This window comes from Sebastes umbrosus, chromosome 15, assembly GCF_015220745.1.
Source record: "Sebastes umbrosus isolate fSebUmb1 chromosome 15, fSebUmb1.pri, whole genome shotgun sequence".
Taxonomy (NCBI): Eukaryota; Metazoa; Chordata; class Actinopteri; order Perciformes; family Sebastidae; genus Sebastes; species Sebastes umbrosus.
The window spans coordinates 13,965,003-14,072,118 of record NC_051283.1 but is presented as its reverse complement, the minus strand read 5'-3'; the positions used below and the strand labels follow the sequence as shown (position 1 = coordinate 14,072,118).

The 107,116-nt window shown below is 40.5% G+C and overlaps 4 protein-coding genes across 5 annotated transcripts; all 4 read left to right on the top strand.

Annotated features, from left to right (window-relative positions):
- Positions 1 to 9,100: 9,100 nt before the first annotated feature.
- On the top strand, positions 9,101 to 35,695 carry LOC119503472 (oxysterol-binding protein-related protein 3-like). The gene is made up of 22 exons (XM_037795282.1): positions 9,101 to 9,227; positions 18,456 to 18,647; positions 19,761 to 19,877; positions 20,799 to 20,852; positions 20,927 to 21,040; positions 21,235 to 21,387; positions 21,478 to 21,568; positions 21,714 to 21,817; positions 23,238 to 23,327; positions 23,450 to 23,609; positions 23,744 to 23,868; positions 23,970 to 24,101; positions 24,652 to 24,745; positions 26,320 to 26,555; positions 27,621 to 27,758; positions 29,053 to 29,116; positions 29,606 to 29,684; positions 29,851 to 29,995; positions 31,137 to 31,281; positions 31,401 to 31,527; positions 33,233 to 33,355; positions 34,888 to 35,695. Exons 2-22 carry the CDS (start codon positions 18,585 to 18,587, stop codon positions 34,982 to 34,984), a joined length of 2,451 nt encoding a protein of 816 aa, XP_037651210.1. The 5' UTR covers positions 9,101 to 9,227; positions 18,456 to 18,584; the 3' UTR covers positions 34,985 to 35,695.
- Positions 35,696 to 39,930: 4,235 nt separating this feature from the next.
- LOC119502666 (gasdermin-E-like) lies at positions 39,931 to 48,299 on the top strand. Of its 2 annotated transcripts, none has more exons than XM_037793735.1 (10): positions 39,931 to 40,233; positions 43,212 to 43,440; positions 43,750 to 43,942; positions 44,620 to 44,797; positions 44,904 to 45,024; positions 45,647 to 45,748; positions 46,629 to 46,750; positions 46,998 to 47,181; positions 47,309 to 47,379; positions 47,895 to 48,299. In XM_037793735.1, exons 2-10 carry the CDS (start codon positions 43,230 to 43,232, stop codon positions 48,123 to 48,125), a joined length of 1,413 nt encoding a protein of 470 aa, XP_037649663.1. In that variant the 5' UTR covers positions 39,931 to 40,233; positions 43,212 to 43,229; the 3' UTR covers positions 48,126 to 48,299. The 2 variants fall into 2 exon arrangements, with proteins under 2 accessions (XP_037649663.1, XP_037649662.1); XM_037793734.1 differs by having other exon boundaries at positions 39,932 to 40,233; positions 43,187 to 43,440.
- A 3,497-nt stretch (positions 48,300 to 51,796) lies between these two features.
- On the top strand, positions 51,797 to 55,886 carry nup42 (nucleoporin 42). The gene is made up of 7 exons (XM_037795921.1): positions 51,797 to 52,059; positions 52,990 to 53,464; positions 53,561 to 53,649; positions 53,739 to 53,815; positions 54,084 to 54,170; positions 54,285 to 54,387; positions 55,005 to 55,886. The coding sequence occupies exons 1-7, from the start codon at positions 51,897 to 51,899 to the stop codon at positions 55,532 to 55,534; spliced, it is 1,524 nt and encodes a 507-aa protein (XP_037651849.1). The 5' UTR covers positions 51,797 to 51,896; the 3' UTR covers positions 55,535 to 55,886.
- Positions 55,887 to 63,104: 7,218 nt separating this feature from the next.
- Positions 63,105 to 102,912, top strand: rims3 (regulating synaptic membrane exocytosis 3). Its single transcript, XM_037795023.1, has 7 exons — positions 63,105 to 63,327; positions 77,472 to 77,796; positions 97,792 to 97,933; positions 98,026 to 98,138; positions 98,833 to 98,934; positions 99,052 to 99,191; positions 100,109 to 102,912. The coding sequence occupies exons 2-7, from the start codon at positions 77,532 to 77,534 to the stop codon at positions 100,319 to 100,321; spliced, it is 975 nt and encodes a 324-aa protein (XP_037650951.1). The 5' UTR covers positions 63,105 to 63,327; positions 77,472 to 77,531; the 3' UTR covers positions 100,322 to 102,912.
- Positions 102,913 to 107,116: the final 4,204 nt, after the last annotated feature.

Below are 107,116 nucleotides of genomic sequence, written 5' to 3'. Positions count from 1 at the left end.
CCATATGAACGCCCCCCTTTTGTGGTATTCACGACCTCATAAGTGGAAAGTTTCTGAAAGTTCTGAGTTCACGAGTTGTGACTTGTTTGTTGACATTGTCAAAAATGGCGGAGGCCATTGATGTTGACTTTTCGGCTCATAATAAGTTAATATATTTTAGTTATATACTGTTTTTTTCGTAATTTTATAATATGTCTGTGGAAAATGTTGATATTCCTAATGGCCTCATCTTTTTCCTCTGTCATTATGCCTTTGCATTTCCTGCATTATGTTACCCACTTGCTAGCTTGTTAAATTGTTAGCCTCTGTGGCTTATATACCGACAGTAACGTTAATATTGCCGTTGCTTAGCAGCGGTGTTCGCACAACTTAACCACTTGAACACCAAACATATCGTGTGCACGACTTCCCATGTCTTGAACACAAGCTCACAAGTTTCATTTGAAGGCACCTATATTAAGTAAACTACTGAGTGTCCATTATGTAGGGAGTAATGAATGAGCAAACAAGGGAGTGATTTCAGACACAGTCCAGGACTCTGAAAGTGACTCAGCTATTAGGATTCAGTCTTCATTATTTTATTATTTCCACATGTGAAACTATATCCTGTGTGAAAGAGGCCTAATTCGTAAAAGGATTCAGTCATAATGCTGAATGCTTTGCTGAATAAATCTTCCAATTTAAAACATCTCCAGTCTTTTACTTGTTTGTTTTGGAGATTGAGACTGTATCACACAGCCTTCATTAGCAGATAAGGTTTGACAATTGTCATGGAACCGTTTGGTGTTCAACCTTGAGTGGAAACTGTTTTGTCAAGAATAAAGGTCAAGAATAAACTGTCAAGCTCAACTTTTCAGTCAGTGTGGAAGAGAAACCTAAAAGTGCTCAGAATAGTGGGAAGTTTTAACACTTAAAGTTCAATGTAGACCATTTTTTACAGGAGACATTTGACTTGTCACAGTATGAAAAGCACAGGTGTATTTAATAACATTAATTATGGCTGTATGCCACTCAGGGGAGGCCCTGGTATTGTGCATGCTGGCTCTCTGGAATAGCTTACTGGGACACTTAATGGAACCGAGCCATCGTTGTGTTATCAATGCTATCAATTTCACCTGTGCTTTTCCTACTAACATGTCAAAATGTCTGTTATGAAAAAGGTCTACTGGAGTTGAAACTTGCACGGAGCAGTTCAAACATATACAAGCATGAAATGCTGCTTGGATTATAGTGCATTGATAATTCAATACTCTCAAGGGTACCCGTCTCTATCTGTCTTTAAAGACTTTTTCTTTTTAGTACTGAGGTACTTTTCTTTGAAAGCAAGACTTAAGCTTTGAATTTACCAATTTTCTACAAAGGTATTTCCTCTGAAAGTAATTGTTCGATGAGAAATTCACTTTCTTGACAAGAGCTAGATGAAAATATTGATACCACTTCCATATCTTTATGATAAATATAAAGTTACCGTCAGCAGCCAGACAGTAAAACTTTGCACAAAGACATGAATCACTCAAACAGCTGGCCTGGCTCTGTCCAGTGGTCACAACATCTGCCTTCCAGCACCTCTATAGCTCACTAATGAACCCATCATCTCCAGGCCAGGCTAGCTGTTTCCCCCTGTTTCTAGTCTTTATGCTAAGCTAAGCTAACCATCTCCTGGCTGTATAGTTTCACATTCACCGTACCGACATGAGAGTGGTATCGATCTAATTCTCTGCAATAAATGCTAATAAGAGTATTTCCCAAAAATGTCAAACTATTCCTTTAATGGATGTGAATACTTTTCCACAATTGATCCTCAGTCAAATCCACATCTTTAATGAAATAATTACAATTAAAAGACCCACATATTGCAGCAAGGCTAAAACAAGAAAAAGAGGTCAATGCTGCGTCTTACCATTCTGTGACAGAGAATGCACACAAGTAGAGATTTAGTCCTAACACATACTTGCACACATATACACACAGGATTACAAAATCACATGAAACACAGTGGGTGATACTCTTGAAGTGATCATTTATCACGTATATCCACACAGACGTACTAAAATGTGCACTTATGTACACACGCAGCAGGACTGACAGTGTGAGGGGCTAATGAGCCTCACACAGAGTCACAACCTGGCAGGAAGTTGTGCTGGTGGGAACATGTGCATCCTATTGTATGTCAGAACGCAGGGATCCCAGCGGCTCAATTTTCCCCGAGGGGACCTAACATACAATCCGTATGGGACACGTCCTGGTAACATAACGCTGCATGAAACTAGCAAAATATCTGGGGCTTATCATAGCAATCAGGGAAAAAAGGATGGGCCACAATGAAGATGAACAGCATGCTTTGTTCCCTAGATTAGCCCTCCAACAGGGCTTTATGGCAAACAAATAACAGATTGTCCCTGTGTGTGGCAGAGTTGGAAAGCATGTTTGGGTCCATGTGTGTGCTGTTTTGCTTGTTTAGGAGCATGTATGTGTTTCTTTGTTGCTTTAAAGAATCAATATGCGAGGATAAAGAAAGGGAGAGCGAAGCAAAGGGAAGGAAAAGAGGAGATGAGGAGAGTTTACATGAGCAGCAGCTGCTGGGATCATTAAGTGCTTTTGCGAGAGCCGGGAATCATAGATCTAGTCCATGCTCACACGCATTAATGGTGTGTATGTCTATTATTAATGGTGTGTGTGTCTGTATATTTGTGAATGGATGAGTGAGTGTGTTTATGCACTTAGAGGGTGATGGTGAAAGAGAATCTGTGCAACATGTGTCCGCGGCTCCACTCACATGTCGCTGGGAACTGTGAGAGATTTAAGACACTGTATGGCATACAGATACACATTTTAGCTGCAGCTAAATGTATATAAATAGTAGAAGAGAGGAGGCAACACCTGTATCCTTTCACATTCCCACTGCTCCTCTGTACAACTCCCCCCCCAGTTGGTTCCCATCGCAGGAAGTAGAAAACGAGGGCAAGATGGAGGAGACAGAGAGTCCAGTTGCAGCAACTGAAAGAAACTTGCAGAGAAAACAAAAACAATCTCATCCAAAATCAGAGCAAAAGAGCATGCCACAAACAGCTGGCGCCCGAAAATGCACCGTGGTCCAAACGGCTGATTGCAACAGCACATCATGCAATGTGGGAAATGCATTTGCTTCGGCATTCCTTTCTGCTTTTGCGGGAGAGCTGCAGCCTCTCCTGCCTGACCTCCTGGGGTCATGTTTTGTCGTTGAGACCAACATGTTGAACGAGCCGGGGGAAGAAAGAGGCGAGGAGGAGGAGGAGGAGGAGAGAAAGAGAGTGAGAGAGAGAGAGAGGGCAGAACTTTCCAGGTTTCAGTCGACCCAGGGAGAGTTAAAAATGGAGGGAATAGAGCAGGGAAGGGGAGGAAGGGAGGTACTTGACATCTGGAAAAAATTAGAGAGCATGCTATTGCCCCGTTGAAAGGGTGGAGGGGGAGATAGAGGAATAAGGAGGGCAGTGTAAAGGATAGACTGTGTGTGTGTGTGTGTGTGTGTGTGTGTACGACCCTTTGATCTACCGAGTTTGATAGAAACTGTCTGCATGCACATAATCAGCCTCAATCACATAATGACACCGAGACAACGTAATGCCTTAAGATCTTAAGATCACTGAGCTGCACAGAAGATAACACTCAGGAACTCAAGCACCCTGGAAACTGTTATAGGCTGCACAAGGCTGCATGAGAACACCAAAAACACTCATATGCACATGAAGTCTGGATTAGCATCACTCAAGCAAGCATAATGCAAAACAAGTCACAAACAAGAGTAGAAAAAAAATGTGGGCTTTATGAGTCATTAAAACAAAGTCGTCAGTCAGTAAATTCGAGAGAGCCGAGACATCTGATCTGCAGCTGTCGAGTCCCCACGCTGCATTGCTTCTGTGCAACATCGCCCTCTGCAGACATAGAACATTATAGCACAAAGAGGCAACAGTACAGTAAAATAATAAAAGAGCACTGATCCCTTCCGAGAAACTATTTGTGCTTGCCTCCTCCTTCACAGAGAGGTCAGAGTGTATTACCAATCGGGCAGAGTGGGTAACTCAGGGGCCATCAAGACTCCAGGCTGATTGAGTGACAATCAGTTAGAAAATTCTGCCATGTGCCAAGTGTGTAGGAGAACCACGGTGGCTAACGTGAAAAACGTGGAACCGTGAATGGCCCTTTCTAGAGCCAGTGTTTGGTTTGTCCATTCTGGGCTGCTGTAGAAACATGGCAGCCGGCTCTGTGAAGAGGACCCGCTCCACATGTAGATACAAACAGGTCATTCTAAGGTAACAACGATTCTTATTTTCAGGTGATTATACACTAAAGTAAACTTACTTAATTATATTTAATTTCTGCCAATAGATCCCCCAAATTGTTACACACTAGTGCTGACATCTACATTATTACCTAATCTTAAGGCCCCAAGTTAAAGTCTAGTTGGAAATAATGTTGCTTTCTTGCTGCGAGTTAGATGAGATGATGATAGATAAGAGAATAGCTAAGCTAAGCTAGCTGTTTTGTTGTAAAGACCAATATGTCAAATGAGTCAGGGAGAAAGATGTGGGAAACCAGTCCGTTCTCATTCCCAGGGCGTCAAATACCGAGGCTTTGTCACAGCCGTCAGCGTTCAGTACTGCTGCACATGGCACCCTTTAGCGCCGCCGCCGGTATTAAATACATCGGGCGTTCCATTAACTATAATGTAAACCCATCCGCGGCAACAGTAAATGTTCAGAGAAAGTGCGCCATGGAGTGTGGTGACGTAGTTTAAAGAGTGAAAGAGACATGCCGGGCGGGTGGGAGAGAACGTGGACGGGTCCAACAAACACAGGGCTTTCATCCAGGAGGCCGCTGTTCGTCTCCCGTGTGGCAAGTTATAATCAGCTATAATCAGTTCATGTCCCGTGTTCACAACATCCAGTATCATTTTCACTGTACAAACGTAGTAGTTTTAGGCCCAACCATGTAGTTCTTTCCTAAACCTAACTATAATGGTGTTGTTGCCTAATCCTTAAGTGACGCCAAGGGTAACTCAGTGGTGACGCCAAGGGGGTGTGACAAAGTAGCAGTATGTGACAAGTTGGGATGAGAACATGTTAGGTGGCCTGGCTCTGTCCAAAGGTAACAAAATCCACCTACCAGCACTTCTAAAAGCTCCCTAATTAATGAGTTATATTTAGGTTGTTTAATCAATACAAAAACTGAAAACTGGCCATGAATAAGCTAAACATAAACCCCCCTAAAACCATAACGTGTCATTTTTACGCTTTGTTCTTCGTCGGGATTAGACAAACAAGATATAATGAGTTAATAAGTGAGCTTTAGAGTTGCTGAGTTTGCATTTTACATTTAAAACATCTGGATTAAAGGAACAGTATGTAGCATTTCGGGAATCTAGCAGCAGAAATGGAATATAATATCCATAACTATGTTTTCATTAGTGTATAATCACCTGAAACTAAGAATCGTTGTGTTTTCGTTAGCTTAGAATGAGCCCTTCATATCTACATAGGGCGTGGGTTCTCTTCACAGAGTCCGCCATGTTTCTACAGTAGCCCATAACGTATAAACAAAACACTGGCTCTAGAGAGAGCCTTTCACGTTTTTATGTTACTTGAAGACCACCGTAGTTCTCCAACACGCTTGTGAAACTGCAGTAATGTGAGCCGCAGAGTGCAAAACAGTGGTACCACCAGCCGCCATCTGACTTCTGTTGCTCCTAAAGTAGTGTAATTACGGTAAGGATGGCCTCTGAGCGAGGCGGACGGCATTACCACGGTTTTACACTCAGTTTTGGAAAGGGAGGAGTGAGCAGAGGGGTATTCATTGGTTGCAATTTGCAACCACACTACTAGATGCCGCCAAGTCCTACACACTATAGCTTTAAACAGCTGTATCCTGTCTTTGTGCTAAACTAAACTACCCCACTGCTGGCTGCAGCTTCATATTTACAGTGCAGATGTGTAAATTATATCAATAATGTGCTTTCATGGTGAATTTGGTTGTGCTTAATCAAGTTAAATGAGTTACTGATTACTAATACATACAGAGAGAAACAGGGGGTTAGCAGGGCCCACACCTTGTGCCCCCTAGTGGGTTAACAGGATCAGAGGTCATGTTCAGATATAGAGCGGGAATCCCCTCCGTGTCTTGCTCAAGGGCACTTTAACTTCTAAGACAGAGGCTCTTGAAGGCTCTTGGCTCTCTTCATTTCCCCCCCTTTAAACTTGAGGTCAAATTCCACAGTGAATAGAGCTAAGTAAAGAACAGACCATTTCATGCAGTTAAAACAGCATTAGGGACCTCCCTGCAATATCATGTGCTTTGTCTCTTTGTTAAACGCCACATGAGCTCACTGAAAACCAGCAGCATTTCAATTTCCTGCATGAATACAAGCTGCTCACTGTGCAGTAACCATATCTAACCTATAGATGGCACTGTTATACGTAATCTGCTCGTACATGTGCCAGTGTGTGTACTTTAAGTGACAGTAAGGTGATATGGAGGATAGAAATAGCTATACTGGCATACACAGACTTACAAGTGTCATGTACCCATTACTTATTTATGAGGGTCTCACTGTCTCTTCTTCGTCATTCCCTTTGTTAGGTAATATTTAAATTGTGCTAATAGTGGAAAATGTTTGAACGTCATCATCAATGTATGTCTGGTGCATTGTCAGGTTTGCTACCTCACTGTATGTATGTTTGTCTGTGTAGGTAGGCGTGGCTCAGTCTGTCTCTTGTCAGGTATGCTAGGGTGTGTCCCTTGTGGCTACAACTGCGCACTGACAAGGAAATCCACCTGGGAAAGATCTGTGATACAAACACTGAAATCTTTTGTTTCTGTGTGTTCAACTTCCAACATCACACTGCTGCACGTCAGCAATCAACATTCATTTTCTCTCAGTACTAACATTCCTTCAAATAACAGCTATTAGTTTTGTCGGTTCACACCCAGCTCTAACTCTCCCTTTCAAAGACGCCTTTTCCCCTGTTTTATGTTTTCCCTCCCCTGTGTTGCCATAGAAATAAGCCCAGGCAGGAAGTGACAGCCTCATGCCCATGCAAAAAAGGAAATTTGCTTTGTTGGGTAAACAAATCCAGTACATGAAGGTGGTTCGGAAAGCTACAAGGACAATAGAGGTCAGCTGACCGAGGAGAAGAAGACATGAGGAGCATAATTTAAGACGGACATTAAATAGAAACACATAAACACATGCTCACTCATTCACCCACATGCTCATACCGTCTGGGCGCAGTCACACAACTTCTCTCACTTACTCATCGTCTCAGCCAACAGTCAGCAGCACTTGTGGGTAAAGCCATCTTTTGCAACCAGAATGTCTGAGGAACAGCACCAAACAGTCTGTCATTGTTACATCAGATTATTGAGACATACTGCATTTCCACACCTACTGGCTTTTATTCATGAGCAAACTGTGTCCTAGAATCCACAACAGGTAATAATATTAAAGGAATTCATTAGAAAACTATCCATGAATCGCTTGAGTCATTTTTCAAGTAAAATGACCAAACATTCCCTACGTCCAGCTAACAATTAGTTGCTTTTCTTTTTCTTTAGTAATAATAAACTGAATATATTTAGGTTTGGGAGTGTTGTTCAGACGAAACAAGCAATTTAAAAACATCACTTGTGCTTTTAATGGGCATTTTTTTCTTTATTTTTTGACGATTAATCGATAAAATACTAAATTACTAAATAATGAAGATAATCATTAATTACATCCCTAATTTGTTGTGACGTGATGGAGTATGACTTTATCTGACCTCTGCCCTACCTTATTTGTTCTATAATCGTTGTTATAGGCTTGTAGTATTAAGACAATTCATTACTGTCTCTTTCATAATATTTTTGTCTAATGTTTTGTATCCCTGGCTGTTTTTTGTTTTTTTTGACTGTTTTAATTGTATACTGTCCCCTGTATTCTGATTTTTGTATTTTGTATCAATTACAAAAATAATAATAATAACAATAATAATAATAATAATAATAATAATAAAATAATAATAATAATAATAATAAAACAAATAAGCAGGGAAATGCTAATGTAAAATGGGAAAAGAAGTTGCCCTTTTAAATGCCCGATTTATTGCCCGTAGCTTTGGTCTCCAGGGCCGGAGTCTCTGCTGTACTCTGCTCCGCTGCCTGCTTGCCTTCACTGACACACCGCGCGTTCTTGCTCCATCCTCACGTGCATGCGCGCACACTACACACTGCAGAAGAGCTAGTTTAGCTCTGAGAATATCTAGGTTGTACAGTGGATGTTCGTACAGAAATAAATGCGCAGCTCCTCCGTGTATTGTGAAGTGACGGGGCTCTGCAGCGAGAAACGTTATTGTCTCTGACCGGGTGCCGGTGTCTCCCCTGTTCTCTCCGCCCACTGTCGGGAGGCTGAAGCAGGAAAAGCCAACACTAGGATCAGCAGTGATTCACGGAGAGACCTTCGTCTGGTCAGATAACATTACTGCCAAGCAGGTGAAATATAGAGTGATATTGTGGTTTTAGCTGACGTGTGTCGCCTCACTGTTTTGAGCGATGCTCGTTCATGTCTATGTAGAGCGAGCACAAGCGCGAGCCCGACGCTGACTTTCGTTGACTTAACGGCCGGAGGTGTCGCTGTTAACAAGCAATTCTGATTCTTACAAACAGTCCCTTTAATTTCCCATTAAAATGTCAAATAGTGAATTACTTTGTAATTTAGTCCATTTATTAATATATGAATTAATCACTTTTTCAAACAAATGTATTAATGCCTATTTTTTATTGTAGGGTTAGTTATTAATCAATTAAAGGCAGAATGAAGGTGAGAATGTAAAACAAGCCTGTAATTGATGTTTGAAACCAAACATGAGAGTGGGGTAACAGAAACAATGACACATTAACACACACAGTAGCGCATTAAATCATGTATTAACATGACTTCACGTCAAACAGCTGGAGCTCACTTCGTCACACGTTAAACTTTCACCTTGGTTGTATTTTTCTTGTCTTTGGAAATTTTTTGTCTGACGTCACCAGATGTTCAAAAAGGTTTCCGCCCCTACCCTTTGATCCCGCCCCCTCGGGGGTTGTCCTCGATTGTGATTGGCTCAGAGGAGCGCCAGTCACTCCTGCCCACTAAAGCAGACACCGCCTCCTCCACATAGCTCTCCGTCTAGTGTAACCTAACGAGCAGCAGCCGCCTGGAGCCCTAAACCCAGGTACAGTATACATGTCTCTACTATCATAGGATAGGATGCTGTAGCTTTTTTTTACCACAGAACCGTGAGTATTTCCTGTCATTTACACTCATAACTATGTGAAAATAGGCCTGTGTTTTCAACGTTATTGCCATGGTAACGTTTGAACTGAAGCGGCAGTTGACAGCGTGTCGTGTCTCCAGTTAACCGTTGAAGTCAAACATCGCTCTCGATAGAATAATTAATGGACTTCCTGGTGACGTTTGGTGCTGGATTGGTGTGTGAAAGCCTCCGTGTGCCGTGTATCGAGGCTGTTCGAGCGCAGGGTTCACCACCACCACCGCATGATGGGATATATTGGACATTTTTGTGTGTCTGCGCTGACAGAAGTTTGAATTGCTGTGTTGGCTTGTTGGCAACAGGAACTGAGTGAAGCAGAGCTGCGAGTCTAAACGGGACACCTGTGGTGTTTCTCCCTAAAACGACTATTTAATCAACCAATCCGCTCTGGTGGTTGTGCTGACATAATCACCCAGCATAAAATAACTAGTATTCCTGCATTAAATCAGTGTGTTCATATTAAATATTGAGATTATAGTGAGGATGTAGCTTGCTAGGCTGGTGGGAGACATTAATTCAAAGTAACTTTCTGTTAAATTGCAGTATAGCAGTGTTTTGTGCCTGTGTTTTACATGTGTAATAACCTGATTTACATCACTTATTTTTGCATTTCTCTGTCATCTTAAATATGTAGGTTACTGGAAATTATTTATAAGTACAGAGGACAGTAAGTTTTCCATAAGGCCACACACATTAGAGCTGAAATCATTAGTTGATTAATCAATCAACAGAAACTTAAATTAAACTTAACTGATAATCAATTTTATAGCAAAAATGCCACCAAAAAACAGTGGTTTTGCTAGTTTTCTTAGGCTTCAATGATATTAAATTAAATATCTCTAGGTAATGGACTATTGGTTGAACAAAACGAAACACTTTTTTCTGAATGAAAATGAATCGTTGGTAACATCCCTACACACCAGTAAATCATCAAATGGCCTTAAGCCATTGAGATTATAGTGAGGATGTAGTTTAGCTAGGCTGGTGGGAGACATTCATTCAAAGCAACTTTCTGTTAAATTGGCAGTGTTCTTGTATTTTAGATAGGATAGCCTGTGTTTTACATGTGTTATAACCTGATTTACATCAGTTATTTTGCATTTCTCTGTCATCTTAAATATGTAGGTTACTGACAATTATTTATAAGTAAGATAAGATAAGATAAGATAAGATGAACCTTTATTAATCCCTGGAGGGAAATTCAGGTGTCAAAGCAGCAACATCAGCAAACATCAGCAAACAGAGTGAAACACAGGAGAGGTACACGTATACAAAAATGATAAAAACAATAAATAGAGATATAAAAGATACAGAGTGAATGGGTGAACTACAGTGTGTACAGTCCGTCAATAAATAAATGTAGTATGTACAATAAATAAATGTAATATGTACATATGTGAAGTCTATAAAGTGGTATATAGGATGTATGGTGTAAAGTAAGTGTAAAGTGCACCAGTGGTTAGAGTCCAGCTTCCGTTTGAACTAAGTACAGAGGACAGTATGTTTTCCATAAGGCCACACACATTAGAGCTGACATGCTAAGTTGATTATTCGATCAACAGAAACTTTACTTAACTTAACTGATAATCAATTTTATAGTTTATGTAATACAATACAATAGCAAAAATGGCCCCAAAAACAGTGGTTTTGCTAGTTTTCTTAGGCTTCAATGATATTAAATTAAATATCTCTAGGTAATGGACTCTTGGTTGAACAAAACGAGACATGATTTGAAGATGTCACTATTTTCTGAATGAGAATTAATCGTAGGTAACATCCCTACACACCAGTAGATCATACAATGGCCATCAGCCACTCATCTCTTTCCATTCAGGCTTTTGTGGCGCTTGAGTGGCTTATTATACTGTAAATCAATCCTTGGCCTTAACACCTCTTAGTCCAGACAGGATAATGTTATGCATGAGTGGTGATGGCATCACTATCACTTTGCCATTCACAGACTGTTGGCACACATTGCCAGCACTGCATGTAAAATAAACCTAGTCCTGAAGTTTATTGTGAACATATCTAAACTGAAAGTGAGGCTGGGGGTTCACAAAGCTGTAAAGACATTTTTACTTTACAGAAAATAAGTGAGGAGAAGGATACAAAATGGGTTTAATAACAATATATTCACCAAAAAAACTTTATTTGAACTACTGACAGTTGTTCTCTTTATAATCAGCCAGCTGTAACGATTATCTTATTAATCGATAAGTCCAAAAATGAATCAATTCTGGGCCTTTTCCGATGTGTAAAATAACAATTTGTCCGATAGGCGATGCCGATAGCGATGTTTTTGTTTATTTTGTTTTTATTGTTGTTGTTATTTATTCCCCCTTTTGTGCTAGGGAAACAAAAACATCTTAATTTTAAGAAAAATAACTGAGCTGTTTTGAAGTCATTCAGCATTTCATTACACTGTCTTTGAATTAATACAAATTCAATCATACACATTTATGAAACAACCTTTAGTATATCCTTCTTTCACATGAACATTTTCATTTTTAATAATTAGCACAACATTTAGCCGGCGCAAAATTGACGTGACACAACAGATAAAAACATCAGCCACTTCCATTGACGAATGTCATCTTATGTGCTGATAGGCCGATGGCAGTCAACCGATAAATCGGTGCATCCCTTATCATTTAATCGTGGAAGTCATTTTTTAAGCAACAACGCCAAAAAACAAAGTTCCAGCTTGTTTGTGAGGATCCTTAATGTGAGGATACAGTATGTTGCTTCTCACTGTTGTATATCATTTTATTCTTTCGGTTTTGGATTGTTGGTTGGACAAAATAAGACAGGTTCTGGGAGTTTCTGATGTGTCTGACATTTCATAGATCAAGTGATGAATCCATTAATCAAGAAAATAATTGCCAGATTAATTGGCCTGGGTTCAAACCCATGTGTTGGCATGTGTCTGCACCATAGGAATCGATGTTCAGTCAGCTGATTACAGTTTCAGCCCAAATGTTTATTCTTGCTGCAACATTTCTGGGCGTAAACATCCAGCATGGCCGACGTGACTCACTTGAGTTATCTCTATATCATTCTCTCCTTTACACAACACCCACTTAAAAGCTGGTAAATGCGGATCATTCCTGCCTTCACTAATAACACCAAGTGGCCACTCGGAGAATAGCCCGCTTGTGATCACTTATGGTTTTATAAGGTTATAGGATGTTGTGCCCTACTTCCAGCCAAGCTGAAGTCTGGTCGACACTCATGTGAAATCATGTTTCTGCTGGTAACGGCAGAGGGTCTATTAATAGCCCCATGTTTTATGCCTTCACATTTTCCATAAAGAACAAACAAACTGAATATATTCTTGCCTTTGCCTTGTTTTTTTTGTATCCATAGCAACCCGTGATTGAGCAGTTAACACAAAGTGTCCCTTGTCTCAGCAGGAAAGAGACAGAGAGACATCTTTTGTGATGCGGCTTTTCAAAAATACATCGGTCAAAAATCTAAGGGCATGCTGGCTGTCAAGATTGTTCTCTTTCTGTCTCTCTTTGAGTGCACATGAAAATAACTGAGTGCTGAATAGCACATTGGGGCTGCTTTTACCTCTTTGATCATTCGCTGATGCCTACATCAGTTTTTCTCTGCCTGTATACAGAAGGCGCAGGCACTTTTTAGATGAGACGTACTGTTAAAAACAGTCATAAATTAAACAAATCAGTAGCTCGCACACTGCAGGGCTCCAATGTCCAATTATTTATTGCACCATAGGTGATGTTTCGAGCCCAACAGCTCTTCATTAGACTCAGTCAGGCATCACAAGTCAGTGGGGTTGGGAAAATATTGATTCAACTTTCTATTACGTTTTTTTTTTGTTATTCCCGCTCCTCTGAGCCGCTCAGCTTATGAGTTAATTATTAACATTTCTTTTAATCGTTTTAACCGATAGCGTTAATCGGTTAAAATGCTTAATGTCGGTTAAACGGTTAATTATGGACATCCCTAACGTGGATATGACCTGCACATTCACATTTTAAATGCTGAAAATCCAGCATTTTTACTATATTGATTTATAAATTTTCCAGAGTAAAAGTCCCTACAAGTGTATGATTTAACTTTTTCCCATGGTCTAGTGTTAAAAAATAAAAATTGCAACAAATTGAAATATAAAATCGCAATACTTCTAGAATCGTAATACTTAAAAATCGCAATACATAATGAATCGGCACCCAAGTATCGTGATAGTATCAAATCGGGAGATAGATGTCTCGTCCCAGCCCTACATGTAAGACAAGCTAAGTGCTTCTGCCACCAACCAATGCAAAACCATATGCTGCCACACATCCATTTCTCTACTTTGGTGTAAAATTTGGGTGTTCGTGTATGAAGTAGCCAGCCAGATGTGAGTCTATTTAAGCTGGCTCACAGTTTGATAATCAGCGGATCATGCACAGCTTTATCTCAGTAATTCTGTGAAGAGGCTTTACTGGAAGATTATGATGCTTTATTGGAGGTAAAGTCACAGATGGGCCATCTGTGAGGACCTTTTCGCAGTCCCGGTCAGCCAGTAATGGGTAGGATGTAGAACTACGTGGACTATCGGGTTGATGATGGTCCTGCTGTTGCAAGAATGTGTATTGGCAGAAAGCAGATGTATTGGCCGCTAGTGAGTCAATGTCTGTGTGTTTTTCATGCCAGGAATGGAAACTCCAGCCTGACAATTCCTTAGGATTCAGTTGTCTAGAGATCCTGTCATGGAAACGGGTGAACAACAGATGAGGCTTTGCTTCTGAAAGCCCCGGGGCTTCCTGTAAATACACAATATGTGTTGCTTGTAGCTACGGTGTACTGAATGACTTGTTGAATAACTGTTCGAGTTAAAGTTGACCGATGCCTTTTTTAAAAGCAGCATTCCTGAAATGCATTTAATTGAGGGAGCACCAGTGGTTAGTGTGATGGCCGTTTTAGGAGGCTGACCACTTTGTTGGTTGCTGGGAATCGGACAATTAGAAGAAAAAGTTCCACTCTTGTGTGTATTTGCATCTTTGCTTTTGTCTCCTGGCGTTAAGCAGGTCTGCGGTCACACTGGAAACTGGTTTAACTCCTATCCTACACAAAGAGTGAAGTTTAGGGGAGATATCTTTTGTCATGGCAAGGTAATTATAGGTACTTTTTACTCCAGTGCAGTGAAAGAGAAAATATGAGCATACCGAAGCACAGTATAGAAGCAAAGAAGCGAAAGTGGAAATAGAAAGTATTATTGACTTTCACTTCTTAGCAATATACGTTCTTTGACTGAAGATTCATTTACAGACCACACAGCACATAAAAAATGTTACCTTATGGTGTCACACTGTTTTCATGCATCCAAACAAAACCAATTAATTTCCCATTTGCATCTTCTCTATCGCTTCGTCCCTCCCATCAGCTGATCTCATGAATGCTGACATACGTTCAAAAAAGAAAGAAACACACACAAACTAATCGCTTCCTTCACCTTTAAACCTTTTTATTCCGTCATCTGGGCCTTGTGACTCTGTGGCATTGGCCCTTGCCGTGAGAATGAACCCTTTCCAGCTTAACAGATCATTTACAAGGTGTTGTGCTATTAATGATTGACTCTCATTACGTAAGACTAAAAGCAAAAAAAAACACCCCAGCTCTTCTAGTCTTACAGTGCAGGCGGCTCGGTGGTGTTACAATACTACAGTGATCACTCAGTCAAGGTAAGTAGGGCACTCAGTGGGATGTCCGGGGACTGACATGTCCCAGCTTCATTTACAGATTTCACAGTTCATCTGTGGCAGATGGTATTCTAGACTAATACATTGCTGAGGAAGTATCGTGAGGTAGTGAGTGACACTTCAGACTAAATCTGTGCACAGATGTAGTGGCAGCTTTTGAGGTTTTGCTCAAAGGAAGTGTTTAGTTGCAAACATTGTTGCTGAGTTGTGTGAAAGGGAAAAGGCTGCATGGAAGGCAGGGCTGAGTGTGCCCTTATTCACCGCCTATTGTGTTTATAATCGTGATTGTATTCTTCAAAGAACTCAGCCAGAGCTGGAAACTTTCCATCTAGGCCCTGAACTCCTACATTACTTGCCATTACAATGGCTGTCAAAGTTAACGCGATAATAACACGTTAACGCAAATTTGTTTTAACGCCATTCATTTCTTTAACGCATTAACGCAATCAATCTTCAGGAGGTTGTAGCGGGCTCAGGTTTAAAGCTAGAGGGAAGATACTGGTATCATATGAAACTAGAAAACCTAAGGATCCATTGTCATTCTAGCTCAAAAGAGGTTAAATAAATCTCCAAACTTATGCTAAATTTTGGTGAGGAAAGGGGTCCCTTGACCTCTGACCTCAAGATATGTGAATGAAAATGGGTTCTATGGGTACCCACAAGTCTCCCCTTTACAGACATGCCCACTTTATGATAATCACATGCAGTTTGGGGCAAGTCATAGTCAAGTCAGCAGTCAGTCAGTCGGCTTGAGTTTGCCACGTTATGATTTGAGCATATTTTTTTATGCTAAATGCAGTACCTGTGAGGGTTTCTGGACAAGATTTGTCATCGTTTTGTGTTGTTAATTGATTTCCAATAATAAATACATACATACATTTGCATTAAACAAGTATATTTGCCCACTCCCATGTTGATAAGAGTATTAAATACTTGACAAATCTCTCTTTAAGGTACATTTTGAACAGATAAAAAAATGTGGGATTAATTTGCGATTAATCATGGACAATCATGGGATTAATCGCGATTAAATATTTAAATCGATTGACAGCCCCAGCCATTACATAATGTTTTACTGTATGGTTGGATGCACCTTTTGTTGTTGTGTCTAGACTACATTACAGATGTATTTACACAGCTATGCAGCAGTTATGTGTGAACTTGACCAAATACCCATAATGCTTCACATGCAGCTGAAGACGCCAGGCATGTCACAGCATGAAAAGTGCAAACTTGATGAGCTAATTCGAGCTCCCCAGGCTTATCATTTGAAGCCTACTCAAATATGTCGTCTGTCCTTTTTAGCCTGTGCTCCAGAGCCATGAATTAAGTGGGCCATCCGTGTGTTTCAGGCCGCTTTTAGCCCAGTGTTGACTGTAGCTTAGCTGTGTGTTATGGTGTGTCGGGGGTATCGAAGCACGGAGCACATTCTTTCCTGTTGATGACTCACGTCCTGGGCATGGTACGGACTGTAAGCGAGGCCTTGGGGAACTACAGAATACATACACAAACCACCAAACCGTTTGTAGAGGATGGAGTTTTCAGCGTACTTAAAAATCCAAGAGTTTAAGAGTTTTAAATTTGCATGTGAGCACACACACAAAGCACACAGACATTCACTTGCTGTGTTTAACCACCAGACAGGGATGTACCCTGCCCATATGTACAGTACACAAACACACGTCCACGTAAGCACGCCTGAGGTTAGTCTTTGACAGTGCCAGCGAACAAAGGGAGTGGTACGCATAGAGGTACGACATACACAGCCAGGCTGGGGCATGTCATTTATGGCAAGGAGAGGAATGAATGTTACATCACAGTGAGAATGTGGCGTTCCCAGCTCATCCCATGCACCCATGAACATGTATAGAGCATATCTTTAAATCTGTAGACACATAACGCAAAGCTATTCAAGCGAAACAAACTCATATTTGTAGTTTTTATTGCAGTTGGGTTTGAATCATAACTTTGGACGGCAGAGTTTTGCAGAATGATAACAACTCCTGGCAGAGCTTCAGATATATGAAGGGTGGAGGTAACACAAATGAATTGATAAAAATGGATGTGAAATGAAAAATGGTGTGATAAATTATCATGTGATTTGATTAATTGAAATGCTGATTTGACTAAAACAGTCGTGATATGATGAAAACAGAACAACGAAAGTAACAAAAATTGCATGCTGTTAACGATAAATGTCAGTTGACAACTTATCACTCTATTTTTCAATTCACATACATTTTCATCACATTATTAATTCATACGTATTTTCAATTATTATTTGTTACTTACACCCTTGAGGCCACTTTCCTTAAATGATAAATGTCAATTTTGTGTTATGAATGATGAATGTAAGATGAGGAAAATGATGAAACATGGCTCTGTTTTCATCATATTACGACTGTTTCAGTCAAATCGGCTTTAAATGAATCAAATCACTTGATAATTTATCACTCCATTTTTCATTTCCCATCCATTTTTATGGCTCCATTTTTTAATTCACATGCATCTTCATCACCTCCATTTTTCATCAATTCATTTTTGTTACTTCCACCCCTCATACAGATACATACCATTTGATCAACACATAAAAGAAACATTCAAGATTCACATTTGCGTCTAAAATGATGATACAGGAGGAGGAGGAGGATGGGGAAGCGGAGGAGGTTACATTTGCAGAAACCAGCCTGTGGTGAAGCAGCAAAGATCCAGTTCTTGCAGTATGCAGATGGAGTAAGCTGTGTTTGTTTTTGTATATGAGCTGCTTAGTGTTAGAAATAGGCTTTGAACATGTTTTCACTAGTTTCACATCGACAGTGTGGTAGTGGCGTGACGTCTGGCACATGGAAATGGAAGTCGCCTAACTTTTATTTCTTATTTTTCAATTGCAGCCTTTTTTTGTATGATGCTCTGCTCATTCCAGTGGGAATTTTTGCTGTTTTCCTGATGTTCACGTGCTTGTTTACAAGCGGGCCTTTGATCATAAAACTTGTATGGTACCACCACCACTGCAGTTATACTGTAGATACTGTACTGATTAACATTTATTTGAGTTTATGTGTGTTCTTAACTCAAAGGTATCTCAGTCCACACAAAGCCACACATCAGTCGGAATTAATCTAAATTCACGTGGTGCAAGTTGAACCCTGAACTGAGTGTGCGTGAGAGCTCATGATAAAGACTTATTAGCCTCTCATGTGTTTTTTTTTTTGTTTTTTTTGGTATATGTGTGTCTATAGCTTCCTTAAAACTAAGATACTTTGGATTTCTTTATTAGGCTGTTCACAGTAAGTCAGACACACAGTGACTAAGTGGTTCCTCTGTTTTTATCTGTCTGGTCCAGCACGCTGCTACCGTTCGCTTTAAAAATAACCTTTGTGCTGCTCTGACATCAGTTGGTTTCAACCTTTCTCTGCAGTGCTGACTGTTGTGCCGTGGCCTTCAAAGGTCAGAGTGATGCTCCTGGCGGCTCTGCTGTGATCTCTGTTGCTGCGGTTTCCACAGAAACGAGACAACGGTGGGCAGAAAGCAGCCAAGTCGCAAAAAGATGACGACGCCGTCGCCCACTCACAGTGACAGCAGCGGCTCCTCTAAACATGACAGTAACCAGGTAGGTGTGTGTGGTACTTGCTGTATGAACAAAAAGTGCTCGTAGCCACTGTTAGCATTTCAGCATTTGTTTTTCTTCTCAGTTCATATCGAAGCAGGGCAAATATTACTGTTATATGTTTGTCTGTGTGTGTTTGTTCTCAATCCAACAGTTGAAATTGATTCAATTAGTAAGGGTCCTCTGTGACTGAAGTTATCCTAGAAAATGCAAACAAAAACAAAGGCGTTAAGCGCAATAACACTGTTTTTACCAGTAGAGTCTGATTGCAGCTGTGTGGGGGGCTGACTTATTTTTTTGCCCAGTAACTTTATTGTCCTCTTCGTGTCAGTCAAATCACTGGCTATGCATTCGTTTTAAGTATGATTTAACTCTTTGTTAAATTCTTAAATCATTTTTACTATTATATGAATTTGATGAAACAAGTGGGGCAAATTATAGCTGAATAACTGATTAGTATTACATTAATATATGTAATTTGTACCAGTTTGATCTTAACAAAGCTAGCTTCTAGCAAGCAATTCAACATCCAGTGATCCTAATAATGTAATGATGCTGGTAACGAAACTTTAATTCTCTATTTTTAGCTACATAGAACGATTTTAAAGGAAGGAGCTGCCTCAGATACCTGAAACAAATCTCGGGTATGGCTGCAGTTTTTGCCAAAGGAGAGGTGGCTATATAGAAATTCACAATATCCAAATATGTGTGCTTGAACTGCCACTATGAACATCCACATGTCCTCACATAGCCTATGCAAGATAACTATTGGCTGTGTCATAACATATGAATAAAGCTCATCTTGGTTTACTATTGTCTGCTGGCATTTTTTGTGTATGGTAATATGGTAACAATGGACAGAACAGAAAAAGTGTTCGTTCCCGTCCTCCAAGAGCCAATCAAAGCAGCGGTTCTGCCTGTCATGCAGGAACGCCCCTCCGCGACTACAATCAGACCCGTCTCGTTTTTACAGTTACCGATATTGCAGTCACAATATCATTGCACTTAAATGGTATCTTTGATGATATGTGTACTGTTTAGATTGTGTTATACCTCTGTTATTTCAGCTAAATGCCCGTCTAACTCATACAGTATTGCCCCTGTGTCTCCCTCCAGGACAGCTGGGAGATTGTGGAGGGACTCAGGGGGGTTCCTGCCAACATCCAGGAGCCTGACAGACAGGAGGGCTTCCTGCTCAAGAGGAGGAAGTGGCCCATGAAGGGGTGGCATAAGGTGAGCACCTTACCAGCCCCTTTTTTAAAGCCCAAGACAGAAACATCATTGCAACACGTCTTATTATAGAACACCGCTGCAGCTTTTTTCTCGAACCAAAGACCTATTTTCACTCTGAACTTGATTGCTTTTGATACAAAGGGTGTCAGATGTTGAGGCAGTGCACAATTTTAAACTCTGGAGCAAAGCAAACTTTTGTTTTTTAAATATTCTGTACTATATTTAGCACATGTAACTGCAGATAGATGGTGTTCTAAAATGCCTCATATCCATTATGGGAAAGAAATACAGCAGTTTAAGAGCACTACTGTACATGGGTGGTAGTTGATTTCTTTCCTGATGCTTTCAGTCCTCCCTAAATGTCTAACTAGAGTTCTGACCTGCTATCTTTTAATACCTCAAGCTATTTCCACATTTCCTCCTCTTCACCATTATAGTCCTCTGTATTTCCTTCTTTCCATTCTTTTTTATTCCCAGCCGATATTACTGTAACCCTGACTCATCTTCCGTTCCTCCCCCTCTTCTGTGTGCTCATGCATACCTGGAAATTTCTGCCGTGCAACATGACTGAAAAGCCACTTGAATAGACAATATTTGAACCAACAGGGAGGTCTCAAGTACTGTCAAAGTGCTTTATCAGTGTATTCTTTTTTTTTTACTGTAAAACTGAAGTGAGCAAAGTGTGCTTGTAAGCAGTTGGTATGGTCATAATCCTTACTGCTGATCACTTATTTCACTGCTACTGTTGTGAAATATGTATCGTAGGGTCATGGGAAAATAGTTACAATACTTATTTTTTGGTGTTTTTAACTATTGTAAAACCAAAGAGTTCAATAAACCTATTATTCAAGGGTGGCAAGAACTGAAAAGTCAGGGATTCTTGTGAATGAATATTGATTGAGTTTAATTTCTTCCCACTAGAGATACTTTGTGTTGGAGAAAGGCATCTTGAAGTATTCAAAGCGTGGACCCGATGTAGGTATTACCTCAAGAGCACTGTCTTTCATTCTTGCATTTCGACACGCGCTAACAAAGTGTCGCTTTCACAGATGAAGAAGGGGAAGCTTCATGGCTGCATTGATGTCGGCCTCTCCGTCATGTCCATCAAGAAGAAAGCCATGTGCATCGACCTGGACACGGAGGATAACATCTATCACTTAAAGGTAACTCCTGACACTCACATTAACAGTCTTAAGTTTTGTTTTTGAATTCAACCTGAGAGTCAGTGTCATCTCTCGCAAATGCATCAACACCTACATGCTGTCTCTGTCATTTACTCTGGCTGTTTCATACAAAGACGCTCACAGCAGCAGCTGTCTCCAGGTTACCGCTCCTAATTTGACTTTATGGTACCCAGGTGAAGTCTCCGGAGCTGTTTGAGGAGTGGGTGTCAAAGCTGCGTCATCACCGCGTGTTTCGGCAGAACGAGATTGCCATGTATCCCCATGAGAGGCACCTCTTCCACCCCCACGCCGCATCCTCCCCCTCCCTCACTGACTCCCTTAGAAGAGTAAGTTCCCTTAGATTTGACACAGTAGGGATGTAGTTAAGGGAGGCTGCATATGCCTCATCCTCTCTCATCTCTCTCCCTCTAAAACAGAGAGCTACTCTCCCCAAGCAGGCGTCAGTCCACCAGGCAAAGGTCAGTTCTTGGCTCCATTCTTCAGAGGACATGCACAGGTGCTGCAAAGGTTGGTTGTTGTTTTGTCTATTTCTCTCTGCTCACTAATTGTCTACCTTGTCAACTGTTTCTTTTAAAATGTGCCTCACTGCAGTGAATCTTTCATTTTTATCTCTCAGTTCAAACTTTTTATCTAATAATAATCTTTTGCTCAGACTTGGAGGAATGTGAATCGTACCTGCTCGAGCTCAACCTGCTGCTGAAGAGCATGGAGGTCCTCCACCGCACATACTCAGCCCCGGCCATTAGTGCACTACAAGTAAGCACAGGAACACTGATTAAGTTTGCCATGATGCAAAATGCAGAGGTTGTTCTTTGTCTTAATTTAAAGGGATAGCAGAGAACGCATATTGCTAAGATGTGAAAGTCAATCGTTCGTTCCATTGCAATGTCAGCGCCCAGCAGCAAAGCTGCACCTCTGCCATTTTGGACTGAAAACAACTACCAGACGCTAGTAAAAGGTTCGCCTACAAAGTGCCATACAAAAGTAAAACAAAATTATTTCTATTCTAGTGTCATACTTTTAATGTCTCTACCGAAGTGGCCTGTGTTGAACAATAAAAATATTAGGACTTTGCATACTATTATAACTATTTACTTACTTACTTATTTATTTATTAAACTTTTTTGCCAGGCCGCTTCCCAGAGGAGCATAAAGTGAGCGATCGACATAAATGGAAGTTAGAAAAATCCAGCACACAGATTTTAAGAGCAATCTCAAACCTTTTCATGTCAAGGACCTCCAAAATAAATGTACAATAGTCCACATGTTAAGTGCTTGGTTACCATTCTGGGAAGTTGATTTACCTAAAAAACAAAGATCCTCTGATTTACAGACGTCTCTTTATACATTCATGGCTATGGACCCATTAGCGTTTACAGTCCAAAATGGCGGCAGCGCTAACGCAGGTGGCGGCTTTTGTCAAAAAAGCACCAGAGTTTCGCCTTTTTGCTTCTATACTCTTTGGGGATAGTTTGGGTGTTTTGAAGTGGGGTTGTATGAGGTACTTATCTGTAGTCATTGTATTAACTACTGTAGATGACAGTCGGAAAGCCCCCAGTTAGGAGAAACAGACAGGATTTACAGCACGGGAGCAAAGCAAGGTGCTGCTGTGGACGGGGCCGGCAGCCAAATGTATTTTAACCACCTAAAAGAAATACATTACAAATGGGGTCTGGTGGCCTTTGAAGAGAGCATCGATACATTTCACTTTCAACTCAGTTGGAATGGGCTGTCTGACAGCAAGATGAAGTGGTGAAAATATTCCAAAAATAGCGTACACTTAAATAGATATGGACTTTTGTTAGGTGAGCCTTTCTTTTAGGTGGCTAAAATACATTTGGCTGCTGCTCCCATCCTCAGCAGTACATTGCTTTGCTTCCGTGCGGTAACTCCTGTCTGTATCTCCAAACTGGGGTCGTGTTGACCGCCATCTACTGTAGGTAATACACTGACTATGGATAAGTACCTCATACAAGCCCACTTCAAAACACCCAAACTATCCCTTTAAGCTATTTGCAGTAATATCAGATGAAAATAAAATGCGTTAGCCAACTTTGTGGGTGTTATGACTGATGAGGACATATCTTTTTTGGATAGCAGGTCAAAACTGGAAAATAATTTTGTTTACTACTCCTTCAATATCTTGTACTCCCTTATGTTTCTTGTGGTACCACAGGCGTCTAATTATGACATGCCCAAAAAAGAGAAGAGGCCAAGGAGATGGCGATCCAAAAACAATGGCAAAGAAACCAAAACCACCCTGCAGGTACATGTGTAGCTTTTCTTTTGATAATTATTTAGAATTTAATTTACAATCATTCAATAGTGGGAATGAGGGGAAAATAATATGCTTCCAGCTCTTCATCTTTCTTGGTTTTTGTCCACCAGGTCCCAAGCTGCATCTCCTCTCAATCCCCTCGTCTCCACGCCTCCAACCCCAATCTCTCCACCACTGACTCAAACACCCAAGAGGTTTGTCCTGAATCCCCAGACTCGCCTATAGATGCGTCCCGTCTGCAGGAGGACTTCTGCACGCTGGCCAACAACAGTGAGTCCCTGCTGTGGTTGCCTGCCAGTTTGCTTGGGAGATGCATTTAAAGATGATTTTTTTGTAAGTATTTGTGTCTGTATGGTAAGGTAGTTTCCATGACAACTCTCTGTCTGGCATTTGCTTCTCTCCAGTCCACACCACACTGAAATCAGCCTTTAGTTCCCTGGTAGCAGAGAGAGACAGACTGAGGCACACCATCGACATGCAGGCCCCACAGCCATCACAGGTCATGGGCTTGAAGACCAACTATTCCTCAGTGAGTGTCTCTATGACTCAAAAATCACAACTCTGCATGATCGCACCACAATTATCGCCACAGGTCCAGTTTCACTCGACTGACTTCTTTATTATCATCAGGAATGTCCAGGTGGCTCCCACTCCTTGGTCCACCAGGTGTCCAACGAGAGCAGAGCCTCTATTCCTGAGTCCATATCAGAGTTTTTTGATGCTCAGGAGTACCTCCTCTCCTCTTCCTCTTCTGAGAATGAGGTGAGACACTAGTATCTACTATACTTATTATCTCTGTTTATAGCCAAATGCATTGGTCTATTAATCAACTAACTGTTTTGTTTACAGAATGTCAGAAATGTCAAGGTTGCTTCTGCAAATGACTTGTTTTACAGCCCCAAACTTAAAGATATTTCAATTTAAGATGATGTAAGGCAGCAAATCTTAACATTTAAGAAGCTAGTACCAGTAAATGTTTTGCATTTTTGCTTCGTAAATGACATTTAAAATCAATTATCAACATTGTTAACTACAATGGATTCATGTACTATTTGTTTCAGCACTACAGTGGTCAAATAAATCAAGTGCAGGGGAAGTAATCTGTGTCTTAATACTCCTAGAACTGCCCCGACACAGCCGGTTTTAACACAACTAATGCCTGCAAGTCACAACAAATATACTGTACGACTGGGTGCATTTTTTATTTTTTTCTATTCTGATGACTGAAGACTTTTGGGTTTGTGTATTTTTGCCCTTTGATTGTACGTTCTGGTCGCTCGCTGACCTTTCAGCATTGACTTTCTGTCTCCAGGTCTCCGACGATGACTCGTACATCAGTGATGTCAGTGACAGCGTCTCCATGGATACCTACAGCAACGAGGGAGGCAGTGAGAGACACAACTCTGGTACATGACATATTAAAAACATTGACAGCTGTCACTTTGCTGTTAGAGTCCTCTGTGTCCCTGATCTTTAACTGTCAGTTTTCACAAAATTATGTTGAACGATAGTAGACATATTGGGTATGAAGTGCAGAGTATGCAATTTCAGACGCAGCCCTATTGTTAGTCATCCACTGCTAGCTTGCAACTACCACTGATTCCAACTGATTTCAACTGCCACCTTGGGTTTCCAACTGTCACTGCTTGACTTCAGCTCAGCTATCTGAGTTATTCTTTGTAACACTTGAACGTACAACTATAAGGTTTTCAACAGTCCAGGGGAGTTGTTTCTTCTATTAGTTATATGGAGGTCTACTCACTCCCTTTGGAGTCTGTTGATTTTCCTCCCATTTCTTCTCCTAGCAACAAGCTCCTGCTAGCTCTTGTCACACTTTTCTTGTGGAATTTTCTTGTTTTCTCTTGTTGGTCCTCTTGTCCAGTTTGAATTTCCTTTTGTCCTGGATCTTGTCTTTAAGTTGTTCAAATTTTTTATTTTGTTCTTCTGAATTTAAAATGACAAAATACATGCAAATCTATGAGTTCATGTAGTTGTCTTCCCTCTTTGGAATCTACTCACTCAGTAACAAGTTGTGCGTCTGTATGTGTGAGACAGAGACTGTGCAAAGAGACCTTATTCTGTCAAAGAGAGGCAGAGCTTGTCTGTCCTAGCGCACTTGAGTGTGACCGTGACTAAGCCCCCGTGCGCTTTTGTGTATTTTTCAGAAAGCGTCGGGATCAAATAAATTATAAATGTCTGGCATCGTCGACATTACTCACTTGCTTCGAGAATGTGTTGGACATGACCACTGCCGACTTCCGGACGTGTTTACAAACTCAGTACGATGTTTCCCTCATACAGTATGCGACAAAGCATCTGTGTACAGGCATCATTAATTCACTGCAGCAGATGGTGTTGTTTTATATTTTCACTTGCCTCCAGGTAGCACAAAACAGAAACACTGGGATTTAATTACATCGTCCAGTTGCAAATAGAAATGTTGGTTTTCACCTTGTTTAGAAACGGTGAGATAGAGAGAGTATGATTAGAGCTTGTGCAGATCTAGATGTTTCAGACTGTGTTAAATGGGTTTCTGAAGGCTATACCAGTATGATGAATATTTTTGTATTGATGCTGATAAAAAGCCAACATTTGTGTCATTTGTGAATTTGACCAATCATTCTCAAAAATATCCAAAGAACACACCCATTCAGTCAAACTGTTTCATAGTATCTCCTAGAATTTCCTTATTTGCCTCTCAAACAGCATTTAGACCATGATGGGGCACAATGATGCTCCACTTAAACAGGTCTATTACAGCTTGTTCACATTGGGAGAAACACGTTTCAATGCTGGCTTTAAGTGCCACCTCTGAAGCTACAACATAGCCTCATCCCCATCAAATCAGCTTTGAAAATCAAAGGTTTTTATGACATCTGATATCATACAATGTGCACCACCTCTCTCCCATATGCTCTGTCTCACTTGTCTCTATTCTTAAATATCTCACCCGTCTTCTCTCCATATTTCTCCCTTCTAGTTAGCAGCGTGGTGACCCTGGCCCGTCGGCGCTCCGCGCTGCCCTCTCCCAGTCCCACCAGCACCGTGAGCCTGTGGAACATCCTGAGGAACAACATCGGTAAGGACCTGTCCAAGGTGGCCATGCCAGTACAGCTCAATGAGCCACTCAACACCCTGCAGAGGCTGTGCGAGGAGCTGGAGTACAGTGAGCTGCTGGACATTGCCAACCAGACCCAAGACCCCTACCAGCGCATGGTGAGAGGAAAGAAAACATACACATACACTAACCTGCTAGAGCTAGATAGAGCCATGTAAGCATGTTGAGAGAGGGTCTAACGTACACAAAGTTAATTATACACATGCACAAAATAGTCTTAACATGCACATACTGAATAATAAGAAGAAGACGTGTTATGTAAAGCACACAAACAGAAATGAACAGATGGAAAAATGAACATCAAAGTAGCTGTAGAACACTATAGATAGGAAACATGTTTCGAGCTCAGTGCTCTTCCCCAGGCAGCTTTTTAAAAGCTACTCTGATGTTTGTCTTTTGCTCTGTGTGCCCTTCTGTTAGAGGCTTTTATAAATATTTCATTTGTTTAAGCAAGAAGCTTTCAATTGTCTTTTTCTTTCTGGGGCCAGTTGCATTAAAATAGACCTAGTCTTTGTCTTACATATATTTTTAAGTCAGACTTGCTTTATAGACACTTAAATTTACCTGTTGCATAAAGCTTCCCTATGAGTGACTAATGTAAGACTGACTACCTAGCCTGTTGCGCAATGCATTATGGGTGAAATAAGACAGTTAAAACAGTTAAAAATGTTCAGAAATAATTAAAGAATATGGTACAAGAATCAAAAAAAAGTATTGGATAAACAGTTGAAATAGTTAGCTAAAAGTAATAGATAAACAGTCTAACCTGACAATCTAAGACCAGTCTAAGGCCAAGACTAGTCTTAAACTAAGTTTATGCAACTGGCCCCTGGGTTTGTTTTATCCATAGTATTTGACGCACACTTATAGTCAAATAGACTCAGAGTAGTTACAAAGACACAAAAGTGTCATGTCATAGGTCTCACACCTCCACATACTGTCGCATATACAACAAACAGTACTAATATGTAGTATTGTACACAAACACACATTTACCTCTACCTAAAGCGGTGTCATGTATGAAGACACACAGTTTATACGTCCATGTAAACAAACTTGGTGGTGTCACACCCATTCATGTACACACAGTCATGTTCACAACCCCATACTTTGAATACACACATGTAACAAATGTAAATCATCCCCTCTGATTTTCTTTGCAGGTGTACGTCGCTACATTTGCAATATCTGCATATGCATCCACCTACCATCGTGCAGGAAGCAAACCCTTTAACCCTGTCCTGGGAGAGACGTACGAGTGTGACAGACCCGATAGGAGCTTCAGGTTCATAGCTGAACAGGTAGAGGTTGCATGGTTTACAACACACACTATATCGGGATACAACACACACTATCACAGGATAGACTACGTTTCAGTTTACTTCTCAACTTTAAACACAGAAAATATACAATATTTTGAATGAAATATGTAAAGTAACTGAAATTATGTCTGAGACAGATCTTCTTGCAAATTAAAATGTGTTGCACATTGTATATCTATATAATTAAAGGATTTCTTCAGCCACAAATAGACCATTTGTATATTAATGACTCCCCTCATGTTACCTTGAATTCTAGATGAACTTTGTTTTCTCACATGCCCCCAGAGGCGTGGACTCGAGTCACAAATTTGATGACTTTAGACTTGACAAATTCAAAAGCACTTGCAACTCGACTTGGACTTTAACACCAATGACTCGCGACTTTACTTGGACTTGAACCTTTTGACCTGTAAATCCCTTCTCCCCCCGAAGCGCAAAGCACAATAAGTTAAAATGTTATTTAAAGTTTACCATGAATCACCTCTACTTTTTAATTGTTAAGTTCAGTCGCACTTGTTTTAACAAACTTGTTTAACAAATAAATATTTTTTTTATAAAGCATTCGTGATTTTTGTAAATGTAATATTACTCTGTTGTTAAAATGGCATTACATTTGGTGAAGAGCGCATTATGACTTGTTCAGAACTCGAAACTCAAAGTTTAGGACTTGGGACTTGTCAGTCTTCATTTGGGATTTGAGTGCAAAGACTTGAGACTTGTGACTTGCAAAACAATAACTTGGTCCCCCCTCTGCATGCGTGAGAGTGCGGGACATGAGAGAAAAACAATGTTTTCTTCTAGAATTCAAGGTAACGCTAGGCGAATAATTGATGTTCACATGGTCATTTTATGGGTGAAGTGAATGAAATGAAATGAATTGTCACACCGTGGTTAGGTTGTCTCATGTCAGAGGTACAGTATCAGTGAAGGTCTTGTGCACTGGAAGAACAGCACCCTCTTCCTGTTCTGTGCTTTAAAGCAATTCACAAGACTTCACAAAGTCCTATAGTAGTAAGTCTCAAAACAATGTAAAGTAGAGAAGTCGTGCACTGACCTGCCATTCATCTCTTTGCTGGTCATGTTTGTTTACAGTAATTACACTGATCTCTCAAAATACATGTAGTAATGGTTTGTAGATGGCAAAAGTTATAGGTTCACCTTTTCCCACCTTTTTGTTTTTGACTGATTCATGATACGACTTGCTGAGCTACAGTGTCTACTGTGTAATAAAATGCCTTTATCTCATCTTGTATCTTTCCTCTTCATTTCCCAGGTGAGTCATCACCCACCTGTATCAGCATGCCACTCTGATTCAAGGAACTTCTCCTTTTGGCAAGGTGAGCAGGAGAGAGCATGCTTAGAATACACGTCTGGTTTCCGTCAGGGCTTATATGTAAATTACATCACTGCCACCACACATTTTGTTCCTGAGTGTTTGGACACATGCTGTAGGTTATATTTAAGGTGAAAATTGGTGTTGTGGGAGATTAATTAACCTCATTTAGCCTCCTGTTACATGGGCGATCACTCTGTAACTTTCCATTGCATGATAATGAAGTGCTTGATATCTTCATACTGTAACAAATTACTGTGCAGATTATACTAATGCGACCTCATTTTTAAACTCTTTGTTCAAAAACAAAGACGCTGCTGCCTTGTTTGCATTTCCCTCTGTGCACATGAATGAAGAAGCTGATTTTAAAAAAAAAAAAAAAAAAAAAGGTGCTGCTTTTTACTGAAGAGACCAGATGAACATTTAAATTAAGATAATATGGCAATTTTCATTGTCACAAGCACTTATTTTGCAATCTCTTTCTTTTTTTTAGATGTTCGATGGAAAAACAAATTCTGGGGCAAATCCATGGAAATTGTTCCCATGGGAACCACTCATGTCACACTACCTGCGTAAGTCCGTGACTCCTTTGATTATTTTGTGTGGGTGTGTGTTTACACTCTTGTATGTTTAATATGAGTGTCCGCGTCATTGGGCACAACATAGGCTGTAAGTGTAAGCACTAGGAGTGAAACAACACGCACATTTAAGTTCAGTCTGTGTGTGTGATTTCTCCAGATTCGGGGACCACTACGAATGGAACAAAGTGACATCCTGTATCCATAATATCCTGAGCGGCCAGCGCTGGATCGAACACTACGGAGAGATGTCCATCAAAAATATCAACAGTGACGCCTGCCAGTGTAAAGTCACATTTGTCAAGGTTAGAAAACAGACATTTAAATCTTTGTTTTGAACGTGTGAGCTCCAGCTGTGAATGACAGAAGCTGATCTTTATTCCACACTTGATTTTGAGAGGAAAGAAGTCGGGTAAAACGTGTTCTCAATGGCTTAACAATGCAGAAATAGTTCTGTAGTCCCTGTGGGATGGGACTTCCTCCTCCAACAAATTTATTGTGTTGTTCTATTGTAGAGACAAACTGCACCTAGATGTTCTTAACAAACTGTTACTGTTGGATCTCTCTTGTTAGTACGTACTCGTTTGTCATCCTCACATGAATCTCTGTCAGACTCTTGTAATCATTACAGTTGCCTGGCATTTAGCACCTGATTTAAGCTTCATCATCCTCTGAACAGACACTTAAGATTTGTTCCTTCATAAAACAATGACCGTAGTTTCCTTTTAATACAGTGCTGCCTGCTCAAACAGAAATGCTTCCTTTCTGTATGCTGAAAGATCAACACTATCAAGGCAAACAGCACTATCTTCTGGACAAAGATAGGAACTGAAAATTCAAACCAGGAGCCTGGGAAATTAGGCAGTGTGAATCCAGTCCCTTTAAACACTGACATAAATCATATCATATTTATCACGAGTATTACAGCTTCAGTAGGCAGAATGTTTTTTGGCGTCATCAGGCAAAAATCCCATAATAACCTTTCAGCATATTGTATTCAAGTGTTCTGAGAGAGAGAAAGCTAGACTCATGGCTCTATTTTCAGGCTTTAAAAAATCTAGCCCGTGACGGGAGACTTTGGCCAATCACAGGTCATTTCAGTAAGAGAGAGCGTTCCTATTGGCTGTGCTCCGGCTGGTGTGCGGTGCTTGGTATTTCCTCAATAGACCTCAACATGGCTTCCGGGTCACAAACTTTCTCATTTTACAGCTAAACAGTACACTACAAGATGTTTCTGAAAACATTTCATGTGAGAAATAGACATTACAGTAACAGAATATTGATTCATATTTGATCAGCGCTTTCTAGTTTGACCGTTTGATCGGTTTGCTCCATTTCTACCCACTGCAGCTATAAATGTGATGATAAATGTTCTCATTTTATGTAATACATTTCTTCCATCTAACACATACAAACAATGTCCCTCTTTCTTTCTTTTTTTTGTAGGCAAGATCATGGAGCTCTACAGTGAACGAGATAGAGGGCGTGGTTACGGATTCAAATGGAAAAGTTGTACACTCCATCTTTGGAAAATGGCAGGAGTCCGTTTTTCAAGGAGATCCGCCCTCTGCCACGTGTATCTGGAGAGCAAGTGAGTGATTGGTGCCTGGGAATGTCAGTTACAACGTTTTCACACCAGGGCACTTCAAGCAAACAACAAAACTGAGCTTGACATGGCATGACAGCTGTTGATTTAATTTGTGTGTTTAGACCCCATGCCAGTGGACCAAGACCAGTACTACGGCTTCACGCAGTTGGCAGTGGAGTTAAATGAGCTGGACTCCACCCTGAGACCTCTGCTGCCTCCCTCAGACACACGCTTCAGGCCGGACCAGAGGTTGGCACTCTTTATCTGTCTGTAATGTTCTATTAGTCTTGTTTAACCATATATTCTAGTGTAATGGCTTGTACAGATGCCCCTGTAATCTTAATGGTTTTAAAGCTGCCAAAGAAGACCATTTGGCCCAAAACATTTTGTTTTTTACAAACATGATTTTGTGGGCTAAGTCTGGTCGAGCCCATGTGGTGTGAAGGAGTAAATATCTGAAATATGAACGTAACCATGGCAACAGACTATGGGAGTTTAGATCCAAGGGAATGAAGTCACAAGAATAATTGTCCACTCATGTAGAGATTTTAGTTTAGCTAAGGGTGCTTTCACACCTGTAGTTGGGTTCATTTGGTCCGGACCAAGACGGGAGAAAATGATACATTGTTGCATCTTAGCTCTGGTCCGCTTCCTGTTCACACTGACTTTTTATAAACCAACCAGAGGAGTAAACAGGAAGTTCTACAGACTGACAGGTAACTTGTTGATTGGACAGTTTTGGCGATTGTCATCCTGCATCATCAGGACCCACGTGGGGGAAATCAAATTCCGGTGACTGACAGAAGTTTATGCGGCACTTTAATGCTTCTGATTTATGTTCTTTGATTATTAACTGATTATAATTATTATTAGTATTATTAGCCTGCAAATCGGCCAGATTTTATGATAAATGAGAGTAGAGACAGGACGTCGTGGAGCGCATGGACACGCGCATGAGGCGTATTACTGTGGGATCGCTGTCACACACTTTTTAATGGAGTTAATGAACTGACAAAGTACACGGAGTCGGATACACCTATAAATCAGGGAATATACTGGCGCTGGCTATCAGAAGCTGGATTTATTAGTAGTTCAGTTTTTGACATACTAAAATCACACATCTGTTTGGTTCATTTGCTTTCACACCACAAATGACCCGCACCAGAGTCCGTTCGGAAGCGGACTGAAGGTACGTGTCCACAGGCTCCGTCCTTTCCACGTTTCCCATTCATTGTCTATGTAAGCAGCCGTGCAATGCATTCTGGTAGCGTGGCGGCGCGATTCCAGAGACGGACCGTCATGTCGTGATATTAGAGAAGAAAGTTTCCAAACGAGCCGCTATATCGTTTCCGGTTTGAAAGCTGGAAACAGCAGCCCACGAGGAAAAGCGTTCGTCCAATCAGGTGCCGAGTGCCTTGTGTCAAGTGGCAGCCCATTAAGCATCCAGTTTTAGGAAGGGAGGCGATCCCTTGCGATAAAAAACGCCCCCACCATGAGACCCACCTTTTCATGCGTACCAGAGTTTGAATGAGCTTTGAGAACATTATTCCTTTTGAATCGAACTCTGGTGTAGACCAAAACAACCAGTCCCCCGCCAAATTTCTGACCAATAAGAAAGACTCCGGCCCTGCTCCTTCATACACGCCCCTCAGCAACTTAATTTTTCCTTAGTTCCTGAGATTAGTTCCTTACTTGTCAGTAACTTCTGTACACACTACGACAGGCCAAAATGTCTGCTGTGAAAAAGTAAGAATATTTAGTAGCTATATTGGCACAGCGTCATAAAGTCAGCTGCAACTACCACAACTAACTTCTGCCCAGAGTGAGGGGAAGCCACAATGTTCCTGTGTTTGTGGGGAAACAGTGGGATGAATGGTGGTGGCGCTCTAGTAGAAAACCACATTTCTACTGTTTCCTATCCTGACTCTCTCTCTCTCTTGTTATCTCTATCCAGGCTGTTAGAGGAGGGGAACACAGAAGGAGCCGAGGAGCAGAAACAGAGGATAGAGCAGCTCCAGAGGGAGAGGAGGAAAGTGCTGATGGACAACAACATGACACACCAGCCACGCTTTTTCAAGTATGCTGCTTATTGCTTGTCTGTGTGTGTGTGCGTATGTGTCTTTGTGTGCAATCAGACACAGTGTTTGCATGTGCTTTTCCATGAAATCGGTCTCATATGGTCAGAGATCACCTCCATAGCAGCCACTGTGTCTCACGTGGTATAAGCAGATACTCTAGAGAAAGCCTTTCACGTTTCTACGTTACCTGAAGGCCACTGTAGTTCTACATTTGTGAAATTGCAATAATGTGAGCTGCAGAGTGCAAAACCGTGGTACCGCCAGCTGGTAGTGTGATTATGGTAAGGATGGCCTCTGAGCGAGATGAACGGCTTTACAACGGTTTTGCATTCAGCGGCTCACGTTATTGCAGTCTTGGAAAGGGAGGAGTGAGCGGAGGGGTACTTGGTTGGTTGCAATCTCCAACCACACCACTAGATGTCGCCAAACCCTACACACTTTACCTTTAAATTAATTTTGTTATTACAATCAGATAAGCCAAAAGTTATTTGTAAACTAGGTGCCTTTCTGAAGAATGTTGTTCTTTTGTTTAAGTAACATTCGTTGTACTTTAACCATGCTGTAGGCCGTCGTTTTGTTATTATCGTATGTTCTGTTTGTGCTCCATACCATGTGATCATAGTCCTGAGCCACAAAATATGTGACTGTCACAGTCTGTAGACTTGTGATGAACGAACTGGATTGCTAAGATAACCGCTGCGAGCTCATCATGACAAAAAAGTGATGTCATTGTCCATTACATCAGATCCTTATCAGAAGTAATATGTGACTCAACACATCGGATGCTCTATTCATCATTTACTTGTAGTTAAACCCAGAAAATTCAAAAAACAATCCTCCCTTACATTCCTAAATGATTTGAAACAGATATTTTTAGCTTAATGACAGATGTTATACACAGAAACTTCTCCGACATATACAGTCTCGGCTAGGCTAGCCCACAGAATATTATGAACATTATAAAGACACAAAGACTTTTCACGATGCAGTTTTTGGTTGATTCAAGTTAATACTGATATCTATCTGATATCTCTCTACTGATAACTGATACTGATATCTTACATTATTCTGGAAACTGATGTGGTAATTTAATAAACTGAACAACAGGGGTATGGCTGCACAATTAATCCAAATTTTGTCATTATTGCAATATGGTTTACTGCAAAATGTGCATCAAAATTCAAAATTTAAATTAAATATTGTCATGCTGCAGAGATGTCCCGGCCTACAAATCATATTCTACAGACTTAAGAAAACAACTTTGCTCGGTACAGATCCCTCAAAAATCACATGCAACTAAATGTAACTAACATTAAATCATTTTAATATGTTTCTCAATGAAAATGAGATTATCAAATTATCATTCCCTCTAATATCGCAAATCATATCGCAATTGCAATATCAGTCAAAATAATCTCAATTTTTTTAATAAATTCAAAATCGTTCAGTCCTAGACGGGGAGCACTTAATTTAGATATGATAATCATTTCAAGATGTAGCAATCATTAAGTCATTTGTGTTATGTTGGCAGGAAGTCTAACAATGACACGTGGGTGAGCAACAACACGTACTGGGAGCTGCGCAGAGACCCTGGCTTCAGTAAAATGGACTTCCCTGTGATGTGGTGACCTCTGGATTTAACCAAACTTCTTCACTACAACATATCAATTAGAGGGAAGTATAAAACTGAACTGAGACCAGCCTCCAAGTGTCCTGACCTGGTTAACATGTCATGGTAACCCAAACCTGTATGGACTTCCTGCTTCCTCTTTCAGGACTGAGCAGAGCCTGTAGAACTCCTGTTGGTTTTGTTTCTGTTGTTAAATACGTTTCTCCTTAAGGGTACATTTTCTCCTCTCATTATCATAACGATAATTGACGCAGTGTCAGTGTAGACTAAAGATTCATATCATCATGTTGTGTCGCATCTCGGCATTTACCAAAGTGCCTTTTTATTGCAGTGCCTCGCTCAATCAACTGCTGTAGCAGTTATGCAAAAACACTTTTATTCAGAGACTTTAAAAACTTGTGTGGATGATATTAGTATGATATGTGGACTTCACTGGAGAGACAACGGACCATTGCTGGAAGTGAACTTGTTCAAAAGGTCAACACCCGCTCAAGTATTCCTCCCCTCCAGTCAGCGTCATGACTTAAACCAGAAGCTGTTCAGAGGTTGTAATTATAAAAGAGGGGCTTTAGCCTTTTTTCAGTATGCTGCCTTGTTACAATGAGTCATGACTGTCATAGGACTGTGGATAATGTTTATCAATGGGTAAAATGGCAATAATACTCCATGTTTCAAAGAAGATAATAAATTGTACAATGGATGGACAAGTTATAGTATGTCACACTTTGTTTTTGTATGTGTAACGCAAATAAGTCTCTCCCAAAGTAATGATCATAAAAAAAAAGTGTTCCTTTTTTGAGATAGTTTTAAGTGAAAGAACAACATGTCACATAAGTGGCATTAGGAATGTGATTTAATTCAAAGCAACACCGAAAACCAGCAAAGCAAACCCTCCCAAAACTGTTTCCTGTTTAAATAAAATTTGTAATGGGCAATATGTTGGACATCAATCAAGACAATTAAAAGCAAAGAAAGAATAATTAAATAATAACAAATACATAAACAGAACATTTTGTTCTTTATTATTATTATTATTATTATTACAATTATTAGTGTTAATATTATTAATATTAGTATTCATATTTTGGCTTATTTTTTGACTGTGGGAGGAAACCAGAGCACCTGGAGATAACCCACGCTGGCACGGGGAGAACATGCAAACTCCACACAAAAAGAATAATTAAATAATACCAAATACATAAACAGAACATTTTGTGACTTGGTTATTATTCATATTGTTATTGTTATTATAACTATTACTATTAGTGGTAGTATTTTATTAGTATTAGTGTTCATATTTTTGGCATATTTTTTGACTGGGAGAAACCGGAGCACCCGGAGGAAACCCACGCTGGCACGGGGAGAACATGCAAACTCCACACAGAAAGCCCAGGTTCTCACCGATACCTTCTTCCTGTAAGGTGACAGAGCTCACCTCTGCACCACCATGCCAGCTCTTCATGTTGTCCTACTGCGCCATCTTGTCCAAGACCTTCTTCAAGGGAAACCTGTCTTCGTATCCAATATGTCCATGAACTCCGGCTGGTCGGCGTGTCCCTGGAGCATCTCCCGTCCGTGGCGTCTGTGCAGAAATACAATTTCCCGTTTAGCGATTTAGTTTATAAGCACAATGTCCAGAAGGATATACAATTCTGACAAAGATTGAACAAACAAACAGTATTTTTCACAGGAATTACAAATCTTGTAACCCACCTGACTTCTGGGGCAGCATCCAATGCCAGCTTAGTGACAGCAGCAAGGAAACGCTTTGCGATGGTATCCCTTGCTATCAAGATCTCATCCTCTCCAACGATGTCCATCAGCTGGCGGAAGTGCTGTGTTGTGCTGCCTTATCACTGCAGCATTACGGTGGCTGAGGAAGGACAAAGACAAGAGAATTTCAGACAAATCCTGCAACTATGTGTTCATTTAATTTACTTTAAGTGCTGCTGCTACACTTCCTACTAAATTCTGATCAAATTCTCTCACCTCAGCCCATTGAGTAGAGCGGTCAGTATTCTTTCCTCCACCAGCGTGATGATGTGTTGATATTAGGGCTGTATATTGGCAAGAATCTGGCGATACAATACGTATCATGATACTGGGGTTACGATTCAATATATTGCGATACTGTAAGTAAGGCGATATATTGCTATATATATAATTTTAGGAAAACTGTCATAGTATAAAGAACACACCAACATATGCATAAAATCTGAGTAAAAAAAGTTTACTTCTTTATGCAATCAGAACAGCAGGATCTGCATTTGCATTTATCACAGTCTCTGTAACATCCAACATCATAGCACTACTTTGAGAGGGAGCATCTCTCTGTAAATGAAATAAAGTATTGACTGAGTTGATTTTTGCATGTTAACTATTAATTAAAAATCGGTAGTGTTTTTGAGAAATTATACAATATCATTAAACATAATATCCCGATATTCGATTTTTTCGATATTTTCTTACACCCATAGTGCAAATCTTTGATATTCAACTTGTTATGAGTTCATAGATACCAAATACCTAATTGTGCTCCTTGTAGTTTCTGAGATACAGCCATTTTCTTATCATACTATATCTAATCTTTTTCAGCCACAGTTTGACCAATTTTTTAAAATGTCTTCACATTTGTGCTTCGGCAAGCCCAGAGAACACTTCAAAAAGAAATACAAAATTTCAGTTGCAGAAACAAATGGGTTAAGTGTTTAAAATTAGTTCCACCTCAACCAGTTACAACATTAAAAAAAAAAGTAATTAAAATAATACAGTAATACACATAATAAAACTTTAAAAAAGGGGCAATTGTACATAATGAGTTGATGCTAATGTTCACTGTGTTGATATAGCTTTACTTTTACATTAGTAAAACTTCTGAATACTTCTTCCACCACTGCTGCTGGTGGCCACCGGACCCTAAGCAGCCTGTTTGTAGTCCTGAACCATAGTGTTTGTGCATCCATACGTCAGGGTAACAGAGGCCCATTATCTCTACATCTGAGTGAGTGACAACTCCCTGTCGGCCTTTACAAAGTTACTACTTATCACCACTGGTCACAAACCAAAACACACCCACCACCCACCCACCCACACATACACACATTCTTCTAACCCAAATCCTCTTACATCATTTCACTTTCTGGGCGCCAACGACACCACACGCACAAAATATGATTTCCTTTAAAGTGAAGGGGATTGCCACCCATCTGACTCATTTTTAAAATGACGTTTTTGACAGAAAGGTAAAAAAAAATTGCACTTTCCTGACAGTAGTGCATGAGACAGGTAATGTGAAAAAAAGAATGTGACTCTGTGTCCTTCGGTGTCCTCCAGTGCTCCTAATGGCATCTGCAAGATTTCACAGACCGGAGGAAAACAAACAACCAATCAGAGCCGAGCTGGAGCCTGACATCTCTGAGAAGCCTTCAATCACTCACGAACTCCGACCAAACGGTCAAACTAGGCAGCGCTGATCAAATATGAATTAATATTCTGTTACTGTAATGCCTATTTCTCCCATAAAATGTTTTCAGAAACATCTTGTAGTGTATTGTTTAGCTGTAAAATGAGAAAGTTTGCACTGGCCGGTGAGCGGTGCTTGGTATTACCTCATCTGATCTCAACATGGCTGCTGGGTCATAAACCTGATCGGAAATGACGATTGATTGACAGCTGCCTCCTGTTGAATGAACAGCCATTAGGAACGCTCTCTCTCTGAAATGACCTGTGATTGGCCAAAGTCTCCTGTAGATGTTTTACAGCCTGAAAACAGAGCCATGAGGAGGTGCAGAAGTCTAGTTTTCTCTCAGAGCACTTGAATTACAATATGCTGAAAGGTTATTATGGAATTTTTGCCAAATGATGCCAAAAACATTCTGCCTACTGCAGGTTTAATGCTGTGAATTAAACAAAAACACGTGGTTAAGTTCAGGCAACAAAACTACTTAGTTAGGTTAAGGAAAAAAACAACATGGTTTGGCTTAAAACTACTGTTTGTACAGTGAAAATGACACTGATCATTGTGTACACAAATGAACAACTCATGTAACGGGACACGGACAGCAGTCTCCTGGATGAAAGCCTTGTGTTTGTCGGATCTATCCATCTCTCCTTCCATCCACCTGGTGTGTCTCTTTCGCGCTTTAAACTACGTCACCACAACACTTCCCCTGAGCGTTTAATATTGTTTATTTATTATTCTGGTTAATGGAAAGCCCGGTGCATTTCATACCGCAGCTAAAGGGTACCTTGTGCGCTGATATCCGACAGCTGTGACAAAGCATCGTTTTTTTACGTCCTGGCAATAAGAACGGACTTCTTAGTCATTTGTAGAAAAGTTTGAACTTTTCACCAGATCCTTCACTAGAGGAGTTTCCCATTACAGGATGTGGGTCTATCTGGTGGCATAACCACGACTACTGTCCTACTTACAAACCATCAGTTTTAGCAGCAAGATGGTATGAGTGTACCAATATGACACGATTTGCAAGTATTTCCACTCTTAATTTATTTTGAAAACCCAAAGAGGCAAGTCTGCTCATGTCCTGAAACACCCCCACACACACCCTCACACACAGCCGTGTACTTCTATCTTTGTGAGGACACTTATTGACATAATGCATTCCTTAGCCCCTTACCCCAATCTTAACCATCACAGCTAAATGCATGACCCCAACCCTTACACTAACCCTAACCTAAACATAATTCTAACCTGGACCTTAAAACCAAGTTTGAACCCTCAAACAGGCCTTTGAAGGTCTGTCCCCAAAGAGAGGACCGGCCAAAATGTCCTCATTCTGAAGGTTCTAAAACTCAAATTGGTCCTCACAAAGATAGGTATACAAGAACACACACACACACACACACACACACACACACATACCAGAGTTCATATGATCATAATTAACTCTCCAGTGGGCGTGTGGGAGGAGGAAGCGGTGTGTGTGTGTACTCTCCTCTGTGAAGTGGATAACTGTATACAGTCAACCTCTCTGCCACCATTCAGCCACAGCTCTGACCGAACACTGCTGCTATCAGTGATTCCTTTTACAGCCTGTTATAGTTGTGTAATAACACTGCAAAGGGTGTCATAAGTACACCCAGAAGACTACTTTGCTGCGCGCTTGGACACTTTGGGTCTACTTTTACGCATGGCAGCATCGGTGACATTCCAGGAGTGACAACTGGACGGACCGGAGCTCTGAACATACACCAACTCGTATAGAGTTGTTTATGAACTAATTTAAGGTAAGATACATTTATAAATGAGTAATTTATCTGTGTTTTTGGGAGACAGAAAAACAACAACAGGACTCTATTCTCAGTCCAGTCTACTTGAGATAACCAGTGGTCTTTTTTTTCTTATGATTTATGTTTAATTTCCCAGTCAGAAGCTGATTTTCCGTGATCTCTGCTACATTTATTTTTGATTTCACGCTCATAATCCAAGTCATGCGTCCTTAAGGCTCGTGCGCATGCTGATCTCACCGTGCAAGCACGCGCAGCTCTCTAGACTAGAATAAGTGGACTGCCGGGAAATACACACGCGCGCGCTGGCACACGTGCAAGTGCCTGACATTAAGTGTCCTGACATTAACAACTGATTTATTATTATTATTTCTTTTACTTTATATGTACACTGTTAAGAATTTCCCAGTAAAATAACAGTAAAGAACTGGCAGCAGGGTTGCCTTTATGTTGCTGTAAAATTAAAATTATACTGTTGCTAAAATGTACAGCTTTGTACTGTTAAGGAAAAGTACAGTTTTTTTTTATTAATTTCACAGTATTTTACAGTTAATTTATTGTTTAAAGATACATTATATAGCTGTTTTTCACCTTCCTTTTACATTATCTTACTGATTTGTTTTAATGCACTATTTAGGTTGTATTTTTTACATACATTTTAATAAACATAATTTTTTTGCCTAGATGAATAGACTTAGCAGGTTACAGACATAGGAATAGTCATACTAAATACAATTAAAGGCTATAATAGACTTGTTGACACTTTTCCCCAAATGTCTGTCTATAGCTGGCTACAAGCACAGAATGCAAACCATAACAACATGTGAGTGAAGAACAGAGCTAATTCACTGATTTTCCAATCATGTACAATGTACAAGCCTTACATGTGCAGATCAGGTCCCAGAATTCAAGAAATACTGCATGAAACTGTTACTTATGATACTTTAGACAGTTGACCAGCAGTAAAGTGCTGTTCTTTAAGAATGCATTATAGTTCAGTTAAAAAACCAAAGCCTATGAGTGTAATTTAACAGGTTTTCTTTTGTATTAACAGTAAAGCACTGTTTTTAGCAATACCAGGTTAATACTGTTGAAATCCTGCTGTGAATTAACAGCAATTGTTTACAGTGCACTGATTATTTTTTCTTTACCAACGGTTTGTATTGGCAAAAACTGTTTATGGGAAATTTCTTTATATTATATTATATCTTTTTATATGTACTTTTTATATACATAAGCATTGATGATACTTTAAAAAAAAAAAAGGTATACATTTTGTGGGTTGTTTGCTTTGTGGTGATTTGCCACTGAAGGGATTTAAACCTGCAGTAAGCAGAATATTTTTGGCATCATTGGGCAAAAATTCCATAATAACCTTTCAGCATATTGTAATACAAGTGTTCTGAGAGAAAACTAGATTTCTGCGACTCCTCATGGTTCTGTTTTCAGGCTTTAAAAAATCTAGCTTGTGACGGGAGACTTTGACCAATCACAGGTCATTTCAGTAAGAGAGAAACTTTCTCATTTTACAGCTAAACAGTGCACTACGAGATGTTTCTGAAAACATTTGAGGAGAGAAATAGGCATTACAGTAACAGAATATTGATTCATATTTGATCAGCGCTGCCTAGTTTGACCGTCTGATCGGAGTTGGCGAGTGATTGACAGCTGCTCAGAGACGGCAGACTCCAGCTCCGCTCTGATTGGTTGTTTTCCTCCGGTCTGAGAAATCTTGCAGATGCCATCAGGACCACCGGAGGACACAGAGGCACATGATTTTTTTTATTTCAGATAACCTGTCTCCTGCACCACTGTCAGGATATAGTGACCGTACAAACATAACTAAAAACATAACTTTTTTTTAATCATATTTGCTCCATTTCTACCCACTGCAGCTTTAATCACTGAATTTTTCTTTACCAAATGTTTATATTGGCAAATATTTTTTATGAAAAATTTTACTTTTTTCTACTCTATATATAGTCTACCTTTTATAGATAAGCATTGATAACACTTTAAAAAAAAAAAAGTATTATTAAGCATTATATATTTACCTTACATGACTGCTATACATTTGCTCACACATAGCCCGACCCTGGTGAATCGTTACTCTATGTCACCATAACCACCTGAAGAAGTATATGTTTAGTCAGAATGTAGAATTTAGTCACATGTTAAAGGTTATTCCTATTATTATGTATTTTTGTCTCTCTTGTTTTCTTGGTGCAGATCACACTAGAAAGAAACATCAATTATTTAGAAACAGCATATTTGAGCTTTTGGGATTGGAGTTTGTGGGTTAGGTAAAGGTTCCCACTGACGTAACAACAACTCTTTAATCATTTAGAGCAAATGACTCAACACACTGAAAGCATTTCAAGTCACGAGGAGTTTGTTTGGGGGAAGATGATGGCGTTCTTGATTTAAGTCAGGGGAAAAACCTCCACGTAGGAGGTCTGAGCTCTCCCCTGTTTTATATTCATCTCCCTAACTGGCCTCTTTCTCTGTCCTCCAGCCAGTGCTGCGTTCTTTTGGTTTGAACATTTCTCAAACCAACAGGCTCAAACTTTCTTCTATTCCTTCTCTCTCTCGCTTCCCTCGCAGCACAACTCTTCCTCACGCCTGATTACTTTAAATATTTAAGCTATGAAAGCTGAGCCGGTAGGATTAGCGAGCCAGGGTGTGTGTTTATGTGCACGCCTGTGTTTGTGGTCACTGACAATATCCAGGAGACTTCCTTTATGCCTTATATGTCACTGCCAATTGCAGAGTCGTGTGGGGGTACATGGACCCATAAACACCCACACAGACTCTTCTTGGCTTCCGGGACTTCTCGAAACTATCTAGAGGGGAAAACCGGGGAGAATAGCAAATGGAAATCACCCTTAGTGGTTTAGTAGTTGGGTAAAAGCACTGCCCCAGAGATCTTGTCTTTGCTCTCTGTGCTTTCTAGTTTCTATTCTCTCCTCTTCGTCCAGCCGTCTGCAGCAGAAGCCATGTTTTCCAAAGCCACTGCCAACTTCCTCCGCCAGATTGACCCTGAAGGAAGCCTCATCCACGTGTCCAGAGTGAACGACTCACAAAAACTGGTCTCCATGGCACTGGTCGTCAAACGCAACCGCAACTGGTTCTGGCAGAGCCCCAAGTACCAGCCAACGGATTTCACCCTCAGCGACCTGCTGCAAGGCGACAAGGTGCTCAGTCCAGGTATGTTTATGTTTATTTATTTTGCACAAATTTAGACAACATTCAACGTAAAAAAAAAAAAAAAAAAAAAAAAAATATATACACAGTGCAGGAAGAGGCAAAAAACAATATGAAAGATAGGGATAAATTAAAGTATAATAAAGAGTAAGGAGACAGTTTGTGGGGACAAGAGGACTATAACCCTTCTATGTACTGTAGGTGTGCACATGATGCCAAATGAATAGAAATTGCTCAAGCCATATGAATGTCATATTTTATTTTCCCCCACGTACATCTATATTTATGTTCACACCACACGTGTTTTGTCAGGAGTGTCCGAGAAACCCTTCCTGACCTACAAGGGGACGTTCAGTGACAAACTCTCTGGGAAGCTGGAAACCGAGGCTGGCTCCGTCAGCGTCTCACTAGAGGGACGGGGCTCTTCCAAGCTCCAGTCGTGCTTCGGCGAGCTGAAGAAAGAGGAACTGGATGTGAAGAAGCTGTTACGAGACTCCAGCCTCAGGTGTTAAATAATTCCCTTTTGCACGTTGTTACTAGTCAGCAGAAGGTGACAGGGTGATGACTTAATTTTTAATGAGCTGGATACTCTATAAATGTAGTTAGACATCAGACATTTGACACCTCAGACCAGTGACATGCAGAGCACAGAGATCATTAGTGTCATCTTACTTAAATACACTGGATCTGTCCTGGCTCTTGTGATTTGGATATCTGCTTCTAATGTGAATGCACTAGGGCTGTCAATCGATTAAAATATTTAATCGTGATTAATCATATGATTGTGTATAGTTAATCGTGATTAATTGCATATCAATCACACATTTTTTATGTGTTCAAAATGTACCGTAAAGGGAGATTTGTCAAGCATTTAATACTCTTATCAATATGGGAATGGACAAATATGTTTGTTTTATGCAAATGTGTGGATATATTTATTATTGGAAATCAAATAACAACACAAAACAATGACAAATATTGTCCAGAAACCCTCACAGGTACTGCATTTAGCATAATAAATATGCTCAAATCATCAATCAGCTAAAAATCGCAAGTTGTGTTAATGTGCTAAAGAAATTAGTGGCGTTTAAATGAATTTGCGTTAATCGCATTAACTTTGACAGCCCTAGAATACACTCATAGCTGGCTGATAATGATAAAAACAGTTTCCCTGTGCGTCAGGCTGGTGGACATGCAGAACCCGTTGGTGAAGCAGCTGGAGAAGCGAGCTGATGTGCTGGCAGTGGTGAAGGAGAGGATCCTCACCACCAACTCTTGCTCCGTCACCCAGACGAAGAAGGAGCAGTGCACCTTTCAGGGGATCCTCGGGCTGCTGGGCATGCTGGCGAACTCTGTGAAGGTGGGTGTGGGTGGAGTTGAGTCGTGTGTTTTCGGGAATTTAATAAAACATACAAAAAAAAAATTCTTACAGTGTGCGTGTGTATATAAATGACGTGTATTCACAGGTTTGTGTGAAGGACAGCAACGACATTGAGTCAGACAGTGATGTTTCCTTGGAGATCCCCTCTGGTACAGTCATCGCGTACAGCATCCTGGAACTGGAGATTAAAAAGAATGGACATTATGGTGAGTTTTATCGGTGACGTGTATCGGATTGATATGTGGTAAAAAAAAAAAATTTCTAGGGGGGAAAGTGTGAGTCACGAGTCACGAAGAGAAACGTTATCGTCTCCCGACCGCAGCTGGAGTGAACAGAGAGACACCGGCACCCGGTCAGAGACGAGCCCTGCGGAGCCCTGTCACTTCAAAGACACAGAGAACCTCTGTTGGTCTGGAGGAGGTGCAGGATTTATTTCTGCTCAAACGTCCAATGTACATTCATTAGATATTCTCAGAGCTAAATTAACTCTTCTGCAGTGTGTGCGCATGAACGTGAGGTGGAGCGAGAACGCGCGCGTTGTGTGAGTGAAGAAAAGCAGGCAGAGGAGCGGTCTGAACAGTGTAGCCACACGCGAGCGCGCATATGCAAGCGCGCATGGGACACCTACCTGGTAGATTTATACCTGTAAAAAGTTACAAACAGTCCCTTTAATAGTAATAGCAATTAGTTGATCATTTTAGCACCCCACAGGCTGATGTTGAAAGATGTGTCTTGATTGTGTCTTTAGTATATGTTTGTGCACCGGTGGGCGCATTCATCCATTTTACCGTACCCGTGTTATCTATGTTGTTGTGTGTGTATTTTCAGATATATGTCTACAACCGGGTACAATAGGAGGCATTGAGGCAGACACGCCTACGTCCTGGCCATCCCATGATTCCTTGAATGTGGTGGACGGCAAGTGCAACGGTGAGAAGGTTCCGGAGAAAGTACCTTTGAGTGCACTGCAAAATGGTTTGTGTCCATTAATTCACACATTTGGCCAGTTAACCATTAATGGTAAATAACTATGATGGTTATTTACACTCTCCATTTTTCTTTTTGTTTGTGAGCAAACTATCTTTAATACATATCAACATGAAATTATTGCAACTTTGAAGACAATATTAAGATATGTTGCTCAGTGGGATTTATTAATCTGTCATTAACAGTAACGTACACCATAATTTTGCCAAATAGTCAGCTTTCCATTCTCAGATTTCCAAATGACAGTGTAGTACAACCCTGTCCAACTCATCCATTCAGCTGTAAACTAACATATCAGTTGTTCCCAACTGAAAGTAAAAACTAAAACAAAGTCAAACAGGGCGCAGCCAGTTAGACTGTTATCAGCCTATGAAATTGGTGTTATATGTGGTTATAAGCCCCATCGATATGGGTCAGTAGGGCCCTGCTGCAACCAATAGTAGGTTTTATCATCTATTCACATGGTAGATCAACGAAAGAAGCTATAAAAGAACACGATAGCGACTTCTAGTGACCGTAGTAATTATGACAGGAGCAGAAGCGGATGTCGGGCGCTGTAGTGTAGACAGCTTGACACTCCATGGGTATATGTACTGTATATGTGTATTCATATTCATATGCCAAGTTTGGTGGTTGAATTATATGGATGGACGTGTTGATACATTGGATTTCAAATTTCAAATCAAGTTTAATTTGGAGTTATGAGCAAAAACCTCCTCTTAAACACATCAAACTATAGTGCATCCATCATATCAAAGGTGGATCACTGAGGCTCGCACCAGCCAAATTCAAATCTGATGCAGTATCTCCCGGTCTCTTACAGGATCACAGGAGATGGACCTTTCTCCTCTGGCCGAGCTCCCCCAGTCAACTCGATGTGCCTTGTTCAAGACCCTCCAAGAGACTCTGAAGGACAGAACTGCTCTGTCATATATGGAGGATTTGGTGAGTGATACACTGACACGACCCCAACACCAATACACTAGGTTTGTGGTGACCACGAGTCGGTTTGGGCTCATCTCTACAGGGCACATGTGGCTAATAGGACACAGTCTCCTGAAACCAGTTTATTTCATTTAAAGACAGTATCTAGAGGCAAAGGTCTGTGACACCTCTATGCTAGTTTGAACTACCATTCCTCTTTTCTTTTTTTTTTTTTTACATTTTCTCCATTTTCCCTCCTCTCTGTTAGCTGGAGCAGTTGTGCAGTAGTGAAACAGTCGATATGGCCGAGCATGAGGAGCTGTCGGAGAGTCAGAGGAAATCCTTGTCAGCCATACTGGACCGACCCGGCACAGACAGTGATGCTGAGGACAGCCAGTCTGGTGTCCCTGCCCACCTGAATGCAGCTCACCTGTTGGTCAGTGCCATGGAAGGTTAGTGCCAACCCCAGACTAAAGAGGCCTGTAAACATTTCCCTTTAAGTGCTTTGAGCAAAACAAGGCCAAGAATTTGTTTTTGACAGTTTAACCTTGTTGTGTTTTGTGTGTATTGCTTTTGTAGAGTTGCCTGATGAAACTCTGAGCCTCTTGAGCGAGAGCCGTCCTGATTTTCTGGAGGCCTTCGACACACTGGTTAGTTAACTTGTTATTATTTATCATTATTTATTATTATTATTATTATTATTATTATTATTATTATTAATAATAATAATAAAAATAATAATAATAATATTTGATTTTATCAGTGCAAAAAGTGTCAATTATTTGAATTTTTGTAATCATTAAAATTAAATTAAATAATTAATTATTAAGTATAAAATTAAAAAAAAAAATTATCTTGAAATTTACATTTGCTTGGCAGATTTAAAAAAAATGTTTTAAAGGAATAGTCGGACATTTTGGGAAATACGCTTATTTGATTTCTTGTCGAGAGTTAGATGAGAAGATTAATACTGTACACAGTACGGAAAGAACTATTAATCTTCTCATCTCACTCTCGGGAAGACAGCGAATAAGCGTATTGCCCAAAATGTCCAACTATTCCTTTAAGAAAAGTAAGATTCAAGCCTTATGACTTTGCAATAAAGAGCCATTTATCTTTTTTTTTATCAATCTATCCATCCATTTATCTATATCTATCTCCCCAGATGTGCAGGTTAAAGAAGAACTGCGAGCCTCTCTCCGTCCAGTGTCTCCCCGTCCCCCTGCAGGACAACCAGGCCTTCCAGCTGGCAGAGCAGCTGCTCAGCTCCATCAGTGTGACGCTGAAGCGAGACGGCGACAGGCTGTGGACGGAGACAGGAAATAAAGCAGGAGTCCTCCCGCTGGTCCTCAGTCTCAGCATACAGGGATTGTCCCTGCTGTCCAAAGAGCAATAGTAGTAGTAGTAATGTCTACATGTGCACTTTTCTTTTCTTTTTCGTGGATTGTATTCTCTCCATTTCTTTCTTTATTGTGAAGTTTATTTGAACCAAGATAAGCATAACATCTTTATATTATTATTATTGATTTTTTAATTATAAATTAATATTGTTGACACTATAAACGATATTAATTTATATTTTAAAAATGTTTACAGTGTCATACAGATATTACTATTATTATATTATTTTTCCTATATATATTTTTATTACTTAGCGTTCATATTTTTGTATGAAAAAGAAATATATATATTTTATATGATGATTTCTTATACCTGCAGCTCTTAGATTGTTCATCAACGTGTCTCACTCTTTTATAGCTAGTAAAGAGATTTGTACTTGATCAGGCACCTTACATAAATTTGTCGTACAAATTATTATTGCTTTGTATGAATCCAGTATTATTATTTTTATTTATACCTTTTCTAGCTCACTATAAAAACATCTTGTTCATCAATGGGTCGAGATAATTCAGTGACCCCCAGATTCACTGGATCTACTAAAAATACCTTTGGGATTAAACTAAAAAAACGCTCACAGTTTTTCAATTAACAAGAAAATTGAAAACATTTATTAATTTATACAGTATGCTGAAAACAGTGTTGCATGCCTATTTTTTATTGATGAGACTTCATTGTATTGCTGCTTCTGCTCCTCCGGATTTTCTATGAAGCTATTTTATTTATCAAGAAAACTTTATATTTAACATTCCCTGAAATACTGTCTTTAGATACCAAAAAACTACATTATATTAAAATGCCGTATTGATGTTTTCATATTTCATATTTCAAAGTTTTATGAAGCCATTTGTCCATTAACACTCTAATTTATTGTTCATTGGAAAAAAAAACATGTTTACTTTATTCTAATACATTTTGAAAAATCTTTACATTTAGGTCTCTGTCTGTGTCATTGTTCTATTGAAGTGTATCATTTTGTCTTACAGAAATGGCAAATAAAGTGTTTTATATTGCATGAACAGTATTTCCCAAAGATGAAGAAATGTGATGCAAAATTAAGAATTGTATTAATTTTTCTTGGAAGTATTTACAGAGAATGTTTACTTTTGAGATCCATCCCTGTAATCTGTGTGGAAAAGCTACAAACTATTAAACTTTAATTTTATTTTTCTTGGAAAATCTTTCTTATTTTTTAAGATTTATATTGTTATGACTAAGATCCCCAACAGCTTTTGTCTGATATTTTCAACATATCCATTGTCATGCATAATGTGAAATTAGATTCAATTAGTAATGAGCAACAAGTCTGAGAGAGTTTATTTTTATGATAGGCTATATACCAGACATACCATACTCACCTCTGTACAAGGGTGTGTATGCACTATGCTTATACATTGTACACCCATAACGGTGTTTTCCCTTACGGCTGATTAGTCCTTTTCTCAGTTCAGTGTGTGTATGTGTTCACAGACCATGAGAGATTCGCTGTTGCTGCACCTGTTAGGGTGGGACAACTCACACTATTTTATTCTTAGTTTATGCACTCAGGTACCAGTTAATTTTTCCGGTATTCGTTCATTTGGTACACTTTAGCCAGCAAGGCTGGATTACCAACCAGGCGAAGAGGGCAACTCTCCCACTGCCTCAGACCCCCATAGGGGCCCTTGGTTTGGAAAAATGTGATTAATTAAAAAATGTGTTGGAAATCTCACAGTTGAGTGTGAGTCTAGTCAGCCAGAATAATTGCAAACACGTGTGGGCATGCAGGATCTTTATGCTCAAACACGTCAGTACTGCCTAGTACTAAGCCTATTTTAAGATATCTTTCCCCTTCTTGATAAAATAGAGAAGTCTTGGACTGGATGCAAATACAAAAAGTACCTGATGTATACGCTGCCACATTTTGTATCGTCTGCGGTGTGAAGTATGACCTTTGATACATTTATGATCTGATGTAACTAAATCCCTGTTCCTGAAAACATTATGGTCAAAGGAGCTTTATTGTTAAATTAAAAAATATATATTGTTTTAAATTGTGCCTTGTGTGAAAAACACGTACTGAAACTATTATCCATCTGTTCTGGAAATGTACACCTCCACATAAACTGTGGCAAGATATTTGTAGGTTTATCTTGAAAAATATTATCTGTGACTTTGAACTTTTACTTGATTTTTTAGTTGTTGTTTTTTTATATATTTTTTATAATATATGAGAGAGAGTATTTTCTTATCAATCCCGTTATCATTGTCGCATATTTTTACATTCATAAATATAAATGTGTGAGAGTTAAACCTGTACTTTTCAAGAAAGAAATGGAACTACATATTAAGACTTCAGCAAAAAACAAAAAGGCTAGTGAAACGGTGAGTTGTGCTCCCATTTTCATGTCTTTACTTGAGTTATGTATTTATATTATATTAAGATTTGCAGGACTGGCTATCAACCAAAATCCAACTACTTACCCCTCTCACAAGAGAAAATATTGTGTTTGGTATTAACATGAAGGAAATTAAGAGTGACTTGATATTGAACAATCTGATACTGCTGGCAATTTTTTTCATCCATGCATCCAAATGGAGGAAAAAAGAAACCCCTATTTACCTTTTTCAAAAGGGACCTTGTGGACAATCATCTCAGTGCTTTAAGACTAATGAAAGGACAACATGCAAAGTCTCTCCTCAGAGCTTATGAAGAACTGAACATATATGATGATGACCCCTAGAGCTACTATGGAAGAGTGCAGTCTTATTATTATTTATTTATTTATACATTTATTTTTTTGTTCCTTTAATTATTTTCTACTCTCTTTTATTTTTGTCATTATATTATTTTTTATAATTTAAGTTATCTTTTCTATCCTTTATATGATGATGACTCCTAGAGCTACTATGGAAGAGTGCAGTCTTATTATTATTTATTTATGTATTTATGCATTTCTTTTTTTGTTCCTTTAATTATTTTCTACCCTCTTTTATATTTGTTATTATATTATTTTTTATAATTTAAGTTATCTTTCCTATCCTTTATATGATGATGACTCCTAGAGCTACTATGGAAGAGTGCAGTCTTATTATTATTTATTTATTTATTTATGCATTTCTTTTTTTGTTCCTTTAGTTATTTTCTACCCTCTTTTATTTTTGTTATTATATTATTTTTTATAATTTAAGTTATCTTTCCTATCCTTTATATGATGATGACTCCTAGAGCTACAATTGAAGAGTGCAGTCTTATTATTATCTATTTATTTATTTATGCATTTCTTTTTTTGTTCCTTTAATTATTTTCTACCCTCTTTTATTTTTGTTATTATATTATTTTTTTATAATTTAAGTTATCTTTCCTATCCTTTATATGATGATGACTCCTAGAGCTACAATGGAAGAGTGCAGTCTTATTATTATTTATTTATTTATGCATTTATTTTTTTGTTCCTTTAATTATTTTCTACCCTCTTTTATTTTTGTTATTATATATATGTTTTTATCATTCCTATCCAATTGTGCCTTGTATGTTAGAAGTATTGAGTTTAGATTACAATGCCTTAATGTTTGTAAATGAATTTTCTTCAATGAAAAGAAAAACTAAAACAAAACAACAAACGACCACGTGGTGTCGCTGTTCGTCACTATGGGAAAAAAAACAGTGAGCAATGACGTAAATCTCCTGCGACACCAGATAGTGAGTCGCACGAAAACATTGCGAAGCGCGACGGAGCGATACTCAGAGAAGAAACGCTTCATCTGACACAACCAGCACCGTGTAGACATGACAGTGTGCAACTTCTTCCTCCAGGGCCGCTGTCGGTACGGAGACAAATGTTGGAATGAACACCCGACGGGAGGAAGTAGAGGAGGAGGTGGAGGATACAACAACAACTACAGCCGTTCCTCTGCTCAGCAGCAGCCCAGAGGAGGAGGAGGAGGAGGAGGTAACTAATATATTAGCTAGCTAACCTTAAAACGTGTCAATATGTTCATGAAGCTGAGGCCTGTTCCACAAAACCTAGATATGAGGATTAAAGCTGCCAGTTATCCTGCTCAGTTTAGCCTTGACTCGTTGCCATGAAAACAGAGGCACATCAGTTTCCATGGAGATTCATCCTGTGCAGCTAGCCTGCTCCAGCCCGGGCTAACAACCAGGTTTCATTAATCCTGTGCCTTATTTGTTCAGTCAGCAGTCACTCCGATCGGAAACCACACTTTTTACAGTCAGTCCATGATCTTATGTTTGTATTTGTATTACCCTGCATTAAAATACCATATCAAGTGTGTGAAGGAGCGCTTTAGCAGGTCCTTTCTTCCTGCAGCTGTCAGACTCCACAACCAGCACTGCTCCCAGTAGACCACTTACACACCAAATACTGACAATAACCTGATATTTTCAGGTGCAATTTCATCAATTCTCACTGTGCAATATAATTTTCCACTTGTGCAATTTTGTTAATAGTCTATTTATTATCAATACTGTATATACTGCTCCTTTTTTTATACTTCCTTCTATTTAAATGGTTCATATTTTGTTTCTTTTTTTTTACTGTGTTAGCTGATGCATCTTGTTTTTTGCTTCCCCTTTGCTGCTGTACACTGCAAATTCCCCCACTGCCGGACTAATAAAGGAATATCTTATCTTATCTTATCTTATTTTAATACTTTCATCTTTTCTCCTTTCCTTCTTGTATTTATTTGTCTTATCTTTTTCTCATGGGTGTCATTGCCTTGGGCTGCCCCCAGACCTTCCACTGCGGGTCATCCCTTCTCATAATGGGCTGCCGCCCCCGGACCCTGATGATTGTAATGGTTTAACATCAGCCCTTTCTTCTCTCATCATTAACCGGTATTGGTGTGCATGTTTGTTTCAGGGTTTGGAAACAGAGTTTGGGTGAATCCTTCCCAGCAAAAAGGAGGCTATATCCAGCCTTCATCTTTCTCCTCTCATGGAACTGAGGAGTGGGGTCGAGGAGGAGGAGGAAGCGGAGGAGCTGACTGGGGTAGAGCAGCAGGAGGAGGAGGAGGAGGCAGCGGAGGAGCTGACTGGGGTAGAGGAGGAGGAGGAGGAGGAGGCAGCGGAGGAGCTGACTGGGGTAGAGCAGGAGCAGGAGGAGGAGGAGGAGGTGGAAATGACTGGGGCCGAGGAGGAGGGAATGACTGGGGCCGAGGAGGTGGAGGAGGAGGAGGAGGAGGTGGAGGGAGAAGAGAGAACGTGAAGAGCTCCGAATACAGCTTCTCCGGTCAAAACAGATTTTCAACGCCTGCTACTCCCAGTACCTTTGACAGGGGAGGAAGAGGAGGACAGCAGGTGCCAGCTGGTGAGGAAGACACGGATGACAAAAAAGTGTGAGTCTGCTTGTTCTTTTAAAAAGTTGTGCAGCATTAAAACAAATGTCGTCATAAGGAATTAATTCATGTGATGTCTGTCTCATGGTCACTCAGGGAGATCATTCAGGTGGACATGGAGAGTTGGGAGAGTTCAGGGCAGTGGGGCTTCTCATGCTATTCTAACCACAAGTCACCTCTATCTGGTCTGTATCAAATACACATTTAAATACATGATTTCTGTTGTTATCTGTAGACACTAGACATGATCATGTTGGATATTTCTTGTCGACAGGTTTCTCCGATCTCTCTCCAGAAGAGCTCAGGCTGGAGTATTACTCCACGAGAGCTTCAGGAGATCTGCAGAGCTATGTAAGTGTAGTGTCACGCATTAATGTCATTCCTGATATTTGTCTTCAAGAGGGTACCTTCTTCTATGTATTTCTGAAGAGGCTCTTCTGCATGGATACAAATATTCCTCTCAGTAAAGATGAGAGGTGATGTCTTAATGTTAGATCTTGAATTAGTCATGTGTGTTGTCTAAAATGTGTAAGAGGGTTTTATAGATGCGGGAATTGTGAATTGTGAAACGTATAACCTCCTTTCTTCATTAAGAAACTCCTGTGTTTCATGTGTTTAGGTTAATGGTATCAATCAGTTGCTCAACCAGTGGAGAAGCAGAGTCCAGGAACTGAAGGTTATGAATCCAGCCACCCGCGCAGCTTTGGTGAGACACACATACACACACAGTTACTGTAACAGTACTCCCATCTATTTTTGTGAAGGATTTAAAAAAAAAAAAATACAGTAAACATGTTTTGATATTTACTTTCCGTTGCAGCTTGCAGAGATAAACAGCCCAGCACCTCAGGCATCTTCAGGTGGCTTTGGTTCAGCTACAGCGACTGGATTTGGATCCTCTACATCCAGCTTGGAAAGCAAAGGTGAAGACGTTTTATTTATTGTAACAGTAGAGGATTGAAGCATATATATTATATTATATATTAGATATGTGTTAAATAGTGAGCTTTAGAGACGCTTGTAGGTGGATTTTGTTACCTTTTGACCAATTGTATTCATGTGTGATAATGTTAGTCCCCATAGTAGCCGTTTCATTGTAGTGAGACCATCTTTTGAAACTTGACCTCACTGTATAAAATGACCTATGGTGACCTCTAGGATAATCACAGCATTATGAAACTTTACAACTACAAACTAGGGACCTAGGACATTCAGAGGATGGATGTCTTTCCTTGATATATTGACAATAACATGGTTTCTGAGCAGTTCAAATTAATCTTCAGGTTCCCAGTTTTCAGACGATATACACCACTTCTATTTGACATCTACTGTTGACCTGCTATCTCCCTCTAAAGACCCCCTGTACCCACCTAAAAAAGACAAAAACTGGTCTACGTGGGTCTCAGGGGGTTAAAGTATCTCTCATTTCTTATGAATACAGTGCTTGAGCAGATGCTTTTACTACAATGTCCTGTCTGAATAATCAAATCCATACTAGCCATGGCTCGTGTCTTAAATCTAAATCTTTCTGACCATGTAGGCTTTGGAGCCCCAGCACCAGCCCAGGCCGGCACTTTCAGCTTTGCTGCTCCTAGTGGTGGATTTGGTTCCCCACCGGCACCGTCCTCCACCTCCTCAGGTTTTGGCAGTGCCTTAGCGGCTCCGACACAACCTCCTTCTGGGTTCGGTTCCTCCCCTTCTTCTGTTTCTTCTTTCTCCTTTGCTGATCCGGCCACCAACAAGCCAGCAGCCGCTTCAGGATTTGGCTCTGCATCGGGGTTCAGTTTCTCCTCGACACCAGACACCGGCGGAGGATTCGGGAGCGGTTTCGGCACCGGAGCACCGGCTGCAGCAGGAAGCGGCGGTATGTTTGGACAGGCAAGTGGAGGGTTTGCGACGACCGCCGCTCCACCTGCAGCAGGAGCCGGGTCTGCCGGCGGGGCATCGGACAGTCTGTTTTCGCAGCAGAGCGATATGACTCCAGAGGAACTGAATCAGTTCAAGGCTAAGAGGTTCACTCTAGGCCAGATTCCTTTAAAGCCTCCCCCAGCTGACATGCTGGTGGTATGATACTGGAGGAAAAGTTCACACCATTTTCGAAATAAAGAGATAATTTATACACGGTAAAGATTTACTCCTTCCAGTGCTTCTGTTTAAACCAAAGTCACTATACTCATTTTTAAGATAATGTTTAAATACTTCATATCGATGAAAAACTCACTTTGGTTCCATTTAAGATTTTGTGTAAATGCAAAGCATGCTTGATGTTCAGTTATACAATACACAGTGCGTATTTTTAGATGATGTCTCTTGTCATATATAGCGCTATTTTCTCAAATGATTGAATGTCTTTCAGTATTGTTCTGAATTTGCCAATTTTACCTTTTGTTGAGATGCTGACAGTAAAGTGATCAGTTGATGAGCAGTGTCTCTGAAGGTTTATTTATATGATTATGCAATCGAATGTAATCTATATTACAACAACAACAACAAAAAATGAAAACATGACTTGCAGCACAGCAAGAGGTTCGTAGGTTCAAACCCGGCTTGGGGTCCTTCTGTGTGGAGATGGCATGTTCTCCCCGTGTTAGCGTGGGTTTTCTCCGGGGTTCTCCGGTTTCCTCCCACAGTCCAAAGACATGCAGGTTAGGCTTATTGTTGACTCTAAATTGCCCGTAGGTGTGAATGAGCGTGAATGGTTGTCTGTCTCTATGTGTCAGCACTGCGATAGTCTGGGTAGGATAAGCAGTTACAGATAATGGATGGATGGATGAATTGAACTTGGTTGGAAACTTTTAACTGCACAAAAACTCCTCCAACAATTATGTCCTCTTACCTAGAAATGTATTTCACCGAATGCTTCATGGTAGAATAATAGAATATCTTCTGATTGATCAACACTCATCCCAAATAGTCACATACTGACGCTTCGTCAGACCCCTCGGCGTCACTTTTTTCCGTCACACTAATCACATACTTAACAACCCCTCTGCGTCACTTTTTGTGCGCAGTAAACACGTGCTTAATGTTGTGAATAAAATAAAAACACTTGCTTAGGATTAGGCAACAAAACCATTTAGTTAGGTTTAGGAAAAAAACAACATGGTTGTGCTTAAAATGAGTACGTTTTTACAGTGAAAATGTGACTCGACGTGAACACGGGACAGAAACGATCAGCTGATTGTAAAGTGAAAGTGAAACATAATGCACCGGATATGAACAGTGGTCTTCTGGATGAAAGCCCTGTGCTTGTTGGACCCATCCACTACCCCTCCCGACCGCCCTGTGTCTATTTTCGCACTCTAAAACACAGCACCTTCCCTGTGCGTTTACTGTTGCCTCGGATGGGTTTACATTGTGGTTCATCCTCTGTGGAAGGGTGCCGACGGCCGTGACAAAACATCTGTATTTGACGCCCCGGGAATGAATTGAAATGGAACGGGCTGGATTGATATTCTGTAATCTTACTGCATTTATAAAAGTTGTAATTGCACAACTCGACCAGGAGAGGGCGTCTGAAAACAAGCTTAAAAATCAATTTACTTTTTAATGTTTTAGTGAGACACAAACTGACAATAAGCAAGTGTAAATAACTGTGTAACTTTGGAATTAACTTGAAAAGAAGAGATAGTTTGTTGTCTCAGACTGGGTATTACTCTCTCTCTGTTTATGCTTTTACTCACATGGTAATGTGACACTATTGTAACAACTACCCCATCAGTCTAAAACCATCCATCTACACCAGCTTGCAGACCTGCATCCACTAAAAGAGAGGGAAGTGTGGTAGTGCACGGCTGACAGTGAGTGAGCAAGCTATTCAATACGTATTCATTAGGTGTTGAACACCCGGTGGGACCACAAGTAGAGGAATATACAGCGACAAAGAGACAGCAATAAGCTATTCTGCTGCTATAGGGGCTACTGTACGGCTCTGCTGCTGACTGGAGCATATTTTCAGCTGACAGGGAGTTTGTGATATCGGCAAGAGGTGAAGCTGTGCCGGAGCTGCCTCCTGTGTGTGTGAAATCATCCCAAGTCAATATCTCATGGCTAGTTTAAAGGCATTGTGCATATAAGTAATACAATTTTATGTATATAAAAGGCAACACAGCATTATCCGCCAGCAACAGAGTCATTTTCCCTCCTACTTCTCAGTCTGTCAGCAGTAACCTCTCACCCACCCCCCTACTCGCAGATAATGCATTAATAATTCACCACATTAATGAACGAAAAAGAGATTTTCTTATGAAAAAGCACGCTTGTTTCAGTGAAGCTTGTTTAAATCGCCACCCCGGTGACTCTTAAATACATCTAACTGAGAAATATAGGCATTTGTGAATCCTTGTTTCCCCAACAGCTAATTAAAGTAGATTTAATCACTGAACTGCTGCGGCATCACTTTGCCAGCTTGACTGTGTTTATGTAATGTATGCATGAGCTGCATAGAGCTGGATCAGAGCAATATTAAAGATGAGGGATGAATGTGTGGATGCCTGCGCACACATTAGTACATTAAGACGGTGCAACTAAAGAAATGATTACATTTCACTCATTTGACATGTGTTTAATATGATGTATGAATGCAGTCATTTCCTTTTGAGTTGAGATAAATACACACATATACCTGTCATGTACTGTACACACTGTTCTCCTCCTCCTTTAATCCCCAACCTGCCCCACCCTCCTGTGAAGTCGTAGCTTACACAAACCCGGTCACATGACCACGATGTGTGCTGTAATTCAATTGACCGTGACCTGACTCCAGCAACATGGACCAGACTGTATACGGTGCTCTCTCCAGTGCATTTAACACACTTTTCCACAGGGGCCATAGGGGCTGTCTGTCTTGTTAATTCCCTGTTTAGACCGTATACTGCAGCCGTGTATGTATGTCGGCACTCTGAACAGATCAATCCTTTGAATTATGACTTCTGCCTGCAGCTATTAAAACTCCTCCTCCCTTGCTGGCTTCTCCAGATCAGCATTTTTTTACGACATACCTAAATGCACATTGTGCTCATTGCTATTACCCAGCCATCGCGGTCACTACATCAGCTGATGACAGCAACAGATGCTCCTACCACCACCACCACCACCACCACCGCTTGAATCCCCTCTATATACAGAATGCCAATGAGTTGATTGGGATTCAGTGCTGGTATTAATGTTTGATGGGGGCTGATTCCAGTCGACCCTCCTTACTGTTGCAGCGGAGAACAAGAATTGATTGTGTTGTGCCACGGCGGTTCGCCTATGGGAAACAGGCCATTGATCCAAGGCCTGTGATTTATGCCTATTTGAGTGGCTTGCCGCATGGACGACTGAGTGGCACATATTTCATGTGGACCCGGGTTTCTGTGCTGCAGATGTTTATGGGTTCATATTAGGATCCACGCTCTTCTAACACACTGACAGTAATAGCACACTGTAGTGAGTAAATACAGTCAGTAAAGAGTACTGTATTTGAGACCAGAGTGGGCGAGGCCTGAATCATCTGAACTGAAAATGATGCTACATTACATTAAAGGTCCCGTATCGTGCTCATTTTCAGGTTCATACTTGGATTTTGTGTTTCTACAAGAACATGTTTACATGCTGTAATGTTAAAAAAAACTTTATTTTCCTCATACTGTCAGCCTGAATATGCCTGTATTTACCCTCTGTCTTAAACGCTCCATTTTAGCGCATTTTGACAGAATTGCAACGAACTTGCAATAGGATTGCGTTGCTAGGCAACAGCTTGGGTCCATGCGTATCTTCCTTTCGTCAGTTGATGACATTCACATACACTGCAACCAGGAATAAAGTGGGACACATTTAAAATGTTTATGTTTAAAACTGCGTAAAGGGTCTAAATATTGCATATTTGTGACATCACAAATGGACAGAAATCCTGACAGCAATGCAGAGTTTCTGAATACGGGCTGTGTGTAGTTCCCTGTGGATTGAGCGTTTCGATACTTTCACTGTATTTATATAGGACTTAAGCCTGCTTTATAATAAAAAAACATGAAAATCTCACTTTTTTATAATATGTCCCCTTTAATGTCATCTGTGTATGCAGGCGGTGCTGCAAAAGCTCCCTGTATGCATCTGTGTTCTGCATCAAACTGCAAAAGACAGCGTCTTGCATGTTGTATTTACAGTTTTTCTCAGGTCCATTTCTCAGATCAGAATTGAAATTCTCAAAACTGCTTGTTCAACCTCCACATCTTCTAGTCGCTTGTGCACATCATAAAAGCTTTTTCGCATTATCTTGAACAAACTGCAAATGCTTTGGTACATTCATGCAAACTTTCTGCTGTTTCATTTGTACAAATTGTTTCGAGAAATGCACTTAATGTTTTGCAAATGTTGAGGATGATTCAAGAACTATACGAAATGTAAGAAAAACTGTAATACAAAATATGAATAGGCTATTTTTCAGGGAACATCATGTCTGCTTTTATTTGTTCTTCAAAGTTACATATTTGATGTGGTGATGCAGTGCAGACCAAGCAACAATATTGTAACTTTTGACATCAATATTGTGATGTGATGAATGACTTTTCTCATTAAAAAATGGCATATCCTACAGAGCTGACCGAATGCTTCGAAGCTTCGACCGTTGCCATGGTAATCAACCTCCAAATCAGTATTCAAATGCTTTGTTTTGTTTTGTTTTGTTTTTATATATAAGAATGTTATAATAATGTATAAATCCCCAAATATCTTATGAAATAAGGAATAATCCCACAACATTATTCATATTCAATAACTATTATTAGTTATTCTCAGAGGGATATCGCTGTTTGTTATATGTAGAAGTGCGTGTGTGTACAGTAGTGCAGCAGCGGCGCTGTACTGGAGCTTTGAATACCTTCGAACATTTCTCACCAAAGTCTCGAAGCCCAAAAAATGGTATTCATCCTACACATAAAGTGATGAACCTAAATAGGCTACTGTATCAACCCAAGCCCAAGTTTGCTGAGCAGCTATCTCGGTTGGAACTGACAAAATTTTCACTCCTGCAGCGGGCTAAAAAAAAAACCCTAACCCAATCTGTGAAATGATCCAGTGTGTTAGAGTCTGTCTTCAGAACTGGTAAATGCTATGCCCGCAGGCATTGGCTCTATAAGACACAGACCATGATAAGATTGTTGGATAAAATAGCTTTAGGCCTGCTTATAAACAGAGCCAATTGTACAACTTTAGAAGTCCATTAGTGTATGCTAATTATCAGTTGGCTGGCACTAAGTGTAGGCCGGCACTAAAGGCTGGATTGACACAACTGTTGTAGGACCCTTTGTGTGTCAGTTGGTTTGGGGTGATTTGACTAACAGCAAGACACAGAATAAACATACGAGATACAATTAATATTAATAATGGACCTTGAAATATGTGTCTGTTTTTTGGCCACTTGGCCATTTATTTATTTTCCTGCCAATACTGCTCCACACTCCGTCCAGTAGGTGGCGGTAATGGACCTGTAAGCTGGTTTGCCAACAGCCAATAAGCGCTAGCAAGTTGTATCAAAGAACGCATATATTGCAGAGAAGTGAAAGTCAATTGTTTGTTCCATTGCAATATCAACGCCCGGCACAGAAAAGCTATGCTTCTGCCATTTTGGAGTGAAAGCGACTACCGGACGCCAGTAAAACGTCCAACTAAAAAGTGACATACAATTTCAAACAAAATTATTTTTATTCCATTGGCATATTCTACCGAAATGGCCTGTGCTGAACAATAAAATGTTATAAACATAATAAATCTTCCTCAATCTGTGCAAGGCACAGCCTGTTACAATGTAAAATCGTGAACAGAGTCGATTATACAAATGCGGGGCTATCTAAGATGTATCCAAATTTAAGAGACTCATGTAACACGACCGACAATCTCCAGCCGACCACACTCACATGTTCTGGTCCTGCCCGAAGCTCAATACATTCTGGTCTGAGATCTTCAAAACACTTAATGTGGCATATAATACTGCTATTATCCCTGGCCCTCTCTTGGCTTTGTTCGGAGTGCCCCTTCAGCCCAATATGTTTTTTGAAAAGACTTGGAAACCTCTTCTAAACCATATTGAATCTCTGACCTCCTTGCCTGGCTGTGACGACTGAGCCTCCTTATTTGTTTTGTTGGATTGACGTTGTTATGTTTTGTTTTGTTTTTTAATATCTATTATTTATTATTATTATTATTATTATTTTTATTATTATTATCTTTTTTTTGGGATATGTAAATATTGTATGTGTTTTATTATTTCATGTGTCTAGTGTATTTCTAATTTTGGTGTCATTACTGCCTTAAGTCTTATCACATTTAATGTTATATTGGTTACTTCCTTTATTTGTCGGGGGTGGGAAGGAAAAATGGATGAAAATTAGAAGACCAATTATTTGCTCTGTAATTTTCTATGCCTTGCAATGTTCTTCCAATTAAAATATATATATATATATATATATACATACATATATTCACAGCGATTCATCTGTTTGCTTCTATACTTTTTGATTGTTAACTTGTTAGCAAACTAATGTAGTCAACAGTTAGGCTACACATCCAGCAGTTAATATGGAGAAAAAACATTCATTTGATGTGGTGTTTCTGGCTAACGTTGCATGGCGAATGTAAGTCCAATAATATTCACTCTCTTTTAGCTCTGTTTTTTGCCTCTTTATCCACTCCCTGAGGGACATCAATCTCATCTTTGCTAACTCTCAGCAAAAATAGGTGAATAAAGTGTACAATTTTTACAAAATTACATCTTTAACACCCCATTAAAGATTGAATATGCTGCCTTTCACATATTTAAGCTACACCATTTTTCCAATTAAAAGTGTTAACCTAACTAAGCTATCACAAAAGGGTTAATCAGGCCATGATGAACTAGTGATGTGTCGTTACGAACGAGCCTGTTCAAAAAGCCGGCTCTTTTAAGTGAACGATAAGAGCCGCCTCCCGTCCGAGAGCCGTTTTATTTTTTTAATTAATTCAAGGCAGTATGACAGGATGATCTTCTCCGCGCCACGGGCACTCCATGCACTGACTGTGACTGAAGGTTGTGTTATTGACGTCCGTGCGACCAATCAGGTGATGACAGACAAGGATCATACCATCAAGCAGGGAGGGGTTGGGGTGCGCTGACGGTCTACAGGTACAGAGCAGGAGGGAGAGGAGGAGAGAAAGAGTGCGTTGCGTTGCGTTGCGTTGCGTTGCGTTGCGTTGCGGTGCGATGCGATGCGATGCCGTGCGGTGCGCTGAGGTGCGTTGCGGTGCACGAATAGCAGACAAGATGAGTGACAGTCGGAAACGAAGCAGCATGTAAAATTACTTTATTCTGGAAATTATAAGGTTTAGTATAATTAAATTGAATAATTTAAGTGATATATGTGCACACATACTAATGAAAGGGCAAAACAGCGCTACATTTGGCTGGTGGTAAAATGAAGAGCCGTTTGGGAGCCGAAAGAGCCGGCTCGTCTTGGTGAGCTGAGCCAAATGATGTGGCTCACTTAAAAGAGCCTGAATTCCCATCACTAATACATCTACAGTGTTTATTCACGCGTCCCTCACAAGGCCACACGTGGTCGCTGTTTGCCATGCTGCTGAAATCAACCATGCCTCATCTCATCATCTCTCCTCCCTCCTCCTCTCCTCCTCAACTCTCCTCTCCTCTCTCTCCACAGCAGCGCGTCTCTCACCACCGCGCCTTGGATGCCGTGTGACCAGCAGCACTGAGAGCAGGAGAAAAACATCCAGCACAGCAAAAAACATAAAACCCAAACGATGAGCTTCTTACAGATACGACAGAAGCAAACCATCATTTGACTCCCGACCCCCCAACACCTTTGCCTTCGCTGCTCCTTTGCTGTAAAGCGGTAAGTGCTCTGATTCCTTTCTAATTGCTCAATTTCTGCACAGGGGCAATGATAGCACCAATGGACTGATATTCTAATTAATGCAATTAATAAGCAGGTGATCAGTAATAAAGAGGAGCATAGCATCAAACACGGGCTTTGTTGTTGTTATATACTGTATATATAGGGCCTGTTGCAGAGGCAATGGGCAACAGATTAGATGATTAGTGGGCTATAAGCTGGGAAGACTTGCTTTCCTCTTATATACTCTCACCCTTTAGAAGCCTAGCAATGCCAGGATAAGCTTACAGGTTACAGTTTTGTGCCTTCAGTCAATCTCATTAACTGCTTAAAGGGATTTATATGGTCATGTGAGATGGTATAGATCAGATAATGCACATTGTAGGAGAGTGATTGTAATGTGACCTAAATACTCTTTATTTTTTTTACATTTATATGAGTAGCCTATACATGCTTGGATATTTGATATGCCCCTCTGGGATTATTCACAATGTTACTGGAAACATGGCAAACTAATTTGTTGATTTAACCATGTAGGGACAAAGTTCAGCACATCAGTGGTCTGGCAGCACTTCTGCTGGTGATCTTAAAGATTAATAAGCCTTGTACAAAGTATTTCCTTTTGTAATCATAATATAACTTATTATCTTTAATGGAGCTTCCCAGCAAAAAGCATTTCAGACGGTTGTACTTGTATAACCGGCGTGACAATAAACATCTTGAATCTTGAATCTATATTAAGGTTGCATGGGGTCAAAGGTATAAAGGTGCCTCTGGAAAAGTCAGCTATGCATGGCTAGAGATTTGAACTGTTACCTCTTTTTGATTAGGTTTTTTACGTGTGAGCGCATGTGAGTGAGTGTGACAAGGGGGAAGGGAGTGTGAGGGAGAGAATAAGCATATTTTGAGATGCCTGTCCTTTTGCCAGTACTCCAGGTCAGGCCAAGCACACGCTGAGGTGTGAGATTATATCAGATGGCCACAATCACACACACACACACACACACACACACACACACACAGACGTAAACACAACAATGTCCGGATCTCAGCTCAAACTGTGTTCCCCACCTGTGGATGGGGACAGTCCAAAAAACACGTGATGGGGCTCCAGAGCTTCCTGCGTCTTTCTGAAAAGCTGTTTAGTGAGAAGCATAAAATGAGTGCATTAACTGTGCACTAAAGGAGTGCGCCCTCCTTGGCCCGTTTTAAGGAGGAAGAGAATAATCATCCATGTGCTTAACTCTTGAAATCCTTGCATGACTCACATTTGATCCTCTGAATAATCCATTGAGACAGTAAAAGCTGGAAAGAGACTCAACCCTGTCCAGGGGGAAATCCATGATTCTGTATCTCCATTTACACATAACTCAAAACATTTAAAATGCAATTTTCCGCAAATTCTGAATCTGTCATCCTATTTTATGTCCTAAATTGTGATGGGTGTGGTTACCAAGCAGATTTCAGATGTGTGGCACACAAGTTCAGAGGGCAGGCTAAACCCTGTCCTTTTGAAATATTCACCACTGGGTGAAATAGATTTGTGTGTGTCTACGAGTATATGTTTGAGTCAGATTGTACCAGATAAGCTGGCTACTCAAAAGGCCAGCCTGACCGTATCATCTTCCATCAAAGAGTCTCTGCACGCACGCACACATACACACACTTCTCAAAATTGATAGCTGGAAAGGGCAAAGGCAAAGTCTAGTGCAGCTCATACACACACCCACACACACTCACATATGCACTGACACATCTGACCACACTTCAGATCTGTAGCTGGCAGCTGCTGGTCCTGGTTTTCTTTGAAATGAAAATAAAATGAAAACAACCAAGGGGCAGAGCAGACACTTATCATCGTAATGAGCAAGGCTTCAGTGTGTGTGTGTGTGCGTGTAGGTGCATCTTTATATGCGAGTGTGTTGTTGTTGTTGCACCGCATGTGGCTGTGTACACTTAGACAACCATCTGCGAGGCACAATTCACTGGCCAACTGGTTTGTATCATCAAAGAGAGAAGCTGTGTATGGTTGACAATGGATGCTCGGTTGGTATTGTGCCTCTTTTCCCACTTCAAACTGGACTTGCTAATGAGACACTCAGATGCGCACTCAACTGTTCAACCACTATTGATGTGGTTATGAGTTTGACCTATATTTTGTTTTTTAAAGTTTGTATTTTTCATTACACAAAGTCAGGAGATTATACAGTTGAATGCCACTGTACTTTTACCAAGCCATATTGGACTCTGCAACAACAGTCCTCAGAAAATCAATTCCTCTCAACACCTGATATGTTTAAAGGCTGCTGCAGCAGCAAAGGTGACCTCCATCATATGCACGCGAGTCCCTCGCTTGTTAACCTAAAATCTGTCTCTGAGACAAAAGTCTAACATGCTTCTTGCTGAAAGAAATTCCACAAAAGAAAAGAGATATGATAATAATCAGAAGACCTTACACCATTACTATATGTCACAATATCTGTAGCTATGTTAAGGTAATTGTCAATTTGTGTAGTTTATTGTCCTGACAATGGACTGCATGTTAAACCAAAAGACATACCGGAAGAAATCAGACTTACTAATTACTTTAACAACATTATTGCTTTTTAAGATTAGGACTGGGCAATATATTGATATTATATTTATTGTGATATGAGACTAGATATTGTCTTAGATTTTGGATATCGTAATATGGCATAAGTGTTGTCTTCTCCTGGTTTTAAAAGCTGCATTACAGTAAAGTGATGTCATTTTCTGAACTCACCAGCCTATTCTAGCTGTTCTATTAATTGCTTTTAACCACTTAGTCATTATGTCTACATTACTGATGATGATTTATTAAAAAATCTCATTGTGTAAACATTTTGTAAAAGCACCAAGAGTAAATCTTACAATAATCGTCACAATATCGATATCCAGGTATTTGGTCAAAAATATCATGATATTTGATCTTCACCATATCGCCCAGCTTTAATTACGATTCGCAATATAAAAAAATAAAACAAAATGAATGCAATGGTAGACAACAATTAAAGCCTTGAAATCCATTATATTAATGGCAAATAATATGGACTAGCTAATATCGTATCGTACCAAAAACCACTGTCAGTCTGACAAATCAGCCAATCACTCAAACATGCAAGCAACCCCAAAAATGAGGTCACATATAAAAGAAAGATAGGAGAGAAATGCATTAAAAGCCTCTGATGGAAGTTATAAAAACATAAACGGGGAGAGTGATAAGTATACAGCTCTTATCTTGTCCTCCCTCAGGATCTGACTACGTTCCAATGCACACATCCCTTCTGGCGGTTTAGCAGTAAATAAGACAGGGAGGCGTTCTTTGGTTGACCCCACAGGCCTGTTTTAGCCCCCCACCTCAGCACCACTCAACCCATGCTGCCTAAGCTGGGACTTGGTGATCCAGACATGGTAAGTGGGGTGAGATTCTGTGTGCTACTCCGCCGCAGGCCGGCTACCAATATCCCAGGTGGGGTGTAGAGATGGAGCGGGGTGGCTGAGGGGTAGTGAGAGAGATGTCACTGACCACATTAGTCACCAGAGAAAGCAGGCCATGAGTCAGGAAAGCTCCCAGTCCCATCCATCACGCCCCTCTTAACCCACTTTTCTTCCAGTCCAGCCGCTCCAGCTTTTTATTTTTCTATTTTCTGCTAGCTCTCCATCCCCCCTGCTGCTGACAGAGTAACTCTCCCATCCTTCTTTTGATGGCGATGAAAAGTAGAAGAGGGCGCAAAGAGAATGGTTCAGTGCTGGATGGCAAGAGATGAGAGCGAGAGGAGATTTAGGGCCAGCCTTTGGAGTGCAGCGAGGGAAACTGTTAGGAAATGGATTATATTTTCCCAAACATTTGAAGAAAATAACTATAAGTTTGTTTAGTCTTTGTCACCGTAGGGGGAGACAAAGAAGATAATACAGTGACATAGTGTGTCTCATTTTCACACCAGATTCCCCGCGGTGGTGTGTAGAGAGAAAAGCTGTGAGTTGGTGAGACTGCTGTGGGATGATAAGTGATGATATGAAAGAGGTCTCACTTCTCCAAAAGGCTGCTGGCTCAAATCCTGGGCAAGGTATTTGATTCACTGCTGAGATGAAAACATTGTTTTGCTAGCTCAGCTGTGGAGGGATTAACGTGGAATGCTGGGGAAGATGTGGATGAGTGATTGAACATTTGAAATGATACTCCACAGGGTAGTGATTTGATGGTTATCGATGTGGCTTAATGCCAAAAATATATTCTTATAATTGTTATTGTTATAAACAATAACCCCCTACACCTCCCAAGTGTGATAGTGAGCTCAGTTTACCTGTCGTTTATTATGTGCAGTATGGTGCAGAGAGAATCCCGTAGTGGGGCAACTTCCACCAGGAAGGGTCATACAATCACACCATGCCTCTGTCTGATTCAGTATATTAAAGAATAATTCCAGGTTATTATAACTCACCCTTTCCATCAGTCCTACATTGTAGCATCAAGTTAATAGCTAAGATCTTGGGATGCAGCAATATTACTAAAAAGAGGTCCAATAGGGGTTCAGATAGTTTAAGGGGAGACACTACAGAGGAATAGGACGGGAGGAGGTCAGGGTGGGTGGGTAAAAAAAAACAAAAAACTTTTGTCAAGGAGACCGGTGTTTGTACCCCGTGTGAAACCAAAAGTCATCGTTCATTTATTTGTCACATGACTTCTGTACTTAAGTTACGCCACTTCCAGAGTTATCCACAATCTTTTCCTGCACCTAACTAAGTCGTTTTTGTCATGTTACTTGCATACTTAAGTTATGCCACTTCCGGTGTTATTTTAACTCAAACCGTGATCTTTTCCTAAACCTAACTAAGTAGTTTTGTTGCCTAAACCTAACCAAGTTGATCTTTTCCCAAACCTAACTAAGTAGTTTTGTTGCCTAAACCTAACCAAGTTGATCTTTTCCCAAACCTAACTAAGTAGTTTTGTTGCTTAAACCTAACTAAGTAGTTTTGTTGCTTAGACCTAACTAAGTAGTTTTGTGCCCAAACCTAACTAAGTAGTTTTGTGCCTAAACCTAACTAAGTAGTTTTGTGCCCAAACCTACCTAAGTAGTTTCATTGCCCAAACCTAACCAAGTCGATCTTTTCCTAAACCTAAGTAGTTTTATGGAAACCACATTCCCACGATGAGATAAATTCCATAAAGATAGCCCAAAAGCAACGAAGATATTATATTTATCGCGCTGGTATCGGATCGGTACTCAGTATCGGCCGATACCGCAATTTCATGTATCGGAAACGATATTGGGTAGGAACATCTCTAGAACTAGCATGCTAATGTATTAGCATGTATTAGTATTATTATTGGTATCGATGCTCCTTCATCTTTGCTGAGTGAATGCAGGTAAACTCAACCAGCAGTAGTTCTAGTGTCACATGTAATTAAAGTATGCATTAAAAAAGTGCTGTCATCAATTCTGTTTTAATGACTAATTGATGAACTTGAACTGTTATTTACCTTCTGATAAGAAAACGACATGGCTTATCCATCTGTTTGTTTACTTCTATCACTGGTCGCAGATTGAGCATTTCAATACTATTACATTTTAATCAACCTCAGACAGGCTAATTTGACCCTTTAATTGTAGATATGATAGAAAAACTGTAAACCTTTGCTTCCCTGCCGTGGCTGATTCAACATGACCCAGGCAATTTGTGCGAAAACGTGGTGTGACGGATCGAATTTGTGTCTAAGCGAAAGCTCCTTATGAACCCTGTTATCTGTTCATTTCACGGCTGTTAGTATTCGATTCAGGTTTGTGTGCGTGTGTGTGCACCCGGCATAATATTGCTCTGCAAAGTGTGAAATGGGAAATTTGTGAATATCATAATGGTGATGTGACTGTGTCTGGTCAGTTTTTTTTTTTTCCTGATACACTTCGGTCTCTCGGTCAATATGATACTGAAGAAATCAAATCTGTGTCGGAGCAGAATGTTTTACAGAAGACTTGGATGTTAATTCATGTCCGTCAGCCAAGACCTTCGGTGTCAACGGCCATTGTCATTCAATATTCCGTCTCTTTCTTCTGCCACGCTCTGGCACGCATATGCAGTACAGCATATGTGTGTTTGCACTGTGCACTGGGTATCTCTGTGTGTGATTTTGTGTGTGATCCATTTGGCTCCCAGTCGTCCCACAGCCTGGCACTCTTTACTCTGTCTGTGTGTGCGCAGCCTTCTGTTTTCTCGCCTTAAGAGACCTTCTATGATCAGAGAGATGCATCAGCCACACACACACACACAAACAAGACACCGGGCCCAACACAATGGCAGCAGGCACCAGGCCGACACATACAGTATCATAACCTGGGAAGTATCCATGGTCGCCTCAGCAGGAAGTGCATTACAGCTCCTGCCTGTCTGTGTGTACTGCCGGTGGGATTGTTCATCATGACTTTCTTTTTAATTCTAGCTATTTTTCACTCTTGCACTCATTGCAAGATGCATGTACACAACATGTCTAGGATATAAAATGTAAAAATACATCTATAATCAGAATATGCAGTTAAATAAACATTGTACCTTTTCATCCTTGTTCATGTTCTCACAGCTTTTCCTTTGTGCTGAGAAAAAAGAAATTTATAATCAACTCAGCAGAGTTTTTCAACATTTTCAACACCCTTCTTAATATGTACAGTATATTAAATGTACGGTTCAGATTTTGATGCCAATTACCTGGGAGAAAAGGAGGAAGCACACTTGTTAGACACACACTAACGGGTGTTAGGCACACTTGACCTGTTAGAAAAATATTAGCTCCTTAATTTAATTAAAAATACTGTCATTTTTTAGTCAGGATGAAATTAAGAGTGAACACTGGTGGTTGACATTAGGGCTGCAACTAACGATTATTTCCATTTTCTCGATTAATCGATTAGTTGTTTGGTCTGTAAAATGTCAGAAAATGGTGAAAAATGTCGATCACTGTTTCCCAAAAGATGACGTCCTCAAATGTCTTGTTTTGTCCACAACTCAAAGATATTCAGTTTATTGTCATAGAGGAGTAAAGAAACCAGAAAATGTTCACATTTAAGAAGCTGGAATCAGAGATTTTTGCCTTTTTTTTTCCTTAAAAAATTACTCAAGCCAATTAATCGATTATCAAAATAGTTGGCGATGGGCGCCTGGTTAGCTCAGTTGGTAGTGTGGGCGCCCATGTAACAGGCCTCAGTCCTGACCGCGGTGGCCCGGGTTTGAATCCGGCCTGTGGCCCTTTCCGCATCCACTCTTTCTCTCTCCCCCCTTTCCAAGACTCTATCCACTGTCAATAAAAATGGTAAAAAAATGTCCCCAAAAAATAACTTTAAAAAAAAAAAAAATAGTTGGCGATTAATTTAATAGTTGACAACTAATCTATTAATAATTGCAGCTCTAGTTGACATTCAGACAACCACACATGGCAACTTAATAGTCTATAAGACCGATCAGTAGGATAAGATGCTGATTATATTTCAATTTAAATGTCTGATGACATTTGACCAATGACAAATGACTAGTGCATTGCTGATAGATCTTTATTTTTTCTGTTCATTTAGCTATGATTCAGCTCAGTTCACTCTCTACTGCCCCACATAGGAAATTTAGCAAAGACACATTAAAACAAACTCATCCAACAGCAAACACAAAAATTAGAAATTAGAAAAAGTAACATGCAATAGTAAAAGCAAAAAGTGGAGACTATAAGTAAAATCAAATTAAAAAGAGGTAAAAACCAATGAATAAGAACAAGTTTTATGTTGTTTGTCTGTTTATTGATTCAAATGTATGTGGATATTTATTAGCATTACTCAACTTGGTTTCATATTAATTGCTTTCTGACAACACACTCAGACCTACAGTATATCTTTACCATCTACTTTGCAGCTAAATAGTAGGTTGATTACATGTAACTGACCGGTATTGTGGCCGGCACACGAGAGCAACTTTAAAGAGACCATTAATGGATTGCTCAGCCATATCTAATTACAAGGTTGTGGCCTTTGTGTTTATGGGAGAAACTGAAAGGAGAGGTCACATTCTTACTCTTTGCTTCTCGGCATCAGCGTACACTGACTGGAAACAGTCATGCTTGGCTGAATCACACTGAAGTTCATGTTTTGTGGTCTTCTACGCTATAGCTTGCCAACAGAGTGTCCTGCTAGACTGTTTGTGTAATATTAAACCAGGGAAGACTCACAATATTCAGGGCATTTTGTCAAAATACAAAATGTACTGGTGCTTTCTGGACTCCATTCCCCCCTTCCCAAATCTACCAGAAATGATCTGTGAATTGTTAAAGAAATAGTTGAACATTTTGGGAAATTCGCTCATTCACTTTCTTATCGAGAGTTACATGAGAGGATCGTCTCTCATATCTGTCTGTTACATATCAAGCTGCAGCACAAAGACTGGAAACAGGGGGAAACAACTAGCTTGGCTCTGGACAAAGGTTTTAAAAAATCTGCCAACCTCTACCTCTAAAGCTCAGTAAAGTTTATCACGTTTGTTGAATCTGTACAGCTTAAATGCCCGCAAAACCCAAGTAAAGTATGTGTGTCTTTGAATGAGTGGAGGACATAGCTGCTGCTTTACCAAAACACTGCTCACGCTACGCCTCCTGTTTGGACACGGTGTAACACTCGCACAAATTAAGAGGCCAGATCTTCCACAGCAGGGGGTCGGTGATGGGTGGAGAATGGTGGCGTCGAAGGTGGAGGAGGGGCCGATGGCCGCCACCAGGCTGGGTGGAGGGTGACGGTTTGCTGACGGGAGGAGAAATAAATGAGCTCTGAGATGAGAAGTTAGAGAGCACAGAGACATATGGCAGGGGAGCTGTCGGGGACAGAGATGAAGATAGATGGGCTCTGGGTCGTACCATTAGGTCCAGCAAAACACAGTGTGGGGACAGGTACATAGTGGCATATTCAAAGATTGACTCCTAAATGCAGGTGTAGGTTTCCGTATTTATTTATTTTTATTCAGTGAGCCATTATTTATATCCAGCATAACAACAGAGTTAATACCTACTGACTGATTTTTCTTTACTTACACTTAATATTGACAAGGGTACTCCATGCCCCATGCTTTGAATCAAATATTTTATTTTCTTCTGTGGCTTGATTTATAAGCCATGGAGTTCACGCAGCACAAGATAAGAAACTCTTAAAAAACTGAGAAATATTCTGTCTCTATTTGCTTTGTTTTTGCTGCCCAAGAATACATTCTTTATAATTGGATAAATAAATTCAACACTAGCCTCTTCTAACAGGTCCTTAAACCTAAACAGCAGAATAGGTGGTGGACAGAACAATCTCAACTCAAGGGCTACTCACTCATTGTTTCAGAGCTTTCGACTATACCACACTGTCTTATTATAAGGTCAAGTAACCTTGAGTTGAGAATTTGTCAACTGCAACAAAATGGGTAATTTGTCAGTGCAGGCCCAGACACGCCAAACCGTCATCGAAGAACTGGCTGTGACGAAGGCAGACTGTTGCGTCTCCTCACGTTGCCTTTGTCTTGGCCAAAAAGTTGCATTCGAACACACCGCAAAGACTACAGCCGACGGCCGTCTACCACGTACGTTCTGCGACTGGTCGTATCAACGTGGACCCTTCGCTGTTTTAAACTTCCTCGTTGCAGCCAGCTGCGGTTTGTTTTGGTTGACGGATACGGAACGGATACGACATCACTACAACAATAAAAGCAGTAACTTCCTTGGACTTCCGCATAGACTCAAATGAAGCAAATATAACGATTCTGGCATTAAAAAATTATTTCAAAATTAAAAAAAAAAAAAAATCTTGTGCACTAATGCGCTTAAGGTGAACAGCCAATCAGAGAGATTTCTCTCAATGGCGGGCTCCAATTCCGATTCAACATGCTGAATCGGCCAAAAAGCCTCCGACACGGGCAGACGGTGCGGGACACACCGCAAAAACTAGGGCGACAGATGCTCACCCTACAGCCCGAAATTGGTCCGACAGCCGACCGTTGGCCTGTTGTGTCAGAGCATTAAGCGAAAAAGAATTTCACAAAATGTTGAACTGTTCCTTTAAATAGATGAATCTCTGCATTTCAGACTGACAACTAAGCAGTGCAACTTCACTTGTCAGTGTCCTCTGGGCAAAACATGCAGTATATAAAGTACACTTTAGTTCACCCTGTGTCACTTTGGAGTACAACCAGAGACACACACACACACACACACACACACACACACAGGCTGAGGATCTCATCATTAAGAGGAGAGGAGGAATGGATGCATGTCTCAGTTGTTGTCACTATCAGTGTCATACTCTCTCTCTTTATTATTTCTCACAGATCAGGCCTCGGCTTCCTGCTGTGTTTTTCTCTGTGTCCATTCATTATGGAGCATCCTCTCCTCCCACGTCTCTCTCCCTGTCCTTCGACTTCCCTTGCTTATTCTCATCCGTCCTCCTGGCTCTCTGAAAGCAGGATTATTCTGTTTGTCTCCCGTTATCTCGCAGGCTGCCTTCCCTATCCCTCCCCATCCTCATTTTCTCCTGCTCGGCTCGCTGTGTGTTCAAAGTGCAGCGGGCCCCCCCAGAGAGCCGGGGAGAAGTGGGCATGGGCTGGAATAGAAAAGAGAGGGTGAGCAGGGAAGAGGGGGGGAAGGCAAAAAAAGAGAGGAGAAGATAATAAGGGCATATACAGTAGGCTCACCTGAATTTCATATTTCCCCTCTCTCCTTCTTTCTTTCCCTTCAGTACCCTTTTCCACTCATAACAAATGTCATTGCAGTGGCTCGGTACAAAGCATGCAGTCTTCCACTTGGCTATTATTATGAGCTTCATTACAAAATGCCAAAATTTGCCCTTTGCTACATCAGTTCAATAGCCCCCACTTCGGTTATTGTGGTAATGCTAAATGAATCCCTATAAAAAGTGCCGGTCAGCAGCATTTTTTGGGCTGTAAGCATCGTGGCTGCGGTGGTGTGACAAAGCAGGGCAAAGACGATGATTTACAGAGACATCTGAAGCACAGGGCATTTACTGTACATCTTCAATTTGGAAGTTGCATTAAAAGCAAATTCACTGGTGCTGTATATGTATTATTTATGACTTCCAGTCATGGGAGTGAATGTTTTAGTAGAAGCATTCGTGCACCATTTCCTGCGATTTCGTGGCGGATTATGTAAAACTGAAGTCTTTTAGTCACGTTAGAAGCACGTCTCTAGAGATGGTGTTGTCAGTCGGTCGTTGTGGATGATATACCCCGCGTATATTGTTTTTCTAGTGGTTTACAGTATACCTATCAGCCCCAAAGCCATTGGAATATATAGAAGAGTATACCCACTTCCTCCTCTGTAACCTACCCATCTCTACCTAGTAGTACACCCACATTATCAACAACCAGCACACCACTGCTCTTATGGTACATGTCCACATGGGCGTTTTTTTTATTGCAAGGGATCGTCTCTCTTCCCAGCATTGGATGCTTGATGGGCTGCCACTAGACACAAGGCACCTGATTGGACAAACGCTTTCCCTCACTGGCTGCTGCTTCGAGCTTTCAAACCGGAGCCAACATGGCGCCTTGTTTTTAGAAACTTTTTTCTCTCATATCACGAAAATAGTTCTCCGAAATGTGTTTCTGAAAACATTTTATGCGAGAAATAAGCCACGCAGTTGCTAAATCTGTCTTTATTTTAGATCGACATCGGTTAGATTAAAAGTTTCTAGGGAGTTACCAGAGGCGGCGAGTCGCGCTGGACACCCCGATTTGCATAAAGTAGCTTAGACCTCAGGCCAACGTGACGCCCCGTCTCTCAAATCGCAGAATGCATGCACGGCTGCTTACATAGACAATGAATGGGAAGCGTGGAAAGGACGGAGGCTTTGGACACGTACCATCAGTTAAATGATCATACGTATAACGTGTGTTGGTTTGTTGAAGCATGCGAAGCACCTGAGCTGGACTTGTAGCATCAACTAAATTTTGCAAGGCACTTAATAAGTAGGCTCTGAGGCAGAAAAGGACTGCATTGCTGTACTTTCTGTGTAAAAAAAAAACAGGAAAAAAATTATAGCAGGGGCCGTAATGATAAAGCAGTTGGAAAGCAAAGTTTTATGGAAGAAAAGTAGTAAAGAAGTAGAGAAATATATATATATATATATAAAAAAAGAGTGTGAAAGCACGATGTTAGCCACAGTGCATCTACATATTTAATGTGCCCTTGGGCTGTCGGTTTAGCCTCGGTATAATCACTCTGATGTTAGGAGAGAGAAAAGGAAAGGAGAGAAGGAAAAGAGTGAAGGAGAGGAGAGAGATGTGACATAGATAGAGATGCTGAAGGATAATAGAAGACATTTTGACATGTCACATTAGGAGAAGCACAGGTGCAAATAATAAAGTTAATGATGGCTGCATGCTGGCTCACTGTCACGCTGTCACGGCTTACTGGGACACTTGAATAGGACGGAGCCATCATTAGGTTATTATTAACACCTGTGCTTTTCCTGATATAACAAGTCAAAATGTCTGCTATGAAAAAGGACTATTGTGTGCATCAGTTAGATATTACAAGGTTTATCAAAGCATAGTGAAGGTGCACACACACAGACACACTGGTATCCTCCCAGGATTCAGCCAACCGTTGACTTGAGCTGAATAGTTTATCATGTGTCACTGTTTAAGGTCACACAATGAATAAGATTTAAAAAAAAAAAGAAACACACAAGATAAATACGAGCTGACAGGGTCACCCCTCAACAGCAGGCCAGCCCTGACGTTTGTGTGTGTGTGTATGTGTGTGACTGGAGATATCTCTTAATTCACTTGAACAGTCTGCTGCCATCTGCACTGTCCTCGTCTGCTGACCTTTGTAATCTTTGTGTTCTCAGTTTGCAAAACTATTGGAGATCAAAAAGACTTTTCAGAACTTTTCACTCTTTATTTGTCTTTTATGGGGGAGGAAGTCATTTCTGCTGCCTCTGCAATAAGCGGGGAATTTAATTAAAAAACAAATGTGGTTGAAATTTAAACTCGATGTCCTTCAGCCTCGGGGAGCTACTGCATCTGTAAGGCTACATTCACATTACAGGGCTTAATGCTCAATTACGTTTTTTTTTTTGTTGCCCAGATCAGATCTTTCTGCCTAGACTGTTCAAATTGACCCATATCTGACTATTAGTGTGAACAGATCTCTGCCCTGAATGCAACCAGTAACGTACAGTGGTGTATTGTTCTGAAAATACACACTGGAGTTGTTTTGACTGCCAAACTCTGTTAACATCATGCTCAATTTAACAGATCTGGGTTCTCCTAAATCATAACGTATGACTTTGTATGACTCCCTAATGAAAGATTTTTCATTTTGGCTGATATTTAACTTTAACAGCTCTTCTGTGAACTAAGTTAAATAAACTAAAGTACAAGGTGTGACGTTACTGTTTGACATCCCCAAACACCGCCAGTCAGCACGTCCACGCAATTTTTATAACGTGATTTCATTAAATCAGAGTTTCGCTATGGGAAGCATGACAAATTTATGAACTGAGTGAATTGTGGAAAGTCTGTTTAAGTTAGTTTATATTTTAAATGACTGACAAGGAAAATAAAGTCTTCAACTTTTACCTACCGTCGTTCGAAAACCTCTGTTGACATACTGTTAAATTTAACAGAGCCGAGCTTACCGATAAACATCTACTCCTTCTAAAAATGTAATTTATGATTTCTTACGACTCATAAACACTAACTCATTCGAGCAACATGATTTAACATAATTGGTATTCATTTTAGGTCCATGTAAAGTGTATAAACGTGATGTTTCCTAGATAATGCTTGTCTGCCTTAATGACGCAGTTTACACATTTTTGTAACTGCTGATTTATTAAATAGGAGTTCTACTGAATGATACATGGATTTCTGTGTCCACACTACTCTGAAAAAATCTGATCTGAGTCACATCACAGCAAAAAAATCATAGTTGTTTTTGGCCACATTTGCTTGCAATGTGAACGTGTAAGACAAGCTATTATTCTGCATTTCATCGGACATCAAGATGCCCTTTTATCTGAGCTATCCTTCCCACCTTCAACCTCTCCTCCCTACTGCCACCCTCACCTTTATGTCTGTGTTTCATCTCCCTTCCTCAGCACCGCTTCATCTTTACGGCCCTCCCCCCCAGCCTATTGGCCCTCCAGTCCAGCGGGACCATGATGCTCAGCAGCTCTGTGGAGGTGCCCAGCCCGGGCGGTTTGAGCGGCCTTAGCGGGCTGAGCGTGGCGGCCCGTAACGTGGTGCGCTCCTCCAGCATCTCAGGGGCCATGTACAGCCTGGATAAGAGTCCCAGCAGCGGGGGCCCGGACTCCACGTCATTGGCTGGCAACAAGAAGCGGCGCTCCAGCCTGGGCGCCAAGATGGTGGCCATTGTGGGGTTGTCGCAGTGGAGCAAGAGTACACAGCAGCTCAACCAGCAAGGTCAGTTTACACTTTGAAATTATTCTCTTGGATGTAAACTAGGGCTGTCATTTGATTAAAATATTTAATTGTGATTAATTGCATGATTGTTCCCGATTAATCGTGATTAATCGCAAATTTATCGCACATTATTTATCTGTTCAAAATGTCCCTTAAAGGGAGATTTCTCAAGTATTTAATACTCTTATCAACATGGGAGTGGCCAAATATGCTGCTTTATGCAAATGTTTGTATATATTTATTATTGGAAATCAATTAATAACAAAAAACACTGTCAAATATTGTCCAGAAACCCTCACAGGTACTGCATTTAGCATAAAAAATATGCTCAAATCATAACATGGAAAACTGAAGCCCAGCAGGCAACAACAGCTGTCAGTGTGTCAGTGTGCTGACTTGACTATAACTTGCTAAAGTGGGCATGTCTAAAGGGGAGACTCATGGGTACCCATAGAACCCATTTTCATTCTCATATCTTGAGGTCAGAGGTCAAGGGACCTCTTTGAAAATGGCCATGCCAGTTTTTCCTCGCCAAAGCGTAAGTTTGGAGCATTAAGCTAGTTTGACATGGTGATACCAATGGATTCTTAAGGTCTTGTATTTTCATATGGTAACAGTATCTTCACTTTCGCTTTAAAACGTAGCCCGCTACAACCTCTGAAAGATCGATTGGATATCAATCTTTTCTTTCAATTTTTTGGTTTAGATTTAAAACTTCAAATCATATTCTTTTCCAAATGAAGATTGCATTTTTAATAGGTAAGACATTTAATCACCCTCCTGGCTTTGCTTTAACATTTTTAAAATATTCCTCATGCTTTTAAAATGATTAAATACTTTCCTGCTGCAGTTAAATTGTTAACCACATGCCAACACTGGTCTAACAGAACAGTGATTGTTTCAGTGTATGCTCAATAACATTAGCATAATCCACTCCAAAGAGTGTTTGATGGGGCACTGCCTCAGTTATAATACCTGTAATATCTAATTCGACAAGCTCTCGCTGGCTTTACCTTTCCTGGTATTATCAATGTAATTAGTCTTTTTTAGAAGCCTGCAACACTACTCTGTGTTGAATTCTGAAGTGGGTTTGCAGCAGTAGCAGCTAGTATGTATGGTGGCTGTATGGCAATGATAGAGGCGCTATGTTCTAGTATGTGTCCTGTGGGGTATAATTACAGATGCTGTGCAGCTGCAACAAAAGGTGTCTCGCTTTGCGCCTCAGCAGCGAACACAAACCCCGTCGCTCCTGGTGGGAAATAGGAAAAACATGTCATACACACAAGGCTTGGTAAAGACTGAGAGGCAGGGCCAGGAGGGGCACGGGATGCAACTCATTTCCGTTAAGTTCTTTCTCCATTCTTCTGTCGATAACAAGCACCTGGTTCATCTCCCCACATCCTATTAGCACATTCAGTTTCTGCTCCCAGTACATTGAACTGTAACCTTTTCAGAATACTGTCTACATGTCTTTCTGCTTATCTGCTTGCTTTGTGGTTGTACAGCATGTACGGGTAAGTCTGTGAGAACATCCAGTCTCATTACAACATCTGAGGGTTGTTACTGCTTTCTGTAGCAGCCTGGGTACCGTTTTAAAATTTTGATTACCAGTTTCAAGTTTCTGAACCAATACCAAAATATATATTTTTTTCTAGGGCACGCGATAATAACACGATATTTGTTATAACGTAATTAATTTCTTTAACACATTAACACAACTTGCGATTTTTAGGTTGTAGCTGGCTGGATTTAAAGTGGAAGTAATCCACCTCCCATTAAGGAATCCATTGGTACCAACCATGTCATACTAGTTTGTCGCGAAGAAGGTTAAATAAAGCTACAAAATTAGCAAAATTCTGGCGAGGAAAAACTGGCATAGCCATTTTCAAAGGGGTCCCTTGACCTCTGACCTTAAGATAAGTGAATGAAAATGGGTTCTATGGGTACCCACGAGTCTCCCCTTTACAGACATGCCCACTTTATGATAATCACATGCAGTTTTTTGAATGCAGTATAAATGTATTATTTTTGCCTATTCTAAAATTTGAATATTTCTGTCAGTGTTCTGACTTGACTATGACTTGCCCCAAAACGGCATGTGGTTATCATAAAGTGGACATGTCTGTAAAGGGGAGACTCGTGGGTACCCATAGAACCCATTTTCATTCACTTGTCCTCAGGTCAGAGGTCAAGGGATGCGTTTTAAATTGGCCATGAAAGTTTTTCCTCGACAAAATTTTGCATAACTTTGGAGCGTTATTTAGCCTGAACCTGCTACAGCCTCTGAAATACAAAGCAAAGTTCAGTGTCAACTTTCAATTCTTGACAGTTTTTTGCTACTTCATCATAATTTCCTAGCGAGGGAGTGTGTGGCGTAAAGAATGGTATCCGTTTTGTCAGCCGAAGCAGCTCCGTCCTCTTCTTAATGATCAGAACTTCTTACATAACTTCAGTCTTTTGGTACACTTCCTCCACTTCCTACACTGGAAATATAACAAGACCAGGCAGGTTTGCTTTCTCCATTACTCTCGGCAGTGACAGCTGTGAATTGATATGTGAACAATGAAAGATAAAGCAAGAGGAAAAGAGAGCACAGCGGAGGAATGTGGATGAAAGTATGACTTTTAAAAAAAAAAAAGTGAGTTTACTTCATACATGTTCTTCTCATGCCAACTCTGACATGGTCACCATATGGCTAATGGGTAGTGAGCACAGGGACACACACACACTCACCTAAATCCTGTATCATTATCTTGTATCATTACCTGTTTTTGGCTCCCATCAGTGTGAGATGGCTGTTGCTCCAGCACTCAACACACACACATTCAGAGCTCAGTGCACTGAGGCACAGCTGACATTCGTCTGACGCAGGGAGAGCTGTCGATATTTTCACCACAGGGGCTTTCATGTCTCTGTGTTCGTGGTGATGAGGAGAGCACAATGGAGGGGAAAGTGTGGATTAGGAGGCGAGGAGGGGCCGAGGATGGAGAGAAGAGGAAGGGGAGACGAGTCGCGTGTCTAAATTTAGATGTTCTCAGCTGCCAGAGGAGCACATCACGCCTGGAACAAAATCACAGTATCATGCACCGCTCCTTCCACATCCATCTATACCACATCTTATTATAGCTGTATCATCTTAAGATCCTGCATGGTAGTTTTCTTGGGGAAAAGAGAGAGTACTGGTATTGGCAAGTTATTATTATTCTTGGCAAAGCCTGAGTTTAGGTATTGGTATTGGGGGGGAGAAAAAGTGGGATTGGTTCATCCCCATTTGAAATAGTCTCAGGTAGGCAAAAAACCCCTCCAAAGCTTTTCAATTGATTTTGGTGTAAATTGAATCACAATCCGGTATTTTACCTAAATTCATCCACCCAACATCCACCCAACAACAAGATTATGTCACTATTCTACCAGGAATAGTCCGTTTTCTCACAACTTTACAAGGCTGTGCCTGGAAATCTGCACCTGGAGATAAAAACAAGGCTGTTAATCCAATGACCCAGAGAGGCCCAAATGGGCTACTCTAATCTGTTGTTTTCCCTACCGCATAATTCACACCAGCTAGAGAGGAAAAAAATGCTGTATATAATTAGTTGAGTGACCCAAACAGACAGACACACAGACAGACAGACAGACAGACAGACAGACAGACAGACAGACAGAAGAACAGAGCAACAGGCAAACATCCCTCACCGCCTGGTCGGGTTCGATTAGCTCCCTCTCCGTGTTCCTTCCTGGCGGTCGTTAACGGGCCAATCTGGTCAGCTGTCACTGCTCCATGTTCCGAGTGACACACGTGCATTGATTGGCTGATGGGGCGGGTCGGCCCAGGTGCAGGCCCCCCTTGCTTCGCTCAGTTGTTCACTTAATAGCCAGTAAGCCACTGGTTGAATTGGTCCCCAGAGAAGATGTGTGTGATGGAGGGAAGTAATTAGGACTTTTGGTGCAGAAATAAAAATAAATGGAATGTTCTCTGCTAAAGATAAAGAGATAAACTGGGGCGGGTCGTCCACTAATCGGAAGAACGGTGGTTCGATCCCCGGCTCTTCTAGTCCCACGTGTCGAAGTGCCCTTGGGCAAGATACTGAACCCCAAATTGCTTCCAAAGGCTATGCCATCGGTGTGTGAATGAGTGTTTAGATTAGATCCCGATGGGCAGGTTGGCACCTTGCAGGGCAGCCTCTGCAATCAGTGGATGATTTGCAATAATAATAACTATACATATGCAGTATACAGTATATATTTTTTTTATCAGGCTGGTATCGGATCGGTACTCGAATCGGCAGATAGCGCAAGTTCAGGTACTGGAATCGGTATCGGGAAGGAAAAAATGGTATCGGTACATCTCTGAGTGCAAGTCCATTTACCATTTAACTGACCATATGTCTTGTGGCTAATAATTGATTGATTGATATTATTGAATAACTTGCTTTAGTACATCGGTGGTTACAGAGTGAACCTTGAGGGAAAGAAAGAGACTCAAAGCACTACACAAATCTATTTATTGCCTTTTATTCTGTTTCTGGTTTCTAAATGCATTGCACCCGTTTTATGACTTTTAACATCAGATCATAGACAGTCTTTTCTCTAGTGACTGAAAATATTTGTTCTACTGTGAATAAGAAGATTTATAGTGGATGACTAAATAAATAAAGCTAAATGAATGGGGAGGTACAGAGAAAGTGGCAGCTGATAGAGACACAAAGATGTAAAAAAAAGACAAAGTGAAACAGGGACAGTGGGGTAATATGTCAGTGTCTCACCATTAAGACGCTATTAGGAGGTAATTTGGTTATGGTGTTGTTATTGTGTCAGAGTTCCTGCAGGGTATGTTGTGGCCCTGATCCATTTCGTGAATTGGATCCAGTCAGTTTACAACTATAAGCAGAATCTGTCCCGGTGAGCTCTTATGCAAGCAAGGAAGTGTTTTTATGTGGACATGTCCGAGCAACAGTTGCATGTTATTTTTGAAATAACATAACGCATGTGTTGCGTCTTTTGGAAAATTGTAATATTGAATATTTCCAAATGCAGCCGTTGTCTATCCTCCGATATTAAAGCCTTTCTCATCGGAGGGTCTTACTAGGGGTTAGACTTTTGCCAACTTTATCCCAACAATCTGTCTTTTTACAGTAGTCCTCATTAAGGGTGTCACAATACCTTCATAATATTTGTAACAAAGATGAAATGAAAATGAGCTATTACTCACTTACTTAATCACGGCATAAATCTACAATGAGCTCCTTCCATCGTTCCATATCCCACTGTACAGAAATTGTTTTTTAATGCAAAAAGAGTTGTCAACTATCAAATTAATTGCCAACTATTTTGATAATCGATTAATCAGTTTGAGTAATTTTTTAAAAAGTCAAAATTCTCTGATTCCAGCTTCTTAAAAATGTGAATATTTTCTGGTTTCTTTACTCGTCTATGACAGTAAACTGAATAGAAGACATTTGAGGACGTCATCTTGGGCTTCGGGAAACACTGATCGACATTTTTCACCATTTTATGACATTTTATAGTCCAAACAACTGATCAAATAATCAAGAACATGATCAACAGGATAATCAACAATGAAAATAATCATTAGTTGCAGTCCTGGATACGCAGCATTCTACATAATGTCAATGGGCCACAAACTCTAATGTAAACATCTTCACACAAACTGACTTTAGATGTCTAAAGTAGGACAAGGACATTTCTTTAACTGCAGCTTTGTCAACATTTTCAGACAGCAGCTGAGACCTCTGACAGCTCTTAGTGTTGATGGATGCCGTATAAGTGTACCCTCTGGTGTTTCCAAACAAAAAATAACTCAGATTATTTAATATATTAACCATCCATTTGACATCTCAAAGCTTGTCTCTGTACTTATCTGCTAAAGATGTGACTAAAGGTGTCAAAGTTAGGTTGATAACAGCATCATAACAATAGAGATGTAGGCCAACGAGCAAACCCTGAACATGACCACTAATAAAATACAGGGTTACATAAAGTCCTTCATGTTGTAACGATGTACAGTACACTTCCACAAAACTGGTGCAGTTGTATAAAGTGTGCTCCCGTATTTAGATCCTTTTGAAACAGGCTATTTTGATGCATTCCTACAAAGATGGGTGTATGTTTTTCTTCCATAATGTATTTCCTTATGTAATTCCGTTCATAGCCCCGACTCCCACTGTGCCTTCGCCTCATTATTCTGGGTTTTGTAACAGGCGAGTGTTGAGGATGGCATTTTGGTCTGTGTTCTATTTATTACCTGCTATTATTGGTACCGGTGAGGAGAAAGCACACACACACACACACCGAAATGGTTTCCCAGGTATAATGGGTGAGTCACTCCTCCGCTGAACACAGGTCTTATCTCCTGAGCAGGTTTATCCTCGACTGTGAAAACAGAGCCAGCAGAGCGTCTCTCAGCACACTGTCAGTCTGCTCGGAGGGGACGATGCTTGGAGAGAAACAAGCGCCTCTGATGAGATGCAGTGCACCAGGAGAGTTAGATTAAAGGAAACCAGGCGTGGATGTGCGTCTGTCTGTGTGTGTTTGGTGAAGGTCCCAGTGAAAGGCTTCAACTCCGAGCACCCCCCCCCCCCCCCTGCTCCATTTAGCTCTCGCAACCCACTCAACACCCATCCTCTTTATTTTCTCAACAGCGCTTCTCAATTCCTTTTCAATAGTCTTTATTTAAATCGTTCTGTCCTTCTGCGTGTTTATTTCTGTGGTGCTGTAGATAGCGTTGGAAATAAACCAGAGACAGAAAAGAAACAGACACAGAGAAGGGAAAAATGTGACACAGGAAGAGAATACTTATTGAATTGATTCCAACTTTGTTCCGAGACCAACAGCAGCCACATTTCTATTGTCAGACAAATCATTTCTGAGTTGGCTGACTGTAACTGTAGCTCCAACCTGGGAGTGAAGATATGTGAAGGGACTTTCATTGCCAGTAATGTTCAGAAACCCATTTTTCCATGCTTCTGACTCTGACTGGTTTATTTTGTCTGTCAGTTAAAATAACACAGGTGTTTCTGTTTTTATTTTCCTGGCTGTAAAAATGGCATGATTCAGTGTCACAAACCACAGAGCGGTGCCATGAATTTTGTTCCGTTGTTTGTTGCCAAATACTAGTATTAATCCTTTGTAAGCTTTGTTTCTCTGTGTAGAGCACATTTACTGAAGCTATTCAACCTTCACTACTACAGAAGCTTAACAGCTTTAACTATTTGCTTACAACATAAAATAATAAAAGTCATAGCGGTGGTGTTTCAGAGTTTTCTGTCTTTAGCTCACGTTATCCTGCAGTTCTGGTTATTACCGATAAGCAAAGAGCAGTGCTGATACTGTGTCACTCTGTTGACAGGACAATGTTTAGCTAAAGTTCTGCTTTGATCAGTTTGCCTGAACTACAGAGTACATGAAAAGTCTTTGTAGTTTCCTAAATACTGTGAACATTGCGCTCCCCCACATTGAGGTAGTGTCTGTAGTCCAGGACAGGATGATGTGATGCAGATGGGAGATAGCTATGGGTAACATTTTAAAGGACCAGTGTGTAACATTTCGGGCCATCTATTAGCAGAAATGGAATATAATATTCATGTGTTTTCATTAGTGTATAATCACCTGAAACTAAGAATCGTGTTTTCGTTAGCTTAGAATGAGTCTGCCGTGTTTCTACAGTAGCCCAGAACGGACAAAATAAACACTGGCTCTGAAGAGAGCCTTTAATGTTTTCATGTTACCTGAAGGCCTCCGTAGTTGTCCGACACTCTTGTGAAACTGCTGTAACGTGAGCCAAAGACTGCAAAACCGTTTTCCGCCGTCTGACTTCCGTTCTTTTTAAAGTAGTGTTATTATAGTAAAGATGACCTCTGAGCGAGGCGAACGGCGTTACCACGATTTTGCACTCGGCGGCTCACATTACCGCAGTCTCGTAAAGGAAGGAGTGAGCGGAGGGGTACTCAGTTGGTTACAATCTGCAACCACACCACTAGATGCCACCAAATCCTACACACTGTATCTTTAACGTAACATTACAAGAGTCTCTGTTTCTATCCCCAAATAAGTAAAAAGTGCTGGGCAATCACTTTCAGATACAGTTCTATGCCATGTGTGCGCAGATCTTCCCTTTATTCATTGTCATTCATGTCACACACAGACTTGCACACTTGCACATGGCTTCGGCCATGGACTGCTTTTTGATTCATCCGTTTTTTTGTATATCCATATGTACAGTATACTGTGTATACTGCACTATTTTAAGTATTTACTAGTATGAGTACTATATTAGTATCATTATTTTTAACTTTTAAGATGTTCAAATTTCCTGTTTTGTGTTGTTAATTGTACTACTCTACGAGCCTCTACAATTGCCCCTCGGGGACAAATAAAGTGATTTGAATTGAATGAACATTAGAAATATATACTGTAACTAAAGTCGCAATCTCCTATGATAGTTCAAGTTTATTTTCATAGACATTTAAAAGTACAAATGTGCATTCAATGCAATGAAATACATCTCTCCTGGCTCTCTCTCTCATCCTTTAAAAACAATATATAATAAGAATAAATAGAGGCAACAACACTAATAGTCAGTTTTCCAATTCTAGCTTCTTTTCTCACTCATAATTGAAGATGTTGTCATATATTAATATTCCTATTCATGATGATTGTACGTGAAAGTGATGAGGGGGGGTTTTGGCAGGAGAAAGAAACCCAGCAATAACACAATAAAATGTCACAGACTAGTACGTCCACTGGTTAAAAACAGTTAGCTTCTACTGTATGTGTCTCCTAGACCAGAGAATAGACCTGGCACTTTAGTACTCCACGGTGACTCACTCATGCCCTACTTCTAGCTGTCTTTCTGAGTCACAGCTGAATAACACACTTTAGGAATTTTGGCAGGGACATTTTGGAGAGCTTATGGTGATCAGATCCTTCGAGGGAAAATTCACCCCTAAAGAGAAATTCGTGCATATCAATGCAGCTCAGAAAAGGAACAAAATGAGCAGCAGTCTGTACAAAGCAATGAATTGTTAGAAAAGCAACAATAGAAGTTGTTAAATCCCTGTAGCATCTGACGTGTGGTAACTAAGCTTTCATAATAATAGATATTTCACAACTACTCACGATAGCTATTCATACTCGCTATGACTAATGGAAAAAATCCTCCTTGACTCTTTTGAGCTGCTATTTCAGGTGTGACTGCTGCTCTGTTGTCTCCCTCACCCCACCTCCTGCTCCATCACCTCATTTTTCTTTTGAAGCATATTGAGTCACTGGCTTTCCTGACACATACAAAGTGAAACCTTACTCATGTCTCTAAAAGCTTTCCCTTCCCCACCGGTGCTTTTAGAGGCTACCAAACACCAGCTAAGCTGACCGGCGATCGCTCTCTCTTCCCTTTCTGGTTCTCATCTCTCAACTCGCCATACTCCCTTGTCGCCCTCTTTGTGTTTCCTCCAGCTCACTGACATCTTAATTTTCCCTCTCCTCTATCTCTCCTCCCTTCATCTCCATCTCTTTTGCTCTCACTTTCACTTAGAGCGTCTATCATGTTTTCCCAATCTCGCCCACCGACTCCTCCGTGCTCTATTCTTAGCCAGACAGATTGGTGAACCATTCGACTGTGAATCTGTCTTTTCTTTGTGCCTGTGTACCTGCTATTGTGTGCATACGAAATGTGTTTGTGTGCATGTAAAACACTGCCTCTCAACAAAGTGTGAAGTTGTAAAGCGCTGCACCTACAATCCGACGCAAGCTTCATATTACATTCACATTACATTACATTTCTTGAAAATATGTTTATTAGCTTTCCTGCTTAGAGTCACACAAGAGGATTGATACCAATCTAATGTCTGTATGTCAATGTGAAGTTACCACTAGCAGCAGTTAGCTTAGCTTAGCATAGGATAAAGACTGGAAATAGGGAAATGGCTAGCAGAGCACAGCTGCAGCTTGCTAGCGTGAGCCGCCTAGCTGCTACGTTAGCACCACATAGCTGTTTGATTAGAAAGACACAACAACTAATATATAATAATAAGATATTATATTGATATTATAATAACGTTATATCTCTATAACTACATTTATAGTTATAGAGATTTTAGTTTGGCTCATGTCCCATCCGTTAACATGGAGGGGGGCGGGCTTTATGACCTATACTGCAGCCAGCCACCAGAGGGCGATCAATATGTTTTGGCTTCACTTTTGTGGAGCTGTCATGTCGGACGTCTTGAACAGTCTATGCTCTGAAGCTTAACAAGTGACTTCCTGGAGTTGTGTTGTCACTGTGAGGTTGTCAAGCAACCAGTGGAGACTCCAGGAAGTTAAGGCCCGGACACGCCACCATTTAAGGTGGCGAAAGTTGTAGTAGAAGAAGTTGCAGTTTCTACTCCCAGTTATGAGAAAGGGAGTTGATGGACAGGACAGTTAGCAAGCTTGTTTTTTCCCTCTTCATTAAAACTCTAAATGAATTAAATGATGTACTAGTCCTAGCATGTCCTGGCTGGCTAGCGTGTTAGCGGTCAGCTTGCCAGCCACGATTCCCCACCAGCGAGTAATCTCTGCATCACAGAGGGTCTACAACCACATATTTGACATACTTTACTGCACCCAGCCAAGAAATATAACCCCCCACACAACTCCCTGTAAAACCACTACTATTGTTTTTACACTACAGATTAAACAAACCATATTGAACATGTTAAGTAGTGAGCTTTATAGATGCTGGTTAGCACATTTTTATGTAACTTTTGCACAGAGCCAGGCTAGTTGTTTCCCCAAAGCCCCCAGGAAAAGCGCCGGTCGTCGATGCCAATTTTCGTAGTGGCCAAACGGCGGTACTGCAACTTCCGTGTCCGTCATGTGATACCATTGGCCCAAAAATACTTTTTCCCATAGACTTAAATTGGGAAAGAGACGTCTGTAACTCAGTGGATAATTTCTTTATAGGTGAATCAACTTCCCAGTATGAACACTTGAATATCTCTTATTTAAATCATTAGTTCCTAAAATGTGTGTATGTGACTGAGCGGACGCTACTGCGTCTGCTCCATGGGCCCAATGGAAACGGAAGATCCGGGTACTTTTCCAGTCGGAAGTCGAACCATTTTGGCATCATGCGCCACTGAGCAACTTTCATAGGAATGAACGGGGCCCCGCCTCCAACGCTGTATCCAGTTCTCTTAATACATCCATGGTTTCCCCCTGCTTCTGTCTTTATGCTAAGCTAAGCTAAACTGTATCTGGCTGTGGCTTCAAATTACTCTCCGCAAGAAAGCAAGTAAGCATATATCCCAAATGTCAAACTAGTCCTTTAACAACAATGCATCTCGCAACTCAAAGCGTGAGCTTAGTTGGAGCTCATGGAATTATGGAACTATTTCATCTTTTATGTATTATACATCATGTCAGAGTTTTCCCACAGCAGAGCCAGCCGAGGTGTTATATCTCATATATGTTGGGTACTTTCAGCTGATGTGGCAAACCGCACTAATAGAGTAAGAGCTCTCAGATTTAGCAACCCGGGTCGAAAATGAGCAAGAGCACTTACTGGCACCCCAGCAAGGCTTTAACAGGCAATAAGTCACAGTGTGTGTCACAGAGCTCGAAAGTGTGTGAAGTGAGTCACCATGTTGTGTATGTGTGTGTATATGAATGTCTGTGTGTAAAAGACCTATAATCAGGGTGTCATTACCACTCCTCTCGACATACAGTTCTGTAAACATACACTTATACTGAACGTACATAAGCCTGCTGCCGTCTGCCGTACGGTGCTGTTAAAGAAAAGCTGGACTGGAGAGCTGCTTTTGGTGCATAGGAGCAACACACACACACACTTGTAGTTCCTTCTCAGCCAATGCGAACATACAGGTTGATTTCTAAATCTGTGTCATGGCTGCTGCTGCACTGCAGGATACATCAACTCAGGGATTTTGTTTAGTTTTGAGACTTAAAAATGGTATTTGCCCTTAAATCAGAGAGCACAAATCTGCCAAAATGTGAGATAATTCCCCTCCTGCTCAATGGAAGTCGATTTGTCTGGGGCATTTTCTTGACCTAAGTGTAATTTTCTTTATACTAAGTGGAATTGGCTTCATTATTCTTCTTCAAGTGAAGACACTGTTACCTGGAAAATAGTTAAATTAGATCAGAAGGAAATGGAACTATCTCATCCCACTGGCAGATTTTCTTTTCTTTTTTTCAGACTTAATAAGACAGTTTGTTGACATGGACTTTTTTTTTTGCAGTGTACCAGATATTATCCTGTTCTTTCTTTGTCTCGCTGGGTATATTAGTGGAAAATTATGTTCAGTGCTTGACATCCAACGGAAGGTTTTGTTAAATATGATTTTTCTTGTTAGTTTCTAGCCATTTGATGTCATCTGTTTCTTCCCTATAAACCGTTCAGCCATCTTGCATCATTTGCCCATCAGCCCGCGAGTTGAGTAATCAAGAGGAAATTACATCTGAATTAGATTACTCTTTTCCTCATTGTAATTAATTGTCATTAGACAGGAGCCCGTGTGGCATATTAACTCACTGACAGACATCCTGCCATACATGGAGGTTTTAGATTTCAAGAAATCATTTCCTATGCAACATGGTGCTGCTGAGAAAAGGCTAATCGCCTCGCATTGACCACTCCCTGGTTTATACGTCCCTGCCTGAGCTGTTAATGTGACTCTCACACACAAAGACAACACAGGGGATTAGTTTTGTTTAACTCCCATGCATTATCATTAAAGACAGAGTAACACTTAAGACACTAAGCTCCACTTAACTCTCTGCCACTTTTATTTGTTTTTGCATGCTCTGTTAGAGTTAAATAACTGTCTTTAAAAGTGGACTGCTGGCAGTGTCTCATAAATGGTTGAATTATAGAGACAAATGTTTAAGGAAGAACACAAACACACACACAAAGCAGCAAGTAAACACAGACATAAAGACATAAAGAGGTTTTATACTATTTGGCCCATTTTAGCCTAACCATGTCAGCTAAATTGGGCCACAATTTTCAGCTAAAATGGGCCACATACCCAGACACTTTTACACAGAAGTTAAACAGATATTGAGGGGTGCAAAACGGGAGCTTTCATAAACTTTCCACTTACGAGGTCGTGAATACCATAAGTAGGGGGCGTTCACATGGACTCTTCTCATGAACACGGCAAATACGACCCCATTTGAAGGCACCATAACCCTCTTCACACTTGAACAGGTGCATAGGTCTAGATATGTATGCAAGCAAAATCTTAATAATCTTTTTTTTAATTATGCGTTGCAGACCGTGTTTGAAGAGAAAGCAAACACAAGACCTGACTAGATGAGATGTTAAGACTTAGCTACAGGAAATGTTAATGCATTTTGGTGTTTTTTTTTTTTTTTTGTCGAAGATGTTCTAATTTTCTCCGGGCGCTTCACAGCAGCCCACTGCTCCTAAATGCTCAGGATGTATAATGTTAATGTGAACCCATGCGGCGCAAATTTGCTGGCATTGCGTCGTTATAAATCACCATTATGAATCTCCCAGATATTGAGAGGGCAGAGGAGAGTATTGGCAGCTTGTGAGAAGCTCCGGTATGCATGAAAAAGTCACGGTACGCCAAGGAGTAAAATATAGAAGTGCCGGTACTACGTGCCAGTACTGCGTACCGCTGCGTAACGGCCCACTTCGAGCACTGACTTCTGGTACAAAAAACTAGGGCTGTCCTTGACCAAAGAAATTCTTAGTCATACTTGTACAATTTTGTTGATTTAATCGACTTTCTCCACAACGAATGACACAAAAGCACCACTTTAAATCTTGTTTTTATCAGAGATGCGCTCATAAGTTTCTTGGAAATAAATTCAGCATGAAAAAAGCATAAAATACGATTAATTGACTAAAGAAATCGTAGTTGACTAAGACCAAAATTACCGATTAGCCGACTAATCGACTAAGAGAGGGCAGCCCTACAAAAAAAACGGCGGCCAAAATGCTGAACTCGAGGCTTCAAAACGGCAGTCCACAAACCAATGGGTGACGTCACAGTGACTACGTCCACTTCGTATATGCAGTGTATGCGATAAATATGTTTTAAGTTCCATGATAATCATAGTTTAGTAGCTTCATACCATCTATATACCGTGAAACCACTGAATCCCTGGCTATAATCTTATGTAACTAACTGTACGGTGAATCACCCATTCACATATATAATCTCTTGTCCTACTTCTTTCTTCTTCCACCTTGAATCTTCCTTTTGTCCAAATTTAGCAGGGGTCCGGCGGTGAAGACACCACAACAGATCTTTCATCTCCAACACTTATGCTTGGTTACTGTTGCTATGCATGGCGGATCGTTGCCGTCACCGGTGCATCCAATAGGCATGTCGGTGCGGCCAGGGAGTCTAAAAACAGCATTCTATATTACAGCATATAATGAGGAAGGCTTCATCAGTGCTCTCTCTAAATGTCAGAGCAGCTTTAATGATCTACTGAGCACACACAACCACACACACACACACACACACACACACACACACACACACACACACACACACACAGATAGAGAAGCTATATATCATGTGTATACAGTCACAGTGTGTGGCTCTTTTCTGCATTGTTGGCATTTTCTGTAATCCCACCTTTCTTTATTCCCCCTCCTGCTATAAATTCTCTCCGCTGAAGCTATTCAATTCTTTCAACCCCCATCAATTCTGTCTTCCTCTCATCCTAATCTTCTTTCCCTGTCACTTGATCTTGCCTTATCATGATTATCAAACATGTAGCTCGAATAAGTAGTTTCAACGCATACCTTGGCTTTTATGCACGCACAGAAAGTTTTGAGCGTGTAATTGCTCCCCGTGCTGCACATTTCTGTTAGATTCATGATGAGTGTGTCTTCAGGGACTACGTATTACTCATCACAGTGAAGCCAACAGGAGACACTTTTAACAGCCTCGTAGCACACAAAGACTCCCCTCTCCTCTGGCATTGTAAAGCACAACAGCTTATGTAATGCTGATATTTTAGCTGCTCAAACGGCATATACGTACGTCAGACTACCTCTAATTATTCCTTACAGGATGTGTGCGCATTTGATGTTAACACTGTGTAACAAAGTTAGTTCAGCAGAGGGAGAGGAGAAAATACGCTAAATAATTTAGATGGGATGGACCGGGGAAAAGAGATGGAAGAAGTTGTGTGATAAAGATGGACGGCGGCCAGAAGACTAGGAGAACTATACGAAAAAATAAAAGTGAGAGTGATTTGGAAATGCAGATAAAAGAAATAAAGGAATCGGAGTGAGTGTAGAGGAAAAGGGGGAGCAAGGATAAGAAAGCAAACAAAGAGCCGGAGACAAAGAGCAGTAATGATTTAAAGACAGAGAGAGAGAAAAAGAAGTGGTAGCAGATTATAAGGAGTGAGACTCATGGAGAGGACAATACGAGCGAGGAAAGACACAGAAAGAGGGGAAAGGCTTATGAGCGAACACGCCAGCCGGGGCTCTTGGTGCAATGCAGACGGCATTGCCATGGAAACGAATGGAGGGAAAGCGCAGACGAGGAGGAGGGGATTAAATAGGAAGGAAGAGATCACTGCTTCGCACCGTATGGGGGGCGGGGAGGGGTCTGTTTTGATGAGAGGGAAGGGGCCGGCTGACAAATGAGTAACAAGTGTGGCTGTGAAGTTAAATGAATTAACTACTTGATAGTTCGTAGGCTTATAGTGGGGATGTCCCACTCTTAAGGGCATTTTGACAGATCCACCATCATTATGGACACATTTGACCGTCATGATACTTCGATCATACACACTTGTAAGCTAATTATGTTTAAATGCTGTATTCTTGACTTGTGTGATTCAATTAAGAGACAGAGTCAGAGTTCAGGTTACTGTTGCAGTGATGGTGTTATTCCAGAGCAAAGTGCAGGAGTTTCGGGGAAATGTTGCCCCGATAAATTACATTTTAAAAAGTGATGGGGGGGGGGGGATGAGCCTGTCGCCATGGCGCCATTTGTCTCAGGTGGCATTGTCTGGGTCCAGATCTGAGGGCGGGGGTTGTCATGGCAGCAGGAGGGCATGGAGTTTGTCTGGGTTTCGATGCTTCAAACATACACACAGATGCATACACACAACCTCTGTGTGTTGGAAATATTCTTGACTGCAGGGTTATAAATAGAAGGCAGCACCCCTCTCCCTCACCTCCAACACCCACGGCACCCCATCATTCTCATCTTTCTTTCACCCATTTCTCCTCAACACTACTCGTCCTCTCTCTTCTGTTTCACTCTTCATCCCTCTCTCAAAGCCCTTGTTAAATCTCCTCTTATTTCAGCCCCCCCCCCCCAAAGTCTCATCAAGTGGCTTTGTTTGCTATTCGTTTATCTCCATAGTGATGGTGATGATGCGGGGTGTCTGTTGGTTGTCATGGCGATGAGAATATGGGAACGGGGAGGATGCTTAATGAGCTTGGGGTTGCTCAGGCTAATGAAGTGGGACGGCTGTACCTGGGTGTGCGCTTAACTGGCGACAATAAGGAACCGCTTGTTAAAAGTCTCCTTTGGTGACTGGGCTCCTATAGAGGAGAGGCAGGAGAGTTCCTACGGCGACCGCAAATGCAGTCACAATGAGCTGCACGGATGCAGCTTTCAAAAAAGAAAACGTTAATCACTTTGTTTCTCTTGTTATTGCTTCGTTAACCAGCGATTTACCTCCCAATTAACAAGTTGAAGGGGAAAAGTTAGAGATGTCTTTAAGACATTTTCAAGAATTTAAACCCCTAGTGCAGGGTTTTAAAAAATGTGCAAGCCTAGAAAGCCCCTGTCAAAGGGAAGTCCTGGAAATTATTTTATAAGCCAAGCTTTGCCAACACAACGACTCCCAGCAGCTCTCTCATCCTCCTGTCTGACTAAACTGTCACCCTGTAGCCCAGACGTCTCACGTGCAGACACTATGCGTGAGAGTGTCGCACCGAGGTGTGAACGTACGTACAGACACTAGTGCTATCTAGTGTCAGCGTGACGTTCGTGTGAATGTGTCTCTATAGATTCATGTGGTAAAGCTTTGGGAATTATACGTTTTTATATTGCTTTATTGTTTGTAGACTTCAGGGAGAATGAAAGTGTTTCTTTTTACTTGTCTCTCTTTCTTTTACTTCTTCCTCCTCACTTCTACTACCAGCTTCTTGCCTTTAATGTTTTAATATAAACTCCAAATAACAATTAGCATCTTCTTCTAGTATGTGTATTAGGCCTGTCAAAGTAATAACAAAGTGTAACGCAATTTTGTTTTAACGCCACTAATTTCTGTAAGGCATTAATGCAACTTGTGATTTTTAAATGGGTGGCTTAAAATGGGTTCTATGGGTACCCACGAGTCTCCCCTTTACAGACTTGCCCACTTTATGATAATCACATGCAGTTTGGGGCAAGTCATAGTCAAGTCAGCACACTGACACACTTTATGATTTGAATATATTTTTTTATGCTAAATGCAGTACCTGTGAGGGTTTCTGGACAATATTTGTCATTGTTTTGTGTTGTTCATTGATTTCCAATAATAAATATATACATACATTTGCATAAAGCAAGCATATTTGCCCACTCCCATGTTGATAAGAGTATTAAATACTTGACAAATCTCCCTTTAAGGTACATTTTGAACAGATAAAAAATATGTGATAAATTTGCGATTAACTATGGACAAGCATTTGATTAATCGTGATTAAATATTTTAATCGATTGACAGCCCTAGTGTGTATACACAAATGTATTGTATGACTCCTGTGATAAATGCACTATTAATGATTATTTTCATTAATTTTCATTAATTAATCTGATGATTATTTTCTCGATCAACTGATTTTATTATTTTGTCTATAAAATGTCAGGAAATAGTGAAAAGTCTGTTATAATTTCCCAGAATGCAAGGTAATGTTTTCAACAACTCACATTAGAAAAAAAACAGAAAATATTTGCCACTTTTGTTTGAAAAATTACTGAAAAGTAACTTTTTTGTCAAAATATCTGCATCACTGTGTGTGTTTGTGTGTCTGTGTAAAGTGCCCTGAGTTGCATTGGTGAGATGTTAGCCTACATTGTGGCTCTCTGGACACTGTGAACTCTGGGTAATGTTGCAAGAAGTATAGCGAGACAAATATGGGAGTGATGGAAGGGATAAGGAAGGGTTGTCTGCTGAAACTGCACGAGTGCGCAACCCTACATGTCACATCCTCAAATCCTTCCGACTGTGCCTTACTACTTTGAACTCAGCATGTCAAGTCACACTGACATGCAGAGTGTCATTACAGGGGATGATGCCCTGAAAGCTTCTTGTGGGGTTAGCAGCTCTCCAGCTTCGCTCCCGTTCTCCCAGCGTCAGCACAGCTGTAAAGCCTAAATACCTCCCCCCCCCTTCCCCTTCGCCACCCTCTCAACTCAGCCTCCCGACTCGCTCTCTCTACCCCGCCGCACAAAACATTCCTCAAGCTGCCAATATGTGTGTGTTTCTACCTCGCAAGTCGGGCTCAGGAGTCCCCCTAAAAGCTTATTGCGCCTTGCTCACAACAGCCATTGTAAAATGGGCTTTACGTGTTTAAAATGGGCCGTAGTAATACCTGCGAAGTGGAGAGATTTACCAATAGCGCGGGGACGTCCCAGTGGAAATTATGTGAGATTGCCTTTCTTCCCTGAGTGAACTTGCTTCAAAATATATAGTGGGGAGATGGCTGTTCTCAAGGCTAACCTGAATTTGTCTTTATTTCTAGTAAGTCGTTTAAAAAAAGCAAACATTGTGGATATTTCTTGTGCAGCCCATCTCACAGAAAAAAAATGTTTGACAGAAACATCCATCCTCTGTCTGTTTCAGGTGTGTCTTTATAAACTGGGTGACTAAGAAAGCATTCAGGGAACTGAATGAGAACTTATATAAATCTCGCCTGAAGAAATATACTTTTATCTTAAAGGGCGGGTCCATTATTTTAGTTTCCCACGTGACCTGACGTAGGTTTCTGCATGATGACGCTGCTACATGTACAGTATATACGTACATCATTAATGTTACATACAGTAACTTAGATGCCGGTCGGCACGCTCCCAGTTCGGAGGAGCAAACAGGATTTCTGGCACGGAGGTAAAGCAATGTACTGCTGTGTGAACGCCACGTTAGTTCGAACCCAAGTCACACAAAAATACAAATAACCGATCGATGCAGCAGTAGATCAACAACTCCCGTGATCTGCAAGGTAATATTACTGCTTTTGTGAATGTAGTCTGGTAACTTTGAGGACAGCGATATAAAGGCTTCAGCTCCCCGTCGGAAAGGGCTGTCTGATGGCAACGCAAAGAGGTGAAAATATTCTAAATATGGCATACACTTAAACTGATATTGATTTTGTTTTTCTTTTTAGGTTTTTGTACTGCTCCCATCCACAGCCATTTTACCTCGCCATCAGACAGCCCTCTCCGACGGGGAACTGACGCTGTTATATCACTCTTTTCAAAGCTACCTGACCAGACTCCATTCACAAAAGCAGTCATTTTACCTCGCAGACCACAGAGTTTACATACAACCCCACTTACAAAAAAAAAATCCAAATTAACCCTTTCAGTTATTTCCAAACTTAGCACAGCTAACTTTGACTCAGCTGGTGCTAGCATTCACATCATTTACAACCTTATTGATTCGCTTTGATTAGCTTTGGTAACCTACGTGACTGCTTTTTGCGACGGCTAAGTGGGCATTTCCATTTGAAAAAAAAGGCAGAACAGAAGGCAGATGTACCCGCTACTTTAACATCTGCAGAACAACATCTTCAGGGTTAAGATCTTTTCAGAACACCTGTTTGTTTCTAAATGTACAGGCAACGTGTCCCCGGGAAACGCTTATCATGCAGGCACTGGTGCTGTCTTACACCTGACTGACTTATCAGACATGCTTAGTGGATTATCCAGCTGAAATAAGGCCACTTAAAGCAGGAGCCGTGACCTCTGTGTTTTTCAGACGGCGGGACGAAGAAGCTTCGCAGCACCATCCGACGGAGCACAGAGACCGGCATTGCCGTGGAGATGAGGAATCGGGTGACACGGCAGGGCAGCAAGGACTCAACTGACGGCAGCACCAACTCAAACAGCTCTGATGGAACGTGTGTATCCAACCAGAAATTCATCCACCCGTCCATGCATGTAATATACAGTGTCCATCCATTTCACCATTATTCTGTTTCCTCTCCCTCAGGTTTGTCTTCCCTACCACACGCCTGGGGCCCGAGAGCCAGTTCAGTGACTTTCTGGACGGACTAGGCCCCGCTCAGATCGTAGGCCGGCAAACACTAGCTACACACCCCATGGGTAAGCCAAGAATGAAGTAGACCAACTACACCATCTTTCCCTGTTCAATCCATCTCATTCTCATCAAGTATAGTTTGATTCTTTCTGAGATTTCATGAGATTCTTCGCACTCATATTTAGTTCAGTTTCACACCTCTCTCCCTTCTACTGATGACCAATTACCATTTATAGGACAGTTTAACAGGAAATGTCTCAACAACTCTTACTGTAGGGTCAAGATTTAGCTCTGCTAAACAATGAAAAAAAAAAGCATCAATTCTAATTTATCAGCAACCTGACAATCCTAGGTAATTCAAATTGTAATACATGAGAATCTAAATATTGGTGGACTGTAGGATGATAGAGAATCAAAAATACAGCTATATACCTTCATACATACAAACTGTGAGATGCACAGCAGCGTCTAAAAATACTGCACAATACTAGTGTATTCACTCAGCACGGTATGAAGTTATTCTTTCATGAGGTATAAATCTTTCATGCAAAGGTCATTGCTTGTGAAAAACAACAGAACAGAGCACTGTGCTCCAGCATATCTGGCTGTGAAGACACTCACAGCTCTGTGTCGCCCTCTGCAGTTAGATATCAGCCATTGCAACCTTGCTTATTACAAAACATGGTTTACTGAGCACCACAGTGTTCTGTTTATATATATATATTCCTATTGGATTGATGATGTGTTTTCGCTCTACAGGGGATGTCCATGTAGGCATGGTAGACAGAGGAGGGCAGCTGGAGGTGGAGGTCAACCAGGCCAGAGGGTTGACCCCCAAACCGGGCAACAAGAACATACCAGGTACTCTGAATTGACTTCACCTTCTGCATTAAAACTCTACTGATTTGGCTCCTTTTGTCCGATCTGTATACCAGTGTTGGATTTTCACCGTGTTGCATTGTGTTGCTTTGTCTGCAGCGACCTACGTGAAGGTGTATGTGCTGGAGAATGGTGTGTGCTTGGCTAAGAAGAAAACCAAAGTAGTGAAAAGGAATCTGGACCCCACCTACCAGCAGGCTCTGTTGTTTGATGAGAGTCCTCAGGGCAAAGTCCTACAGGTACGGGATTTCTTTACATTGATCCCTCATATATTTTTTTTAATTTCTATTGATTATTTCTTTTTTTTTCATTTTGTTTTTTCTTTATTTGTTTTTTCTCAGACATTTACATAAACAGACTTAATTAGATACAAATATGAAGTGAACCAACTTTTCCACTTTTTTACAATGAAATTATAGAACACACAAATAGAACATGGGGTGCTTTTCATGTGAAATAAGATAAAATAAATAATAATAATAATAATTTAAAAAAATTACATTTAGAAAAAAAAGAAAAATTAAACAAAAGAAGGGGCGTTTTGGGGAAATATACTTTTTCCACTCCCTCCAAATTTCCTCAAATTTAGTTTCTTGAAGCTTCAATGAGAAATTAATTCTTTCCATTACAAATATTTCATAAATTACATCATACCAGTTCTCTAATGATGGGGTATCTGGTTTAAGCCATTTCTTAGTAATTGCTTTTCTAGCAGCTACACTCAATATCACAAATAAGTATTTTGTTTTAATATTTGTAGAGGTTGAAAGTAGAAGACCAAACAGGAGTTCGTCCCACTTAAAAACTATGTTTGTACCAAATATAGTAACTAATTCTGTGTAAATCTTACTCCAAAAAGAATTTACTTTTGGACAGGCCCAAATCAGGTGATAGTAGTTAGCTACCTGGGAGTTACAGTTCCTCCAGCAGCAAGAAGAGCCTGAATGATGAGACTTCTGAGCAGGTGTCCTATTGATTATTCTACACCCAATACACAACTTAAATTTGCAGGATTTTACAAAAGTAATCCCTCCCATCACTTATGACCCACTAGAAGTGTGTGGCGGTGTCTGTATCTTCAGAGACTCGGGCTGCAACTGACAGTTTTCATTGCCGTTTAATGTAAATGTATAATCTAATCTCATCTCTCCTCTAGGTAATAGTGTGGGGGGATTACGGGCGTATGGACCACAAGTGCTTCATGGGAATGGCCCAGATCCTTCTCGAGGACTTGGACCTGTCTGCCACAGTCAGCGGCTGGTACAAGCTGTTCCCTACCTCCTCTCTGGCAGATCCCAGCATCGGACCCCTCACCAGACGCCTCTCCCAGTCCTCCCTGGAGAGCGCCACCAGCCCCTCGTGCACCTAGACACACCAGTACACACCCACATGCACGGGCACAGGCCGGAGTCATGCAGACACGGACACACGTACTGTATATACACAACGACTGTAAGTGCAAAGACAGGTAGGCATACATACACACACAACACACAAACACACCCATCTGTGCAGGAAGACACATCCTTCACCACGTCCACATTCTCTCGCACACTGATCAGTATTTTAGTTTAGAAACAAATCCAACTTGAAGTAGACTTAATTTACCAGAAACATGTAGCATTTTTTTCCACCGTCCCATTTCAACATTTCCTACCATGACACAGCAAAATCTGCATTCCAAGGTACCACCAGATCGTGGCACGACTCATCCCAGGGCCATCCCGATGCCAGTTTCTAAACTCTCTATGCCAAACTAAGAAAAAAAAACTTTATTTTTTAAAACCAAAGCAATTGTTATTGTTGTTATTATTACTATAAAAGTCGTAGGTGAACTAGTATACAATATAAAGTATGGATATGTAGCAGAGTCAATGACTTAGATGTAATGCAAAAAAACAAGATACATTGTACACACACGAGCTGAGAACGGCCAAACACGTAAACACACCTGGGCAACAGGCTTGGATATTCACATAATGGCTATTATGTGAGGTAGCAACACTGCTATTCTATAATTTCCACAGGGCAGAGTTTATATATAGATATACATATATATAAATATAAATAGATAGTTCAATACTTATTTGTGTTTACGTATGTATCGGCTGCATTCTGCATGTGTGCTTGCAACCCTTGTAGAGACATTTTAAAGTGCTTCAATCTTTTTATTTAGCTTGCCTCGACCAATGTAACGGGAGTATAGGGCCACTTTATTTTGCAATGAGGAAAGAGCACTGCACTGAGTTAGGGAGAAGGATGGTGGAGCGCTATCATCGCAATCTGCAGAAGAAGAGAACAAATTAGTCAGCCAGCTGCCCCATTCGCTGATGAACAACGTTTCTGATCCTGCCTTCATCTTTTAGAGCAAAAAGACTGTTGCACCACACAGGGCACTGAGCACAAAGGCTTTCTGGGAAATGTGTCCAGCTCTAGTCTGGGGTTCTTGTGTTCCACATCCAGGGGGTGCCACAGTCACACTCTCTTTCTCTGTATACCAGCACCCAGACTTCTTTGAACTTCCTGTTGATACCCCCTCTTTTTTTTCTTCCTAATTGTTAAAGGAAGTAGGAAGCGTGCCTCTGTCTCTCACACGTGTGCACACAGCTGGTCCTACAACCTTTAAACCCTTTCTCTTTGGTCACCCTTCTCTGTCACACTGACTGTAACAAAAACATGTTGTAAATGTGTATTATCTATAGATAACTAGTGTTACTTTTCTAGCAGGTTGATTGCTAACCTGCCATATACGGTAGTTTTACCCGTTTCAGGTGCAACTTGTCACTCTTCATATTTCCTTGTCAGGCAGCGTGTTTGTGTTTTAAGATGGCACTTTACTGTAATATGTGTATTATGTTTGAATCTCAAAGATGCAGTAGTTGACCACCTGTTTATTTATTTTTATTTGATTTGGTCACACTGCGGTGTGCATTTCGAATCTTTGAATTGAATGCCAGCATGGAAATGTAACGAGTGTATTTTGAATTTCAGTGTAAAGGCCCACTAGGACAGCTGAAACAGGTCAATTCTGCCACTGATTTTCAACTTAAAGGTCCAGTGTGTAGGATTTCAGGGGATCTATTAGCACAAATGTAATATAATATTCATAACTACGTTTTCATTAGTGTATAATCACCTAAGAATCGTTGTGTTTCCGTTAGCTTAGAATGAGCCCTTCATATCTACATAGGGAGCAGGTACTCTTCACAGAGTTCGCCATGTTTCTAAAGTCGCCCAGAATGGACAAACCAAACACTGGCTCTACCTTTAGCGTTTTTACGTTACCCGAAGGCCACCGTATTTCTCCACATGCTTGGAAAGGGAGGGGTATTCAGTTCGTTGCAATCTGCAACCTCACCACTAGATGCTGCTAAATCCTAAACACTGGTCCTTTAAATCTGAGCAATCATAATAGTAATTTATTTGCAAAAAACTTCAATCTTTTACAACATTAACTTATTCAAAAACATTTTTTTTGTGTGAGTAGGTACATTTAATTCTTAAAGATCTATGTCTTGAAGGATAAAGACGTGTCCCAATTTGTGTACTTGATGTATTTAAATTTATCCTTTTTTGAGGAAAAAATAGCTTTTTCTTTTAATGTTTACCTCACACAATTACCAACGCAACTTTGTTCTTAGTATTTGAAGCATTGTATTTGCATTTTAAATTGAAACAAAAAAGGTAGGACTGACCTGGCGGCTGTTCAAGTAAAATGTGCAATGGTTGAGTCTTCATTGATGGCAGAGGAGTAGCAGGGCAAACTGAGCTACTGGTGTTTCTGTTTTTTTTTTTTTTAGATGAAACTTTCATCATTCTCTTCAGTGGTTCAGAGTGTTTTTGAATCTGTTCGTCTTGGGACCAACACCAAACCTTGTGTGTGGATAAAGACACCAGAGTCTTATTTTAGTGTTAGGAGAGATGACTGTCTCGTTATAGGCTATTAAAAGCTTGTGCGTGTTTACGAGCTCACATTTGGTTTCATCACCACCGTTTGTTCTATCGTCTGCGAAGAACTCGCTTCTCTCTTCATCTTTGTGCAAAAAGGGAAACTCTGAGGCACTTTGTCTCACCTCAGACCAACAGAAATCACATTTCAACACTCTTTGAACTTTGGATAAAGGGATCTCTGGCATTCTTGAATTTTTCGGGAGGAGGATGAAGGTCAGTTTCTGACCCTCCCGTAATGTATACAACCCTTTTTAGAAGAACCATCAAGGTCTGGGTTCCAATTTCTTTTTCCCCTTTTGGAGCCATTCCTTGCTGGATCTGTAACTGTATGGTCATGTATATGAAGTTATTTTATGTTAATTCGTATCTATTTTTGTGGACGGCTGGCATGATGTAAAAATAAGGACTCTTGGTATTTGCACACATTCTCTTTAGTGCGCGCCTTTTGTGAGGACAAAAGGAAAGCTTGGTTGACGAGAGAGAAAATAAATGGAAAGAACGTTTTTAAAAAGAAATTTCTAGACTTATATAACACCCCTGCTGAATGTTTAGTCCTTGGTAAACTCTTTAAAAACGCTGTCAATATTTTTCCTGTGATTTCCAACACTTTTGAGCTTATATGAGACCGTATATTTCCCTTCGCTGTATATTGAGTAGCCCCTAAACATTAACAGCTCTAATGATTGAAAGAGACGATGCAAAGAGATGTATAATTATTCTATAAGGAGTGTTTTTATGGAGAGGAGAGGGCATTTGCAGAATTTGTCCAAAACCTTTTGATTCCCGCAACCAAAGGGAAAGTTGAAATATTGCCTTTTCTTCAGAGTGTAGTGTGGGTGTATGTCTTCTCATGAGGTGCATTTTGTTGTACTGCGTGATGCGTAATAATGAGTAGCAAGATGTGAGCGAGAGATATTTAAATGTATAGATATTTATTAAAAAAGCCACTTGTTAACTTAAGATGTGGACCATAGACTGTATATATAGATGGACGACGCTTCTCCTCTTACTCCCACTGTACAAAAGTGAAGCCAAAATATCTCAGATATGGGAGCTACCATATTACCAAATTGACACATGTTCTATAACTCAGACTCATGACGGTTATGGAAAGTTAAAGTTGCGTCTCCTCTCTTGTACAATTCCCTGGCTGTGCGACTACTTAACTCAGAGCAGCTGTCAACCATGACATCACACTCCCTTTTTAAAGCATCAAATAAATAATTAAAACCAAACTTATCAGAAACATGAACACTTGAACATACAGTACATCAGCGTGATAAGAGCTACCTAAAATGACAGAAACCATCTTTGGGAAAAATGTATTTGACGTGTACTTTGACTTTTTAGTTTGGCCCATCCGCTAACATGGAAGGAGGCGGGATTTATGACCTATACTGCAGCCAGCCACCAGGGGGCGATTGAGATGTTTTGGCTTCACTTTTGGGGAGCTTTAACGTCGTCCATCTTTATATACGGTCTATGTTGTGGACCACAGTGAGGAGAATTTAAGGATCAGGGTTTTCAGATGAACATTATCACCTCTCGTCTTTGCATTTACCGTTTAGATTAGAACAAATTGACTGTAGTATCACATGATTTGTCTCATCACATGGTCATTTGATTTATTTTGACGCTACTGTTTTAAGAAAAAGGTTGGAGGCTCACAAGCAGCAGGGTTAACTATGGCAGGGCGGAGCAGGTCGTCAGAGAGTCTTATGTAAATGTGAAGGTAGATGCATGCATGCAGGCCGCTTATACGATTGGGAAGCAGTTTATTGGAAATAGCGCGGAGCATGTAGAGCTTGGTAAACTGTGTTTCAGACAGGTTTAGCTGAGGTTTGAATGTAAAGGCTGTGGATTCTTTGGAATATAAACCCATACGCTTGCTTGCTTCCTTGTTAAATCCACATCGAGCATTCTCTAACCCAACTTTATTGTGTGCAAAACTGTTATGATGCATCTTCAATCAACCCGAATCGTCTCTTGAGTGCTATGTTGGAAATGTATTTTATTTTTGTAAGGAGAGAGGTATTATTCAGAGAGGGCAAAAAACCTGCCTTGAGATTTTCGAGGAAAATGAGGGCTTGTTCCGTTTACAATGGCCTTATTTTGTGTAGGAGACATTGCTATCACTCTTGTAGCACACAACTGAAAGTTTTGACAAATGTATTTTGCTTGAACAATTGTACCGAAGTTATATATGTGTATATGTATAGTTTTATGAATGTATTTCTTAACCCTTACACCAGAACTGAGTGTAATTTTTTTGTCATCTATGTTTGCTATACCGTCTCCTTGGAGACTTTCCAGGGACCCCGCCTGCATCAGTTCAGGCAGCCCTTACTTTTACTGTACTGTATACTGTATGTCTTATTCTTTGTTCATTTTAAAACAACAGCTCTATGGTTGAAACAAGCATGAATTCTGTCTGGCGAAATGCATTTTTAGTTATTTAAATAAATCGCCACGATGGGTTCCAAATAGAAAGGATTGCTATCCCCTCCCCCTGTAGCGATTAACTTTAACTCGATTTATCTATCAAGCTGATGGAATTGTTATGATTTTTTTTAACTTGAAAATGTTCGCCTGCATGGTTACTCTGATGATTTTCTTGTATTTAATCTTAACGATGGTATGATTATGATGATAATGACACGTGAAGAGGAAGTCTATTACACCCAGTGCAATGTCAAAGGGTAATTAATTGAGATGCTGTATCTTAAAGTAGCATGGACTTAGCCTTCCACTTTCTGAAATACTTATCTGGCAATAACCATCGGCTGTAGCCTACTCGGCTGTTGCCGGGGCCTTCACTTCACTTCTGGCCTCGGCCCTCTGTCTCGCTCATTAGAGTTGGGTCATGGCTGAATCTGTATCAGCCCAACATGATGACAAATAAGATTTAAAGTTTTCAAGCATTCAAAGCAATTTTGACTCAACAGAGCATGCAATGCATTGTGAATAACTGGTATTTTATGATAGCCCCCATGAGCAAGACATTCTGATTTTTTAAGTTTTTAATTTACTTTCATTTTCTAAAGACGCATGCATTCCAAATGTCTGTTGTAGCAGCTGTCAACGAGAGCAACACAGGCATTATTACTGAGCTGATGGAGTTTTTGCTGCTGAATATGCCAGTTTGTCTTCATCCACGTCTATAAATGTCACAGCACAAGTCTCCTCAGTAGCCATTCTGTCTGTTTTAGCTGTCTGTCAAACTATATTAAGGCCACTGTAGCTCCCCTCCCCACTAATCAAGACAACCTTTATCAAGCCCAGCAAAGCACATTTGGATTTCCAAAATGCAGGTAAATCTTTGGAAACGAATCTAAAGATGGATGGAAGCATCTGGAGAAATGAACAAAACATTCAGCCCAGTTAAATTGGATTGCTGGTGTTGGCAGATGATCGGTTGTCTTTTCTTAACCGGCCTTAACCTTTTCCACCGAGGAGCGTTCACAGAGTACGTTTTAAAGGGCAAAGCATAGCAGACTGTCTGATGAAAGGATGCTTATGAAGAGGAAAAAAAGGAGCTGTAATTTTATACCTGTGCTTTGTAAATGTTTTCTATGTGCAGTATTTGATAATGTAAAACTGGTATTTTTGTGGTTTGTACGCTGCAGAATTGATTACTTAAGGTGCACGTAGTTTTGTAAGAAAATGGAACCAAACTGAGGAAAAAAAAGGAACAATTTCGGATTCAGAAGCCTGTATTTGCATGCCCTTTGACATCTGGACGCAAAGTCAATAAAGTTCATTTGAATCACAAACATTTGTCAGGTGTGTATTTTAACCAGTGGGCAACCTCCAGGGTCTGAAAAGTGAAGCCAATGCTGAAGTGCTTTAATCTTGCATTCTTTCTAATAGCCAACAGGGGGCGACTCCTCTGGTTGCAAAAAGAAGTCTGCTTGTATACCAGTCTATGAGAAAATGACCCTACTTCTCACTTGATTTGTTCCCTCAGTAAACATTGTAAACATGAGTTTATGGTCTCAATTGCTAATTTCAAGTCTTCTTCAATACAGCATGATGTTCATTCAGTAAATTATGGTCTCATTTAGAGTCAAATAGACGATAAAGCAGCGTATGCTTTGGGGTTTTTGGTCGCCTGAAAATGTCTTATTCAGCGTTCAGTTGCACTTTGCTCCACCCTCTCGTGTCTTATGGTTGCAAAAAACACTTATTTTATAGTCTATGGTTTTAACCAAAG

Excerpts from the sequence above, each read along its gene's own strand:
- LOC119503472 (XM_037795282.1), top strand. The coding sequence starts at position 18,585 with ATGACGACGCCGTCGCCCACTCACAGTGACAGCAGCGGCTCCTCTAAA. Across the intron at positions 23,610-23,743 it reads CTGCACGCTGGCCAACAACA|TCCACACCACACTGAAATCA; the intron begins GTGAGTCCCTGC and ends GCTTCTCTCCAG. Across the intron at positions 31,282-31,400 it reads CACGTGTATCTGGAGAGCAA|ACCCCATGCCAGTGGACCAA; the intron begins GTGAGTGATTGG and ends TTGTGTGTTTAG.
- LOC119502666 (XM_037793735.1), top strand. The coding sequence starts at position 43,230 with ATGTTTTCCAAAGCCACTGCCAACTTCCTCCGCCAGATTGACCCTGAA. Across the intron at positions 45,749-46,628 it reads GGTGGACGGCAAGTGCAACG|GATCACAGGAGATGGACCTT; the intron begins GTGAGAAGGTTC and ends GGTCTCTTACAG. Across the intron at positions 47,380-47,894 it reads TGGAGGCCTTCGACACACTG|ATGTGCAGGTTAAAGAAGAA; the intron begins GTTAGTTAACTT and ends CTATCTCCCCAG.
- nup42 (XM_037795921.1), top strand. The coding sequence starts at position 51,897 with ATGACAGTGTGCAACTTCTTCCTCCAGGGCCGCTGTCGGTACGGAGAC. Across the intron at positions 53,465-53,560 it reads GACACGGATGACAAAAAAGT|GGAGATCATTCAGGTGGACA; the intron begins GTGAGTCTGCTT and ends ATGGTCACTCAG. Across the intron at positions 53,816-54,083 it reads CAGGAGATCTGCAGAGCTAT|GTTAATGGTATCAATCAGTT; the intron begins GTAAGTGTAGTG and ends TCATGTGTTTAG.
- rims3 (XM_037795023.1), top strand. The coding sequence starts at position 77,532 with ATGATGCTCAGCAGCTCTGTGGAGGTGCCCAGCCCGGGCGGTTTGAGC. Across the intron at positions 97,934-98,025 it reads TCAAACAGCTCTGATGGAAC|GTTTGTCTTCCCTACCACAC; the intron begins GTGTGTATCCAA and ends CCTCTCCCTCAG. Across the intron at positions 99,192-100,108 it reads CTCAGGGCAAAGTCCTACAG|GTAATAGTGTGGGGGGATTA; the intron begins GTACGGGATTTC and ends TCTCTCCTCTAG.